General features: G+C 41.3%; 1 protein-coding gene across 2 annotated transcripts; it reads left to right on the top strand.

The window, feature by feature from the left end:
• The first annotated feature begins 55,268 nt into the window (after nucleotides 1-55,268).
• CHD1 (chromodomain helicase DNA binding protein 1) lies at nucleotides 55,269-137,102 on the top strand. 2 transcript variants are annotated; one of them, XM_054986499.1, is made up of 37 exons: nucleotides 55,269-55,578; nucleotides 57,364-57,564; nucleotides 75,683-75,884; nucleotides 77,483-77,587; nucleotides 80,583-80,650; nucleotides 85,729-85,878; nucleotides 88,444-88,724; nucleotides 91,696-91,921; nucleotides 94,148-94,248; nucleotides 94,659-94,837; nucleotides 95,325-95,452; nucleotides 97,066-97,282; nucleotides 98,219-98,308; nucleotides 100,684-100,874; nucleotides 103,217-103,405; nucleotides 103,556-103,718; nucleotides 107,477-107,629; nucleotides 107,738-107,809; nucleotides 108,143-108,292; nucleotides 108,887-109,035; nucleotides 110,022-110,118; nucleotides 110,213-110,308; nucleotides 113,188-113,364; nucleotides 113,491-113,648; nucleotides 114,461-114,502; nucleotides 114,961-115,091; nucleotides 115,815-115,953; nucleotides 116,439-116,589; nucleotides 118,053-118,175; nucleotides 118,439-118,573; nucleotides 119,291-119,542; nucleotides 119,745-119,885; nucleotides 120,457-120,635; nucleotides 125,447-125,543; nucleotides 125,732-125,786; nucleotides 135,206-135,416; nucleotides 136,134-137,102. In XM_054986499.1, the coding sequence occupies exons 2-37, from the start codon at nucleotides 57,512-57,514 to the stop codon at nucleotides 136,477-136,479; spliced, it is 5,397 nt and encodes a 1,798-aa protein (XP_054842474.1). In that variant the 5' UTR covers nucleotides 55,269-55,578; nucleotides 57,364-57,511; the 3' UTR covers nucleotides 136,480-137,102. The 2 variants fall into 2 exon arrangements, with proteins under 2 accessions (XP_054842474.1, XP_054842473.1); XM_054986498.1 differs by having other exon boundaries at nucleotides 125,729-125,786.
• Nucleotides 137,103-144,179: the final 7,077 nt, after the last annotated feature.

The following is a 144,179-nucleotide window of genomic DNA, read 5'->3' as shown; positions in this document are numbered from 1 at the left end:
AATTTCTTCTGAAGTCTCTTTAGAAATTAAACAATAGAAACAAACTATGTGGCATTCCTCAAATCCACATGTAGGATGCTATGGAAGTGGTACTTAGAGGGAAATTAATCTCCGTTGCCTCCTGTCATGAAGAGCAAAAAGAAAACATTAGAAATGAAATGATATCTAGAATAAGAAAACTAGAAGATGAACACAGAAAAGGCCACCCAATCTATAAACTTGCTTGCATGAAAATTAGAGGAAAAAACCTCCTCACATTCTATACAAGCTATTAAAGGCACCCAGGAAAAACTCAAACTAATTCTGTAAAATTAGCCGATGTATTTGCTGAATACTACCAAACCATTTGTACATCAGACAATCCTGACACTAATCATATTTTAAATTATTTATCATCACAGGAAATTTGGAAAAAAAAACTCACAAGAACATAAACAATATCTGGACCAACCAGTCACAACAGAAGATGTTACAGTCACTATCAAATCCTTGAAAAAAATAACAAAGCTTCAGACAGGGATGGATTCCCTGCCAAATTTTTACAAAAAAATACATTCACCTACTTCCAACTCCACTAACTGCCACATGCAACTCTGTTATGTTAGGAGGTAGCATCCCTCTATCTTGGTCAGAGGCTGAAATAGTAGTTACTCCAAAAAAGGACAACCATATTACAAATACTAAATCTTCTCAACCAATACCCTTACTGAATCAAGACCAAAAGATCTTTACAAGCATATTTACCAAAACATTGTCTAAATTTAAATAACCAACTACATTCACCTTGACCAGACAATACACATAACACTTTAACTATAATTAATTTCTGTGAAGCATACAAAACCCCTGCATTACTTCTGGCCTTTGATATAGAGAAGGCATTTGATTAAGTGGAAATACCATATCTAAAACTTTTACTTCAAAAAATGGGTTTTGGCGACCAATTCTAAAATGCCATGAATGCTCTTTATCTTTCTCCAAAAGCTACAGTTACGACTAACAATGTACATTCAATAGATATCCATATAGCAAGGGGAACTAGACAAGGCTGTCCCCTTTCCCCATTTCTGTTTGCCGTAACTATAGACAGGGCCAATGCTACCATTAGACCAACTAGGCAGCCGCCTTGGGCACAGACCTCAAGAGGGGCATAGTTTTAAACAGATTACTTTCTTGAAAAAATGCAACTGAGAAAACCTATTGAGCACCCCCTAAATGGTCCTGTCTACAGACATCAAGCAGCTCAAAAGCTCACCGTAACCTTTTTATTAATTTATTTACTTATTTGATGTATACCCTGCCCTCCTCACAGATGGGCTAAGGGTGGCTAACAACATTAAAAAATACATTAAAATCACAGAAACATAAAATCAATCATATTTTTTAAAAAATAATTAAAATAGTCCAGGAGCAGGCTATTTAAACAAATATTGGGAGTCCGTATACAGGCATGGCAGATGGCTGAGGGCAGCTCCGGAAGAAATGGTGGTCTTAGATGGAAGAAGAAGGACACTCGCTGGCACTCAGCCAAAGGCCCAGCAGAACATCTCCGTTTTACAAGCCCTGCAAAACTGTAACAGGTCTCACAGGGCCCAGATCTCCAGCAGGAGAGCATTCCACCAGGCCAGGGCCAGGGCAGAAAAAGCCCTCGCCCTGGTTGAGGCCAGATGGATGTCCTTTGGGCCAGGGACCACCAGGAGTTGCTTGTCTGCAGAGCGCAACACCCTGCAGGGGACGTAATGGAAAAGGCGGTCCCACCGGTATGGAGGTCCCAGTCCATGAAGGGCTTTAAATACCAAGGTTAACACCTTGAACCAGATCTGGAACTCCACTGGAAGCCAGTGCAGCTGGCACAGCACATGATGAATGTGCGCTTGGATGGGCGTTCCGGTAAGGATGCGTGCCGCTGCATTCTGGATCAGCTGTAACTTCCGGGTCAGACCCAAGGGCAGTCCAGGATAGAGTGAGTTGCAGTAGTCTAGCCTGGAGGTGACCGTGGCATGGATTACTGTGGCCAGGTCCTGTGGTGAAAGATAGGGCGCCAGTTGCCTGCCCTGTCGAAGATGAAAAAAGGCAGACCTGGCAACAGTCATGACCTGGGCCTCCATTGAAAGTGTAGCATCCAAAGTCACACCAAGACTCCTCACCATCAGGGAAGGTTTCAATTGTGCCCCATCAACAGCTGGGAGCCGGTTCCCAGCTCGATTGCCCCATGATCCAGACACAGAACCTCTGTCTTCAGGGGATTCAATTTCAGGCGACTCTGATGTAACCATACCGTCACAGCCTCAAGACCATTGACCAAGGAATCCAAAGCAAGATCGGACTGGCCATCTGTAATGATTCCAAGTAAATGTGTGCATGTATCTTTAAATGCTTGATGAGATAGGTGAAGAGTGGGGGGTGAAGGAGATGGATGAGTGAGTGATATGTGTCAGGTAAAATAGGACATATGGAGTTCAGCTGAAATGGAAGGAGATCTCCAGGTACGGCAATCATAATATGGAGGGTCCTCAGTGGGGTATAATTTGTAACTCTCGGAGTTCTCTGGGTGGTTGGCATCAATTGTCAGGTAGTACCTATGTGGGGTATAATTCCACATAGGCCAGCCTAAGAAGCCTCCATGTTTCGGAGAATGTTAAAACCTGTCATTTGGAGATCAGTTGTAATTTGTGGGGATCTCCAGGAGGGTTGACAACCACAGTGTCATCAAGCCAGGCGGCCTTAGCATGGACCTGCCTGCTGCCAGAACTGCCGCTGTCTCCCAAAGAACCCCAGGAGCAGCGAAGGCTGAGGGTAAGGGCAGAGGCATGGACCAAGCACAGGAGCGCATGCCTGGCAGCCCACAGCCTTCCCCCTGCTGAGGAAATGTCAGGAGAGCCAGTATAGGATCTGATCTACTCCTCCTGAGTAGCAGAGATGAGCCAGCTTGGAGAAAGAAGCTTAATGAACCCAGCCTCACCTGTAGGAGAAACTCCCTTTATAAGGCCGCAGCTAGCATGGGATTAGCTAGTCACAATTGTGGTATTCTGGACTTGGCTGTTGGTGAGCTCTTCGGTTCTGGCTGCCTGAGCCTTGGTGGGTCACAGTCTTTGATTTTGGAATCTGTTACTTGGCCATGGAGTTTGACCTGAGAATCTTTGTTGTTGGCCCTGTTGTCGTCAGAACTTGCCTCCAACCTAGTGAGCAGGATACTTTTAATCCTTCTGTTTCTATTTGTTGCTCTCCATTATACTCTTAGATTATGTTGCTGCTGTTTCTGTGGGTTTGTCATGAAAATATGGTTTAGAGCAAATTATACTAAGTGATACATGTGTATTCTAATGAATTTCATTAGGCTGTCTTGGTTTGGGGCATAAATTGAGCCAAATGTGTAAGTTTGGTTTTCTATAGTGCCTTTAATAAATATGAATCTGCCTTTTGGATCTCTTAGCGTATTTTTACGTTGGAAGGGTAAATATTTTTACTTTACCTTTTCAACATAAATTTTAAATTTCAGGCATGGGAGAGACAGAGCTCTTTCAAAGTGCTATCATTCTCTTCAACACCGACACCACACCCTCCGCTTTTCTCCATTTCTCAGCTTCTTCTGGTGGTAGCTAGGATATTTCACCCCATGAAGTAGGTTCAGGTATTTCTGCTGTTCTTAGTGCAGAGGTAGTCAAGTCAAGTTTATTATTACAGTCTGCGACCAGTACATATAAAACCATTTGCAAATCAGTTTAAAAGCAGTTGAGACTGGATACCGGGGAAGAACGATGAATAAATATAAGAGTAAAAAAATAAGATCATCATAAATTAGTTGTTTAAGCTGCCTTATGTGATTTACGTTGCTTGTAGACCTGGGCACAGAATCTTGCTACTTGACATGGTGTCTGGTGATTCCGATCAGACAAAAGATAATCAAGTTTGATTTTATTTGAACTTCCAGGGAATCTTTCTACTAATGGACTGATGGTTTCTGCTCTAATTTTACTATGACTTGGGCAGTTGAAGAAGATGTGCTCCATTGAGTCAATTTCTCTTAGGGGATAGGAGCAAAGCCTAAGAGAGTAATGGACAGCTTTAAACTTTCCTTCCAGAATGGCAGAGGGTAGAGTTGAACTTCTAGCTAAAGCAAATGCCCTTCTGGAGTTACTGGATTCAAGAAAGTAAAAATAGGCTGCAGGAGCGGCAATATATTTAGTAGTATCTGAAGAAATAAAACCTGGTGCTCTAAGAAAATGTTTGTCTTTCAATGTCTGTCACTCTCTGCTTAATGAGTGATTTTGCTCGGTCTAACCCCATGACTAGCAAACTTTGAGGGGAAAGACCCAATTTTCCCAGGGATTTCAGAGTCGCCTTTTGCCAATTAGATTGTCTTGGAATAACAGAGGGAGCAGACCTTGTGGGTTTAGACGTCCTGACAGCCATTTGAAAATTGAAAGGATGGTGATTCTGGCCTCTACCCTTAACATTCCTGTTTCCAGTCTAACCCATGAGTTAGGCATGCATTTGGGCACTTGTAATAGAGCTCTAAGGAATTTGGAGTGCACTCTCTCAAGTTGAGAGAAAGAGGAGGATGGCAGCCCCAAGAATGATCCGTATACTAATTGGGCCAATGGTTTGGCTTTAAACAAACTGAGTGCAGCCGGTACATACTGCCCCCCTTGTGACTGATAGAATTTCAGTATACCGTGTGCTGTTTTTTCTCCCACATCAGCAATGAAGCTGCTATGTGTTGTTTTGGTACCTGAGGCTTGCAAAACTACACCCAAATATTTGAAGCTGGTAAGTTGTTCTAACTGATGCCCCTGAAGCTCCCATCGTCTGATCTTTGGATTTTTACCGAAAGCCAGGATCTTAGTTTTTTGGTAATTAGTTAGAAGGTGTTCAGTATCACAGAATTGGGAGAATTTTTTTAGGGCTCATTTCAGCCCTATGGGGGTCCTAGAAAGTAATACAGCATCATCTGCATAGAGCCGTACGTGAATGTGCCTATTTGCTAATTTGGGAGGGTGCAATCCAGGGTCATTCAAAAGGTTTACCAAATTGTTGATGTAGAAGATAAACAGAAAGGGGGCTAGAAGGCACACCTGCCTGTAAGTTTGAATGGGGTCAGTCAAATGCCCAGTTCGGCTGCACCTTACTCAGGGCAGTTTGCTTGTGCATAGCCCCCAAAAGGGACAGCAGTCGCCTATCAATAGAGGAGGCCTGCAGTTTCCTCCAAAGTCTATTTCTAGAGACTGTGTCAAAAGCTGCTTTTAAATCAACAAATGCCCGGTAAAGTGATGCTTGGTCTCCTGTAGCGTATTTCTCTACAAGGTGTTGCATTACTAGGCAGTGATCTATTGTTGACCTGCCAGCTCTAAACCCAGCTTGCTCATCAGCAATTATATCCTCCTGTTCTAGCCAGTCTAAAAATTTCTTCAGCAGATGTTTTGTAGACAACTTGCTTACAATGCTTAGTAAGCTGATTGGTCTATAATTGGATGGATCCTCCTTCTTTCCCTTCTTATGGAAGGGGACTACTATAGCCATTCCCCAATCATTGGGGATGTAGCCGGTTTCATCAATATAAGTAAATAGGGAGGCTAGGAAAGTTTCCCACCAGTCCTTATTTGTTTTTAGTAATTCTGGAGATATTCCATCAAGCCCAGGGGCTTTTGCATTCTTTAACTGGCTAATATAAGCTTTTACCTCTTCGGCATGAACTGGGGGGCATTTGGCCAGGTTTTCTATTGTTAGGGCAGGAGGGGGTTGAATAGGATCATCATACATTTTTTGGAAAAAAGAAGTCCATTTATCTGGGGGGATAGAGGAAGCCAAGGGGGAGGCAGCTGTGGAGGCGCGGTTTGACACTAGTTTCCAGAACACCACTGAGTTTTTGCTCGTAGCTGCTTCAGTTATATTGGCCCACAGTTTTCTGGTATGTTCTTTCTTACAGCGGGCAACCAGTGATTTATACTTCTTTTTTAAAAATGAAAGAGAACGATATGCATCTTGGCTGGTCTTTTCATCAGCTCTCAGTGCTAGCTTATAGGCATAGATTAAAGCATTTTTAGCACAAATACAGCTTTGATCAAACCAAGGTTTAGATGACAAATTGGTCTTGACCAGTTTTCCCTCTCGAGCACCTACCAAAAGTGGCCTTAAGGATTGGACGAGGTCATCATAACTCTTTAAAGGATTTTCAGATTTTGAGGAAACCTTAAAAGCTTGGCTATATAGTTGTAGGTTCTAGTGCAGAGGTATTTTTCCCTGCACTTGTTCCTCTGCAGCAAGTATGCTATGCACATTGCTACAGCAGAATTTCCCTACTTTCCTCCCTTTTATTGCAGCCATGAAGCTGACTTTCTGCCCATTTCTTTCCAGACACAGCAGAATAGCTGTGAAGATTTTAGTGTTTTCCACTCTGCCTCTTCTCTTGGTGTTGCTGGGATACAGTTTGCTCTAAGAAGTGGGTTTTTTTCTTAGCTCTGGAGGCAGTTTCCCACCTTTTCCCTTTTGTTTTCCTTCTCACTTCTTGCTTGGCTTCCTCAAGTTGCTGAAAAGTTTCTTTTTCTAGCATTGGAAGCTATTTCCCCACCTTTTTCCTGGCTGGCACAACAGAGTGTCTTCTACTCCCACCCCCTTCTCATGTTTGCTGTGAGACAATGAGAGAGAGAATTGTGTTGTACTTGAAAAGGAGATACTTTTGTCTGCAGTTACTTAATTTGTTTGCTTTCTTCTTTTTAGCTGGCTCTCTGGAGAGCTAAAAAGGAGTAGTTTCACTAAGGATTGTTCCTCTCAAGTTGACTGAGACTTCTGAGATAACTTTGAGTAATTGAGAGGGCAGTAGCAGAACAGCTGCAGGTATACCTGGGTGATGCCTCTATCCTGGATCCATTCCAGTCCAGCTTCAGGCCTGGCCATGGTACAGAGACGGCTCTGGTTGCCCTCACAGACGATCTGCGGCGACACCTGGACCGGAGTGGGTCGGCACTGCTGATACTTTTAGATCTTACAGCAGCATTTGACATGGTCAATCATAATCTTCTGACCCATTGCCTTGCCGATGTGGGGATTCGTGGAACAGCCCTGCAATGGCTGAACTCCTTCCTTCACAATCTAGGACAGAGGGTGGCACTCAGGGAACAGATGTCTGTTTACCATTCTTTGCTATGTGGCATCCCTCAGGGGGCGATTCTTTCCCCCATGCTATTTAACATCTATATGTGCCCCCTTGCCCCGTTAGCCCGCAGCTTTGGGCTAGGTTGTCACTGGTATGCGGATGACACTCAGCTCTATCTGCTGATGGATGGTGTTATGACCTTTACTTTCTTTAGGGTAGATTTTTCTTTTAATCTATCCCTTAACCCTCTGGGTAGTCTGCTGCCACCCGGAATATTTTATTCCAAGATATTTTATTTAAATTTTCCCTTTGGTAACGTTCCTAAGCATCAGGCTCCTTCGTGGTTCTATGTGGCCCTGAAGATAGGAATGACAGCTACACTGGGATACAGCAAAACAAAAATAAGCTTTTATTTATTCAAGAAGCGTATTGGTTTCATAAACGTAGTTCTCGGTTCTTAAAGTTACTTCATTTACTCTCATTCACACAGCTGGCCTCTCTTTCCCTGACTGAGTGTCCTTTCACAAACATGCTCAGTTCAGGTTCCACACAGGTTATATTTCTCTCATAAACACTTCAACATATTCAGGCAGCACACAGCTAGCCTGCTTTCTTCTGACTAAAAATTTTCTCTCTACTCTCAGTCTCAAACTGCATTCACTCCACCCACCCTCTCAGTCCTCAACCAATCGTATTGTCAGAAACTGTTTTAACCTAAGTAACGCCATATTTAATCGTGTAGTGTTTAGACTTCTTTCCCTCCAGGCAACACCTGCAAGGAGCCGATTCCATGGGAAAGGATCCTATCTTATCTGCTGTTTCGACCTTGGCCAGCTCAGCGCACCTCTGAGAAGTTTTGCTGTATGAACTTGGGGGGGGAGGCTGGGCTCCGGGAGTGTGAAATGTAACAACCTTTGCTCTATGATTCATTCCTAGCAACGCTTTGATCGGCCAGGATCTCTAATCCTGGAATATGCACATCTGGGCTTGAATGTTGTCTTTCACAATAAACCTTTTGAAATCAAAAGACCTCGTCTTCTTGCAGAAGGGAGTGAAACAGACTATCAAGTCTGGAATGCCATAGCCTGACACGTATCACTCACTCATCCATCTCCTTCACCCCCCACTCTTCACCTATCTCATCAAGCATTTAAAGATACATGCACACATTTACTTGGAATCATTACAGATGGCCAGTCCGATCTTGCTTTGGATTCCTTGGTCAAGGGTCTTGAGGCTGTGACGGTATGGTTACATCAGAGTCGCCTGAAATTGAATCCCCTGAAGACAGAGGTTCTGTGTCTGGATCATGGGGCAATCCAGCTGGGAACCGGCTCCCAGCTGTTGATGGGGTACAATTGAAACCTTCCCTGATGGTGAGGAGTCTGGGTGTGACCTTGGATGCTATACTTTCAATGGAGGCCCAGGTCATGACTGTTACCAGGTCTGCCTTTTTTCATCTTCGACAGGGCAGGCAACTGGCGCCCTATCTTTCACCACAGGACCTGGCCACAGTAATCCATGCAACGGTCACCTCCAGGCTAGACTACTGCAACTCACTCTATCCTGGACTGCCCTTGGGTCTGACCCGGAAGTTACAGCTGATCCAGAATGCAGCGGCACGCATCCTTACCGGAACGCCCATCCAAGCGCACATTCATCATGTGCTGTGCCAGCTGCACTGGCTTCCAGTGGAGTTCCAGATCTGGTTCAAGGTGTTAACCTTGGTATTTAAAGCCCTTCATGGACTGGGACCTCCATACCTGCGGGACCGCCTTTTCCATTATGTCCCCTGCAAGGTGTTGCGCTCTGCAGACAAGCAACTCCTGGTGGTCCCTGGCCCAAAGGACATCCATCTGGCCTCAACCAGGGCGAGGGCTTTTTCTGCCCTGGCCCTGGCCTGGTGGAATGCTCTCCTGCTGGAGATCTGGGCCCTGTGAGACCTGTTACAGTTTTGCAGGGCTTGTAAAACGGAGATGTTCTGCTGGGCCTTTGGCTGAGTGCCAGCGAGTGTCCTTCTTCTTCCATCTAAGACCACCATTTCTTCCGGAGCTGCCCTCAGCCATCTGCCATGCCTGTATACGGACTCCCAATATTTGTTTAAATAGCCTGCTCCTGGACTATTTTAATTATTTTTTTAAAAATATGATTGATTTTATGTTTCTGTGATTTTAATGTATTTTTTAATGTTGTTAGCCACCCTTAGCCCATCTGTGAGGAGGGCAGGGTATACATCAAATAAATAAATAAATAAATAAATAAATAAATAAATAAATAAATAAATAAATAAATAAATAAATAAATAGGTTACGGTGAGCTTTTGAGCTGCTTGATGTCTGTGGACAGGACCATTTAGGGGGTGCTCAATAGGTTTTCTCAGTTGCATTTTTTTCAAGAAAGTAATCTGTTTAAAACTATGCCCCTCTTGAGGTCTGTGCCCAAGGCGGCTGCCTAGTTGGTCTAATGGTAGCATTGGCCCTGTCTATAGTTATGGCAATCAGAAATGGGGAAAGGGGACAGCCTTGTCTAGTTCCCCTTGCTATATGGATATCTATTGAATGTACATTGTTAGTCATAACTGTAGCTTTTGGAGAAAGATAAAGAGCATTCATGGCATTTTAGAATTGGTCGCCAAAACCCATTTTTTGAAGTAAAAGTTTTAGATATGGTATTTCCACTTAATCAATTGCCTTCTCTATATCAAAGGCCAGAAGTAATGCAGGGGTTTTGTATGCTTCACAGAAATTAATTATAGTTAAAGTGTTATGTGTATTGTCTGGTCAAGGTGAATGTAGTTGGTTATTTAAATTTAGACAATGTTTTGGTAAATATGCTTGTAAAGATCTTTTGGTCTTGATTCAGTAAGGGTATTGGTTGAGAAGATTTAGTATTTGTAATATGGTTGTCCTTTTTTGGAGTAACTACTATTTCAGCCTCTGACCAAGATAGAGGGATGCTACCTCCTAACATAACACAGTTGCATGTGGCAGTTAGTGGAGTTGAAAGTAGGTGAATGTATTTTTTTGTAAAAATTTGGCAGGGAATCCATCCCTGTCTGAAGCTTTGTTATTTTTTTCAAGGATTTGATAGTGACTGTAACATCTTCTGTTGTGACTGGTTGGTCCAGATATTGTTTATGTTCTTGTGAGTTTTTTTTCCAATTTTCCTGTGATGATAAATAATTTAAAATATGATTAGTGTCAGGATTGTCTGATGTACAAATGGTTTGGTAGCATTCAGCAAATACATCGGCTAATTTTACAGAATTAGTTTGAGTTTTTCCTGGGTGCCTTTAATAGCTTGTATAGAATGTGAGGAGGTTTTTTCCTCTAATTTTCATGCAAGCAAGTTTATAGATTGGGTGGCCTTTTTTGTGTTCATCTGGTTTTCTTATTCTAGATATCATTTCATTTCTAATGTTTTCTTTTTGCTCTTCATGACAGGAGGCAACGGAGATTAATTTCCCTCTAAGTACCACTTCCATAGCATCCTACATGTGGATTTGAGGAATGCCACATAGTTTGTTTCTATTGTTTAATTTCTAAAGAGACTTCAGAAGAAATTTATTTGTTAAATAAAAGTGATTTATTTAGTTTCCAATTTGTTTGATGTCATTTATTCTCAGTGTACATTCTGTCCAAGCATAGTCTGTCCACAACTTGTCACCAATCCTTGATGTAAGAGTTTGACTAATTAATTTAGGAGATAAGAATATGTCATTTAAATATGTAATTTAGAAGATAAGAATATGTAATCAATCCTTGTGTATATATTTTGGATAGAAGAGAAGTATGTATAGTCTGTTACCAGTGGGTTTTGAAGATGTCAATAGATAAAGCCTAAGAGCCATTGATCTTAGCAGCTTAGTAAGTGTATTGTTAATTTTAATTGCTTTGACACGATAGGCAGTAAAATTTAAAAGGTCATTCAGAGAGGAGTGATACAAATGTTTACTGCTGACACATTGATTTACCCATGCTGAACGAAAGCAGAATTGAAAGCCAAGAGAATCAAGTGTACTCTGCATGAAGACAGCTCGTCAGGTTGTTTTGATCTACAAGCAGCTCTCCACACTGAAAGCAGTGAAAGCAGCTTTCTCAGTAATCATGCTTTGCGGTATTATCCAATACAATTTTTAAAGTTTGTATATGTACACTCACACATTATGCAATGCATTTATATTTTGTATCACTTTCATATGTATCAAAATACTTAATTTCACAGGTCAAGGGATGGTGTCATGGAAATATAAATAATAATAATAACTGTGCTTATATACCGCTCTTCTACACATATTAGTGCCTCACCCAGAGCAGTGAACAAGTTAGTGTTATTCTTATCCCCACAATGGAGCTGGGGCTGAGAGGAGTGGCTGACCCAAGGCCACCTATGGAGTTCATGTCAGTAGTGGGATTCAAACCAGTAGACTGCTGATTATGGTTTAGAACACATACTTCGTGAAACATATGCATTCTAAATAACGCTGTATGAACATCACTGTAGTTCTTTTTCTAGTATGGTGTATAACTGGTGCTTTATCTTTGACAGCCAATTAAAAATAGTGAACAGTATCAGATACATGTTCTGTAATTGTTAGCAGAGACCAAGGATGATCTGGTCATGTAACTTTTCTTGTCATTTTTACTATCCATATCTCTTATCTTGCAGCTGGGCATAGTGGTACTTTTGGCTAGGTAGAATGTCACATGATTGGAAATAGTAAAAAAGAATTAAATTATGATTGGTTTGATATTTATCTTTGTTATCATATGAAAAGATCTTAGATTTCTGCATAAGATAATATATAAAAATGATAATCCAAATAGCAGATCAGAGTTTTGGCCAAAAGAAATCTCATGAAGATCTAGGCAGGAAACTTACCCTTGTAATATGTGCTACGGTAACTTGAATGCAGTTCATCGTTAATCTGACTGAGTTAGATTTCATTAAGAAATGTTAGGAAACTTAATTCTTGTTGTGTTCATCTGTTCTGTTTTTCTATGTTTTATTTAAATAAACATTTATATTTTGATACCTCACGTAATGAAAACGACTAGCATTTGTTAATGAAAGAAGCCATTAAACTCTTAGGAGGAGTCTGTCTCCTGGTTGGGAGAGTGCAACAAAAACATACATCCCGTTTATTTTGTACTGAAAAGCAGTTTCTCTAAAACAGAGAAACGTGTTTTCAGTTCTCACTTGAAGGTTTCAAGCTGCTCAGGATTTAAGATAAAACCTTCAACCCATCTCTACCGAGTATTTAATACTTTTTACTTAATGTTTAAAAGTTATGTTTAATATTTATGCCTAATATGATTATAGAAGCATTACTGTTTGAATTATCTATAAACTTATTTGAGTTGGATTGTTAGTAAAATTACAATTTTATGAAATTTTTACCATTTTATAACATTACAACTTTGTACCAAAAAAGTTTTGCATGTAGAAGAGGTTGCCAAAAATAAAATTCCCCATCCCCGTCCCCGTCCCCGTCCCCGTCCCCGTCCCCGTCCCCGTCCCCGTCCCCGTCCCCGTCCCCGTCCCCGTCCCCAGACAAAAGACAAAAGACAAAGACAGCCGGGCCCCCGGGGGTCGCGGCTGCGCCGCTCCCCCCGACGCCCCCCGCCCCGCCTCCACCATCAGTTATCAAACTCAGTTCAAGGTCTTGACTGTGACATGGCCTTGGCCTGGCATATCGGTAGGACAACCTCTTCCTCTATGTTCCACCACAGCAGCTTTGCTCACCTGATCAGGGCTGTCTTCAGATACCGTCGAGGAGGGAGGGAGAAAGCTGCCATTTGTCTACTGAATGTAAAGCCTTTGTCCTTCACATATGTGAGAAGCTGTTCTCTTCCACATATGTGACAGGGGGAGGTAAAACCCCACCACCAATCTTTGCCTTTTGAGTGCTGACATCTACAATGGATGCCCTGGCTCCATTTTTGGGGGTTCACCAACCCACACTTTACAAACCAGTGGGTGAAGAAGACATCATTTGTGCATGTTATCTACCTACCTCTTTGTGGCTGCATGGCAGACAGATGTTTGGGATATAAACTTCCCTGTGTCCCAAATACCTGGTTCCAGGTCACAGCGTTAGCAAATATGAATACTGTGCTGTCACAGGATGGCATTGTCAACGATATCAAAAGGCACGAAGAAGTACAGGAAAACAAACAAGGATGCAGTTTCCAAATAAGAGGATCAGTGTAGGGCATTCATCAGGGCAACAAATGATCTTAGTCTGCCATGATGAGGGCAACAATCAGACTGAAATGGATCATCTTTATGACGTGGCAACGGGGGTGGACAGGGTTGCCAAAGAAGCCATGGAAAATGGTTCTTCACCATTGGTCCCATCCCTCTTCCATCAACACTGCCTCATCTGGAGGAGATCCAACAGATAATGGACTAATATGCAAGTACAAGCCAGCAGCAGGAGGCAGCACCACAGTGAAGCCAAGGACTATTGCTGCCTGTCTCCCTCAGCTCGTCTTTGCCTCATTTGCCTCATCATTGGTCGTCTGTGGCTGGTGTCTCTGATCAAGAGGGATCACTGATGGGGCAACTGAGGCAAAGGCAAGCCAAGTGAGGAGGATAGGCAGCAGCTGCAGCACCAGGCTTTTCTGCACCACTAGACCACTGGCTGATTCTTGCCTAGCCAGCCTTATTGGCCCTCCTGGCTGCCTGGGCACTGACGTGTGTGTGTGTTGTGTGCAGACAAGTGGTACCCCAGACCACCATCCCATAGGAAACTTTCTCCTAGAGGCCATAATGGCAAACCTGATCTTGCTTAGAAGCCCTTTATCTGTTACATTCTAGAGTATGATATTTGCTGCTTCACCATCCTCAGCCTCTCCAGTCTTACAGTTGCTGACTCCTGCTTGTGCCAGCAGATTTAGGGGTAATATCAGAGGATGGTGTGGTTTAGGAAGGAAAGGAACCTCGGTGGCATATAATGTCATAGAGTCCTCCCTCCAAAGCAGCTGTTCCAGGGGAGTTGATCTCTCTTATCTGGAGATCAGCTGTAATTCCAAGAGAACTCCAGGCTCTATCTGGAGGTTGCAACCTTACCCAGTCTCCTTCTCTTCAAATCAGCTCTGCTGTTCCCTCCTGTATGCTTGAACCATCTCTCCAAGCACCTGCTGACACTTTAGTCAAAACCCTCTTCAGATACCAATACTTCATGCAGCTTTCCAACCAAGCTGTCACGAATTTTTGCATCACTGATTTTGTTCACATTAATCCACTGTTCACTGTACAAACACACACACCCTTCGCATCATTTTTGCACTCACCTTCATTTTGACCCTCTAACTGAATTGGTCTATGGGAAGCAATCCTTAAAGTGGATTCCTTTTTTTGGTTTATTATATATATTAATCGGACATCTCTTATTTTTTTTTTCAAATAAATAAAGAAATAAATAACTGAAAAAATAGGACACATTTTTTTATTGTTACTTGGAGCATCCAGCCAGGTAACTCCTCTTCGCCTGAGGCTAAGTCCCAGGCTACCAACAGATAATTGTTGGGGTGGAGGGAAGCGAAAAACATGGTCTGGGTGTGCTTTCAGTCCCGAGTCTGCAGAAAACTGCAATCTGTTTTGTGCTGTTCCGTGAGCATATTGGCATAGAAAGGGTTAATTGAAGGGTGCCAGTCCAGAGTTTTCATTTCTAAAATATTGTTGTGGAGTGTCTCTAACACATCCCACTGTTTTTTGTAGCACTGGCGTTTCTTTAGTGCCCGTTCCGGGCTGTTTTGTGCTGTTCTGGGAGCTTTTTGGCATGGAAAGGGTTAATTGAAGGGTGCCAGTCCAGAGTTTCCATTTCTAAAATGTTTTTATTTCTAAAACGGTTGACTATGATTTATTGGCCAGCCGCCTTGCCGACGTGGGGATTAGGGGGACAGTCTTACAGTGGCTGGTCTCCTTTCTCCAGGGTCGGGGACAGAGGGTGGCGCTCGGGGGAGATCTATCGCCCCGTCACCCTTTGGTGTGCGGGGTTCCCCAAGGGGCGATACTCTCCCCGATGTTATTTAACATCTATATGCGCCCCCTCGCCCAGTTGGTGCGGAGGTTTGGGCTGGGTTGTCATCAATACGCAGATGACACCCAACTTTTTCTGTTGATGGACGGCCGGCCAGACACGGCCCCAGACAATCTGGCCAGAGCTTTGGAGGCTGTGACGGTATGGTTGAAACAGAGCAGGCTGAAATTGAACCCAGTGAAGACGGAGGTCCTGCAGCTGGGACGGGGGCTGCCAGATGTTGGGATCCAGCTCCCTGCCCTGTGGTAAAGAGTCTGGGTGTGTTCCTGGATGCCTCCCTATCGATGGAGGCTCAGGTCACGGCGGTTGCCAAGTCTGCATTTTTCCATCTTCGTCAGATCAGGCAACTTGCCCCCTACCTGATGCCCCAGGACCTGGCTACAGTGATCCATGCAACGGTCACCTCCAGGCTAGATTACTGTAACTCACTCTACGCTGGGCTACCCCTGGGCCTGATCTGGAAACTACAACTGGTCCAGAATGCGGCGGCACGGGTCCTGACTGGTATACCTTACCAGTCACACATCACACCTGTCCTGCGCCAGCTGCACTGGCTTCCAGTTGAATTCCGAATCAGGTTCAAAGTGTTGGTTCTTACCTTTAAAGCCCTGAGTGGATTGGGACCGGCATATCTTCGGGACCGCCTCTCCCTGTACGTTCCCCGGAGATCGCTCCGATCAGCGAATAAATATTTACTTGTGGTCCCCGGCCCTAAGGAAGCCCGCCTCGCTTCAACCAGGGCCAGGGCCTTTTCAGTCCTGGCCCCAGCCTGGTGGAACGCTCTGTCAATGGAAACCCGGGCCCAGCGGGACATATTATCGTTCCGCCGGGCCTGTAAGACAGAGCTGTTCCGCCAGGCATTTGGTGATTGAAGGGGGCGGTGCCATGTCAGCCTCCCACCTTTGGGGTGGGGAAGATTCTCCCCACCACTGCACCTTGTTAATTGTTTTATTATTTGTATATTGATTTTAGTTTTTGTTTTTATCGATTTTAACTGTTCACCGCCCAGAGCCCCTGGGGATGGGCGGTATATAAATTGAATAAATAAATAAATAAAATAAATAAAATATTGTTCTGGAGTGTCTCTAACACATGCCACTGTTTTTTGTAGCACTGGCGTTTATTTAGTGCTCGTTCCGGGCTGTTTTGTGCTGTTCCGGGAGCTTTTTGGCATGGAAAGGGTTAATTGAAGGGTGCCAGTCCAGAGTTTTCATTTCTAAAATATTGTTCTGGAGTGTCTCTAACACATCCCACTGTTTTTTGTGGCACTGGCCTTTCTTTAGTGCCCGTTCCGGGCTGTTTTGTGCTGTTCTGGGAGCTTTTTGGCATGGAAAGGGTTAATTGAAGGGTGCCAGTCCAGAGTTTTCATTTCTAAAATATTGTTCTGGAGTGTCTCTAACACATCCCACTGTTTTTTGTGGCACTGGCCTTTCTTTAGTGCCTGTTCCGGGCTGTTTTGTGCTGTTCCGGGAGCTTTTTGGCATGGAATGGGTTAATATGAGCGGGACAGTCCAGAGTTTTCATTTCTAAAATATTGTTCTGGAGTATCTCTAACACATCCCACTGTTTTTTGTGGCACTGGCGTTTCTTTAGTGCCTGTTCCGGGCTGTTTTGTGCTGTTCCGGGAGCTTTTTGGCATGGAACGGGTTAATAAAAGCGGGGCATTCCAGAGTTTTCATTTCTAAAATATTGTTCTGGAGTGTCTCTAACACATCCCACTGTTTTTTGTGGCACTGGCATTTCTTTAGTGCCCGTTCCAGGCTGTTTTGTGCTGTTCCGGGAGTTTTTTGGCATGGAATGGGTTAATTAAAGGGTACCAGTCCAGAGTTTTCATTTCTAAAATATTGTTCTGGAGTGTCTCTAACACATCCCCCTCTTTTTTGTGGCACTGGCATTTCTTTAGTGCCCATTCCGGCCTGTTCCGTCTCGTTCCGGCTTTTACCCCGTCCCAGTTTTAAACAAAAGAAGAGAACTTAGATCAATAACTGAAGCATTGAGGAAAGCTCAGATAAAATATAAGTGGACCAACTATACGAAACTTCATGTTAAAACACAGGACTTTACTTATCAAGTTACAGACCAGGAATCTGGAAGATTACTTTTGCAAAACCTCGGTATTGGGTTTCCTAAGAACTGCAACAGAACCATACAGAAAAGAAAAGAACCCAATCTCTTGCCAACATACAGGGGAAGCAGGATTCCAGTGAGATGCAGCCAGCAAGCCAAGAGCAAATAAAATTTGGTGTAACAAAATGTGATATAACAATGCAAGTTAAATGCAAAATTTAATATAATGTATGACCGTATAATCTTTAAAAATCATATAGGAGTAGAGGTATTGGGGGAGGGAGCAGCGCTCGTATAGGGCTCCCATTTATTTTTTTTACAGTTCTTTAAGTTTGGTATATATTTCGATACCAATAGTCTATAGGGTGTATCTCTTGGGCTACAGGGAACTGTTTAGCATAATTTAGACCATAGTTTATTTATCAGTATGTAAAATATTCATTATTTAACCGATCTAGGTATTAATATCATTGAAAAAGAGGGGGATTAGGGTTAAGTGTGGGAGGGGGGAATGAAGGAAGGAATTATCTTAGTTAATAAAAGTTTTAATAAAAGCTACATATCAATATTTTTCTTTTAAGAAGGAATAGAGTTAAGAGAGGGAGGGGGAAGGGAAGGAGGGATTAGTTAAGCAGGTTAATAAGTGAATAATGGTGACAAATGATTGTTTTCTTTTATATATATCATTTTTGGTAACCAATCTACTGAAGAAGATCTGGCACTATGACAATCCTTATTTAATCACCTTTAAAATAGAATCTATTTTTATATACTATCTTTACCAATATACTGAGTATCATCAATATAGAAATAGAGCCTTATATCATTATAAAGATTTTTCAATAATAATGTCAGGCCTTTGGATAATGCTTAAGAAAAAAATTTACTCATTTATTTAACTATTTTTTATAGGTAGTAAACATTGGAAAGAAAACTAATAATATCATCGTATGCTATCTTTAACATCTGTACTAGAATACTTATTTGATATCATTGTATAATATCTACCTTTATTACATTTGTAACTGTTCATTAAGCATAATTTAATTAAAAAATTATTTTAAAAAAATAAATCTCAAGTACGTCAGGCAGATGTTCAACCGAGGGAGGTTTGCTGAATAGCACTGATTAGGAAGGGGGGATGAGGAGGAAGTATAGCAGGGTGTTGATAGGATTAGAAAAGGTTTTCTTAGGAAACCTCATTATCTCTGCATCTCTCTGGGGCATGGAGTGGCCATCAGTCAGTCGACAACCTCTAACTCATGCCCTGGTAGTTTTTCAGGCTCCCGCCAAGCTGGCATCCACTCTGGCCAAGGCAGTGCCTTGGACTTATGAGGGGCATTTATGATGTTCTATCCATAAACTGCCCTCTTTGCATGAGGAAGGGGTCTGACTGCTAACAATATGAGTTTAGTCCCAATGAAGTCAGCAAAAATCTAGTATAAATTGTTGCAGAACTCCATCCAATGATCCAGAAGCCATGTCAAGCATGAAAGATAGCAATGCAAAATCTTTTGTATTATCCTGAACAGACAAGAAAATCCTCTGTAGCAGCATTCAATCTGCTGTTTCTCTGGTCCGCCAGTCCAGTATGCAAATTATAGCTGTATTTTTTATTATAATAAAATCCTCCCTTACTCCTTCCGGGAAGCCAGTTTTTCCATTTTACAATGAAGGAAGAAAATGAAAGCCTTGCTTGGAATCTCAAGATCTGCTACTGGTACAGGGTAATCATGTAGCCTTACATTGCATTACTGTATCTTCATGAAACCCTGTTTCCATTACTGATAAACTTTAAAAGGTCAGTGCCCACAACCCCACTCTGCTTTTGATTTTGCTAAGCAAAGCTTTAGTGAACTGTTTTTTCCCCAGATGTGATGGTTCTCTGTGTCCCAAGGTCACAGCAAACTTTTAAAACTAAATAATAACCTCTGAAAGAAAAATTTCACATCAAAGTTGATGCTAAGGATGATTCAGGAGTTTTACAGTCTCCCACCAACTCAACAGAGACAGCCTTTGGGTTTCTCAAACTGAAAATCAGTAAGAAGAGATTAATAGGTGCCTCTAGGTTTTTTAGGGAATGGGGTGAGGCATACATTTCTTAAAGATATATATTGATGACTTGGGTAAATATTAATGATGATAAATCTCAGGAGATTTGAGAGTTTGGTTAGGCCAACTACTCAAAACCTAGCAAAAAGAATGTGCTCACTTTGATTTGGAAATAAATCTGCAATCTATGATCAGATTACCCTAAAATTAATGCTGGTTTTTAGCTCCATCCAGATCTTTGATACCCTGGACGTTCTTTATATAGGGCCTTTTCTTTTCTTGTAGCTATTGAAAATTCTAAAAAAGAGTTTCACTTTTTAAAAAAAAGTTGTTTAAATTTTTCAGATGAAGTTTGCTTCATTGTTGAAGTCTGAGGAAAGCAGAAACCTAGTGGGTACTTTCACGTGCTATTTTTTTATATCCTGTGATACCAATGAAGATTTTCCTAGCCATCTCTAAATCTAGGCTAATTTTTTTACCAGGATTATTATAAGGAAAGAATTTACAACTGCCCAAAGAGCCTGACCCCAAAGGCAACTCCTCACATTGCTTTTACTTATACACATGGGGTGGGGAGGGGGAGTGTAAGGAAGTATATATAAAAATGACCTAAAATGATCACATATCTTGATGACGTGTGGAAGGTCAAATTGGTAAGCATCTATACACTATGTACCACTGTCTGTATTGGAGCCCCTGCACCATTTTCTTTTTCCAAAAAGTAATTCAGTAGAAGGAGGTGAGGAGGTGAGAAGCAAACAACAGGGGATAATAGGGACCTCAGTCTTTCCCTGCTTATATGTACCCTAGTTCAAATACCTCAACCTCAAAATGACCACCTCCCACCAAGAGAGAAATACATTATTTGAACTTAGGCTGAAGCCATTTGGGAGAGCAATTTGGAATACATAAAGTGGCCTTTTTCTTTTGCACACATTTGCACTGAACATGTACTCAGTCATTCCAAGAGGGACATTTGGCAAAGCTTCCTGCTGCTGCCGCAGCCCAAAATACTCCCCAAAATGATTCTTGTGGGGTACAGCAGACAATCAGGAATGGCATAGGGGGTGAATTGAAGGGCTGCAGTGGAAAGCAGGATTCCATTTGTGGAATTCCACCACTGGATCCAACCAAAAGTAGCACATTCACACACTACAAAGATGCACACCTTTAGCCTCTTCCGGCCATCCACATTTTTGTTTGGACCTTCTATAAGCATGAAAGTGTTTCAGAAGGATAAATGTATTTGCCAAAGTCCATTGTACTTCACATAAATACCACAAACACTACCCCAAGCTAAAAACAACTCTTAGGGATAGGCTTTTTGATCAGTGAAAAGCAGTTTTCAACAGCTTAGAAGCAACTTTCTAACACATTTCTGCTTACGTCTTAATTTGAAATAGTTAAGTTGTCCTGAGGCCAGGATAGTAAAGAATTGCAGCATGAAGACTACATGGTAACCACTGAACAAAACAAAAAGAATCCCATTCTGATATCAATAGCAACTTAGTGTGCTTGGACAAGACAGAAACTTCGTAGGCATTTCAACTGGGAGAAACAGCACATTTTAAGCTGGAAAAGACTAGTTTTCTACCATGCTAATTATATAAACACCTGCTGTTCTTATGAGAAACAAATGTTAAAATAGATAACTATATTGCTAGTTTGTTTAAAAAAACCATAATGGAGTCAATAATGGATTTTTCAAACCATTAAAGCTTTTGACAAATGCTGTCACAAAGAGGAAAAAAAGGCAATGCCAAATCCTTGTTACCCATTGTTTGCTATTTAGGACTGTTTTTACATGTGCATTGATTGTGCTACCATTTAGCATAATTGCCATTAATGGAATCACTTTTATTACCAATTCATTGCTGTTTCACTGCACATTCTCATGAGAGGCACTTCTTTTCTTCAGCTTGTATATATTCATTGTTCTGTGTTTTACATGAAACGGTCAGAAATCTACCAGACATTTCCAAGGGCACTATTTTAAAATAAACAGCAATGGTACTTTATTAAGGGAAAGAATTAACATGAGAATATTTCCCATAGATATAGTGGTGATGTAAAAATAGAGCTAGAGTGAAATTTTACAATAAATTGGATTTATCAGCATTTTAAATTATACCATTCAGGTTTCAAACCTACATTTTGAATTTGGAATTTTCCTTTCAAAATTTATTAGATGGGTTGGTGTCTGTTCATTGTGTTGATTTTGTCAAGTGCTTAGAATAAAATCACATAAACTGTCAACTGCTACCACATACAGTTGCATGTTCTCCATCAGACACTGTTAAACAGGAAATATCATTGCATGTTAGTTATGAAATACCACTGTGTATGACCCTTCCCTCCATTTGCAGAAATTGCCTGCAGGATCCAATCATCAGTGAATATTCAACATCAACATTCACAGAGGAAATTTCTGAGGAGAATGTTGGAAATTCAACAAATAATTTTGACTGTATGGAGAAGAAAACCTCCATAGTGGTGGAAGCTACAGAGGAAGCAATTTCAAGAGGCTCCTGCATGGAAGCCACTTCCTTGTAGAGACCTTCAGGATTAAGTTAAATACGTGCTTCAAACACTCCATGAGATCCTTCTAACTGTTTGAATTATTTGTTTTATAAGCTTTTAATGGTCTCTAGTCCTTCTGTCTGCTCAGTGGACTGTGGAGTAGCAGCATCAAACTATCTTGCAAGCTTTCTTTCTGATTCCACAACAAATATCTTACTTGATGTTAAAGAAACTGAAACCTGTGAATGAGCTGGCTCAAGTGCTTAGCTGTTTATATCTACATTATTATAGAACATTAAGTTTGTAAGATTGGAACTCCACCTTCATTAAACACAATCTGGTACTAATCTTATTTTAAATGTACCCTCTTTTTAAAAAAAGATATAGAGCCACCTCAAAAATATTAAACTGTGAGATTAGGTACTTTCTACAGATGCAGAATTTATCTGAATCATATTTGTCAACAATTGACTGACAAATATGATTCAGATACTAAGTCAGATCAACTACTAAGAAAAAATACAGGGAAAACATCTAGTAATGAATTTACTGTCCTACTTTCTAAAACATATTTAACAACTTAAAACATTGGGTTTTCTAGCTATTTTGACATGCAAACATAATTTGATTTATGTTTGTAAGGCACCCCAGAACCTTTTGATGGAGAGAAAGAGAATAAACATCTTAAACCCTGTTAGAGTTGCCAATTCTGGGTTGGGAAATTCTTTGAGATTTTGGGGCAGAGCCTAGGAAGGATGGAGTTTGGGAGCTTGGGGAGAGGAGGGAGCTCAGCAGAGATGAAATGCCATAGAGTCCATCATCCAAAGCTGCCAATTTCTCCAGACTGATCTCTACAGTCTGGAGAACAATTATAATTCCTGGGGAGCTCCAGGGCTCACCTGGAGATTGGCAACCCTAGGTCCTAAAAGCAAACATTCCTCAATATCTGCTGTTTTTTAAAAAGTGGTGGCTAATGGTGAAACTACTTCTTTTCCAGCATCAGGTGGGCCAATGGCAAGGGACAGCAGTGTAACAAAAGAAAGTTGCCAGCCCTGGCTGAGAAGGAGAGGAAGACAAAGCAAGGACTGTGCCTGATATGTGGAGCTGCTGGCCACTTTTCAGCAGAGTACACCAGAGTGAAGAAGGACCCTCAGGCGAGGGTCCTTTATTCTGACAACTATGAGGAGCATGTGAAGTTAGTGAGAGAAGTACTGAGCAAGTTGTCCAAATGTGAATTTCACCATGAGAAATTGGATTTCCTGGGCTATCAGGTCTCCCAAAGAGGTTTGGAGATGGACCCTGCCAAAGTCTGAGATGTGTTGGGGTGGGAAGCCCTAAGAACCAGATGGCAACTACAATCATTCCTGGGCTTTGCAAACTTTTACCAACTGTTCATTAAGAATTTTGTCCAGACTGCACTGCCATTGACTGACCTGCTGAAAACCACGGGGAAGGGCTCGGATGGGACATAGCCGAGTGCCAAAATGACCTGGTCTGATGAATGCCAACAGGCTTTTGATAAATTAAAGGCTCTATTTACCTCTGAACCCATCTTGCGTCACCCAGACTAAAAGAAAAAGTTTATTGTGCAGGTGGATGCCAGCAATACAGCCATGCGAGGGGTGATTTTGCAGGAGGGGAAGGATGGACAGTTACACCCCTGTGCTTCTGAGATTGAACAAAACTGGTCCATGTGGGACAAAGAAGCAGCAGCTGTTAAACTAGCCCTCTCAACTTGGAGGCATTGGCTAGAGGGAACAAAGGTACCTTCTGAAGTGTGGACAGACCACAAAAACCTAGAGGCTCTCCAATCGTTCTGCAGATTGGGCTAAAAACAGCTCCAGTGGGCGGAATTCTTTTCAAAGTTTCAGTTCACCCAAAAACACCTCCCCAGGTCCTCAAATTTCTTAGCAGACATCCTGTCCCACCTCCCACAACATGAAAGACAGAGGGAGGAAATTATTGACACTATGTTCACACCGACCCAGCTGGGAGGGGCAGTGATGACATGGTGGCAAGTGCATGAGCTCCAGACGACCCCGCCCCACTCTTGAGTAGAGAAAATCAAAGCAGAGCTGGAAAAGGAGGGAGAGGAGAGACTGCAAGGTCCTCTGGTGAAAGGGGAGGATGGGTGTTGGTAATAGAAACAGCAAGCTATATGTACCAGAGAGCCTTTGGGAGGAGGTGCTAAACAAATGTCATGATGACAAACTGGCTGGACACTTTGGGTTTGTGAAAACTTTGCATTTAGCTCAGAGACAATTTTGATGGCCAGGTACAAGAAAAAACATCTCCCAGTATGTGACCTCTTGTCAGATATGTTTGATGGGAAAGAAATGGGGTGGAGCCCCTGGGAATGTTACAACCCTTAGAGACTCCATTCAGACCCTGGGCTTCAATTTCTGTGGACTTTATCACAGCTCTTCCCCTTAGCAAAGGGAAAACTATACTTCTGGTGATAGTTGACTTGTTTCCCAAGCAAGCTCATTTCATACCGTGTTCTAAGTTGCTTACAGCAAAAAAGCTCGCTACCCTTTTCATGCAGAATGTAGTGTGTTTACATTCTTTCCCCAAAAAGGTGATTTCAAATTGTGGAAGCCAGTTCATTGCCAATTTTTGATGGGAGCTTATGAAAGTGACAGGAATTAAACAAGGACTCAGTTCAGCACATCACCCCAAAACTGATGGTCAAACTGAACGTACTAATGAGATTTTTGAGCAGTTTTTGAGATGTTATATCAATCACCAACAAGATGACTGGATCGACTTCCTGCCATATGTTGAATATTGTTATAATAATAGCATCCACAGTTCTATCGAGACATCTCCATTCCAAGTGACCCAAGGGTTTGAGGGAAAACCTATGCCCCTATTGGGTGAGAATGCCTAGGTGGAAGAGGGGGATTTAACAGAATGGTAGAAGAAGATAACTCAATGGAACTTAGTGAAACAGACTTTAGAAAAGGTTAAACTGGATTATAAAAACCAGGCAGACAAGAAATGCTCCCTTCCCTGGGACCTGAAACCTTGAGATGGTGTCTACATCTTAACTAAGAACCTCAGGGGGGAGCAACCAAGTATAAAACTGGGCTGGAAATATATAGGTCCTTTTAAAGTAATTCGTTTGATTAATGAAGTCATGGTTGAATTTGACCTGCCTAAGAACCTGAGACATGTACATCCTGTTTTTTATTTTAGCTTACTCAAAAGAGACCTTGGACCATACAAATGGCATCCAGATCCAGTGGCCCCACCTCCTATCATGATTGGGGGACAGCCGCACCACAAGGTTGAACAAATACTAGACTCTAAGTGGAAGAGGGGTGAGTTGTTTTATTTGATTCAATGGAAGCATTTTGCCAGAAGACAAGCTGAATAGGTGAAATCCACTGATGTTAATGCTGACAAATTGGTCAAAGCCTTTCACAGGAAATACCTGGACAAACTGGGCGGATTAGGCTTTGCGGGGGCAAGATGTCAGAATGTCTCCTATCATATTCTGCAAGGCCTGTTTGATTCTGTGTGGATTTGATGTTAAGAGCTGTTATCTGCTTGGAATTTGACAGCCTGCTGTTATCTCTTTCTCAGCCTGCTGTTTCTCTTTCGCCTGGGCCTCATGGCCTTGGAGTTTCTCTCACATCCTCTCTGCTGTGCCTTGCTGCCCATCAATTAAACTTAGTTAACTGTTTCCTGAAGGGGGGTGGGAACTCTGGGGCTAGGCTTAGAATACTATATACATTATGTGCTTGTAGAGAAATGCCATTCCTGGCAAAGAATGTAACAGCGAATGAACTAGTAGCTTATCAAATAAAATACTTTAACTCATGCAGTTCCTGGACTCATGCAGTGAAGTCTTTGAGAATTACTTGGCAGAACTTTACACACTCCACTAAGCATAGTTTAAAGTCTTTCTCTTGCCTAAGAATACTTCCTTCAACTTAAGTGTTCTTCAGGCAGGACACCGTTACCACAATTGGTCTCCTTGGGAGTTGGGGGAATTAGCAGCAAGGAGAAGGCTATGAGAAATGGGTAACAAGCAAGATCCTCCACCAATTTTTACGGGGTCTCCTTCCCAAGGAAACTGACGAGATGGGTGTTTTCCAAAATAAAGAGCAATTTTTATTTAAAGGGAAAACTCATACACACAAGAGGCAAATAAATGGTTTACACAAGCACACCAGAGTCCTAGGAAATTAGCCATAGGTTGGAATAGAGCATGGGATTTGGGAGATAGTTACCGATCAGAGGAGTAGAGTAGTTCGCAGAGGCAGAAGGCTTTGAACTTCCAGTGTCTTCGGACAGGGAGGAAGGCTCAGAGAGATCTGAGGAAGCAGTGCTAAGATTCAAGTAGGCATCCACCACACTGCTCGATCTGGCTGGGGCAGAGCCAGGATTCTTATAGGGCTGAATGGACCTTGAAGCTGGAGAGTGACTTCAGCTGGTAAGACAAAAATCTTAATGGTTGTCTCCTGGGACGGACAAAAGGTTTGAGTACCTTGATTGGTGCTGCCAGGGTGTGACAAAAGATGTAGATAGGTTGTGTTTGGTGTCTTAAAAAGAAACTGTAGTTAATTAAATGTTCTCAGAGCTGGCTGATGAATTTAGAGTTTTGATTAAATGTTCCCAGGAAGAGTTTTATCAAAGCTGATTGATGGCCCTTGATTGCAGGACAGGATCTAATCAATGGGAGGAGGGGAGATTGGAATGTCCACAGTGAGATGACTCACAAGCGCCTTTCTTGTCTGCAGCTTGGGAGAGCAGGAACTAATCATGCCCAGTCACTTAGCAAGTACTCACATTCCATTTGTGTTCCCCTTTTCCGTATGGAAGCCAGCAACACTTTGCTCAGCCAGGTGGCTTGCTAATGTAATATGAAGCACATTAGATTCAGTGGCTTATGATTTCATATCATTAATAGCTATTAAAACAGTGGAGGCCAGACGAACTGCTCACAATACACCCACTATTCATTATATCACTATTAACATTAACATCTTAATAAAGTCATAAAAGCTTTGAGAAATCCACAATTTGGTGAGGATCATGCAGTGATAAAGTACATGCTTTGCATGCAGGAGTTCCCAGGTCCATCAGTCTCTCCAGATCTACAGTAGCAGAGTAGACCTTTGTCTGCTCCGGAGACCTGCTGCCGGTATGAGTAGACAGTGCTAAGCTAGATGGACTAATGGTGTAACTCAGGGTAAGGAAGCTTCATACATTAATGTGTAAAAAAAAATTGAATAAAACAGTGCTCAGTGGAAGTCATAAGTTCACGTTTCATTGGAGGATCATATCTCCTGCTATGTGATTTAAGCACAGAAAGCAGCCAGGGAGAGATTTCAATTGAGGCACAGGAGTTTGATAGTAAAACAACAGCAACTTAAACACCCCTGCACACAAATGAATTCCCTAAAGCTTCCCTGTCAATCCATAGCAAAAGCTGGTCTTGTCCCTACACCTCCCAAATCAAAAATAAATGCTTCATCAGCTGAAGTTAATAAATGCTTCACTTATGAACCTAGTCAGCCATGACTATCAGCGCACCAGAAGTTTGATGAATGTCCTGTTTTTGCAGTCTGTCTGGAAAAACAGGACAGTATACAATATATAGCAGATAGACTGTGGACCAAACCTATGTTACAATTTTTGATACGTTTCGTTTCGGCTTCCTCATCTCATTTTGAATCAGTCACACCACAGCTGGAAATTCCCTGCTAGGAACTCATTTCCCAAGCATGTGGGTCCCCAATTCAATTTGGGACCATGGCACAGGAGTAGAAGGGGCTCACCTCCTGCATCATTTTCCAAACCACAAATGTTCCTATCATTCAGTACATAAGAAGCCCTTCAAAAGGGCATATAGGACCCAGGGCCATTATAGGTCAGGAAAATGGCACAGGTAGGAAAGCTGAAACCTATTCTCCCCTTGTGCCAAGGTCTTGATCCAGATTGGGACACCACTCACCACTTAGGAGAGAAATTTTCAGCAGGGAACTTGCAGCTAATGTGTGACTAATTCAAAGTTAGACCAAGAAACCCAAACACAATATGTTGAAAAGTGTAATATATAGTTTGGTCCTATGTTAAACTGGTAAATCACACAAATTGTTCAGGATTGGCTTTAAAATTTGTAGATGAGATGTTCTTCCCTTACACCAGCTGATCTCACGGTATTTTGGGTTCTTCTATCTTTGTGCTATCATTTTCACATGTAGCATATGTGCAAGCAACTATTTTTATGATTACAGAAGATTATAATTTGACCCTGGATAATACAGACTGACAGAGGAAGTAAGTATCCATTTGGTTTCCAAATGGAAATATAAAAGTCACAGACAAAATATAAGGCATTTCCTTTAACGCTTTCTTTGTAATACTTTATAAAAACTTTTCTTTCCTCTGCCCACCCCTCCCACCAATTTTCGAGAAAGCCAACATAAAAGGGCAACTTGCTCTGAAAATAATTATAACTGAAGTATCATCTGCAGATAAAATCCACTTAATCCTCTATCAAGACCAGGATGCTCTGACCTCAGTCACAGGGAAAAATGTTCTTCATTCTCTGTTAGAAGAACAAGAAGAATACAGAGTAGAGTTAATGAGGCAAAGGTATTCTAAACTTAGATAACTAATTACAAGTTTAGTCAGTGTCAACAAAAAGAGAAGAGAGATGGTCACTTCTGTTCAGAAGCAAACAGCACTAGGTCTGATGCCTGATTAAAGAAATCTCATTCAACTAATGAATCTATTAAATCTGCACTAATTTACATTTGAATGCAATAACTATTTCAAAGCAAAAATACAAATAATCTTTGTTTATTTCAATTATACATGTACGAATCAAAGCGGGCACCCTGTATTAGTTAGTACATTTTAATTCTGGGTTTCCTCCAGGGAGCTGAGGGCTCCTTCTCCATTTCATTCTCACAGCAACTCCTGTGAGGTACATTAGGCTGAGAGAAAGTAACTATCCCATGGAAACTCAAGGAACTCCATTACAGTGTCTTCCTGGTCATAGTCTGACAGAATCTCTGGTTTTAGTAGCCCAGTAGAGATACCCCACATGCATATATAGTGACTCACCATGTGGAGTGGGAGAGTGAGCATGAGCACGCTGGCCCATGCAATTGCCCCACTGTCCACAGGGTGAAACCACATAGAGGAAGTAACTGTATTTACCCCCAGCCCCATGATCAGTGATGCTGCTTTCAGAATGTTGCTGAGCATGGGGAAGGTATGCACGCCTGGGCCCTTCCTCCATTCAGTCACACCCTGCTGATGACCAGGTAATCACATGGAGGCATGGCCAGCGTGCTTGAGCTGACTCTCCCTTCCTCAGTCAACGTGCAGTGGGGGACGTCTGTATCCAGCTCGTCTAACTCTCTAAATCACTAGGCCACACTTTCTCTTAATCATAGAAAAGGCATTTCCTCCTACATGCAAGAGAATGGAGCATACCTCTTCTTAGTGGCACCTGCAAATTGTTATAACTAGCTTACTTAGCAGCTGTTTAGCACTTGTCAAGTGTTTCAAAGTGTTTCATATACACTATCCTATTGTAATCTTCATCAAAACATTATAAATTAGTATATATTAACACTATACTCAAAAAAGAGCTGAAGCTGAGAAAAAGAGGTTTGCTGGAGGCTACCAAGTAAGATTTGTTACAAAGGTGAGATGTGAGCCGGGGACTTCCTGGTTGATAGTGCAGGTACTTAACCATTATGCTGTACTAGCTCTCAAGCATTTACATGAAAAATGCTTTTCTAAAGATGTTATGCCAACTATTTAGGGTTACCTCTGCAGTCTATCAGGTGATTTTTCATCACTAATCTAGCCAACCAATCAACAAAACATTCCAGGCCCTTGAAATACTTTTTTTTTAAAAAAGGGAATTTCTATTGAACAGTAAAGCAACGAAAAACACCCAGTTTCCATGAGTTAATCATTTTATTTTTTAAACACTGAAAAATTCAAGCTAACTTGGCTTGAAAAGGAAATATAATAATACTTATGTCTGCTGCTACCGGCACTCACCTTCAGCAGCTCAGTGAGGGCACCGCAGATTCAAGGGACAACAACGAGGCTCCAGCTGGCAGGGATGGGAAGCCCTGCCCCAGGCAGCACAACGAGGCTGGGAGAAATGGCACCCACAGCTGGGGCAGAGTCCCAGCAAGTGGCCACAAATGCCCAGGCCAGCCTTGCAACAGAGTCCCTCCCACCAGTGGAACCAGGAGGCTGGAAGCAGCTGGCTGCCAACCAGCTGGCCACTGAACAGCCAGCCAACAGCCCAGAAAGCCGGAATTGGGTCTCTCTGGGACCAGGAGCTGGTAGCCACCAGGGGAGTGGTGGAGAGACAGGAAAGAGCACTGGCCCCACCTAGCCCAGGTGCTGGGCTTTATGTTGAGGGAGGGGGGTTGGGAAACAGGGTGGGGTGGTGATCGGAGAAAGGGGATATAAGGGCACTCCACACCCCTAGCTGAGGAGGAGATGAGAGGACTATCCCTGGAGTGAAAGGGCAGCCTCTCAGGGCAAGGCAATAGGGGCACATCCATCCTGGCGTTGTCACCTTCATTTTGAGACATATAGGGGGAGCCCCCAATGATGGCAGAGGCCAGATGGGCTGACAAGGTGGCCTGGGTGGCACACTAGGGCACATGGGGGACTTGGCAACACCAGCACCATGGCTGAAGGGTGCCTTCCAGGCTTGGGCATGGCTGCACTCGACAAAATGATGGAGAATACAGGCACTGATCCAGCTATGAGGAGGCCTCTTCCACACTTTCCACACTTTTGCAGAAGCCAAAAGGTGTGACCCCTGTGACTGACAAACCCATTGAGAAAGTTACCATGGATTCAGCAGCCAAAGGAGCACCAGGGTTCACCAACCCTAGCCTAGATTTGGGACAATTTGGGCAATAGCTGGTAGAGCAACAGGGGAGACATTACAACCCAACAACAGGCAGTGCAGATGTCATTGATACATGACCTGTTCCAGGCTTTCTGAGGAGGTTGCAGAGATGCAGCAGCAGCCAGAGGCCTCATGGGTGGCCCTGGGCAAGGGGCCCCTTTCCAACTGACCAAACTGGGAGAGGAGGACAACATTGATGCCTATTTAAAGGCCTTTGAACAGACAGTGGAAGCAGCCCAATGGCCCTCATCCTAGTGGGCTTTCATCCTGGGCCCATATCTCACCGGTGAGGCCCAGGCAGCCCTGAAGGCTCTTCCCAAGGCAGATGGAGAGGAATATCAGAAAGTAAAGGTGGCCATTCTGGACAATTATGAACTAACCCCTGACACGTTGTCGAGCGACCGTGCACCCTCATCACTCATCTAAAGGACACCGTGTACAGATGCCTGAGGCCTGTCACAGAGGGGGAGAAAAGGATAGTAGACCAGGTCGACCTAGAGCAAATGCTGAATATCCTCCCCTCCTGGGCCTGCTACTGGGTGGCGTGCAGTAAGCCAGCGGACCTTTGTGAAGCCACCACCATACTGGAAAATTTCATCACAGTGGAACCCCGTGACACCAGGAAGGACGTTGCCCCAGGAAGGACGTTGCTCCAGGACAGTGAGACCCTAGCCTCGGGGCAAGAGCCACCACAGAGGTGCGCAAGCCAAGATGCACCTAACCCAGGGCCTAACAATAGGTGGCTGGCCAACAACTGTATGCTCTCCTGGATAGTGGCAGTTCAGTCTCAATGCTGCTGCCAGCCAAGCTTTTAGTCATCTGCTTGATGAGCATAGCCTGCTTTCACTGGTATTCAGAGGAATAGCTGGTGGTCTGAGTGCAGATGCGCTACCAGGGACAAAGCTTGGAGTTAGAATTAACGTGCATTCCCACCCTTCTCTATCCCATTCTGCTGGGCTGCAACATGCCCAGTTTCATGCAGTACCTGTGAACAACAGTGAACCCAGATGAAGCTCTTCCAATAAAGGAAGCAACTGGCAAGGCCAGCCTGAGAGCCCCGGGGATGGCAGGATTTGGTGATGTGTGGAGGACAGATCCTACCTTTGCTGCAGCTCAAGAAACAGACAACTCCTTGAAATCCTTGCGGGACCATATGGCGGTGAGTGAGGGAGAGGTCTAGTATGGGAGGAGCTGGTACCCCCAGGTCATGTGGGAGGGCAGCACACCATGGTGCCGAAACACACCAACTCTTGGTTCCACAGGGGTTCCAAGACCAGGTCCTGGAATTTGCCCATGACCACGCTTGGGCAGGACACTAGGGCGCCAATAATACCTTGAGCTGGGTGTTGGCCACTTCTTCTGGCCCTTGGTGGGCCCTGATGTCAAGCAATTCTGTAAAAACTGCCACCCACCCCCAGGGCCCCTCTTGCCCCGCTCCCCATAATCCACACGCCATTTGAGAGAGTGGTCATGGACCTTATCGGACCCCTGCCATGGACCACCAGAGGACACTGTTATCTGTTGATGATGATGGACTATGCATCCCAATACTCAGAGGCCCTACTGCTGATGGAATGCTAGATCCAACCCATGTACTAGACAGACTTTTTAAAAACGGAGTGACTAAATATTATGCAAGAAAGCGCTTATGCTCCCTTGGTAAATTTTGACATCTCCCTAGGAAGGTTTGCCTTAGGACCACTGCACCCTTTATGCACTAATAATGTCTGCCATATTAAACCAGCATTACACTCAAATTTCCTCCTTCAGTAATCACATGCAATGTGAAGTGGAGACACCAGGTTTTAAAGATATTAAGTAGCAACCGATTAGGACCTCCTGGCGTATCTCCGAGTGTGCAGGACCTGTGTTGACCTTTCACACTTTATGCAGGGGGAAATACTGCAAAGGAAACATGATTGCCACCTAAAGTGTGAATGGAGCTGTTTTCAGTTGCTGTTTTAGCTCTCCTACCTCATATACTAGGAAGGCATACACAGTGATTTCAATATGCAAGATTGACATTTTCTGTGAATCAAGCCATGCACATATTTCTAGTTTCAAAATGTGTGATTAGAAACCCAGGTTTGTTGCAGGTACATGTTTTTATGTACTGATGCTTGGGGCAGGGAGTATATTGCCCTATCACATAGCAGGAGAATTATGGGCAGTGCATTTTTCTTGTGTATGAGGTAAGGGTGCCAGAAACATAATTTTAAAAAGCTTTGGAACTCCTATTGGGGGAACTGCTGTTCCAGTAACACCATAGAGTGTGGTCACAGATGACTGAGGGTCTTTCTCTTTATAACTTCTGCTGTTTCAAAGGTTGTATTCCTTGAACTTTTTAATTCAAGCACCTGTCCCCATCCCATATTATTTTCAAGACAAGATTCATGTCATTATCTTTCAATGTCAGTACAACTACTGATCCTTTTTGCACACACACTCCCATCCCATGCACCTCTATACAGAAGGTATTTTATTTATTCTTACATTTAAGACACTGCTTTTGGTAACAAACCCTTATTAGCAAACAGGCTTGATGGGTTAATGATACTTTGTTGAACAACTGGACATGATGTTATAACATATAATTGGAATACAGTGACAGCTGTTCTGTTCCTCTGAGAAATATCCTAGGTTGCTGCTTTGAAGTTTATTCTACATGTCAGCACCACCAAGCTCACTCAGCGGATAAAACACTGATAAGCACTAGAATTGCAGCAACCGAGAGAGATATATGTTGTAGGAAACAGAAGTACTGAAATCTTTGTTGCTATGACAACAAACCCCTGATTCCATTTCCAAAGGGAAACCATTTCCTATGTGGGAAAAAAACCCTGCATCTCCAAACAAAAATAGCATATACAGTTTTGGAGATCTATCAATTGCAAAAATATAAAGAAACTGGAGCCATCTCTAGATATTTCTGCTTAAAAACAAGGTGCAAAATATCAAGTGAGTGACTAAAGCATAGTATTTTAATTTTACATAGTTTAATTTTACATAGCAAGATTTGGGTCCATCTTGCTCTTAATTTTACATGTGTCCAGAAGCTATATTTGAAGAGAGATGAGATGTATTAATTTCATGGTACCTTTTGATTCTAATAAAGCTTCAGATTATCACTAAAGACAAAGTTAGAAGAAAATATCCTCTCTGTTTTTCCCCCCTCCAAGCCAATTGCAGTTTTCTCTGAGAGATTGCTAGAGGGGGATTCAGTCATTGATTCACACTTTATGGATATGTTCTGCCCTCCAAACCTCCAAGAAATGGGTAGTCTGTACTGGCTCTCCCTAGTCCAGAGGGTGATCTGTGTGACTGAAACAGGATATACAGTTGGCATCCCTGGATGACCTAGTTCATAGATATTCAAGAAGAATAAGAAAAAAACACCTGGCTCTGCAGGGTGGATTTGATTTAAATCAAATTCATTTAAATGAATAGAGCCAGTTTGGTGTAGTGGTTAAGAGCGCAAGACTCTAATCTGGAGAGCAGGGTTTGATTCCCCACTCCTCCACTTGAAGCCAGCTGTGTGACCTTGGGCTAGTCACAGTTCTCTGGAGCTCTCTCAGCCCCACCCACCTCACAGGGTGTTTTGTTGTGGGGATAATAATGGCATACTTTGTAAACTGCTCTGAGTGGGCATTAAGTTGTCTTGAAGGGTGGTATATAAATTGAATGTTATTATTATTATTAAATAACTCATGAGGAAAACTTCTTTTCTATGTAGAGGTGCATTCTTGTTGGTTGTTATAACCTTAATATAAATTCTTCACAGAGATAGATGTAGGTTTCAGTTTTAGAAAGTACTACACACTATACATTTTTGGTGATTTATTTTAAAAAAATGTTTGAAAACAGATTGTTTTAATAGTGATACCAGAAAGTAAATTATTGATTGGTTATTTCATTTACCAAAGATAATTGACATACATTCATGGAGTCACTAGGAGGTCAACTAAATTCAATGGATTAATTGTTAATATTTGGATTTTCTTGCTATGCTCTATCAGAAGGAAAATACTCATCACTAGACAGATTTTAATATTGTTTTATCACCATGTTTCAGAAACAATCAGATTAAAAGGCCAGATGAAGGGCTGCTCCACATAAACTGAGAACTCTTACATGAAAGCAATGATACTTTTTTGAAGACTTTTTTGTTTTTTCTGACATACTTGCACTAACTGTTATTGGCCCTCCTCCCTGTTTTTTGTGTTGCATGTTTGAGCGGGAGTTTATTGAATTGTTTTTATTCTATTTTAAATGTTGTTTAAATTGTTTTAGAATGTTGTTTTAAATTGTTAAGAGTTTTAATGTTCTCCACCTTGGGGACCCTATTTTTGATTTTAAAAAGTAGCATACAAATGTTTTAAATAAAATAAATAAATACTGTGAGTTGTATCAGGATCAAGAAAAGTTATAAGATCAAGAGAGTGAAACAGGAAAAGGGACAGAAAACATAATTGTAGCAGTTTGACTACAATTTTTCTGCCCACATTAAATCAGCCCAGTGGAAGGGGAGGAGGAGAGACAGAAAAGAATAGCAAACCCAGTTATTCATGGTACGAGAAGACCCATGTTCAGTAGATTCAAGACAGACAAAAGGAAGTAAATTTTAAAGAGTGACTGGCTTGTGTAATTTGCTGGTGCAGGATATGGTGCTAGTCACTAATTTTGATAGCTTTAAAAATGGGTTAGACAAATTCATAAATGACACATCCATCAATAGTCATCAGCTACAATGATTAAGTGGAACCTCCACGTTCCGAGGCAGTATGCCTTACCAATACTTGGGGAGGGAGGAACTTTAGCCTCCATGCCCTGCCTATGGGCCTTCTGGAGGCATCTGGTTAGCTCTAATGGAAACAGAATGCTGGAATAGATGCATTATTGAACTGATCCAAAATTACTGCTCTTGTGTTATAACACTGAAGTTATTCTTGGCATAAATATTTTAATTTGGACAACAGATACCCTCAGCATGAGTTTCCTTTCCCCTCAGAATGCTCAGTCGACTGCCAGCTCTTTCATAACTTCTTGCCCTACACTTTCTAGAATTCCCAAGTAGATATTTCAAGAAGCTAACACAGGTTAAAATGTTAGATTACCAACAATTTTTCAATGCAAGTGACATGCCCTTTTCCCTTTCTCTTCAGCTCCTTTATCCTTTTACTTTCTCCTGCCTTGCCCTTTGTTCATCTGTCAGGCAGCCCTACCTCAAACTCTCAGTGTTAGTTTGTGACGTAAAGGATATTTTCTTGCGGGAAACGTATTGATTCAATTTTGACTTTGAGGCACCTGAAAGCATCCCCAGCAAATTGGAATTGGAAGGCCCTCCAGCTAATTACAAGCAATTGGCTGAAGGAATAGAATCTTTCAGGAAAGGAATATGATATAATTTAATGACAAAGGAAGAGGTTGCTAGGAGAGCATGAACATAAAGCATGGAACTGAGGACATCTACTGACAGCAGGAGGGAATTTCCTCCCACAAAACGTGCTGTGGTGAAAGAACAAAGACTATACTCCTATTGTCCATCCATGAATCTTTCTTTTTTTTTTAAATCCCGCAACAAGGTTTTCCAATACTTACATTTGTCTTTTGGCCAACCATTTTAATACTCAGGCTACAATACCTTTATCTCCCTCCACCCCCCTCCACGCCTTCTCTTTAATGGATATGTGAATGACATCATTGTATTACAGTTTTGTATTAAGAGAAGATATAAAAGTTCCGATATTAAAGAGATTTTCTGATAGCCATTTTTATTTTATTTGCAAGAATGTGAAGACTTGGCCAATATGCCACATCATAATTCTGTAGCCTTTTAAATACAGATTGACACCAGGAGGGTAGATTAGGCTGTTTAATTATTGTTTCCCCAAGTAAAAGAGTCCCAGGTTTAAATACTTTATTGCAACCTGGAGGTTTGCCTAGTCCTTTACCTTCTCCACCTGCCTTAATCAAGACTATACTCATACATATTCCCTCCCTGGCTGGGGTTCCTACCTAAGGTTCCTTGACTGGGACCTCTAGCCACTGCATCTTCACCACAGTGTTAGGCTTTAAGGAGATTAGGCCTCCCGAGAGTAACCTGCAGCTCTCCTGGGCCCTGCCTGACCTCCCAGACTTTTCCAGCTGTTTGTCTTCCTATGCTTTCCAACTGTCTTTCCTTTCTCTCCTGTTCAGATCCTCCTCACATGCCCACTTCCTGACTCTGTTGGCCTACACCTGAGGAGGCTTTTACTGGTCTTCCTGGTCTTGACTCCCAAGGCAGCCTTTACTCCTTAGGAGGCTAATCCTGGCAATTTTTGCCCTACCAGCTCAGCATCCAGTCCTGCCTTCTCCTCTTCCTCTTTGGCTCTCTTGGTGCTGTTCCGAGGCTCCTCCATTACATATTCCACCTAGATACTCCTTGTGACACATGGATACACAGTAATGGCAATAGTTTACTCCATGATTGTTGTAAGTAATTCAGCTGGAAGTTATCTAAATCCTTTTGTCCTTGGTTATTGGCCTCCTTGATGGCTTCCTTGGTATCATGCCATTAATTCCTCTGAGTTTTGCAAATTATCCTCATGCAGATAATGACTTTTAAATTTTAAATTTCATCTTTGAGTCAACCATAAGACATGTGGAGCATCATATTTACTTTGTGGGAGGGGGAAAAGGTCCATTATCATAACACTATACCTCTTAGATATTTCAGGTTCTAATTGACACTCAATGCTATTTTGGCTAGGGACAAATTAGGACATTAAAACTGCTCAGGAGAAAGCACAGCGGTGCTACTAGCACTGCAAGGAACAGTGAACTTGGTTGGACTTGACCAACAGTGACAATAACGTGATTGCCAGTGGCATGGAGGATCTGTGGGAGGAGTTAACTCTGTCATCTCAGCCATTAAAGAGGTCTGAGATGACAGTTGCTGCCAGAGTGTGACCAACTCCGGGCCATGCAGAGCAACAGCCTATGAGGAACTTTCCTGGTAAGTTAAAGGGTCAATCAAGGCACAATTAAAAACACAAACAGTTCTAGGGTGGCCAGGTCTCCCAGTACTGCAGCGGACCTCCCACCCTGGACTCCTGTTCCTTACCACTGCTTGGCATGGCAGCAGGTGAAAAAGGGAGGGAGGATTTGGCATCTCACCAACAGAAGTGATGTAATTGTATCAGCACCATGCTCTAGGATATGCCAAAAGTCTGTGTGGTTAAACTGCTTTGGCATCAGCATGATACCAATCAGGTATGTCCCAGGTGCCAGAGCTGGGCTCATCTGAGCAGGCTTTTCTGAAGTGCCATCCTGTAAATGGAAGAACAAGCGCTTGTACATATGCTTCTCTGTTGCAGCCCTCGCCTTATGGAATGGCCTGCCTGATGAGGTTAAGGAGGCTCCCAGCCTCCTGGCTTTCTGAAAACTATGCAGAACTGAATTATTCAAGAGGGTTTTTCTACACAGGTAATAAGGCAGTATGGTAACAAAATGGTTCAGAAAGATATTTAGGTAAAGGGTTAGGGAATGAACAGTACTGTGTATTGTTCATATTCACTGTTGCTGTAAATAGGATCTTACTTTGTAATCTTTGCATCCTTTAATACATCATCTTAATACTTGCAATTTGCTTCAATTCTGTCTCAAATTTCTGATTGGTTCCAAATTTCTACTATACAAATACTTTTGCATTGTTTGTTGGATGTTTCAGTCCTGTTGATTGTATTGATTTACTCTGTATAACCCACACTGAGGGCCAAGCTACAAGTGACGAATGACACTTGAACGGCAAGTGGATTGAGTGGAGCGCACGTGAACAGGGAGAAATACACTTGCCGTTCAAGTGTCATTTGTCACTTGTAGCTTCGCCCTAAATCCCAGTAAGAAACAGAGTAAAAATAATGCAAACATGCCAGGGAACCAGTGTTGTATAGCGGTTAAAGTGTTGGACTAGAATCTAGGAGACCCGTGCATGTTAAAGCAGCTTTGGCAATGCAATTCTGTGCACATTTCCTTGGAAGCAATCCACATGGGACTTGGTTTTAAGAAAAATGCATAGGATATAGCTGAGATAGCACACTTCACCATCTTCACAACAAATCTGCTATGAGTCTCAATGAGAAAAGTAGACTATAAATAATGTAAATAAATAAATGCCACAATCAGTAAAGCAGATCCTATTTAGTATAAAACGGGTTGTAAAAGATGAATGAGAACTTTCCTATCTGCCTCCTCAGACTTCAGCTTGCTCTCCCTCTCCCTGCCACTCCCATCATGTTGGTCAGTGGACTCTCAAGAACAGCATGGAGAGGATGATCCAGTTCCAGAGCTGCTGCCAGGCTCCGGGCCAAGCTATTATTTATTATTGGTACCTTTCCTGCTGCCTGCTCAGGTAAGGTTTCTGGGAGTGGAGCAGTAGGGATCTACCTCTTCAAGTTCCAGGGCTGCTGCCAGGCTCTGGGGCCAAGCTATTATTTATTGTTTGTACCTTTCCTGATGCCTACTCAGGTCAGGGTTGTGGGAGTGGTGCAGTAGAGATCTTGACTTGGATGATGGCTGGAGGAGAGCTTGCTGGCCCCCACGAACATGTTCATGAACAGGGCCATGTTCATGCTTATTTGTGAGTCCCTGTTCGTGGATGGCAATGAACAACGAACATCATGTTTGGGTTTTTTTCTGTTCATGCCCATCTCTAGTTAGGCTTCAAGCCAGCACAATCAATGAGATTTGTGGGACAAGGGTATACTTTTGCACATTTATGATTGCAAACCTGATTAAGGCACAGCTAAGTCATAGGATCAGGTGGAGCTGCCAACAAGATCATGGTGGCTCTCTTTTGAACTGCCCCATGATCACACAAATAGCTTCATGCCCATACCCATTCCCCTTAGAATGCCTCTATGTAATTTTGGCCAGATATAAGTCAACACTATTGTGTGGTAGTCAAAAATTGTATGAAATGGAGCTCTATGACCATTTTTTTCACCTTTATGGTTGCCTATGTGTGACCAGTCAGCCCAGCCTCTACCATTTTAATAGCTGCTTATGGTATAAAAGTCATAAGCTCCTTGAAGTCGATGTGCCTTAATTCACATTAGAGAGCCAGCCAGCTGAGCAAAGCATTGCTGGATCCTACCTAGGAGAATGAGTCATGCATGGAATACATATGCAAAGCTGAGTGATTGGCTCCTGCCTCCCCATGCAGCAGAATGTGCTATCTTGACAATAGAGGTGCTCATGAGTCACCACCTTAAACATTCCAAACTCTCCTCTTCTTACTGATTAAATCCTGCTCTGCAATCGAGGGCCATCAATCAGCTCTGATAAGTTTAAAAACTCTTCCTGGAAACATTTGATCAAAACTCTAAATCCATCAGCTAAGCTCTGGGAACATTTAATTAACTGCCATTTCTTCGTAAGGCACCAGAAGCAACCATTCTAATTCCTTTGTCAAACCACAGTAGCACCAATCAAGATACTCAAACCTTTGGCATTCCCAGGATGTGACCTTTACAGTCTTTGTCCTAATGGCTGAAGTCACTCTCCAGCCTCAGGACACATTCAGCCCTAAGAGAACCCTAGCTCTGCCCCAATCAAAGCAAGTAGTGTGGTGGGCACCTACTTTGAATCTTAGCACTGCTTCCTCAGAGTCTCTCTCTCTGAGCCTTCCTTTCTGGCCAAAGACAGGACAACCGAAGCCCTCTTCCTCTGTGGACTACACTACTCCTCTGATGGTAACTATATCCCGAATCCCTCACTCTATTCCAACCTCTGGCTAATTTCCTAGGACTCTGGTGTGCTTGTATGAACCTTTTTTGTCTCTTGTGTGTGTGAGTTTTCCACTTTAAATAAAAACTACTCTTTATTTCAAAGAACACCCGTCTTATCAGTTTCCTTGGGGAGGGGATCCTGTAAAAATTGGTGGAGTATCCCACTTTGTTATCCCTCTCACATAGCCTGCTCCTTGCTAATGCCCCCTACTCACAAGGAGACCAATTCCAGCAACATGGAGGCTTTTTTAAAAAAAAGAAAATTGTTGCTGATCATTGTACAGAAAAGATTAGCAGTTTCTTCAAAACCAAGCCTTTGATCTGTTACTGTATTATATACCATATGTGTTTTATTATACTGAGAGTGGTAATTGAAGGTGTTTTCTCAAAAAGTGGCTATGACATATAAATTCCAACTTTTTTATTACATAAAGTAAAAGATTAGTATAAGCAGGGGGAGGGGAAGCAAATTGCCTAGCTTAAGAGGTAACATTTTTACTCCTCTAATCATTCTTCTGCTTGATGGATACACACACACAAATGATAATTAATGTTCATGTTTTGGTTTCTCTGTTTTGGCAATTAATAAACCTGGTTTGCTAATCATTTTCATCTCATTTAAATCAAACAAACACAAATTACATGGAAGGTGGCACATTATAAAGAAAGGACACTTATTACTGGAAAATGTAAACTTTATTCTCCCTCTAATTTTAAACAAAAATTGTATATCCATCAATATGTGTCATCTTTAGCCTTACGCAGAGAGGGAGTAAATGCTTTGAGACTCAGAAGGAATAGCTGGCCCCTGGAACATCAGACTTGCTATAATCCATAATTATGAAGATGTGAATTGCAGGGTGCTTAGAGTAGTGGTGGGAGAATGGCTGTTAGACTTTTGCTGTGACATCACTTCTGGAAAAACCCAGAAGTGACATCAGTCCTCTCTAGAAGTCATTGGAAACTCTATGGTAATTCCTAGAAAGGTGTGACATCACTTGCAGATTTCCCCAGAAGTGACATCATGGCATCACCAATGGTAGCCTCCATGTCCCTGACCCTGATTCTTGGGCTGGTTGCCGGCGGGGCAGAAGAGACTCCTTTGACAGACCTGAGAGGCATAAGGCACCTTATTTTTATTCACACTTACAGGACAATTCTTTGCACAGAGATGGCTTTTCATATTTAGTAGGAAGACAGAGCAGCCATATATATTGTTGAGCTACATATAAATCGTGTTGAGCTACTGTGATAAATGCCCTTTGGTTCTGGCCTCCATTCCTGACAGCTGAACCCTGATTCCCTACTGTGTATGCAAATTGCTAGCATAGGAAAGGCATGTCACTTGCCTTCACCTACAGCTCTTTCTCCTCTGTATTATTCTCACATAAGATGTAAAATAGCAGAGTGATTGGCTTCAGAAGTCCCTGTAAAATAGATCAGCTATGTTTTATAAACAAGAATTAATTCTTTCTTTACCACCACTACTCCCACACCACCTATATTATGCACTTGCACTTTTTAAGAATGTGCAATAATATTTACTACAGCATCTTAGCAATAGCACTTTATGTATACCTGGATAGAAGGTTACTTATGTTATAGCACATGTACAAATTGTAATTCCAGCAGTGAGAGATGTCCTCATATTCTCTTTAGTGTACTATCAGATACTATCAGGTACCACTGTGTATGTTATTTAGATAATATATAGTAGTGTTAAATAAGAAACTGACACATAATTTCTGTTAAAAGGTTCATTAGTCAGTACACATGAGACTCCTTGCTTTTGTTGTTACTTACCATGTATTCTTCTTGTTTGGTTATACTGAATCAAACCATTAGTCCATCAAATTCAGTATGGTTTACTCAGACTGCAGTGGCTCTCCAGGGTCTCACAATGAGGTCTTTCACATCACCCACTACTTTATTCTTTTAACTGGAGATGCCAGGGATTAAAACTGGGAACTTCTACAGGCCAAGCCAATGCTCTACCACAGCCACAGCCCCTCCCCAGATATTGTTCAATATAAAAGTATAATCCATCATTTCTCTCAGGCAATTGCTCACTTTCAATACTAACCATATACATAAACCTCAAGGAAGCTTTAAAAGAACCATCCGCTAGCTATTGTTGTCAGATGCCCACTCTGCTCTGAATGCTACTATTTATATTGAAGTGTTGCCTTTTGTGGATTCCATAATTTTTTTTTAGACATTACGTTGTGATTGGACTTTATGAATTGGGAAAAAGACACAAGAGCCAGGATTCAAAGCCCCATGCGTGCAGGTGCTTCCTGTTTTCTCTTATGAAGAGTTCTATACGTCACACATGGAGTGTTGTCTTATACAGCAGAACTAAAACATGTCTAAACAGGAAGAGTTCTACAGTAGGCATGCTTCACAGCCACTTGGACACAACCATTGTTCTTCATTTTGAAATTAATAACTGTTTTAACAGTCAATGTGCTTGGGCAAACAAGTCCACTGAAACAACACAGATACAACCCATCTGCCCTTTGTATCTGCAGCATGCTAAATAAAGGCTTCTAAGATTTATTTATTTATATTTAGGTGAGTAACCATGTTAGTCTGTCTATAGCAATAGAAAAGAGCAAGAGTCCAGTAGCACCTATAAGACTAACAAAATTTGTGGAAGGATATGAGCTTTCGTGAGTCACAGCTTTCTGAAGAAGTGAGCTGTGACTCATGAAAGCTCATACCCTACCACGAATTTTGAGCTACTGGACTCTTGCCCTTTCTACTGTTATTTATATTTATCTTTTATTTAAAATGCCAACCCCTCCCCCCCACACACCAAATTACATTTTGCCCTTTTCATCTTAGGCGCCTGTAGGTTGGTTAAAATAATTCTCTTTTGGCGTGCCATTGATCTCATGGCTGTACTGCTGTCCTGTCAGTTGGTTTGTTTGAAGCCTTATAACTGTCGATTTATATGGCTACCAGGTGGGTTTCTTTTTTTGTCTTCTTATTTATTTTTATTGTGATATATTATTTTAACTGCATTGTTAGCATCCTTCATTGTGTTGGGATCTTTGTTGAAAGAGAAGATTAGAACTGTTACAAATAAATAAAATAGGTCGTAAGTATTTGAAAAAATTGGTGTTTTTTCACCTCATTTGCCTCTCAACCAGTTCTCAGAAAAATCACTTTTGAACTTCTTATCTTCCCAACAGACTTTCTATCTATGGTTTAAATGCTGTACCTCCTTTGATCTTTGGCTATACCCTTTACTGTGCCTTTCAGCTCTTTAAAAATTCAAAGCAAACAATCAGCAACATACCATCTGTTCAGAGGTTCTGGAACCAGAAACATTCATATCCATGCACCTGTTAAGATCTGCAATTTGAATATTTATATTTACTTTTATTTGAATGGATTGTTCATGTGAAGCTACCCTAGTGAAATTGAGTGGATAGCAACTTAGAGATTTGCCCAATTACTGCTTAATTGTAACCATTATAAAATCAATAACTTTTGTAGTTTGATCCTACAGTCTCACACCTGCAACAGTTATTTGCTGTACATAAGGGCTCATTTTCTAGATGAATGGAGACTTTTACTGTGTAAATCATTAATAATAGTGTTAGCTGCTGTTTAAAAGCTTTAGGCAAATCTGGAACAGGAGAAATGTAAACAAAAAATAAAATAAAAATAAAAACCAGGCTGCAAATGAGGTATGCATATTTGTTTTCATAGAAAATTAAGAAAAAGACAATGAGCCAGTTTCATAAATTGGTTAAGAGCAGCAGGACTCTAATCTGGAGAACTGGGTTTGATTCCCCACTCCTCCACTTGAAGTCAGCTGGGTAACCTTGGGTCAGTCACAGCTCTCCAGAGCTCTCTCAGCCCCACCCACCTCACAGGGTGTTTGTTCTGGGAATAATAATAGCACTGACTTGTTAACTGCCCTGAGTGTGGCACTAATCTGTTCTGAAAAATGGTATATAAACAAGGTTATTATTATTATTATTAAAATGATGACATTTTACTTAACACCATTTTGAAATTCAACGTATCTTCTCATTCATACTATATACTTGTGACAAGTTCAAACATGTGTACCTGCCCCTATGCAGTGACTTATTAAAGACAAGCAAACTACAGTCTAGTCTTAGATGTCCCTCTCCTCACAGGAGGTATAGGGTAGAAAGAGCTGCTTTGTAACCTAAGTTGCAGGAACATACAAAAAGCACAGAATGTGGTACTGGAGGCAGAATTCAGCTGGGAATTTCACGCATAAAACCATGCTGGTATACTTCCTGGCTTGAGAAGCTGAAGGCATAGTTCTCTGCTGCAGCTGATCCTGAAGAAATCTGGAGCTGAACAAGATGCTTAATGGCATCTGTTGTATAAGATGTTTGTAATTAGCATCAATCATTAGTTTCTGTTAATTAAAAAATAAAATACAGAAAATGCTGCAGTGGGGGAAAGGACACCAATAATATAATTACACTGCTAACATACTGGTAGGAGCAAATATGATTTACTCAACTCCACTTGCTCCTCTTCTGAAATGACCACTGCGTATTTTGCCTAAAGCTACACTGAAGAATGCTGTAATGTCAGCAAGGAGCCATGTGCATACTCATTAGTATAATATTCTGGGTAGCACAGAGCTCTAGCCAGCTAATCTACATCTTATGTGCAAAACAAAAATCCCATGTGCTTCAAATTAGTGGAGCAAGACCATTAACCTCTCACTTAAAAGCACAAGCGACACACAATTATATTGATATAGTTAAGCTTAACCTAGCAATTAAACCTTAATGACCAAAGCACAGGGGAACTTCCTGGGGATTAATGGTAAATAAGTGGAATTCACTTCAGGTCAGCAATTCTCTTTAGAATAGCCCCCTCTTTGAGGAAGTTGTTGTTTGCCTTTTAAGAAGATCACAACTTGGCCTTTTTTCTGTGGGAGTGCATGTGATTTTATGAGACATGCAAGGGGGGAATACATACTTATTCTAACCATTATTTAATGTTGCAGATGTTCGCTCTCAGTCAGAGCTGCTATGTCACCACTAAGATATACATATGTTTTTAAAAGTACCTCAGAAGCAAGAGATGATGCAGCCAGCCATATTTGTTTCCACCCAGATCATTCTCTGGTCTTTTCATCTGCTCTTCTTCACTTGCACTGGGGCAAAATTAGAGGGTGGCTAATGTTATTTGAAGAGGAACAGGGCAAGAGACATCATGGTGGCATCATCTCTTACTTCCTCATAGGCTTCCCATTCCCCCGCCAGGGGCGGGGGATCCCCTGCCCCCACTTACCTGGCCAGTGGGGGGGGTGCCCTTGGGTCCCCAGCCAGCATGATGCACCCTCAGGCGTTGCAGTGCCCCCCACACCCCACCACAGCATGCTCCCGCGCCCTGCAACGGGCCCATTTCAGGCCGAATCGGGCACATGGGGGAGGAGCGAATCAGTCCTTTGCCAAGTGCAGGAGCGCTCCTGGGCCACCCTTTGACCTGTGTGATGTCACTTCCAGGAAGTGACATCATCATGCATGCTGGGAGCGTGTGCACAAGGAATAACACAGCAGCCTCTGAAGGGTAAGTTCCAGGCTCCCAGGCTCCCGCCGGGGGACTCAAGGGACTTGGCAACCCTACTTCCTCAACACTTTTAAAAGAACAGGTGACTTGGCAAATCTAAGAACAGCCCATGAGAACCTTTCTCATATCAAGAGTGAAAAGCACTGGGACTGTTACGGATCCAGGGGTGGTTCTGTGTTCTTGATTCCCTCTGGTTCCCCAGTTTCTCCTATTAGGGCCACCACCACCCCCGCCAATGAAACAGGTTTTCCAACCACCAGCCATTGGGGAAAACTGGTTAGCCTCCAAGCGTGTACAGAGTTTTGGCACATAACCAGGTATAGACATGTAGGTGAGCATTGACACAAATTTTCTTAAGCCAGAAAGGTCTTTATTGAACTGCTAAAGACTACAGAATATAAAGACCACACAAGTTATGGAAAATAGATCTTGCACAAAATGTTTGCAGCTACAAAAGAAAATAAAAAGCTGTTGTCTGTTACTTTAAGGATTACCACAAGTTACCTTTGTCTCCTGCTGGAGTTGTGCGCCCAATGTCTGGAGCGGGGGGCGGGGGGGACAAGCCCAGCATGCATGACCTTCTGTTCCAGCATCCGAGAAACTCACCAGAGCAGCACAGCTAAATGGCTGCATGGGCTTTTTGTACTCTCTCTTTCCCAAAGGGTGGGGGAGAGTTCTCTCCCCTAAATTCACCCTCTTTCCTAGACAGGGATGGCTAGGTGACTCTTCTGTCATGTATCTCTCTTAGGTTCCTATTTTTTATGATGGCACCAAAAGGCTAGAACAACACACAGTACATTTATTCCAAGTTGTCAGTTTCCCCATACATCAGAAGTAGAGTTGTCAAGGGGAGCAAATGGCATCTCATCTTCCTGACTCTCAGAGTTTGATTATGAAAAGGTGACTCAGAGGCTGGTTTGATATTGAAAGACCCTAGGCCTGAACACAACAGGGACCATTTGCCAATACGCTCCATGGGGATCCCGATGCCAAGTTCAAAGCATGAAAGCTGTAGACATAGAAAATCAGGAAGTTGGGCTAAGTAGGAAAAGCAATTTGGCAATGCTGCACCCTCCCAGTCAAGATCCATGTAACACCTTGGGGCATTGAAGGTTTTGCTTCTCATTGTATACAAATTCACTAGATAAGTGTTGTTAGTCTTCTGGTAAGAAATACAAATGCAAATAAATGCTTATTAGAGTGGCCCATCTGCTCCCACAAATATAAATACTGAGGACATTAATAGATGCTGATGATGCATCTGAGGAGTACACCCTTGAACTGAGCAGCTCCCCTAGCTAAAGTGCCTCAAGGTCAGAAGAAGACAAGAGCCTTCATGAAATCGCTCAGCAGAGTATTCCAATGACCACTCTAGAGAAACTTCAAAAACACTTAGGGAAGCAGAGGTGTCTCCTTCAAGATTTCATAGCTCATTCCTTCTCCTTCCCATTACCTGCTTCTGATGCCACAAAATGTACACAAACACAGAACAAGAAATAGGCTCCAAACAAAATCTGTATTCCATTACATTTTACAAACCAGAAGCTGAAGGAAGAGCCAGAACAAGATTTCTGTCCGGGCTTTTCCACACAGAGAACTTATTCCAGATTTCCTTAGCCGTCAATCCACAAGGATTGGAATTGGTTTGGGCACAGTCCTTCTGCACCTCCACCCTCCCTTTGTAGTTTATCCTGATGTGGACTTGGTTTATTTTTCCTAAAAGGTGCTTAAAAGAATCAGGATTTTAGACCGACAGTAATGTCATCAGTAGCATCTCAGCACCACTCCTCTTTTTCCACATGCACTGTATAGCTATACTAACAAACCTCTGGAGGGAGATTTCTAGCTCTGCCTCTTCCTCCCTTGCAATTTGGTTTAATTAGCTGATAGGACAGTGGTCTTCCTGCCATGCTGATTTTGAATTTACTGGCTAGGGGCTTGGCCAATATGGTTTGTGAACATTCTCAATGGCAGGGTGATTCATTGACTTGGTGATTTCCTCTGGTACCATTTCAAGAACAGAGGATATCAAGACTTTTGGATTCTTTTGGGATGTTGGTTTTTGCAAACTTTGATCCAGGTGCAATGGAGTCACAGAGATGTGTGCTAGTGTTGTTGGTGCATGTTACTATCATGCGCTTCAGAAGCACCCAGGATTCACAAAGTCCTCTGAACCAATTCACACGCTATTTTCCTTTTAATAAACGAACAATGGTCAGGAAAGAGCTGAGACTATACTTTCTGAGGGATTAGTAGAACCATTTTCTGAAAATATGCTATATTCTTTGTAAGGAAATTCTTCTTAGTGCTTTATGAAGATGAACAATTGTTGGTTTAAGAGTATGTGTGAGTTCTTCCATATGTGTATCTGACAAACTTCAGGAAACATGAGCTGCTGAATTTCGGGGGGGGGGGGTGAGAAAGGAAACAGGATAAGCCCTTCTTTGTCATGTTTTGCAAACTCCTCCCACTGATACTTAGAATGGTGGAATAACAATTACAATAAGCAGGCTGCAGAGTTGGACCTCTGATAAATCCGTTAGTCTTTAAGGTAACATAGCTAGCCCTCTGAAATGTCAAAACTACATTCTTGCTCTCTCATACACAGAGAGACAGACAGAGAATGCATATATTAATAAATAGACCAGGAAACTGTGTAGTCCTTAGCACAGTAAAACTTTCTAAGCCATTGACTTAAATTGATTTAGAAAGCTGCAACTCTGCTTAGAATTGTTGCTATAGTTCATCAAAGACAGAAAATGGGTAAGGAACTATAGTCTTAGAGTTGTTTTGTATACTGTATGTTGTTTTGTGGGGGAGGGGTTTGGGGTTTCCATACATTACTCCCTAGTCCCACAATCATGAACAGTAGCAAAAACAAAAGGTAATGGTCAATGAAGTTTTAGGAGCATCTTCCTTTAATTCTGTTTGGAAACACATATAGTTTGTACACGCAGCTATGATATTCTGCACTTCTTACATACAACCATTTTATTCAGAAGCACTAAAGCATGTGAGAGGATTTCCCCTCTCACAGCTGTCTGATCTTGGCTATGCATTGGGGGAAATCTCACTGTATTTCTCCATTAGAGGGAGCCAAAATCTTCACCAACTTCAAATACTACAAAGCTGTAAAAATTATGTTCCTTCTCTGCTTTTCTAGCTCACAGCCTACAAAATCATGAAATTTCTTAGGAGCCCATAAATGCCACTAACTTCATGATGATTTGTGAGCCCTTGATTAATTTCAGGATTATAACATCAACTATTAAAAGTATACTTTCACTTTAAAAATTCGTAACAAAATTGGTAGATGGCAATTTGAAAATAAAGCAACCTGACTTTCTAATAGTTTGACACAAATTAAGGCAGATGCATAGCAATATCAATTTCCTTATAATTGTTGGTTGGGATAATTGGGAGCTTCATGAATCCAACATAGAATGACATAAAAATTCAGAATACAGGGTTCCTATCTTATTGTGTTCAAAAGCATCATATTGTAAGTCAGTTTTTTTCACCTGAACTATTGCTTCTTTACATTTATTTTTGACACCTCTCCTTTTGACAAAAGTTCTAAAAGCATTAGTTAAGGGCTGGCTCCACAACAAACCTGTCAAAAACTTCCTAGTTTGGGAAAGCTTTAAGTCAAGCTCTACTTTCCCGTTTTGTTTAATCCCAGTTTAAGAACTTGGCTTGTTTGAGTCCAGGTGCCTGCAATGGGATGTTACGGAGCACAGCAATGAGATTCCTTCGCTATCAAACCAAAACTCTCTCCACAGACAATGTCAGACGCCTGGAATCCTCCACCACAGCAACAAGCTGTGTTTGTGCCTGTCAGGAGTACAGGGAGTTGTCATGATTCCTAATCCCCATTCCCGCCCCCCCCCAAAACCCCTCAACTTCAAATTGTGCTTCTTCTCAATATCATAGGCCGATCAGCTCATAAGTGCCAAACGGCAGATTTAAATGCAAGACATTTTTAAAGGGGAGCAGCATTTTCATGTTCACATTTGCCATATTGACCTCAGAGTAGCTGTTCCCTCCTTGGCCACTTTCCCCTGAAATAAAACCACAGGAAGACAGCCTTTGGCCCCATAGCCAGTGGCAGAAGCCAGAGTAGGGATGTTTGAACACTTGCCAGTTCAGCATACTTCCCATTCACCACGGGTGATTAGGCTTTCAATTAACTGAAGGATTGTTCACAACTTGTGTGTATGTGCAGGAACAGGTTACTTGCAGCTATGAGGAGCCAACTTCCGTAGGGTGAAGGATCAGTTGGGAGTTGGATTCTGACCCATGGCTTGGGAAACCTGTACTCAAAAGTTTTTTTAGGGGTATGGGACGGAGGGATCAACTGGAAGCCAAATTATTCTGATCTCCCATCCTGGAAACTTTGCTGGCTGTTAGGCCTGTTCAGATGCAGCAAATTGGGAAGGATCAGAAGGTCAGCTGATCTCCCTTCTCATCTCCCCATCCCAAACTGCTGGATTGGGCTGCAGAGAAAAGGAGAGAAACAAGCTCCTTTCCTCTCCCTTCTGCAATGCATAGATTTAAAAACATTGCATTGTTTTTGAGGGGTGGTGGAGGGGAAGAGCTCCCTTTGGGACTTTCACTACATAGCTTTTTGCTTGATGGTTTGTGAGGTCAATATCCCTTGATCAGTTGTGAGTCACCTTCCAACAGCCACATGCAAATTTGTTCAGAAGCTGTTTGTATTCCTCAGTACACTCCAAACAAATCCCTGATTGGCTAACAGGCTGATTGTTAGTGTCAAACAAGGTAAATTCATTTGCTGAACAGGTCCCCTAGGCTAGAGTGTCCTCCTCGCTATTGCAGTCACAGGGCTGATGGCAATTAGCACAGAGTACTTTCTGACTTGGTAGGAGGATGCAAACTACATAGGTATGTCCATTAAGGTGGTTCTGAAGCAGCAGCTAGCCAAGAATGCCACAGTCCAACTGTGACAGGGCAGCATTCATTTTTATGTAGTGTCCTAAGGCACTGAATTAAAAGCATTACTACCTGGAGCAACAGAGAAACTGATACCCCGATGACAACCCATCTTTTAATGCCATGGGCTTAAGGGGTACCTAGTAACTGTCAGGCAGGCAGGCAGGCACACCAGCCAGCCTGCCATGACTGTGAATGAATGTCTACTGGGGGGTGGGGGTGGGATGGGCTTCCTTCACTACGCCTATGCTTAGCTAAGAGATCTTATCAGTGCAACTGGTAGCATGTAGGAACCAGGCGTGGGAACTTCAGCTGGGCATCTCTTGCAGAACTTAAACTGACTTGTTTGAACTAGGGGAGGGGAACTAGAGTATAGCCTCTCGGGGAAGACTGTACTTCAGCATTCTGGGCAATCTCTATGTATCAGTGCACTTCTAGGGAGTTTTATCTGAATAAAGACCCTTTTAACTCATACCACTGTGTTGGATGAAGTGGAGTCTGAGAGAATCCCCTAATCAGCCCTGAAAGTAACAGGGCCACCTTTCCCCAAGGATTAAGCATAACTGTGGCTCCATGGACCCAAGACATTGGAACTACAGGACCATGGAAGAATTAAGCTCTTTGGAAACACAGCTTGGGTATTCCCTTTTCCCCATGCAAGGAAAATAGGACTTCTTAACCCCCTGAATTTCCTGTCAAGATAAGGCCTTCTTGGGGAAGACCAGCACTGTAGGAAACAGGCTGTGGAAGGTTTCATGATTCTTAGCATTAGGGATAAGATTCCTCTCACTGAAAACCTAGGAATGCACTCCAGTCTCAAGGAGTGGAGAGGGACCTGTAGTTTGATGGGTGCAGAAAGGTTTGGCTCACTGGTTCACTGTAATTCTCAAGGAAGTAAGTGGAGAGAGTGAGCAACCATGGAAAGGAAGTCGAGATGAATCCCTAGCAATGCTAAATTTGAGAAATAGCTAGGTAAGCTTGGTTGGAATCTATGGGAGAAGGGAGTGTTTGCGGGTCCAGACTCTGTAGGATCCCTTAAAGAAGAGCCCATGGACTATTGTGTGAAGTACAAACCCATGAGTTAGCAACAAAGATGTGTGTACTGACTAGGATTTGTGGATAGCTTTGAAGGGCTGCATAAGGCAGGCACATGAGCAAAAAGTGTTCTACCTTTATTTCCTCTTGCCTCTCAGATCACAAACAATAAAATACACAGCACAGAATGCAGCCATTTGCATACCTTGTGGTTAATAGCCACTGATGGACCTCTGCTCCATATGTTTATCCAATCCCCTCTTGAATGCTTGAAGCTGCCACCACCTCCTGAGGCAGTGAATTCCATGTGTTAATCGCCCTTTGGATGAAGAAGTACTTCCTTTTATCTGTTCTAAACCGACTGCTCAGCATTTTCATTTGAGTGCCCACAAGTTCTTGTATTGTGAGAAAGGGAGAAAAATATTTCTCAACCTTCTCTATCCCATGCATAATCTTTTAAACCTCTATCATGTCACCCCTCAGTCGTCGTTTCTCCAAGCTAAAGAGCCCCAAGCGCTTTAACCTTTCTTCATAGGGGAAGTGTTCCATCCCTTTAATCATTCTAGTTGCCCTTTTCTGCACTTTTTCCAGTGCTATAATATCTTTTTTGAGGTGCGGTGACCAGAATTGTACACAGTATTCCAAATGAAGCCATACCATTGATTTATACAGGGGCATTATGATACTAGCTGATTTGTTTTCAATCCCCTTCCTAATAATCCCCAGCATAGCGTTGGCCTTTTTTATTGCCGTTGCACAGAAAAAGCTTCCAGAAATGGGAAGTCTGTCTTCCCTGGGGCAAACATGCCTTAAGTCTGGGTGTGCTATATAAACTCATAAGAACTTTTCATAAACAAGCTAAGAAAACTAACTTTAGAGAATAATTTATTTCTATAACATAATGGTCTGTGTATTTACTTTGCCTTTCAAATATCTATTTCAAAGATTTATACCCTGTCTTTGGAACAAATGATCTCCAAGGAAGTTTACAATACATCATTAGAACAATAGAGGGACGGGAGAGGTGACAGAATGCTCAGTGGTAGAATGGACCATACCATTTCAGACTGTATGTGAAAGACTACATTCCCCCCCCCCCCAAATTCTGCTGCAGTTTAATTCCCTGAACGTAACAAACTAACACAACATGAAGGGCTAGGGTACAGCCTTTCTTCCTGATGTGTTAATTTTTAATTAATTTTTGTAGATTTTTTTACGCTGGCAAGCATTATCCATGGGAAGGTCCTTTGCTGTAACAAATGTCACATTTAAATCAGGCCTTACAGACACAGTAGGGCACCTATCATTCAAAATCTTCTCAACCATTTGATGTTTCTATAAGCAGCTGTTCTAGTATGGCCTGGGAAAATGGCTCCTGCTAGAAGCATGCTGGTTTTCAGTCAGGTCAGAGGGAATGTAACTTCCTCCTCATCCAGAAAAGAACAGGGAAGATACTAGAGCAAATAAAACATCTCCCATGATTGGATTACTGTATTTTGCCACCACGTTAATTACTTAAGGGACAGAAAGCTTCTCTTGATTTAAGAAAACTTTGCCTGTTTGGGAAGAAAAGATAAATAAGAAAAGGAAATTGGGTTCTGATCCTGAAAAGGCTGGACTCATTCATTTCTTCCCCCTGCCAATCATTTGCTAGAACAGAGGTCTTTAACCTTTGTAGACCAGGGAAACACTTTTAACCCTCAGGCAGCAGCATATATCAGCAAGCATATGGAAGAGAATTATGTGACATCACAGTCACATGACAGGAAGAGGAGGATCCTGAGTTAATACCTCATAATTAAGAGGGGGGGGTACACAGAGCACTGGAGAACTGATTGGCCAGGCTGTGACCAGTAAAAAGAAAAGAGCTTTGCAAAGTAAGAGGGGTGCCTCTAGACCTGTGTTAAAGGAGAATTCTCACTGTGCGGCTATGCCTGACTGTCTCTAGCTGCATACGTGTAAAGAAAGGATGCATGCATGGTGCTCTTACTCTCTACACACATACTATTGCCTGGGCCTTCCAAAAAGCAGCAGCAGGAACAAAAAGTGCAGGTATACACGACTCAAAATCCACTTGAGGTCACCACCCACAAGTTAAAGAACAAGGCAACAGATCAGCATCCCCCCCCCCATCAAATGCAGGTGCATACCTGAAGCATTTTACAGTAGCGATAGCATGGAGGCTACAACCAGATTTAGTTTCCCAACATTAATAATTGCCTTGAACTTAACCTCATTTCATAACCTTACATTCAATTCCTCCAGGAATAAAGCTGTTTGACTGGAAGTTTTTCAAGCAGCAAGAACTATCACAAATGGATTTCAAGCCAGAACAAGAGCATTGTGGCTTTCAAGCACTTCCTTAAAATCCACACAAATTAAACTACTGCTGAGAGTCAATTCAGAAACTCGTTTTACTAAATACAAAAAACAAGTAAAAATACATTCCAAACATCTTTCAACTGGGAAAACATAAACTAGCTCGATGCTTCCTCGGAGGAATGGGGTGGGTGGGAAGAGAATTTGAAAAGAGACTTACTTTCAGGAAATTGTGCACGGAACTGCAATATCAAACTACTGCTATAGTATTACAACGTACACCCCCATGCTGGCGATGACACAAGATTCAATTTACTAGGCAAGAATGATTCAGCTGAACAAGGGGACAGGGGGAGGGTGTCAGACCGGAAAGAAGAAAAGGGAGTATACAAGGTAAAAGATATATCCAGATTAAGCGTTGCCAATCTCTAGGTGGTGGCTGGAGATCTCCCGGAATTACCACTGATCACCAGGCAACAGAGATCAGTGTTGCTGGAGAAAATGGCTGCCTCGGAAAGGGGACTCTTCGGCATTATACCCCACTGAGGTCCCCTGCCCCCCACCCCCGTCCTCCTCAGGCTCCGGCCCCCAAGACCTTCCCAACCCCAATTTTCAACGAGGCTTGTGAGATTTCCGGGTCATTCCAGGAGACCTTCGGAAGGCCCCCTCCTCAGAGGCCGCTGCCTGGCACCCCAGGCCGGCCAGGCAGGCAAATTCGCACACGCGCCTCCGCGCCCCGCGCTTCCCAGGCCGCTTCCCTGGCAACCCAGCTTCACCCCTCGCCCTCGGCCGGCGGCTGCGCGCCTCCCCGCCCGGCTGGCTCGCTCCTCCTCCCTCCCTTCCCGCTCTGTCCCAGGGCTGACATCACGCCCGGGGTTTCCATCGGACGAGGGGAGGGGGAGGAGGTTGTGCTCGGCGGCTGCGGCGGCAGCGTGATGGCGGCGGCCGGGAGGACTTGAGCAACGGCGACGCGCGCCCGCTTCCCTCGGGGTGGGCTTTTTCAACCCGTTCTCCCCCGCCCCGTTCTTTCGGAGGGACGCGCTTCATTTCCAGCCCTTGGCTAGCCCGAGCAGGCGGGGGCAGAGGCGGCCGACGGGAGAAGGACATCCAGGCAGGCCCCGGAGCAGCGTCTTGGCTTCCTCCTCCTCGTCAGCCCCAAGGCCGGACTGCAGCGCTGCTGGCCGGGCCGTTCCCCTCGGGAAGGCCGCTGCGGCCGGGCGGGCCCGGCCACGCTCAGGTAGGAGAGGCCTGGTGGGGATCGTGAAGCGGGGAACTGGGGAGTGAGGCGGCCCTGACCGGCAGGCTGCGGGGTGGGAGCCGCTGGCGCTGCCTGCGCGTTGGGCTGCACAGCCTGCCCGAGTGGCCTGTGCAGGCCTCTGCAGGGCGGGGAGAAGGGAAAGGAGCGGAGCGAGCAGGAAGCCGAGGCGCAGGTCCGGCCTGGGACTGGGAGTGAGGAAGAAAGCAGGCGAAGGGCCCGGCTCCGGCTGCGCGCTCGCTGGCGGTTGGGAAAGGGGATGGCGGTGGCGAGCGTGGAGAAGCAGCGCCGCTTTTGTTCGGCCCTTGCCGGGCCTGGTGTCTCCGGGCGAACCGGCTCCCTCCTTCCCTCCCGCAGACAATCACTGCGGGCGGGAGAGAGCCGACCACGCTGCCTCTTGCGCTCGGCTCCTTTTTCCGCCTCTCTCGCCATCTCCCTTTGTTTACCGGGCGGGGGAGGAGAGGCAGTTAGGAGGCGCAGCGGGGCTTTCGCAAGCGGGCCGGGGGAAGAAGAGAGTGCAGCCGCCCGGCAGGGCAGAAGGAAGGTACGAATGGAGGAGGGGAGGGGGAGCGCCCTGCAGAGAGCTTCGAGAGACACCCGCCACGCTAAGGGGAACCGGGGGAGGGGAGAAAGCCCATTTGTTTTGGCACCCACTAAATCCACGAGGCCCGTTGCTCATTGGCTGACAGGCTGGCTATCAGGGACTCTGTGCGGAGCCTTCCGCTGCTCTGAACAGTGGCCCCGCCTTTTGCCTGCTTCCCTTAAAAAAGAAAAAGAAACCGCGCATAATTCAGCTGACTGAGGCATGTGGGAATGTGCTTTGGTGCTGTGACATTCTTAAGTTAGCTGTACAGTGCCTGACTTAGAGGGAGAAGAGTTTTGTATCTTGAGAAGCTGCTGGAATTGGTCTTTAGTTGCAGAGAAGTTAGCCGTGTTAGTCTGTGGTAGCAAAATCAAAAAGAGTCCAGTAGCACCTTTAAGACTAACCAATTTTATTTTAGCATAAGCTTTCGAGAATCAAGTTCTCTTCTTCAGATGGCATCTGAAGAAGAGAACTTGATTCTCGAAAGCTTATGCTAAAATAAAATTGGTTAGTCTTAAAGGTGCTACTGGACTCTTTTTGGTCTTTAGTTGGTAAATCTGAATAGCAGAGCTGCCCTTGATGTCAGATTTTTCAGGGAACAGTATGGAAATCAAAGCCACAACATCTGATTATGCACTTGCTGTGGTTCTAAAGAAGACAAACCAAACTTCTCTTTGTTACAACTCAATCCTATGTGTATTTACCTGGAAGCAAGCCCCATGCTGTGCTCGAATGTAAATAAACAACAGGAGCATAATCTTAATGGGACAGTTATATTACTTGTTTTGTATTTCTGTATAGGTCTATCTTTTTATTAAATGGCATGTATATGATTTATTCTTGCTGTATGTAGGAAGAAGACCCAGCCCTGTCCCCCCTGTTTCTCTTGATTTTACCCGCTCTGCCATTGCTTATTAGAATCATTTCACAGAGCTATTACCCCCTCTGCCTTTGTTTATTAGATCAATTTCACAGAGCTGTGGAAGCAGTCAAATTGGGTATTCCTATGTGAAGCAGAGCTTTCTCTGACTTCTCAAGATTATATGGATTGTTATTATTTATAAATATCAGAATTTATCATGGTAGCACGTCTTTATCTAATTTATTTCTAGTTTCTGTAAAGATCATACCAAGATCTGAGCACAATAAATGCATCTTACTATTTTTCTTTATTTTTTTTTAAGATAACTTAGACAAAGACTGCTGAACATAGCGGAACAGACTACATGTAAAATATCTGAAGAACAGAGGGAAAGGACTCTGAACATTTTATATCCAGCTTGAAACCTGGATTATCATTTATTTATATTTTTATCTTGGTGAATATTTACAATGAATGGGCATAGTGATGAAGAAAGTCCAAGGAATAGCAGTGGAGAATCAAGGTGAGAACTTGAATTTAAAAGCCTGTTTAAATATAAAAACTTATATTTTTATAAAGTCAGTTACCTATTTTGAGGTCTAAAATCATAACTACTGCTTTGGAGAATGAAATTCACTGAATCTCTTGTTCCATATTCTAGAATATACTTTTATTGTGTTTCAATTTATTTATTTATTGAGAAATTTTTTGTGGTGACCCATCAGAGAACCTCTTCTAGGCATCTTGATGGCAATTGTTATAAATTAAAATCTCAGATATGTATGTCTTTGCAGCAGTGGTATACTTGCGGTCTAGGTCATAAATTTGATACAACCTGTTGAGTGCATTTCTGGTGGTTCATTGCTAAGTAATGTGTACAGGAGACATTCTTTGACTTTTATCTTGACAAAATCCTGCTCCACTGCTGTCATATTGCTTCATTTAACCCTCAGTTTCTGCTACAGTGATATTTCATGTCTTGCTTTGTGTTATGCTTGTGGTTAGTGAGGAGAGGGGTACCCTCCAACATTGACATGGAAGAAAAAAAGGATGATTGCGTATAGGGTAAAAACTGAAAGATGGGTAGCCAGTTTGGTTCTGTTGTTCCCCCTCTCCCTAAATAATATTCTCGCTGTTTATGAATTAGGATACGTTATTGTACGTACAAAGAAATAGTCTTATATATGAGCATTTACAAGCATTTTTAACTAGGAAAATTCCGCTAGTTAGTGATAGGAAAATGAACAATTCAGATTTTATAATGTAGAAATGAAGAAGCATGAAACAAAAATATATATTTAATAGAGTGGCTTCAAAGTTTTGCTAAATGTGTATCTTAGACACATGTCCAATATTCACATATTCCAAAAATACTTCTAGCAGTGTTTTGGCTAACTTCTTAAGAATGAAGAGAGGCTAGAATAATGGGGGAAATTGCCCTAACAAAATATACAGTGCTTATATTTCTTAAGTGAATTGTTTACTCATAATTATGTTTATGCTATGTTTCAATGTGAACCATTTCATAGAAACTTGGTACTGAATTTAGTATCATATTTGTGGATTACTTATCCTTGTAGATAAAAAGTTTTACAAGCCCTTTCATGTTTATGTGCTGCAGAAGCTTGAGCAGTGGTATGATGAGTTGGAACTCTCCTCGACCAAGAGGTTAATTATAAGATGGGCTATCCTAGCTGAAATTGTATTTAAACAAGACTGGAACAACATTTAAAATTTAGATGAAGTCAAACTATCCAATCATTTAACACTAGAGATGGGCCCGAACCAGAAAAAAATGAACCATGTGGTTTGTGGTTCATTACGTTTCACGAACCACAAACTTTCACGAACCTGTCCTGGTTCACGAACCGGTTAGTTTGGTTCGTGAAAACATCATTTTCGGGCCAGCAAATCACCACTTCCAGGTCAGCAGAAGGTCACTTCCTGGACAGCAGAAGGTCTGCAGAAAGCCCATCCCCCGTAGCCTAGGAAACTGATTGATTGGTGCCAAGCTGTCTGCAGTAACAAACTGAAAAATGAACTAAACAAACAGGCAGTTTGTCAGAAATGGGCTCTGACGAACTGCCGGTTCGTGAACCACAAACTGGCCTGGTTCGTGCTGAACTTTGGTTCATATTTCAGTTCATGCCCATCTCAATTTAACACATTTAAGGTTACCCCTGGACTCATCCTTGATTTTAGAAAGCAGGTTGGAGTAGTTACTTAGGAGTGCCCTTTCCAAAAATGTGTTTAATTTAAAATTGTCATCTTTCACTTTGCTGCCTTGGCCTGCTGATCTGTGCTTCTATAACCTCAACATTTGTCTGTTGTAATACTCTGTAATTGCAGTTGTCCTTGAGGGTAGTTCATAAACTTCAACCCATATAGAAATCAGTAGCTCACATTTTGACTGGTAGTGGGCAGCATTTGCATATAACATCCAATTTTGCCTATCTGATTTGGGGCTCAGTTCAAAATTTGGAGCACATTTCATGACTAAGAACCTTCATAGTTGAAGGATTGTCTCTCTCCGTATAGGCCCACCTACCCTATGTTAGGGTAGCCAAACATTTACTGTTGAAGGTACCTTCCTTTGGAAAGTACTCCTAGTCTCTTTAACATCTTTCTCCTTTTCTTTGATGGCATCCTTCCAATGGAGGTACAAATAAAGGTCTTTTCTAATTAATTAGGCCATGCAATTTCAACAACTTTTTGAGATTGTTGGTCTGTTTCTAATGATATATCAGTGGTGTCTGTCATATTTGGAGCTTGATAAGCCTTGTTGAGCATGTCAGTATTTACTTATGGGCAGTGGTGAATATTTTTACGTACCTGGGTGGAGTAGAGTATTTTTTTGTGTTTTTATGCAATTTGTTAATAAGCCACTTTGGGCAGAGAGAAGTGTGACATACATTTTTACAATAAATGCTTATCCTTGATCAGCAAAGCTGAGCCTTCAAGGCCACTTATAGTATTACTTGTATTTTAAATGATTTTCAAATACAAATCGTATATACATAGTCAAAACACTATAGTTACAATTTTTTGTCTGGAACTTGAGTTATAAATGTATCCTGATCATTTCCTGTCTGCTGCTATGCATGCTCCAGAAAAAAATGGCAAATTATACCTGCATGTGTAATATTACAGTTGCAAATTTTGAATAACAAAAACGTTTTTGGCTGCAGTGTGCAAACTCAAGAACAGTGGATTCTTAATCCTCAAGTATTCAAGTACTCTGACTACATCAAAGTCAGTTTGGATTGTGGATAGCGCCCCCCCCCCCTTTACACTGCTGATGCTCCTGCACTGCATGCTTCCTTAGACTACTGGATATGGAATAAGGATTATTATCTGAAAATTATTATTAAAGAAGGTGGATTCTTTAAGTGGTTTGGATTTTTTTCAGTATCAGGAGAAAAATAATGGTTATATAGCTCAAACGCAGGTCTTATATGAACAACCAGAATTGTGATAAAATTGATAGGTAGAATTGTGACAGTCCCAGTTTGAGGGTCTTTTATGTGCTAGGTAGAATAATTCCTAAACATTAACAAGTTTGCCTTAGAAATGTAATTTATAACGGAGTTGAAATTACTGAAAACACAAAAATTGGTGTTCAAATACTATGCTTATTGGTAGATTAGTAGGAAATAAAATGAAGCTCAAAACTTATCATTCAGCCATTCTCTGATAACAGTATTTTGACTTTATCATGAAGACACATGAATCTATCCACCATCACCCCTCACCCCCCCTCTCCCGAAACGCTTTTGATGGCATGGGTGAGAAATGTATTGGCAAAAAAGGTCAAAGGGAGGAGAATGCTGTATACTGTGTTTGGGACATCTGTGTCTTCTTATGTAAAGAGTGGCCCCTTAAAAACTTCCCTAAAAGTTTCTCTCCTGTAGAAAAATCAAAAAGAGTCCAGTAGCACCTTTAAGACTAACCAATTTTAGGCGAAAGATTTATACGATCTGAAGAGAAACCAGAGCACAGCTTATATATTTATTTTATTTGTACCCCATCTTTCTTCCTAACAGGCCCCAAAAGCAGCTCATATCATTCTCCTCTCCTCTGAAAGTTCTCTTTCTTCTACAGGAGATCCAGAGGAGTTAGCCGTGTTAGTCTGTAGTAGCAAAATCAAAAAGAGTCCAGTAGCACCTTTAAGACTAACCAGTTTTATTGTAGCATAAGCTTTCGAGAATCACGTTCTCTTCGTCAGATGCATGGAGGGCAGAAGGAAACTGGCCAAATATAGAGGAGGAGAGGAGGGGAAGGGGGGAAGGAGGAGAGGGGGGATGTAAACAACTCCTTTGATATGGAGATGCAGACAGCTCCTTTTGGTGTGGGGATCAGTTTGCTTGTGTAAAGATTCAAAGGAGTTTGCCGTGTTAGTCTGTAGTAGCAAAATCAAAAAGAGTTCAGCAGCACCCTTAGACTATCCAATTCCACTGCAGCACAAGCCTTCGATAACCACAGTCCTCCCCGCCAGATGCATCTGACAAAGAGAACCGTGGTCCTCGAAAGCCCACGCCAGGTGCCACTGGACTCCCCCTGACCCCGCCTCTGTAAAGGAAATCAGTTACCTGTGATAATGAGATAACCATTCATAGACCCTATTCAGTCCCAGCTTGACAGAGTCAAATTTGCATATGAATTCCAATTCAGCAGCTTCCCGTTGGATTTTGTTTTTGAAAGGTTTCTGTTGAACTACAGCGACCTTTAAGTCTTTGATGGAATGTCCTGGTAAATTGAAGTGTTCTCCCACTGGTTTCTGGACGTTGCCATTTCTAATGTCAGATTTGTGTCCATTTATTCTTTTGCGCAGAGGTTGGCTGGTTTGTCCAATGTACAGAGCAGAAGGACATTGTTGGCACATTAGGGCATATATCAGATTGGAGGATGAGCAGCTGTGTCCGTATGGATGCATTCTTGTATGTCCATGGGGAGTGTTTTTAATATTTTATTGAGTTCCCTTTTGTATTGCTCCGTGGGGTCAGAAGGTAGTATTTTATAGAATGTTGTGTTGGAGAGTCTACCCAGGGAATACAATTACAGGACCCAATGGCATCAACTACACTGTCTCTGGCTCTTACAGCTGCTCATCCTCCAATCTGATATATGCCCTCATGTGCCAACAATGTCCTTCTGCTCTGTACATTGGACAAACCAGCCAACCTCTACGCAAAAGAATAAATGGACACAAATCTGACATTAGAAATGGCAACATCCAGAAACCAGTGGGAGAACACTTCAATCTACCAGGACATTCCATCAAAGGCTTAAAGGTCGCTGTAGTTCAACAGAAACCTTTCAAAAACAAAATCCAATGGGAAGCTGCTGAATTGGAATTCATATGCAAATTTGACTCTGTCAAGCTGGGACTGAATAGGGTCTATGAATGGTTATCTCATTATCACAGGTAACTGATTTCCTTTACAGAGACAGGGTCAGGGGGAGTCCAGTGGCACCTGGCGTGGGCTTTCGAGGACCGCGGTTCTCTTTGTCAGATGCATCTGGCGGGGAGGACTGTGGTTATCGAGGGCTTGTGCTTCAGTGCTGCTGAACTCTTTTTGATTTTGCTACTACAGACTAACACGGCAAATTCCTTTGAATCTTTACACAAGCAAACTGATCCCCACATCAAAAGGAGCTGTCCGTATCTCCATATCAAAGGAGTTGTTTACATCCCCCCTCTCCTCCTTCCCCCCCTTCCCCCCCTCTCCTCCTCTATATTTGGCCAGTTTCCTTCTGCCCTCCATGAATCTGACGAAGAGAACGTGATTCTCGAAAGCTTATGCTACAATAAAATTGGTTAGTCTTAAAGGTGCTACTGGACTCTTTTTGATTTTGCTACTACAGACTAACACGGCTAACTCCTCTGGATCTCCTGTAGAAGGAGAACTTTCAGAGGAGAGGAGAATGATACAAGCTGCTTTTGGGGCCTGTTAGGAAGAAAGATGGGGTACAAATAAAATAAATATATAAGCTGTGCTGAATCAGACCAATGGTCGTTCTAGTCTAGTATCCTGTTTTTTAGTGGCCAACCAGAATCTCCATTACTAGCCAGTATATTGATCTAATTTCTCTTCATATGGCTATTTATATTCAATGGGAATATATATTGAAAAATAGCCCTAAAGGGCATAGCAGATTAGAACTGAAAGGAAAATGGGAAGGAGGCAGTAGAAGGTAAAGGGAATGATAGTGGGCTATCAGGAACGCGGAGCAGGACCTATGTATACTAGAAAAGTGATGTTCAAGGGGAAAAGGGTTGGGGTTAGTTTCTCACCCCTATTTCAGTAGCTTATGATGCTATTTGGTGAGTATCCGCTATTTAGGAAACTGAACTTTAGATCAGTACGCTTCTGGTTTGAATCTAGTTTCTGCTATGAACTCATAGATTCAATCTGCAATGTAGAGAGAATACTATAAGTCTACTTTATAACACCCTTTAAAGTAGACATTATACTTACATTGCAGATTAAACAGCATAAAGTATGTGAAACATTGTCCTCATATTATTACAAGTTGGAATTATGAGGAACTGGTGAAGTGAGGCACTGATAATTGATAGCTCAATAGTGTGACTACATGAATATCTTCCCAGTTACCTAGCTCTGAACCCCAAAGGTTTAGTGTTTTAGCACAATTGCCTTGTATTGCTGGCTGTTGAGCAGGAAACTCTTCATTCATACCCAGACTTGAGTTGTGAGGTGAGTACTTGCCCATGGTGTATGGGAGGAGGTGTATGGGAGATCTTGCCCATGGTGTATGAGAGATCTTGTGGGGAGGGATTGAGGTTAAACACACACGTTCCTCTAAACATGATTTTAACTATTATTCCGGATACTTTAAAATCTGCAGTTGTGGTGGGGGGGCAATCAAAGAGGTTTGGAAGAAACATTTTTCCTCTCATCCTGATTATTCCTTCTTTGCCCTTCTTCCTCAAGGATTCTTGTGGTTTATGACCTTAAAGGTTTGTCATCGAAAATAATATTTCTTACATACTTGGGGAGTTTTCCAGATATGTAGAAACCTCTGTTGTGTGTACAGGTGGCTCCATTTTATTACTATATTGATAACCATAGGGAACCAAGTTAGCTGTTGGAATGACAAATTATGACTTGTATCACCATTATATGTACACTAATAATAATATATATTATTATGTTACTGCTGTTGTATAATCTATATGTTAATATGTTGGTCTTAACTTACTGTAGATTTTGTAGCTTGACCATGATCCCAAACATACTTAGAGGAAATAAGCTTAGCTGAAATCGTAACATGTAACAAATGTTTTATTTTCCAGTAAAAATTTATTGACATAGTATGTATCATATATATCATTTGGTATGTCCCCAGACTGAACTTCTCTTCATGTTGGAATGAAACATAGTTACAGCTCACCACCTCCAGTTCTTTTGGGGCTCATCTGAAAGTAGTTTTAGAAGATTCAGATTACTTTATTACAGCACTTAGCCAGTACATTTACCAGTTTTAGAATATATTAATAAATTGCAAATTAATAGATACTTTCAATGAGCACCTTGTCCTTTGACCTCTGATCACTGCTGTAATCTAAACGAGTAGCAGCAGCTTCTCTAGTTTCAAAGAATATTATGTGTCTAGAGAGACACGATTATGCTGAGCAGTCTTTATTATTTATTTATTTAAAACATTGCTATGCTGTCTTTTCACCCAAATAGGGCCTCCAAGGTGACAAACATCAAACCATTGCAACATTAAAACTATATTTAAAATAAAGTATATATAAAATAAACATTTCAATAAAAACAATACAACCAGGGAGAAGGACCAGAAACAGTTATTGGGGAAATGACAGAGGGAAACAGACAAATCTCCTTGGGGAGAGAGTTTTGGCATAATGACTGAGAAGGCTCTTTCTCAGGTTGCCACCCATTTAGTCTCAGATGGTGGGGCACTCAGAGTATGGTTTTCAAAGATGACTGTAGTGGGTGGGTAAGTTACTGGTATCATGGCAGTATTTTAATGGTTTAGAAAGTGGAATGATAATGCTAGATTTCAGAGGTCAGTTTCAGGAGTTGACAGGTGACAGAGGTCACTGTGGAAATAATTTCAAATAATTTTATAAAAGTAAATTCTGTAATAAAGTATGGAAAAAACACCGGTAGGGATATGGCTTTAAATTTTAGAACAGTGTGTTATTGGTCTTAATGGATTAATATAGTATACTGCTGGAACTGGTGTATAATGACTGGTAGATTCATTTATTAATGTGTATTTCAATGGGTTATGATATTTTAATTCAAGATTTTCTCCAAATTTTGTTCTGGCAACATAGTTAGGAACTTGACTCTACTATGGACCAAGTGAGCCATGAGTGGGGGGCACGTATCTATATTTATTCAGATATTTTCCCATTCATGGGTGTTTTTTGATATATTTTTACAGAATTTACTGGTGAGTATATTGGTGAGGAGTTCTAACGGTTCTGCCAAACGGAAATCATTTGCATGCTTGTAGTGAGAGGCTTCCTGGTGCTTGGGCCCTCCCTCTTGCCCTTGTCCCTCTGAGCAGCAGGAGAAAAGGACTGGGCTGGAAATGACATCCAGCAATGTGTCATGTCTCATCCACCCAAATCTGGATGTGATACAACTGTGTTGGGCGATGTTCTGGCCATTCCTGAAAACTCCATGGTATGTACCAGAGCATTGCCCTATTTGTCTATATCACACCCAGGTTATCTGGTGGATGTTATGTCATGTGTTGCCAGATGTCATTTCCAGCTATTGTGCTGCCCAGAAAGCTCCCAGAGATGCTGGCCAGTAGCCCAGCATCCCCACTCCTTATGCTGTTGCATTCTTTAGTTAGGCACATTTTTCTTACAGTCTGGTTTACTTCTAGAATCAGAGCTAGGTTAGGAGATAAAATACTTCAAAATGAAGCACAACAAATGATTTAACTCTTCTCACCCACACACTTTGTTTTATGCAAACCTCTCTTGCTTTATGTGGATAAAACATGGATTCAGTGACCGTTTCTAGGTTGGCCCTATGCTGACTAATAAACTTGTTCTTTCATTGGCTGTTTTCACACATCTTAGCATAGCGCTAAACTCACAGAACGAGGGCAACTTCATGGCACGATTTCTAGCATCATCATGCCATGAAAACGGAATGATGGTGCGATGATGTCAGAAATCGTGCCATGAAGACACCATTGTTCCGTGAGTTTAGCACTATGCCAAGATGTGTGAAAACAGTCATTATGTTAAAAACTCCAAGCGACAAATTTAATAGGCTAGCATGTAACATTTTCCATTTGGGGAGGAGTTGCACAAAGTGAGTTTTGTTGGAAGAAGGAGTATATACTTTCAGTGTGGCATTGAAATACATGCTATGAAATACAAGCTACATAATACAAACTATGTGGTAAATGTCATGCTGCTTACAAAAAGGATTATTGCACTTGTTTGAAACTGTATAACGTGGGGAAAGCTGCTGTATATTTTTCAAACACGTTTTTAATTTCAGCTATACCAAAACTGTACACAATGATTTACACTCAATTGAAGAGCATGCTTCATAATTTTAATGTTCAAATACAGTGAAGGCTTTGATCATATGCTTGCTGTGGCATATTATAGCCATATTTTTAGAGTTTCTAGACCCTGTAGTCAGTGATATTTAAAATAAGTCTGAGTTTGTATTAATAACTAAAGAATAGCTGTCAGATATGACTCTTACTTTTGATATATTCAGGCATCATAATAAACTAGTTTTTAAACCATGGTATGATTAAACTTAGAGTCTCCTTTATTGCAAGGGTGCTGGTTTGAAGTTCTAAACCATCTCTAGTCTTGATCTATGGATCAAGACTAGAGGGGCACGAACCGGGAAAATGGCGTTTCATGGCGTTTCATGAACCTACACTAACTTGATCTATGGATCAAGACTAGAGATGGGCACGAACCGGGAAAATGGTGGTTCATGGCGTTTCATGAACCTACAGTAACTTGATCTATGGATCAAGACTAGAGATGGGCACGAACTGGGAAAATGGCGGTTCATGGCGTTTCACAAACCTGCACTAACTTGCCCTGTTTGCGAACCAGTTCATTTGGTTTGTCACTTTGTCACTTCCAGAGGCCATAAAGTGGCCCCCTTGACAGTCAGAGATGCCAAATTCACGGGGAGTCTTCAGCAGGCTCTCTTCCAGCCACCGTCCAAATTTGGTGATTGGATTTTGGATGTCCATTATCAACCCCCAAAGCGGGTGCCCCCAGAAAAGTTCCATTAGATATAATGGGAACCACAAATGTTGATTGACTTGCATTGGCTCCATTGAAATACATTGCAGCACCAAAAAGTTCCAATGAAAATGGTCAGAGTTAGAGGATCTTCCTCTGAGAATGGAATGATGGCCGCCAGAGTGGAGTGACAGTCCCTGGGACCAGCTAAACTGCTCTGGGCCTGGAATGAAGGCTCCCAGAGTGGAATGACAGTCCCTAGGAGCAACTAAACTGCTCTGGGGCTGGAATGACAGCCACCAGAATGGAATGACGGTCTCTGGTAACAGATAAACTGTTCTGACTTGCATTGGCTCCATTGAAATAAATTACAGCACCAAAAAGTTGCAATGAAAACATGGGATGGAGAATCTTCTTCTGAGACCGGAATGACGGCCCCCAGAGTGGAATGATGGTTCCTGGGAGCAGAAAAACTGCTCTGGGGCAGGAATGGGGACAGAACTACTCTTTGAGGAGACAGTCAAGGAGATGTTCTTGGGGAGACAGGAATATTCTTTTACTGGAAAGGACAGAAGCGATCCATGAGAGAAAGTCAGTCCTGGGGGCAAGGTAGGGTTTCCAGCCTCCAGGTGGTGGCTGGAGATCTCCTGGAATTACAACTGATCTCCAGGCCATAGAGATCAGTTCCTCTTGAGAAAATGGCTGCTTTGGAGGGTGGACTCCATGGCATTATACTCTGCTGTGGTCACTCCCTTCCCCAAATCCTGTCCTCTCCAGGCTCCACCCCTCAAATCTCCAGAAATTTCCCAATCTGGAGCTGGCAACCTTAACTATGGCATTATACCTTGCTGAAGTCCCTCTCCTCCCCAAACACCACCCTTTCCAGGCTCCTTCCCATATCTCCAGGAATTTCCCAACCTGGAGCTGGCAACCCTACGGGAGTGGTGCTCAAAATAATAATAAAAGACTTCTCAGATGAGTAACCCACTAGGCTTAGTCCCTGAGCCTGGCTGTGGAACAGAAGCAGGTGCTTCAGAGCTCTGAAGCACCAGAATCTCAAGCACAAGCTTCAAATAACCCCCTTTGTGACTGAAAATCCAACAGCAGTTCCTTTCTATCTAACTGCCTGCTGGAAACTGAAACCACTTGCCTGAGGGCTGTGGGTTATACTCCTCCTGCTCTCCTAGAGCAAAATGGGAGCTTTCTGATTGGCAGTCAGAGCTGCCTATCAAGCTTTGGAGAGCTGACATTGGTATTCCCAGGGCTGCAAAAGGTCTGCAGAAGTCTATTCCCCTGATGCTTAGGGAATAGATTGATTGACTCCAGGCTGTCTGCAGTGATGAACCGAAAAACAAACCAAATGAACCGCCCTAAAAATCATAGTGATTCGTTGCGGTTTGTCAGAAAAGCGCTCTGATGAACCACTAGTTCGTGAACCATGAATTGGCCCAGTTTGTGACGAACTTTGGTTTGTATTTCGGTTTGTGCCCATCTCTATTCATGACCCAGAAATGGGTCATGAAGCTTCAAAGTGGGTTGCAGCCAGCCATCCCTAATTCTAGCCCCTGCCCTTTGTACCCGTCCCCCTCTTTTTAGTTTCTCATGTTCTTACCTTGCCCTCTCCCTTTGCAACAATAGTGGGTTGGGGAGCTGGCAAGCAATAACTTTTTTAGTTGGTGGAAGAAGGGGGGAAAGGCTGGACAGGAGGTGAGAGCTGTTCAGTGCATGGAAAAGTGAGATGAAAAAAAGAGGTGTCTGTGAGCATAGGCTCCATCTTGGCACTGCTCTGTCAGCAGCCCAATCCTGCAGTGCCTCCCTACTGAGGGAGACGTACAGCACTGAGCCACTTGCCACCAACTTCTTTGCTGACATTTGCCATCTTCCTCATCTCCTCAACCCAGCACCCCCCCACCCAAGTGCCTTCCCAGTCTCTTGGGTCAGCCCTGGATGGGTCACCATACAAAATAAATTTGGATTTGTGGGTTACCATACCAAAATGGTTGGGAACCACTGTTCTAATCCGTAGTTTTAACCTGGCTTTACACTAACTTGTTTGTTGTGATAACTAAATGCATACATCCTGGTTTTTTTCAGTTTATGCATATGGAGAAGTAACCAAAGAACAACTGAAAAGTTTGCTACTCTAGTTGGTGTTTTCTAAAGACATTATCATTTTCCCTCTGTACTCCCGCACATCTAAGTGAGGACTCACCAAGCAGGAATGTGTTTCAGAGGTTTCAGCTGTTCTTGGGGTTAAAGGGGGGCAGTTAACAATACCTGCTTTGTTTCAGAGGAATTCATTGAAGCAGCTAGACAGGAAGGAAAGTAGATTGATCATCCTTAGCTCAGAGCAAGGAGGAAGAAGTTTGATTGCTCTAAGCTTCTCACATCCTTCCCCTTCCATTGGTTGCAGCCAACCAATAGTAAATGGACTGTGCACGTACCGAGGCTTTGTTTTGTCAGCAGCCTGGAAATGCAGGGGATCTTAAGAGATAATATCTGGAGATTCTGCTTGGAAATGAGAAGGGAACAAGCAGCAGGAGTTGCTAACTAGGAGTTTCTAACTAACGGATGTCAGTATATGATAGACTAATCTGGGTGTATGCAACAAATTGTACTTTAAACAGTTTATTGTGAATGTACAATGTCTGGGTACCATCCTAAATAGAGTTACATCCTAGGTCTGTTGAAGTCAGCGAGTTTATAAGGATGTAAGTCTGCTTAGGATGGCACTCTAATTGTCAGATTATAAATGTGGCTCTCATTCTAGAACCAAAGCTCAACTTTTATCACGTTTAAGTCTGAATCCCCTGTGGCGCAATGACTCAGCTGTGAAACACATTATTTAATTATTTTGTCTGGAATATTTTAAAGGTTATCAAAATGTATGCCACTGCTTCATATTAAATTATCTTTGGGTAAACAGGAAACTGGAGGATTATAATCAAATGCAATGTGAGGGGAGTGGAAGAGAAACTAATGAAGAATTAGCAGATACCAGAGTGTTTCAAACACAAATTTTCTTATTGACTGATGTAACAGTAAAAGAAGAAATACTGTATTAGTGGATTTTGAATAATCATCAGTAGAATAGCTCCCTATGTCCTTACTTGGTAGTAGCCCGGTCATTATCATTTTGAAGTGTTTTTAAAGTGTTGCATTAGATGCTTCAACCTTGCAGTGGTCTCCTCACCAAGTTCTCTGCAGCCCTCCAGATACTTATGAGCATTTCTAATGTAAGAAGCAGCAACTCATATTGTGAACCATGATAATTATGGGTTTTGTTGCTCCTGTTGACCTGGCTTTTGTTCAGGTGTTCATTGCTGGTACATATCAAATTATTCTGTGTGTGTGATAAAATTCATTTTACTGAAGGGCCGCATTATGTACTTCATTGTAGTCTTTATACCATAAATTTATCAATAGGCATCACAGTTTATTCAGTTTCCACAATTATTTTTCCAGTGCCCATTATAGCGTGTTTGATATTACTAGAATTCTGCAACCATGTATAGATGATTACTGTATGGATAGCTCTGGGCGAGGAGCAGTTTACTTTAAGATATTTCCTACATACATTTAGAATCTAAGTATGAAAATATATGTATGTTCTCTCACATCAAAATTTCTAGGAAGTAAAGGCCTTTTAAGGTTGAAGTTTTACAGGATACTAAGAGAAATTTATACAGTTATGTTTAGGGCAACAAGGTGGAGTGCTGAATTGTAGGAATTAACACTGACACAGGAATGGAAATTGCATCCTCATTTTACTCACCCCAACTTTCCCACTCTGCCTTGCCTGGTGGCCTCCATTGCAGCCCTCTGCTCAGCCTCCTCCCCACAATCCATGTGGTTGCTTTCTCTCCCCTTCCCTTGGCTACTCCTTTATGCCCAGTTGTATGGAGTTATTGGGAATGAGATCTCACTCCGCATTTAAAAAACAGTTTTCTTAACCTGGTCCCATTGTGTGGTTTTTGGTTCTGCACCTTGGCTTCAAGTACAGATTTAGATGTATAATATCACTTTAATAGCATTAAAATTTTAAATTTCTAATGACTGAGTGAATGGTAATGTCAAAATATGTGAAGCCAAAGTTAAAGTTTGTTAATTCTGTTTCTCTTTGAGGCAGTGGGTGTTTTTTTTAAGTTAACATACATGAAATTGGCAAGCAACCATGTCTGTGAAGTAAAAATCTATATTGTTGCACCTACTGATAAAGTAACTCATGAGAATAAATATCTAGAAAAATATCTTTTGTGTGGATGGATATATGATCACAGTGTGATCCTAAGAACACTTCCCAGGAAGTAAACCCCATCTGTATTGTTCACAAACTTAGGACAGTAAGGATGCTAGGTTGGGCTGTCTTCATTCATATGGCTAGCTTTTAGTTTGCTGTTAAGTTCTGTCTTGCTTATTTGTTTCAGGGATCTAATTTTTTGATCTTCATTGTAAAGTAGAGTAAAGTAATGTAAAGTTGCCTTGGATTTTTGCAGACTTGTTATAAGGAGCATAATGGAAGAATAGACCCTCTAGCCTACACGAATGCTTAGTAATCTGTAGTAAAGCCGTCAGCTGCGTAAAGAAATTTAAATTTCTTTGAGTTCAGATGATTCATCAGTTTAAATTGTCTCATTAATAAAAGCAACAATATAGAAAAGGCATACATTATTTAGATGATAACACTCAAAATCTTCGAGGAGGAATTCCCTTCTATGTAATTTAGCTGATGAATCAACTAAAGCTCTTTCAATTTTAAATTTCTAGAAGTGGGTGATACCATATACACTTATAAAGCTGGAGTAAAGCGATTTCAGACTTGTTCGAGAAAACATATTTCCTATTTGGCATTTGTAAAACATTTTCAGTTAATTCAGAGAAACTAAAGCAGGACTCTCTTGGAGTAATGAGCTCAGCTTTCCTTTCACATGGTCTGGCAGAAAAAGCTTGCATTGCAACCACACCCTGTTACTGTGGAAAACATTCTTTTAAAAATATCCGTTTATGTTCTTATCACAACAATTCATGTGGTTTTGTCTTTTATTATATACCTGCTGTGAACTGAGCGGGCCAGAAAACGTACCAATTTATCAATCTTAATAGTTTAATTAAAAAATTAAAAGTTCCTTAACCGATATTTCAGCTGTCTTTTTTTCCCCTCTAGGCACAACTTAATCAGTTTGGTTAGTTAAGGGAATTAAATTTCTTTATTGTGCTATTTCTCTCTTAACTTTAAGAAAACTTTCAGGAAAATAAAGATCCTGATGTTATATTTTAATCTTTATTTTTGAGGTGAAATACCTAATATTGAAACTAATACTTTTTAATATTATGCAGTACTTTCTTTAAACCACAAAAAATCTGTAGTGATGTCATAATAGAGTAAGGTAGGCAAGTACACCTTTATATTTTTGCATTTTATTTGGAAACTATTGAGTTGGGGAATCCACACTTTTTAGCAGGGCTTATTAGTCCATTATTATTTGTGTCACTGTTTCTCTCCCCACCTCCACCCCCATTCATTTCACATGAGGCTTTGTAGTAGTCAAGAAACTGTGCAATTCTCTCCCTGCAGTTCTCTCACAAGAACGGTCCATGCTGTTTCTTTCCTTCTCCAAGATCTCAACATATGCTTGATTAGGAAGAGATGTTAGGTATACTCCTAGACTAGCTTTGACTGAAAGCTAAAACAGCAGAAGTCTTCCTACTTCTGCCTTCTGCAAAGCCAGCACAAAGGAAGTCAAATCTCTCTACTTTTCACACTGTCTGCCGTTCAGTGCGAACTTGAAGAAGGGCTACTTGGCCTTGGAGAGTGGGTAAGAGGATTTGTAGAACCCTGCTTTAAATTGTAGCTTTGGTAGAAAAGAGATGATCCTACCCTGTGTATAAACAGGTCAGGTTTCTCAGCATTTAGAGTGAAGGAGAACTTAGTGGAGTCGTGCACATTTCAAGCGTAATGTGGAAAAAGTGCAGCCGCTTAGAGTGGACAAGTTGTTGGGGATACTGAGTAGAGATGGGCACGAAATGGGAAAAAACCAAAACAAGCGTTTTGTGTTTCATCGCATTCCACGAATCACTAACTTTCATGAAATTGTTCTGTTTTGTGAAACCATTTGTTAGTTTCGTGATTGGTCAGAACCCAGGGCACTTCAATGGCCCCCTTCATACCCAGAGATGCCAAACTCGCAGGGAAACTTTAGCAGGCTCTCCTCCACCCACCCTCACCCAACAAGCCAGCAAGAACAAATGCTATAAATAAGAATGTAAGCAAAGAAAATTAAAGGGAAAAAAGGTAGACCTCAGTTAAACTAGGCCCCAGAGCCAGGCAATGCCCTGAGACTGGGGTTGGGTGGGGTGGAGGAAAGAAGGCACCCTCACCCAATGACCTTCCTAGCAAGGCCAAGAGCTGAAAATAAGAGTCTTTTCAGTTTCTTTTAAAGCAGCTGTCAGGTTCTGGCAGTTAGATCTCCATAGTACTCCACTGCGCACACTCCAGTGTATGAGTTAAAGTTACTTTATTAGAGATCCATCAGCATATGCAGACAAGGATATTGGCAGAAGTGACATGTAGAGGTTTGGAGGGGTTAGTTATAAGGCGAGTTCCCACCTGTAGGATATGGATGGTTAGGATTCTGGTGCGAAAGAGCCAGGAAGGGGGTAAGGGGTTTTGAGATAGGAGGAAAGAAGAACTGGAGGAGAGAAGCAAAAATGAAGTCATTTTTAGTTCCAAGGCTCAAGCCGGCACTCAAGGACACGTTCTCAAGTGGCTACGAAAATGAAAGTAGACACCACAGTTGATAATTGTAAGATTAAGCAACTCCCAGCCAAACAGCCCACTGAGCCTGTCTGACGGGGAGGGTGGTCTAGAAGTGTAATAAAATAAATAAATAAATAAAATATACAACTTCATATACTCTCAGAGGATCAGTATCGAGCACAGAATACAGAAACATACTCATGGCAGATATGTAGACAGACTTATATGACAGCAGCAGCAAATCCAGCCCAAAGCTACCAATTCCACTCTCTCACTCCAAATCCCAGCAACAGGTCCTCCCTCTCCCTCTGTCTACTAGAACTGAAAAGCATGAGGCAGAGAGCTGTGCCTTATGTAAGAAATATATAAGCCAGTTTGGTGTAGTGGTTAAGAGCTCGGGACTCTAATCTGGAGAGCCGGGTTTGATTCCCCACTCCTCCACTTGAAGCCAGCTGTGTGACCTTGGGCTAGTCACAGTTCTCTGGAGCTCTCTGAGCCCCACCCACCTCACAGAGTGTTTGTTGTGGGGATAATAATGACATTGTAAACCGCTCTGAGTGGGCATTAAGTTGTCCTGAAGGGCGATATATAAATTGAATGTTATTATTATTCGAATGTTATTAAATGCTCACATAGAGCAGAACAGGAGGTCTGTGGTTAGCAAACAGACCTGTCTAACAGAGTTTGGAGGGATGAGATTGGTATGGCTACAGAAGGCCCATCACCTCAGTTGCCTAGGGAATTAACCCCCCTGCTCCTTGCTGTATAGGGCAGAATGGAAGCTCTCCAATTGGCAGGGAGAGCTGTCTGTCAAGGTTATGTAGGCTAAGTTTGGGGTTTCCAATGGCAACAAAAGGTCTGCAGACATTCTGGGCCTATGTTGTCTAGGGAATCAATGGATCAGTGCCAGCCTGTCTGGCATCACAAATCATTCGCAAATTGAACGAATTGTGCCAAAAAGTCGTGAATTTAGTGAAAACCGCGGCCCCATGATATGCGTTTCATGAAACATGAACCAGCCCAATTCGTCACGAAATTTTATTTGTATTTCGATTCATGCCCATGTCTAATGCTGAGAACTCACCTACCACTTTCAGTGCGGACTCTGGATTGGTAGCACAGTGAACATTCCAACTGAGTTAGACCAGAGTTCTGCCAGTTTGGGAAGTATGATTGAGTCCACATTTTGGAACAGAGCTTAAAAATAACTGGGCTATTTTCCTTTTTTTTAAATTGTGTGTTAAGCATAATTCTGAATCAAATGTGTGTGCGGGGTGGGGGGTTCCCCTCATAGAAGTATATCACATTCTTTGGCCCAACATAAAATGCTAAGGTGCCAAATTACTAGGCCCTTGGTCTAGTCCTTTCATCTTCATAATTTTTGCCAGTGTCCAAAACGCTTATTCAGGACTCCTGAATGTGTTGACTTGTATTTTGAGTGATTTATCAGGGGAGAGCCCCAACTTGCAGATATAAGCATTATTGCAAAAATTGAAAATCAACTAGATTTTCAATAGTGAGCAGTCAAACTGTATTTCCTAAAAGTTAACATCAAGTGACTTCTAATGATGAATGGACATCTGGATTAGTTGCCATCTTTTTCTATCCTGTATGATAAAATTTACTCTTAATTTGTACTTGCAGCCAGTCAGATGATGATTCTGGATCAGCATCAGGTTCTGGATCTGGTTCAAGCTCCGGAAGCAGCAGCGATGGAAGTAGCAGTCAGTCAGGAAGCAGTGATTCGGACTCTGGTTCAGACTCTGGCAGTCAATCAGAATCTGAGTCTGATGCCTCTAAGGAAAAGAAAGTCCAAGCAAAACCTCCAAAGGTTGATGGGGCTGAGGTAAAACTTTTATATATTATTCATTCCTTATAACATGGATATTCATTAAGGGGGCATCTGCTCAAATACCTTAAATTCAAAAACAGTTTTCAACTGCAAATAATGAAAATCCAGAGTGTATCCCAAGGTACACCCAATGAACATAACTAGTTAAGATTGTTTCTAGCTTGGGGTGTCCAATAGCATATGTCTGTTTCATTCAAAATAATGCTCACTAAAGAAGAATCTTCCAACTGAAGCTGATGAAAGTTTAAGCTTAATGAGGTTTAATTTTAATAACCTTGCAGTAAATGCAATCTTACTAAACCATGCACCAAGTTCAATTTACTGTCATTTTATAGGACTTTTGTATGGAGCATGCCTTGAAAAACAGCTGATTAAAGTTGGAAAGGATTCCGTGGATATACAGAACTTCTTTATAGCAGGATAAATATGCCCAGATAAATTAGTTTATGATAAACAAATTGCCTGTGTTTCTTTTACCATTTAAAGAACTTAAAAAAATAATTTTAGAAGAAACAGTTTCCATTTGTTTGCAATTAACAATTCACAGTTATTTTTTAACTTGTGGAGAAAGCATTCAGAATTAAACAATCAAGTCCAGATCCTCATCAGAACTTGAATGCCTTTTTGATGTAGTAGTATGCCATTTTCATAGTGGCTTTATATCCTTGATGTATTAATGTAATAAACACACGGTATAATTATGTTTCAGCTGTGGAATCAAGTTTTCTTCACTTTAAAAACTACACAGATTTCTTGTTCTGTGCTATGAATTGGAGTGGTTTGAATTTTGTGTATCACTAGAAATGAGAAATCCTGAAGAAAAAAACCCCAGAGAAATAGTTTTGGAGTACTTTTTTCATTTTCTGATGGAAACAGAATTTTTGTAGAGCACTGACAGAAAAACATCCCGTGAACTGTTTTCTCTCTTGGGATGAGTAAAATGCTTCTTAAGACAATGTTTTTCTCCCTCAAAGTGTATATAGTATGAAGAACTATAAGGACTTTTCAATTTTTCCAGTGGAAGAGCATGCTGAAAAACATACCTATGATTTTTTTCCTTTTGATATCAGTGAAATGTTTTCAGTAAAAGGTTTTAGTCTAGTATAGTTTTTTTATTCAAAACAGTACAGCATTAGATAGATAATGATAATTCCTATGTATACTGCAGACATATACAATATATCTTCCAGAAACTTTACATCTCTATGCATCACCATTCAAGAAGTGATCCAAACATTAAATGTTTCTGTAACAAAAAATGAGCCTCTGGAGTCAAGTTTAAGGCATGCTACAATGCAGTGCTCATGCTAGTGATAACACAGTATGGTTAAGTAGGCCCTGAAAGATGCCTGATATTGATTATTCTTTACAATTTCTTGTGTGCATTGCTGTGAAGAAAGACAAATATCTGCTGCTAGGATTCTATTCATTTCTTTTTTACAGTTAGGCTTGTGAATAAAATCTGAGCTGTGGTTACGATAACATTTCTTACAATTTAAGGCAACAGATTGCTTGTTAATTTAGCAAATTTGGATGTATATTAAAATGGTTTTATGTGTCTACATAATTTTTTTGTCTAAATTCCTCTTCAGTTTTGGAAATCAAACCCAAGTATTTTGGCTGTACAAAGATCTGCAATGCTCAGAAAACAGCAGCAGCAGTTAAAAGCAGCATCCTCAAACAGCGGCTCAGAAGAGGTGAATAATTCATCATGAATTCATTTTTTAAATACAGAGTTTTACAGGCCAGTACCTTGTGTTAAAGAAAAATTGAATTTAAAAAATTCTCTTAAGTTATCCTTCTCATTAATAATCTGTGTACCTAAATAAATTTTGGGTTTTGGGGACTTGAACAGTTTTTGCATACATCACCTATGTCAACATGCACATATTCTCAAGATTCGACTGTACTTCTTTTTGTATATTTGCACAATATAGGGACATCAAATTAATATCAGAATTCCAAACACAGATGCTCATTGGACATATCAGTAATTACATACAAAAAAGTGTTGATGGGGGCATCAAGTGCTCTGAGTGGGCATTAAGTTGTCCTAAATCAAGTATTACTATTATTAATTCAAGGAATAGCTCTTTAAAATGCTCTGTCACCCACCCCTCCCATACCATACCTCCCTAAATCTGTTCAGTTGCACCAGTACAGATTCAAGTCCAGAGTCTTCCCCCACTTCAGTACCCACCAGCTTATATTTTGACCTCCAAATCTTTTGACATGCCAAAACAGTTGCCATCTTCCCTTTCTGTCACACATGACATTCCTGTCATTGCTATTGAGCAAAGGTGATCATAATATTTTCCCTTAGCTGCAAAGGCTGGCCAGTTGCAGATTATACACTCTCCATACTCTTTCACACCTGTGCTACTAATTTAAAGGGAGTGGTGGAAAAGCTATAACTAGCATACAGTAACAGCCAAAGGTACTCTTTTGCTGTACTAACATAATTCTTTCCTAGCTCTGAAAATGATTCAGTAATTTTAAGGAGTCAAATGGGGCACCATAAGCCAAAAAGAGGTGCCATGAGCCAAATAAGATGGCTCCCTCCTACCTTGACTTGACTGACATGATCTTGTGTATCCATGCTAAAGGTTACATTGAGGTTAGACTACAGTAATATACTCTGCATGGGTCTTCCCTTAAAGACATCTCAGAAACTCCAGTTAGTCAGATATCACATTATTGGGCACCAAGCAGGACGTGCATGTCACACCTATTCTGCTGATACTCCATGGGTTAGCATTTAGTTACCAAGTTTAAGTCAAGGTTCTGGTTATCACCTATGAAACCCTGAATGGACTTGGATCTACATACCTGCAAGACTGCTGCTCCTTGCTATGCTTTGCTGCGACGTCTTTGTTCACCTGAGCAAAGCCTTTTAAAGGTACTACTTGTTCTTGTGCATTCTCAGTGATCGTTCCTGCTTTATGGAAAGTCTGCCTGAGGAGGTGAGGAAGGCTTCTACACTTCTGACATTCAGTAGAATATGCAACATTGTAATTTTCCAGAGGGAATTTTTAAAAAGCATTAGAACTGTAGTAGAATGAACCTCTCCCCCCACAGCCCTCTTTACGTATCTCTTGCTCGTTTTCTGTTCCCTTAAACCTGAATTAACCTGCAAAAATTTACCATCATCCAAAATATCCAGTCAAAAATCTCAGTTTTTGTTAAATTTCTCTAACAGTACCTACCTACTCTGAAAGCTAGTTAATGGTTTTGGCTCTAAACTGGAGATGGACAAATCTCTTCTTAAAATGCCTTACTTAGGTTTGTGGTATTAACTATCTGTACTAACAAGAAGCTTAATTCCTCTTCAGGAGACAAGCAGCTCCCCTGAACCCAGATACAGATCAGCCTGTACAAACACACTACTTCTAATGTAGTTGTATAGACAGGAAAACCTAGTGAGTCTGCGACTCTCAAACTAAGCATAAGTCCTCCAGATACAAGTCTCTTTCTCCAGGCAGCAGTGCAATGACAGTAGTCACAGGACAGGCAGCAAATCCACTCCAAAATCAGGCCAGACCAGAGAGTACTAGCAACAGCAACAGTCTCAATCCAAGGCCAAACTACACAAACTAGAGGCTGCTCTGAGGCAAGCCTACTTCTTTAACTCCTTGCAGGACAATTTGAAAAAGGCTCTCTGCTTCTCAGAGAATCACATTGGTCAGAGGAGAGCTGCTGCAAGGATTGGCCTCACTGGCCCCTCTCTGCTTCATCCCCCCCCCCCAGTTCTATCTCACTCCCTTCTCCCCCTCCTCTCTGTTCAAAAAAGACAGGAAATGCTGTTTCTTTGCCGGGAAGTAGCAAGGGAAACAACCAAGCTGTTTTCCCCAAATGTAGCCAGATTTTTCCAGGGTCTCAATTTGGGTATCCAAATTGAATCCTGGATTCTTTAAAGTGATCTGGGAAAGCTGGATTTTGTCGAATTGGCAAAATTCGGCTTTTTTCCGAATCCTGGACCCCACACCTCTATAGTTTATCTGTCTTAAATAGTTAGCATTGTTCCCTAATTCTGGAATCCTAGTCCTATTGCATTGTCCATTGGTATAAAATAAAACTAAACAATATTTGACATTATAGAAATAACGGCTTTTAAGAACTATTGTAACTGTAGCCACTATCTCTTTGTTGCTTTTGTTTGGTTCTGCAGCACCGTTCCACTAACATACCAAGGTGACTCTTGGAACATGATTGTCATTCTTCTCTACTATTCAGCTATACTATTTGCTTTCCCTATGATGCAATTCAGTGCTTTAGAAGCAACAACTTCTATTTTATGCCTTCACAATTTTTAAAGTAATAAATTGGTATAATTTGTAAAAAACAGTAATTGCAGTTTTCATTCGGGATAGCATATGGTATTGAATGCGAATTTGTGTAAATTATTTGTTAAAAATACATCATGTTACTGAAAAAAATCAGTCTGTGACATTTAAAATATTTCTTACAAATTTAGAAGTTTCTAGGATTGTGGGATTTTTTTAAGGGAAAACTATATGTACAGGTAGAATTGGTATATTCTGGGTTTTATAAAATGTCTTTTGATCACCTGCTATTGCTGTATTAAAGCACCTTTCAGTAAATGGGAGTGCACTTTAGTACTAAATTGGAACTACACTGTAGAGAAATAGAATGTATCTTAATGGATCCTATGTATATTGGTTTTCAATGCAGGATTCCTCAAGTAGTGAAGACTCTGTAGATGACTCATCCAGTGAGATCAAGAGGAAGAAACATAAAGAGTGAGATGTTAACTAAATCAGTAAACCAAAATAATTAATGTTGTCTTGCAAACCTTATTATTCCTAGTTCAAATCTGCTTTTCTCATGAATATTTTACAGGAAAAAGTGCTGCCTTTGTATTCAAAGTAGTATTTTTATTTGAGTATCTGCATTACTTAGTGGCTTGTCAGGATTTCCATAGTTAAGATTTCTGCATAGAAACATGCTGATTACAGAGGATAAAGCAAAGTTAGAAGCATAAATGGCTAGAAAATACTCCTTTCCAGCAACTTAAAGGACATAAAGCACAATCCATTATCTTTTCCCGCACAGGACTTCAGGACTCCATGTTGAATGGCCTTGGTAGACAGCCAAAATTTGTGGTTACATGGGCACTGTCCCTCCTGCATTAAGGGAGGTCATATGATGTCACACTGAGTTATGGAGGTACTCCAAACTCTGCAAAGCATAGCATGAGATGAGGAATGACTTCTCTGACTTCCCTACACCAACTTTGGGGGGGGGGGGATGGATAGGAAAAGGAGGCTAGTCTTTGTTGACTGTTCTTTGATAATTCTCCAAGCTCTTTGGAAGTACAGGTTGACATGGATAAGCCACGGATGACCTCTTGCGTTCAAAGCTGGAGGTAGTACTAATTGAATTGGATCTGTAGAAGGATTTCCGTGGATGGAAAGGTGCATGTGATTTTTGCCAATTCTTGCCTCCTGCTGAAGATCTCTAACTCCCCTTCATGCAGTAACTCGGATTCCCAGTCTCCCAGGACTAGCATTTGAGGGGCATGGCATGTAGGACTGCAGCTGGAGGGATAGCAAGGAAGTCACACTCTGTGGACACAAATCCATTCTGTCTGTGGAAATTCCTAATGGATCGAAGATATTGTAATTGTAAATTTCTGATTTTATTTTAAAACATCTCTAGAAATCACTGTTTCATTTATTTGATAAATGAATCTAGAGTGCTCTTGATGTCATATAATATAGCAGATGAAAATAAGAGCTTGTTGCCTCTTAAAGATAAAAAATAATAAGCTTTTAGCCATGAAGTTGAATCCTCGGTCAGTATCAGAAAGCTTATGTTTCAGTAAGGTTGTTCGCATTCTCACTCGGGGGAGGGGGAGCGATGTCTTGTCATATATGATTCCCATTTGTCCATTGAAGAGGCAGGATCTGATTCTTAAATTTCCAGTCTCCAATGTGGGAGTCACCCAGGAGCTCAGTTGATTTCCTGCCTTATCGGAGAGTGAAGGTTTTTGTAGGGGCTGAGCTTTTGCTGGGCTCCCACTACCCTATCTAAAAATCTCTATCTTCTACAGTATTTTTTATTTTCTTCTCCTGCTTTTTCTGTTCCCTTTTTTCTGCCTCCCCTTTCTTCTCTGTGAAGTGGCTTGGCTGAAGCTGAGGCAATGAACAGACAGGAGGATTTAAGTGAATCTTCAGATGGCTTCCCCCCCCCCCCATGGAATACAGGGACCCCCCTGCTCCTCCCCAAATTGGGAGACAAGAACCTTTCCCCTTTGTGGAAGAGTGGCTGTAGCCCTGCAGAGGCACAAATGGCTGTGGGGAGTCAGCTGAGGGAAGGAAACTGTCATGCAGCACTGCAGCAACCAAGAAAAAAAACAGCAAGTTTTGCCAGGAAAACTCTTAGCGTAAACCAAGATGGCAGGTGCTTGGGCTTGGCACCAGAGACTGCAGCAGAGTAACCTGGGAAGCAGAGGCATGCTGAAGAACAGGGTAGTGGGAGTAAAACCTCAGCATACCCTCCCTTTCAGACCCCCTTCACCATATATTGAAGGGAGAGTAGGTGGTTAACTTGCACTAGACCAGACAAGAATTGAGACAAAGGTTCATTCAATCCAAGGGGTAATCAGTCTCAGACCTTCAACCCCAGCAAGGGAAGTATGCTTTGAAAATCTTGATGCCAATTCTCCCCTGGTCAGGGAGTGGCTAGCATAATTCCATCTCCTATGGAAGATGTCTAACATGGCTCAGTGGGTTCAGGACACAGACTGGTTGGGTTACACCATAGAGTTCAAGCGCCACCCCACCCTGCCAGTTGATCCCTTCTTTTTCCAAAATCCAGGAGAAAGGAAAAACATTAAAGGACTATGGAAGTCATTTATCACCTCAAACAAATACATGTCATAAAGCAAGTTCCTCCGTGCAAAAACTTCTTCTGAGGTATATTCACTTCTCTTCACAGTCTTCAAGAGGAATGGGAATTGAAAGGTCATCTTGGATATGACATACCTGAACAAATTTGTGGTACACAGACATTTCAGAATGGAGACTCTTTGATCCATAAACCTTACATCCTCAAGATTTCATGGTTTCATAGACCTCACCAAGGCATAGCTTCATGTTCCTATCCTACCCACTCATCACAGATTTCTGAGGCTTGCATATAACAGTGTGTATTTCCAATTCAGAACTGTTCCCCTTGGTCTGGCCACTGCCCTGAGAGTCTTTTCCAAGACAATGGTGTCTCTGGTGGCACTCCTACCCAACGGGATTCATATCCACCTGTATTTAGAGGCACTTTTCAACTGATCTCCAAGTCTGACATAGCTCATACAGACCTCACCTCCAGTGTTCACTGGTTTACGTCTCATGGTTTCTTATCTAAGATTTCACGTTCAAGGCAAGTGGACTGCCAAATAAGGAAGGGTGAGTATCAGCATTCTGGAACTCAGGGCAGTAAGACTGGCTTTGTTCTCCTTCAGAGACAGCTTAAAAGAAAACACATGCTAGTAAGTACAGACGACACATGGATTTCTGCCAAGGTGAACAAATAGGTTAGGTCTAGATCATCAAGTCTGCAAAAGGGAGATGGCCTGGTTAATGCCCTGGGAGAAGATGAACATCAAATATATATCAGCAGAGCATATCAAAGATCAGGTAACATTCAGGTGGATTGGTTGAGAAATCAGGTGGACAACAACAAATGATGGATGAAGAGAGAAATATTTCTCCGGACTGCAGCTCGTTTTGGTCAACTGATAGCGGATCTCTTCACTTCAGACATTAGCTATAATTTCCTCAGATTCTTTTCTGTGATTCAGACACCAGCAGCAGAGAAATTGGATGTTTTAATATTTTCCTGGCCTCCAGACCTTCTTTTTGCCTTCTCTGCCACTAATTCCCAAGATGCTGAGGAAAATCAGAGGGGATGCAGCTATGGTCATCTGTGTGGTTCCTAACTGGCCGTGCTGGCTGTGTTGCTCAGCTTTAGTTGAGCTCTCTGTAGCAGAACTCTGGCAGATTCTGATATGCCCAGCAGGGTCCCCTGTCATATTCAGTCCCATCATGGCTTCATTTGACCCTCTAGAAACTGAAAAAATATTTATATCAGAGAGCGCCAGCAAAAACATCACCTACCACTGATTTTTAATTTATCCCAGAACGTGGCCTTCCTTCAGGATGGAGCTGATCAAAAATTACAGGTATCTACCCTGCACAGACAGGTGGCAGCGCTGCCCACAGCTCTTCCGTGCATTGATGGAATGGAAATTTCTGGACACCCTCTCATACTCAGGTTTCTTAAGAGGGTAGCACAACTTACTCCTCCAGTTGTTCATAGATTCCCATTGTAGTGGCTGCACTCATTCACGCCCCATTTGAACTGCTGGTGGGATTCCTCTTAGGTGGTTACTTCTCTTCCTGACATCAGTTACTTCATCCAGAAGGGCGTTGGAGCTGAGTGCTCTGTCAGGAAGGGATTGTGTGTGTTCCAGAAGGACAACGTGGTTCTTCATTTGGACCCCATGCTCATTCTGACAGTAAACTAACATGTTTACAGTTCACAAGAAATTTTATGGCAGTCCTTCTGCCCCACCTGGTTTATCCAGAGGAAAAAGAATGGCAAATGTCATACTTATGCAGAGCATTAAGGATCTACGGTGCACAAGGATCAAATGCACAATGGCTATTCAAAAAAACATTTCTTTTTCATTTCAGTCAGCTCACCGAATGGCAGAAGATGTCAGAAACCATGCTAAGTAAAACTTTAAGGCAGTGCATCATGTATGCATCCCACACTCAAAAAATTAAGGTGCCTTCAGGTATTACAGCTCATTCTGTCAATAGTGCAACTGCCAACACTGCTATGGATGCAAATGTGTCCATTGAAGAAATTTGCAAGGTAGCCTCGTGGTGGTCAATTTCAACTTTTGTTAGACACCTTTGCCACAGCTGACACAGCCTTCAGTAGGCTCTTACATCCTACATGAGATCTGACTGCTTTTGGAGGTCCCATGGCAAGATGCTCTCTCCCTCAGAGTGAGAAAGGAACATTGGCACTTACTCTGAAGGTTCTTTCTAATCTGAGGAAGTGAAAGCATCTTGTCCCACACTGTTTTCAAGAAGGGGATAGTTCAGTCTGTCTTTTTTTCCTTCATATTTCCTGTTTTTTTCCCTGATGTTAATGGTTCACTAGTTGTTTAAAAAGGCTAATGAATATCCTGCTTCAAACTGAACTGTTGGGTGACTGCAACCCAGGAGATGGGAAACTTCTGCCTCCTTAATGGACAGATGGGAATCACCCATGAAAAGATACTCCTTCTTCAGAGTAGAAGGAACCTATGTGTAAGTGTCAGTGTTCCTTTTTACCCAAAAGCAAGATAATAATTTGGTTAAGCTAGCAGCTTTCCTACTGAATTTGGAGGAAAGTAGTTAACGTAGAAAAGCTAGTGTCAGTGATATGGTTAGTGTTTCATTTTAATGATTCTGGATTTAATCCTGATAATGGTCAAGTGCCTGAAATATTTTAAACATGGTGGCATATGAATACTCACCAAAATATTTTATGAATTCTTGGTAGAATTTTAAGTGCTTATTTCAATTAAGCTAATTTCTGTACAGTATGGAGATAAATATATTTTCATCTTTTTACTGTAAATCCTTCTATTTTAAAATTTATGCTAACATTACTTTTCTAAATTGTTACTTTCAAATGTTTTAGAATACCTCTTTTAAATGAGATGCTGAAATGTATTACTTGTGCTTGGCAGCAAGATTATTCTTATTTCTGTAAGTGTAACTTTAGCTATATAAGTATCTTTTCCTACTTCAAATTTGTGTAGTGAAGACTGGCAAATGTCTGGATCAGGATCTGTCTCTGGAACTGCTTCAGATTCCGATTTGGAGGAAGGCAGAAATAAAAGTACTTGTGATGAGAGTGAATCTGACTATGAGCCAAAAAACAAAGTAAAGAGCAGGAAGCCTCCAAGCAGGTATGACATAATTATTTCAGAATGTAAAAATATTTTACTTTGGATGAAATTATGAATAGTCTCCCTACTTTTTGACATCATAGAGTCCAAATAGTGGGTGTGCTTTGCAAATTCTAGAAGGCTGTTGGTTCTTTAGAACTAAGACTTGCTTGGGGGAGACTGGACAGGAAAAGATCTCCTATTTGTTCCACAGATCCTGTTGCTCTCCTGCCACCATTGTCAACAGTCGCCAGTTAGTGTCTGGTCTGCTTGGCCAGTTTTGGCCAGAGTTTGCCTTTGTTTGCAGGCCAGGCTGATGAAAGATGATTTCAATACCCACAGAACCTTTCTGAGCCAAATTTCTTTCTTGCGCACAGTTCCTTTGAGCCCATGACACCTCTCTTGCACAAACCTTGAAGATAATGAGAAAAGGGCCGGAAATTGCAACAGGGATATGCAGTGCCTGGAATCTCACTTAATAGCCCAAATACCATGGGCTTTCTCAGCTTTCAGTTAAAATTCTAGCCCACGGCTCCCCTTGCTAGACCTGTGGAATGGCTGTCTCTCTTCTTCCACATTGTCTTCTCCTGCATCAGTGTCCTCTGCTTCTCTACTCACTTTTATCCAGATGCATCAATATACGTGTGTGTGAATGTTAAAAAAATGGTCCTGATGTATGGTTATGTAGAAGGACAGCCCATATGGGAACAGAGGAGAAAGGGAGCTGCTTTTATTAAAGTTTTGTGGAATAGAAATGTGCTTTAGTGGCTACCAGCTGCTATGGTCCATCTGTAATCTCCCAACTAGGCTGTGGGCTGGCAGATCTTTTAATTGGGCAGACTTCTAATCTAGGTCCAGACCTTGGCCAGATCTTACATCCTTTACTCACTGATTAGTGTGCTGTGCCCTGGCTAATGGCAGCTTCAGCTTTCCAGTCACAGCCCATTGGCTGCCTTCAGGTGGTACCTTTGTGCAGTCTACTAGCCCCTCTGGGGAGAGGAGACTTGGCTTCTTCAGCAGTCCTGGAAGGAGCTTGGAGTAGGGGGGGGTATCTCCCCGCTCCCCTGGAATAACATACACAAATTCCTGGGGGGGGGGGTTGTATAATGGGCAGCAAGGTATTTTCATGAGGGATCATAAGGGAAAAGTTTCTCATTGGGCTGTGAATTTCAACCCCAGGGGTTTGTGATTCTCGGGAGTGATTAGTCTGCATAGTCTCCAGTCAGCCTTCAGTAGAGGCACTATAAGAGAAGAAGTCTTTGGGATGTTGCTGCTGAGGCTTGGGCATATCCACTAGGGATGTGCAGAAAAAGAATTGGTAAAATTTGGATCCAGATAACAGGAATATCATAAATATTCGGTTTTCTTGATATCCCTGTCAGATTCTCTATTCAGTTTCAGTTTTATTAGAGAACCAGAATATATTTGGCCATTATTTCCTATGGGGGAAAATATCAAGGAGGCTGGGGGGGATTCATTATTCAAACAAACTTCATCACATTTACTGAGAACCTAGTCCTTCCTGTCCACTAAAGACCCCACAATTTTCAGGATTGAACCCAGGGGTTCCTATGGGCTCCTGAACAAGCTTCCCCCAGCTCCTCTCCATTGTTTCCTATGGAGGAAAACACTCCAAGGCTTTCAAGGGTAAAGAAACCTTAAGGAAAGGGCAACTGTCATAAGCCAGTCTTAATGCAAGTTCTACTCCCAGTGCAAGCTGAACCTACAAAGCCCAGCCAAACTAAACTAAGGCAAAGGAACCAACATCAGACCAGAGACAAGGCAGAACCAACACATCTAAGACATTCCCATTTAGATTAAATCTTAGTATATATAGTACAAAACCAAACTGAAGAAAGGGAATCAACATCAAACCAGGATTTTAGTTGAGTGAGACCAACAAGATTCTCAGAGTGTAAGCTTTCAAGAGTCAGAGCTCCTTTCTTCAAACATGCGTAGGAATGAAGATCTCTGAGCCTTTGGGTCAGGTGTTATAAGGGAAGGCATCAGGATGTAAAGGTACAATGCAGTTTGATTAGATGAGAAGGGTATAGTCAAGGAAGACATCGGGAAGTAAGGGGTTCATTGAGTTGAATGGGCTAGAACAGGGCTCCTGTTAGAAACCTTTCCCAAGTTAGTTGAAGATAGTTCTTTGGCTGTGATGGGTTACTGTTACCTCAGTATTAACTATTTACAAGGAGGAAAAGGGGGGCAGCTCCTAGGACAGCCCCTAGACCAGTCTTCTAAGGAACTTGCTTGTAATGAATATAAAGATTACTCAGTAGTTGAATCACAGAGTTAATTCTCTTTTAAAATATTCAGAAGGTGTTGCTAGTTTCAGTCAACAGTTTGTTTCATTCCTTGTGAGAGACTGAAGTAGTGGTGACCAGTGTGTGGGAAGTTTGGGTTTAGGTAAGCAATACATTCTCTAGGATGTGGTGACAGTGCTGTGTAGCCTCAGAGTTTATTTGCAAAATGTATAACTGTATAACACTTGGGGTTCTGAGAACAATTATTGGTCACTTGTTCCAAGACATTTAAAGGTGAGTGTTTTCAAAGGGTTTTTTTGTTGTTATCTTATTTAAGAATAAAACAAAAAAGTGGGAAAAAAATCACCGGGCAGAAAAAAAGGCAACTTGAATCATCATCATCAGATGATGATGATGATGATGATGATGATGATGATTATGATAAACGAGGATCTCGCCGCCAGGCAACAGTAAATATTAGTTACAAGGAAGCTGAAGAAGCAAAGACAGATTCAGATGATTTGCTGGAAGTCTGTGGAGAAGATGTTCCACAACCTGAAGAAGATGAGTTTGAAACAATAGAAAAATTCATGGACAGCCGTATTGGACGAAAAGGAGGTACACTTTATTTAGATTTGTAAAATTTCATTAAAATATGATAATTTTTTAAAAAATGTGCCTAGAAACGTTAGTGGGAAATGAATGGAGGAAAGAAAGTTCTCAACTTTTTGATAGGGAACTTTTTCATTTGTTAGAACTTGCATCCTTAAACTGAAGCCAGTCACATTGATAGATTGTAGCTGCATTCATATATCGCAACAAGTTGCCATTAAACCAAAATAAAATTGGCTTGTTGTTGAGCTCCTTTACTTTTTCATAAAGAGAAAGCAATCCATGATTTATGAATGCAGGTGCACAGATGAACCAGTGTTGGCTTTATCCATACAGACTAGAATTCTAAACCTGGATTAAATTTGGTTTAGAATTCTGGTTTGAGAGGAAGGAACACCTGCATTTGTATAGCATGGATAAACAGAGCAGTTTCCAACTGAACTTCTATATGTAAGAAGAAAGGAACACCCAGCTGATCTGTGAGTGTAGCCTTCCCATCGATATTTCTACGTTTTAATGCTCAAACTTGCATTTTTAATTAAGGAAAAAAACTAGTCTAATACTTTAAAAGCAAGCTTGATTTCCAAAAATGTTGACTTCCACATCCCCCCCCCCAAACACCTAGATTCATTGTCCCTTGTGATGACTTAAGGGGATGTCCTCATTTGAAGTATATGTGGGGGAACAGGGCTTTGGCTGCTATTGATGAGGATTTGGGATAAGCTTAATTCTAACTGAAAAGTAGTAGACTCAGATAAAACACAAAGGCAAGGAGAAATAAAAATATAAAATGTATCAGATTAGCTAAACGTCTTTCCTAGCATGATCTAAAATACCTGTGGCCAGTGATCTGGGGGCCTGCTTTTTCCTTGCACTATCAGTGTGGACAGGGACAAATCAGTGAGCCAATTACCCTTTTTATAGACTGTTTGCATGCTATAATCCAATTATCCCATAAACTTATTTTTAGTCGGAAATTGGGATGCTTAGCCCCTCATCTAAGTGGGATTCTACGATCCCACCTAAGGCTGTTGTGAACTATTTGCAGGTTTTACATATGGCCTGTCCGTTAAGTTTTCTTGCCAGCTGTAGCAGCCTTATGGCTTTTGTGTGACACAAATAGTCCATTTTGGATAGTGGAAAGGAATTTTACAGAGGAGGACAACACTATCAGTCATCAAATCCCCTAAAGCAGTGATACTCACTCAGTGGCTCTGACGTGCTACCTGTGGCTCTTCCAAGCACCATTCTCCAGTACAGCTCTCACTTGTGTTCCAGGAAAGTGGCCAAGGCCATTGCCTTGTGGGGTTTTTCCTTGGCAAGAGGTTCCCACTACAAAACAACTGCTGCTAGAAGGATTGGAGGATGAATAATAAGCTATGAGCCTCCCAAGCTATAGGCCTTGCATCAGGGATGGAAGTGAAGGGCCCATCCTTTGCAACAACCTGCACTCTTCTCCACAGCCTCTGCATCCTCATTCCATGTCCTAGGCAGCTGCTGAGAGAAAAGCAAACTGGCTGCAGAGAAAGTAATTGTCATGGTGGGGGGTGGGGGCACTCAACTCCTCATTCTCCATGGCCAACTTGCTCTTCTCAGGGAGCCTTGGCAATCTCATTCTCCCATGCAACCTGCTGTGCCTTCATGTTGAGGAGTGAGCATGAAGGCAAGAGATGTAAACTCTTCCTGTTACTACAGATACACAAGGACTGGCCTGAGGTTTAACAGTGGTAGGGACAGACAGTCACCATCATGTACAGAGGTATTCTGGTAATTTAAAAAGTTGTAGTTTCATATTTTAATATAGTTATAGCTTATTTTATGTGTGATGGCATGGAGCGCAGGTTATACAATAGTCATGTGGTTCTTATGGTTGACAGTAATTGTAAATGTGGCTGTCAATGAGCCAAGGAGTGAGTACCATTGCCCTAAAGTCTTGTTGACTGAGAAGTGCCAAGGACCCATCATTGCATCTCCTTCATAAACAGAGATAAGAAAAGCAGATTAAATAACATTCCAAAACTGAAACTGGTATAATGGCAACTATTGATTAAATGCATCATTCTTTTAAACATGTGAAAAGATTTGTTTTGCTCTTTTATTTATTTATTTATTAGACTTATAGTCCACTCTCCCCGCAATGCAGGCTCAGAGTGGATCACAACCTGATTAAAACATGATACAGTATACAAAAAATACAATATACAACAAATAACATATAGCTAAAAGCAATTTAAAACTGGCAGCAAAATTGAACCAGCGTATTTCACAGTCCTGCAAAATTTTAACTATTGTCCTCTTTCCTTCATTGATCATATGCTCCAGTTTTATTGAATATTTAATTTTTAAAAATACAGATTTAGGTTACATTTAAGTTTAAAATGACACAGACATAGAGAATTCTAGCACTACTTCTTCAAATGTGTTTTAAAGCTCATATTTTCTGAAAACAATTCATCTTGTTCCCTGGAGAACTTTTATGTTCAAAGTATAGGATAGAATTCCTGTAAATAAATGTGTGTGTACTGTTTGTCTAACAAAAAGGAAATCCACTTGTAGCCCTGATCTGCAGAATTTTTGGTCCTGCCCCATTTGTGGGATTGTTAGATATATCAATGGCTATTAGACATATAGATTAATGTAGTATGAAACTACTAAATTGAGAGAAATGTCTGATTTATGCTGTGTAAAAAAAAGGTCATGTCTGGGGCAATGATCTTAATGATGAGGCTGAAATATTGTAAACTTGTAATCAACTATGTACCACATGCTATGTGATGTAAGCAAACTTGACTATTTCAGCATCTGAACTCTCTCTATTCGGGGCTCAGAATTTTAGTGGTTCCTTATATCACAGCTGAGCCAGCCGGCTAATAAAATCTTTCCTTCTTAAGATTCTGTTTGGTTTCAAGTCCTTGGGCAAATCCTTAGTCCTGCTACAGTATTGTAGTTGATGCTTTTGTTGTGTTGTTCCTTTCAGCTACAGGTGCTACAACCACCATCTATGCAGTTGAAGCTGATGGAGATCCAAATGGAGAGTTTGATAAATCAAAAGAACCTGGTGAAATGCAGTATTTGATTAAATGGAAAGGTTGGTCCCACATCCATAACACTTGGGAAACTGAAGAAACCCTGAAGCAACAGAATGTTAGAGGAATGAAAAAGCTGGACAACTATAAGAAAAAGGACCAGGAAACAAAACGATGGTGAATGTTGTCTATAGTAAAATTCTATTCTGTTAGTGCGTGCGTGCGTGCTGATGACATGTCCCTTATCTCTGCAAAACTACGTAATGCTTATAAAATGCAGATAAATTAGTAAGAAGTACTTCAGTGCTGTTGATTCCCAGGTTCGGAGCATCTCTGGCTGTTCTCACTGAATGTTCAGCCCTGTGCAGGAAGGTTACTAGCTTTTCAGTCTTAGATTGTTTGCATGCATAGTTTAGGTAAAGGATGGGGACAAGAATGATTTAAGCTTATCTTTCTGTTTTGCATGAGAATATGTGACCATGATAGTTTGTAAATATGTTCCAAAAGTACATTATTATAGAAAGCTACCCAGTTATTGTTTTGTCTAAATTTTCTTAAATTTCATGTCCTTGAATAATCTGTAAAACATCTAAGTACTATAGTTAATCCATACTTCTGATTTACATAGAGCTAAATGGACAAAATAGTTATGTGTTTAGAGCAAATGAAGTGAGAATAATTAGGATTCTACATTAGTTTTTCTCCCATTCAAAACACTTCTGCTAGTAATTTGGGGGGATCATCATGCAATATCAGTTCTCATTTTAGAGCATACTTAAATGTAACTGCCATTATAGATTAGATCAATAACTGCCAACACTCAGTGATTCAGAGGGAAATTATTGATTTATAAGCAGTTTAGTCTCCTGTCACATGCTTCTGGAAGCCAGTGGTCTAAAAAATCAAGAAGCAATGCGTCCCTTGACACTGATGTGTGACTGTGCTAAGCCAAAAATATGCAAATCCAATGCTAATTGTACAATAAGTTAGAAATACTGGGATGCCCAGTGGCCAATTCTTGCAGCAGCTCTCCTCTGGCCAATGGGATTCTCAAGAAAGAGTGCCTTTTTAAAACTGCTGCAAGGAGTTAATTTAGGAGGCTTGCCTCAGTCAGCCATTTTGCTCTGGCGCAGAGATTGAGAGAGACTGCCTGCTTGCTGCTGCTGGCTGTTGGCTTTCTCTCCTGGCTTGCTTTAGACTGCAACTGGATCCTGCTGCCCAGCAAGTGGAGTGGATTCCTGGCTGCTGCCTGGTTTGAAAGTCATAGACTCACTGGGTTTTTTCTCTCTTTAGGGGGAGGGTGTAGTTGGCCTGGTGTCTGGGAGGGGTAAGGGTGCGGAGAAGAGAAAAGTTTTTTTTAGTTTGCATTTTAAAAACTGCTTTTTTGCTATGTGTGTGGGACTTTGGTTGGGCTTTCTGATGGTGGGGCTTTGATTTCTGGCTTTTGAAGTTAGTTATATTTACTGTTCATTCTGCCGCTTGTTCTTCTGGAGCGAGGCTGTTTTTCCCTGCTGTTGGGCTTTCTTAACACAAGTTTGATTGGTGTTTTTTTTCTGGGTTCTGTTTTCTGTTGGAGTAGAAGTTTAGTTTGCTCAGGTAATTCAGTAGTCGTTGGTTGTTCTTCTGGGGGCGGGGGGGTTGCTGGGATACTTGGTTCAGTTTGTTACCTTAACCTAGTGGTGATTTGGTATAGGTTTGGGATATCTTGTTTCCTGGAAAGTTGTGAAGTGTGAACTTTTTAAAAGTGTTTTTAAGATAGACTATTTGTAGGTTTTTCCCAAAGGGAATAATGGAGATTGGAGTTGGCTGGGGGCACTTTCTTTTGGGGGGGGGGGACATAAAATGGACCCCCAGGTACAATTTTTATGAAACTTGGGGAGTCGTTAGAGGACAGTTAGGAGTAGGTCCCTTGCTAGTTTGGTGAAATTTGGTCAAAAAATGACACACACACTCCCAGCCACCAGAAAATTCCAAATTGAGTTTCCCATAGGAAACACTGGCTGAATTTTACCAAATTTGCTGGTATTACCAAACTGAACTGGATAATTTGGTATTCTCCAAATTCTGAATTTTTCCCCCATTTAGGATTAATGATCCAAATCAACTGAATTTTTTTCCTGTGCAAACCCCTAAATTTTGAATCCTCCTGCAAAGAAGCCTCTGACACTCAGGAGTAGCATTTCAGGCAGCACAAGGGAATGCAGTAGGAATGGGGAGAGAGAAGAAAAACAGTGCATGTATGTTTTGTTGGACTCTGGCCACTTGAAACTATAGCCTGGATGGGGATAATTCTTTTTCACAAACAATAATTGCAAACAATTTTCATCTAATGCTTCTGTTGGAACCTGCTATAATGTATCTATTATGATGATATGATAGATATTGTATGCAATTACTTTCCAGGTTAAAAAATGCTTCTCCAGAAGATGTGGAATATTACAACTGTCAGCAAGAACTCACAGATGATTTACACAAACAATATCAAATAGTAGAGAGAATAATTGGTAGGTGAAAAATTTTTGAACTGAAATTATGATGAGACTGTATATCAGCATGGTCTTATTGCTTTCTTTGTTGTTAATACGCTGTAAATCATTTGCAGTTTGTCACTTCTATAAATAAAAAGTTATTTTAAGGCTTCCTTGAAACATATTTCCAGAGAGGTAACCATGTTAGTCTGTTGCAGAAAAATTCAACAGAAGTCCACTGGTATCTTAAAGATGAACAAGAATTGTTCCAGCATAAGCTTTTGTGAGTCAGAGCTCTAAATGTGCATGGGTCAGCAGGAAGTATTCAAGAGTTCTTTAATATAAGAAACAGTTGTCTTAGTATTAAACAATTATACTATAAAAGTTCATCACATGTTTGGATTAGGGAGCAGTATGATTATTTCTTTTTAAAATTTATTCCACAGCACATTCTAATCAGAAGTCAGCAGCAGGCTATCCAGATTATTATTGCAAGTGGCAGGGTCTCCCTTACTCAGAGTGCAGCTGGGAAGATGGTGCTCTTATTGCAAAAAAATTTCAATCATGCATTGATGAGTATTTTAGCAGAAATCAGTCAAAGACCACTCCTTTTAAAGATTGTAAGGTAAGTGCAGTTTCATTTTTAAGTTTTATGAGCACTGAGGACTATGTCTCAAACAGCAGGTGAGGAAGTAAACTTGTATGTGAACAGACTGCACATGAATCAGCCCTTGACTAATACAAAAAAAATATTTTACACAGAATGCTAGCTTACCAGGAATAAGGATTTTGGACTAGCCTTCTCCCTGACGTTTTTTTATGTGTGGGGATTTGTTTTTGTATGGAGAAGTGTTCAGTTACATACTTCCCTACCTACAGATGACACACAGGTTTACTGTTTCATTTCTGCAAGCTATTCTGTAAGTGACACAAAATATAAGGCTTCAGGTTCTGGTAATTTAAGAGGGTTTTTTTAGAAGCATCATAGTTTGCAGAGTTTGGTCATTGATTGGTGTAGATTCATTTTTATGTCCTTAATAATATTTTAATTTTTTTCTTTGCAATTGAAATTAGTTAGCAGTAGAGCTAATACTACTTTCTCCTTCTGCCAGGTTTTAAAGCAGAGGCCAAGATTTGTTGCTCTAAAAAAGCAACCATCTTATATTGGAGGACATGAAGCTTTAGAACTAAGAGATTATCAGCTAAATGGGCTGAACTGGTTAGCTCACTCCTGGTGCAAGTAAGTAGAGGACCATACAAATGTACATTGAACAACACGTATATTGGCTTTCATTAAATATACTACTTCTCAGGAAACACATAACAAAAAAAACATACCTGATACACAAATATCTGTGCAAGTGGTTGTTGTGGATTTTCCAGGCTGTATCTGAGAGATCTCTGTCTTTTGGTGCTACGCCTCTGAAGATGCCAGTCACAGCTGCTGGCGAAACGTCAGGAACTACAATGCCAAGACCACGGCTATACAGCCCGGAAAACCCACAACAACCATCATTCTCCGGCCGTGAAATCCTTCGACAATATATCTGTGCAAGTGTTTAACCACATTTAATTTAGTGCAAGAACAGTTTTATCTGTTATTGCTTCTCTGTTAACTACATGATGAATAACTATAGTGATTAAAATTGTATCTCATGCATCACTGGTCTTCTGGTAATGTATTTATTTGTGCGTTTATCTCCTGCCTTTTAGCCATCTCAAGGTATCTATAAACCCAAATTAACAATAACAGTTAATAATTAAAAGTATGAAATAAAAAATGTCAGAAATTTTAAACCAATAAACAATGGATAAATAAAAAACAGCATTTTTTAAAAGCCACAGATAAAAATCAAGCATATCAAATCTACCTTAACCAATGTCTAACATATAAAACTAACTCTAAGAAGTTAAAACAGTGAGAAATTCAAAAACAGAAATAATTATAATAGTGTGTATCCAACAATCCATGGTTATTACAGAGCAGGGCTTTCCTGCTTCCCCTTCCTGCTGTTGCCCACTGAGATAATTTCCACCAATTCCCCTACCACATTATAGACTTCCCTACTTTGTTCCTTATGCTGTTCATGAGAGTCCCCTGGAACAAAATTGGTGGGGGGCCCCCCACCAATTTTGTTCCTGGGGACCCTCATGAACAGCTTAAGGAACAAAGTAGGGAAGTCTATAATGTAGTAGGGGAATTGGTGGAAATTATCATCCTTTCTTCTGAAGACTAAAGCGTTGTTAAGTCTTTGGCCTTGTGTAGTTCCTGGATACACGTCAGTATCACCAATCCAATTCAAATTGCTGAAAAATTGTGGTCTTTTTACGTTCTCCTAAAAATCAACAAGATGGGGAAAAGGAGTTCCTTTGCTTTGGTGTTACTTCTGAGATGTCACAAGTGCCTGCCTACTGTATTTCTGGATATAGTGGTATAAAAGCAAATTCTGTTCTGGTGACTTACATGGTACGAAATCTTGTAAGAGACGGTCCTTGATGTACAACTACCCTAGGCTACATAGAACTTTGAAGATCAGTACCAGAGCTTTTGAAGTAGACATTAAAATGATTTGTAGGCCTGTGAAGTTGAATTAAAGCTAGTGTAATATGCTTATAGCAACTAGCCCATCAGCAGGTGGGCAGCTGAAGTTTTCAGGAACTTTTAAAAGGCAGCACATTTCAACAGACCACTCTGTAAGTTAACAGGGCATGTGTAACTGTGGGGAAGTCAGACCTTTGTAGACGGGCCTCAGTTGGTAGAGAAGACAAAGTTTGAGTGTATGTGCAAACTTGTTCATATATGTAGTGCTCCAGAGTATTGTGTTTGTATGTTTTATTCATTATGCTTTGCAGGGGGAACAGTTGCATTCTTGCAGATGAAATGGGCCTAGGCAAAACAATTCAGACAATCTCTTTTCTGAATTACTTGTTTCACGAACATCAGTTGTATGGGCCTTTCTTGCTGGTAGTACCACTTTCCACTTTGACATCTTGGCAAAGAGAAATCCAGACGTGGGCTCCCCAGATGAATGCAGTTGTTTATTTAGGAGATATTACTAGCAGAAATGTGGTAAGTGCACCCATGTATTATGTGAAACAAAAGGCTAAAAATAATGTCTGTATACGTGATATTCTTGACAGGTGACCTTAATTGGTAGTGTATAGATTAATTTAAAATATTGTAATGAGCTAGTTGGATGTTTCTCTATTTTTTTACTACTTTAAATTGCAATGTTTGTTTTATAAATGGAAGTTGATAAAATATAGTTAATATTTCCTAGTATTTTAATATTTAAATAAGAAAATATTTAATAAGAAAAAAATTCAATCTGAGTGTGCATCTGAAATACTAGGAAAATTATATTCTGTAGTTTTATAATTGTTTCATTCCTGTCCCTGGTTAGGAAATATGAAGAAAGAGAATCTAGAATTTAAACGTGCATTTTAAAAAATCTTTGCTAATATCATGGAGAATTTACAAGGAGACAAGAGTGACCAAAGGAATTGAAGAGTCTATGTGTGGCATGTATTGCCTGCGCCCAAATCTAGGTTCAGTCCTTTTTCGCCCATAGTAGCTGCAAGGAACAAGCAAACTTGTGCTCAGTAAAAGGAAGATAATTTTTAGTCTACAGTAGCAAAACAAATCCAAAGCCCAATGGCACCTTAAAGACTAACAACATTTATTCCATCCAGTATGAGCTTTTGTGAAACAGAGATCACTTTTTCAGATACAATAGGAGTAAGAAACCCCTTTAGTTCAATTTTGCAAAAAACTAAAAAAGGGGAAGGGGAAAAGAGGGAGGAGTTGAGCAGAGATAAACTTTCTTTTTTGTGCAGCACATAGTACAGCACAATGAAAATGTAATATACTACTAAAGGTAGTTGCACCCTGATGAGCACTTAATATATAATCATGTATACATGTTCAGTATTTAGCAGCTGAAGACCCCAGATATATCAGGCACTGCATAGAAATAACCTAATATCTCTTGAACTTTTCCTATAGATAAGAACACATGAATGGATGCATCTACAGACCAAACGATTAAAATTTAATATCTTACTGACAACCTATGAAATTTTGCTGAAGGATAAGGTAAGTAAGCCAATCATTCCAAATGCACAGCATTAAAAGAACTAGATAAGCTTAACAGTGTTTCTTCTTTCAAAGAAACAAATGTGAACTATATTACAGGACCCAATTTGAATTGGGTTGGTAGGATGTAACATTTCTGCATTGTAAGGGTTCTACATGGTTCTGCTGCTTGAAAAATTTCTCCACTTTCCCCATTCACTATCATTAACCATGGAAGTGGGGGAAACAAGGTGCGCAAAAATTTATTTATTTATTTATTTTTATTTATTTATTTTCGATTTTTATTCCGCCCTCCCCACATTTCCAGCAGGCTCCGGGCGGATTATAAGATACATAAAGGTTAAAATATATAGAACAATGATTATAATTAACTATTCTAAAAACATCTCATTTACACAGAAAATACAATTATAAGTATCAGCATAGTGGCACAGAATTCGACTGATCAAAAATTTAAAACAACTTCAGAGCATCTCTGCATTAAAAAGGTTTTTTTTAAAAAAAAATGGGTATTGGTGGTGGGGAGGGCCTCATCAACCGGCCAGGGGGGCTCCGCCTAGCACCGCCCATACGCTTGGTGGAACAGCTTCGTTTTGCAGGCCTGGTGAAAGGATAACAAATCTTGCCAGGCCTTAGTCTCTTCAGACAGAGCGCTCCACCAGGCTGGGGCCAGGATCAAAAAGGCCATGGCCCTGGTCGATACTAGGCGAGCCTCCCTGGGGCCAGGGGCCTTTAACAGATGTTTCTCACTGGAATGGAGAGTCCTCTGGGGTTCATATGGGGAGAGGCTGTCCCGCAGATAAGCTGGTCCTAGTACGCATAGGGCTTTATAGGTTAATACTAAACCCTTGAACCACAGCTGACGCAGTGCCGGTGTTATATGCTCACGCATTGGCAGGCCCGTGATAACACGTGCCGCCGCATTCTGCACCAGCTGTAACCGCCGGATCAGGTTCAGGGGAAGCCCTGCATAGAGCGCGTTACAGTAGTCTAACCTAGAGGTGACTGTTGCCTGGACCACTGTAGTCAAGTCGCGGGATGAAAGATAGGGGGCAAGCTGCCTGGCCTGTCAAAGATAGAAAAATGAGGACCTGGCGACTGCTGTGATCTGAGCCTCCATTGTCAATGAGGCATCCAGGATCACCCCCAGGCTCCTGACTCTCGGGGCCAGCATAAGCACCGCCCCCTCGAGTGCAGGAAGCCGGGGGCCCAAATCCACGTTTCCGCGACTCAAGTAGAGGATCTCTGTCTTTGCAGGGTTTAGCTTCAGCCAACTTTGTCACAACCATCCAGCCATGGCTTCAAAAGCCTGCTCCAGGACATCTGGGTAGATCCAGGCCGACTGTCCATCAGCAGATATAGCTGAGTGACATCCGCATATTGGTCACACCCAAGCCCAAAACTCTGCACCAACTGGGCAAGGGGGCGCATATAGATGTTAAACAGCAAAGGGGAGAGTATCGCCCCCTGCGGCACACCACATACTAGTGGTCGGCAGGAAGATAACTTATCTCCTAGCACCACCCTCTGTCCCCGACCGTGAAGAAAGGAGACAAGCCACTGTAGTGCTGTCCCCTGAATTCTCACATCGGCGAGGTGGTGGGTCAGAAGATCACAGTCGACCGTATCGCACGCTGCTGAAAGGTCTAATAAAATCAGCAGCGCTGATCCACCTCGATCCAGGTGTCTGCGGAGATCGTCTGTGAGGGCAACCAGCAATGTCTCCACCCCGTGTCCTGGGCGGAACCAAGACTGGAAGGGATCTAGGGCCGAGGTCTCCTTCAGGAAATTCTGTAGTTGGTTTTCCACTGCCCACTCAATCACCTTACCCAGAAACGGGAGGTTCAAGACAGGGCGGTAACTAAGCAGGTTGGCTGGATCCAATGATGGCTTCTTTAAAAGAGGCCTCACCACAGCCTCCTTAACTGCTCTGGAAAAACCCCAGAGCCCAGGGACAGGTTGACAATGGCCTCCAAGGAGTCCCGTAATCCGTCAACACTGGCTTTCACCAGCCATGTCGGACACGGGTCCAGGAGGCATGTGGTAGGCCTCACTCCCCGCAGAATCCTGTCCACCTTTTCCCCAGAAAGGGGGCTGAAGTGATCATGCCTTTCCCTCTCCTTTTTCATTGCTTATTGGGAATGTGGGTGGATATCAGTTTCAGTTTAGCAAATTCTACCTTGCAGCTTTGATTCAAATTGATGGGTGCCTTGTCAACTATTAGCCTTTTTAAATATTTGGAAGATCCTATTGTAGATCTCTCAATGTTTCACATGTTTAGATTCTAAGTGTTAAAATTACTGCAACGTGATTTGATTTAAACTGCCTTCCCTTTGAAGCAGAGTGTCATTAATGTGTTCATTTGTTTTCAAAAGTCATTCCTTGGTGGTCTGAATTGGGCATTTATAGGAGTAGATGAGGCCCATCGATTAAAAAATGATGATTCCCTCCTGTACAAGACACTGATAGACTTCAAATCCAATCATCGCCTCCTTATTACTGGTACACCTCTGCAAAACTCCCTGAAAGAGCTTTGGTCCTTACTGCACTTCATCATGCCAGAAAAGTAAGTAAACCTAATATGGCTAAAAACACAGCCCTATTTTTCATGATCACATCCTTTGATTCCCTTATGCTAAGTGAAGAACCTTGTTCTGGAGGAAAAGGCTCCTTACTAAGTGAAAAGAACCATAGGATGCACCCATAGGATACAGTGAGGCCTGTATTGTTAGCATATATCTTTCTCTGTTTATGATGATAATATATACAGTTTATTCTCTGCATTCCCTTGTTTCAATTTTTAGTATTCTGTGGTTAACGTGATGACCTTAATGAGATCACTATCTTTACATTACTGTCAGTGCACTAACCTTTTACTTTTAAAGAAAATCTATAATAGCCACAATTAGACTGGTTCTTTTTACAGTATAAAATTTAAAATAAGTGATGTATGGTAGTGTTGCCTGATACTTGGATATCTGCTTGAAAGGTCTTTTCTATATGCTCAGCTTATTCCTGATTTTCTTATCAGTCGATGCACAAGCATTGAAATTGCTTTGGGTCTGATTGTTCCGCATGTCTGCCCTTCCCTTTGCATTTTTACAGTTGTGGAGACAGTTTACTGTAAAGCAGTGTGGGGTCAGAACCTACAAAAAATACTGTACGAGAAAGCTGAAATAATCATTCTGTTGGAAATTGTTCTTTTAACCTCTTAATACACTTGTTTTTGATAGTCACTGGATGGGGGGAATTAAGGCTTAGTGTCTACTGCACACTTCAAAGTGTGCAAAAATAAATACTGTATTTAAAAAAGAAACTTGTATGAACCCAATCACAATGCCAGATTGTGAAATAAATTCATAGGGCTGTTGCTGTAAAATATTATTGTTAAACAACTTGTTGCTAGCAAGATCTTTTTAGGTCAGTGATATGCTTGCAAGTGAAAAGTGAGCATTACAGATCTAAACTATCTTTCTGGATGTTGCTGTTACCAAATGAGGTCTCCTTGTGAGTTGGGGGCGGAGATTAGCAACAAGGAAAGATTTGCTGGAGGATCTTTTTATCTGTATATATGGGGATTGTTCCAGCTAGAGAACTCCTTCAATAAACAAGCGGCTGTTCAATAAAAAAGGTTTTTTTATTTAAAATAATAAACATCAGTTGCACACAAGACACACAACACGCATACAGAGCAAACTAGAAAGCAGTGGTGAAAGTTGGATAGAGTTTGAGGGTTCGGGTGATATTTACCTATCCAGACATCTGAGAGAGAGAAGAGCAGCAGAATTGAGCGGCCTACGCTTCAAGGTGGAGGGGACTTGAACGGAGATTACAAGGTGGAATACTGAATCCAAGCGTGCACACAGTTTGGGGCTGAGGAACAGTCTACTTTATACCATGGATCCTACCCTGGGGCAAGACTGCATCTTCTACCCCAAAAACAAAGGCTTGAGTGGTTGGTCCCAGAGCAGAACAAAGGACTGCAAAGTTGTCTCCAGGGTGAGACCAAGAGTTGGTGAACTGTCTCCAAAGTGGGACAGGTAAACCATCTCCAGGGTGTTAAAAAGAATTAGGAAAGTTTGATTAAGTCTTCCTGGGTGGAACTAAAGTTATCATATTATGATTGATGACCTGCAAGGTGGATGGGGGAGGCTATCAGTTCTCTGAACAGTTTAAGAATAGGAAAGTGGTTAAGGTGATCACTAGGATGGGTTGTGCTGATTAATTCAGGAACTCCAGGAAGGCCCTATTGTATCAGGATCCTCAGCCCACCTAAGGATACTGATACAATAGGGAATACAGGATACGGGGAGGGGGTCGAGCTGGCCTCGCCTGTTTCTCCCCATGTTTGCATGTTCCATCTCCCAGGTGGGATCTGGCTTCCTGTTTGGGCAGTAGCATCTGTATTTTCTGCCTGCATGGGCAGCAGCTTCCATGTTTTCTGCCTGCTTGGACAGTAGTTTTAGTGCCGGAAGCACATTCAGAGAAGGGGTTCACAGCATATCCATAACCATAAGCCTTCTAATATTATGGGGGTGGTTCTAACTGCTAACATTGCCAGTTTCCTAGTCCATAGGCACCATGGTATCTACCTTCAGCTGCCAAATGGCACAATGGTGATAGCTACCTCCTGTTTGTTCTTTGTATTTGGTAGCTGGAGATATGCTAATATAAAGACATTTCTTGCAATGCTTTAATCATGTCTCCACACTTTATGTATACTCATAGTTTAGTCATCTTTTTACTTGTTAGCTTGATAAAATGCATGTGAACTTTTTTAAAGTCTAGATATTTCTTGTATGTCTGTTTTTTACTTTCAGCATTTAATGCATCACACATTTTTAATCACTAACAAAGTATTTTATGTTAAAAATTTTACAATTTAGAATTTTCCATTTTATATTGAAGGTTTTCTTCTTGGGAGGATTTTGAAGAGGAACATGGTAAAGGAAGGGAATTTGGCTATGCAAGTCTTCATAAAGAACTTGAACCATTTCTGTTGAGGAGAGTTAAAAAAGACGTAGAAAAATCTCTGCCTGCCAAAGTTGAACAGATTTTAAGAATGGAAATGAGTGCACTGCAAAAGCAATATTACAAGTAAGTAATTAATTAGGAAGCAGTTATTTTCATGGTTTGGTATATGCAATGCTGTCTGCAATAAAGTGCTTCTGGTGTAGCTTTTGCTTGTTTGTTTGTTTTTTGTTTGCAACAGTTTAATTGTTGACAACACATAATTTTATGTCATAGGTGGATTTTAACAAGGAATTACAAAGCTCTAAGTAAAGGTTCAAAGGGCAGTACCTCAGGCTTTCTGAATATCATGATGGAACTTAAAAAGTGTTGTAATCATTGCTACCTCATTAAACCACCAGATGATAATGAATTCTATAATAAACAGGAGGCCTTACAGGTAAATATACAATTCATTTATCCTTATTAAACGTATATGTATGTGCCCAGCATATGAATTTATGTATTACAATTTTCTGTCACTTACTGTCTGCTGCTAGTAGTCTGAGATACTGATATCAATAAATATAGTGTAACAGCACAAAATGGATACAGGCTTCTTTCCTAACAATATTGAGAATCTTAAGTATAACTTCTTACATTCTTGGATATCCCTGATGGCAGATGACTGCCAAGCTAAAAGCAGGATTATTCTCTGTTCTCCGGTACTATTTGTACTCTCTTCCAAAACAAGAATCTCAATCCCCTGACCCAACAATACCTTTGCCTAATTAACTGGCATAGTTCTAGTGCAATATTTGTGCCTTGGTATGATTCAGATGACTGGCTTCATGCTAGAAATTGGTGTAGGAGAGAACAGTCTAGATTTGACCCTTGCCTGTCATGACTGTTGATATTATGCCAGCCTGAGTTGGTCAAATGAGTCTAGGAGGTAAGAAACATCTCTCTGTGGGAGAATGTAGTTCCTACTGCATTCTGTTTTTATGCAAGGTGCTTGAGCTTGAGGGCCAGGCACCTTCAGGTGGTCTTGGAGCACCGCTTGGATTATATAGACTCTCATCAGTCTGCATTCATGCCTGGGTTTGGGACAGAAGTGGCCTTTTTTGCCCTGGCTGACAGTCTTTACCAGGAGAGTGACAAAACAATTTTTGCAAATGCGTACAAAAGTTTTTACTAGTTATATTTGCTAAATAGCTAAAGTGCACAGACAAATGTATAGAATAGATATCAAAGTGAACCTATATATACGCTCAGATACAATATAGTGGTATGATATAGTCCTCTGATACATGCAAAGAGTTCATAAATCAATTGATTCCTTTTGCTTCAATCATATAGTGTGTGGGTCAATAGACTCTTTTTTCTTCAGTTGTATTGCACAATGGCCAGAAGGGTGGTATTAAATCCAGAACACGTATTCCAATGTATAGCTGGGCATATTCCTCAGCTACGGGTTGCAGCCAGCAATAACAGTGCTGGCACTGTTCCGTACTTACTGATTTGTCTGGGTCGTGGATGTGAATTATTGGTGTGGTGAACATCCAGATTACACATTACTGCCTGATGAAGTTTTGACCACGAAACGGGTATTGGAAATATTGTTGGCTGCAACCCGTAGCTGAGGAATATGTCCAGCTATACATTGGAATATGTGTTCTGGATTTAATACCACCCTTCTGGCCATTGTGCAATACGACTGAAGAAAAAAGAGTCTATTGACCCACACACTATATGATTGAAGCAAAAGGAATCAATTGATTTATGAACTCTTTGCATGTATCAGAGGACTATATCATACCACTATATTGTATCTGAGCGTATATATAGGTTCACTTTGATATCTATTCTATACATTTGTCTGTGCTCTTTAGCTATTTAGCAAATATAACTATTAAAAACTTTTGTACGCATTTGTAAAAATTGTTCTGAGTTGCTTCTATACACCGGTTTTGCTTTGTGTTGTTGACCGTTCTGTATCCGGTGTGCCCTTTTGGTTGTTTTACCAGGAGAGAGACAGGGGGAGGGTGTCCTAGTTTTCTTTTTGTCCTCTGTGTGGCATTTGATACCATTAACCATCGTATCCTTCTGGAGAGGCTGGTTGAGTTGGGAGTGTAGGATACCATGCTTCATGGTTCCGGTCTTATTTGACTGGCTGATTACAGAAGGTGTTATAAAATGAACAACTTTTACCACTTCGGGGTTTTTTACCTGTATCCTGTTGTCTACATGCATGCACAGTTGCTCATGGTGAGTTATTTACAAAGGATGGCCACAAACTGAAATATGAACCAAAGTTCGTCACAAACCAGGCCAGTTCATGGTTTGTGAACCAGCGGATCATTGGTGTGCATGTCTGACGAACCGCGACGAACCAGTATGATTTTTAGGGCAGATCATTTGGTTTGTTTTTTGGTTTGTCACTGCGCACAGCCTGGCGCCAGTCAATCTATTCTCTACGCAACAGGGAGGATGGACTTTTGCAGACCTTCTGTAGCCCTTGGAACACCAATGTCACCTTCCAAAGCTTGATAGGCAGCTCTGGCTGTCAACCAGAGAGCTCCCATTCTGCTCTATGAGTGGTGAGTGTGCAGCAGTTAGACAGGGAGGAACTGCTGTTGGATTTTCAGTTGCCGAGGGAGGTATTTGAAGCTTGTGCTTGAGATTCTGGTGCTTCAGGGCTCTGAAGCACTTGCTTCTGTTCCACAGCCAGGCTTGGGCTAAGCCTAGTGGATTACTCATCTGAAGAGTCTTTTATTATTATTTTGAGAACCCCAGCCTGTGCCAGCCAGAATACTTTAATAGATTATACTTATTGTCAGTATCCTTATTATTTAGAGCACCTGTCCTGGATGGGAAGGTGTCTGGGTGGGTCAGGGCTCTGGACCACCCCCTATCCTTGCCAGGTGCTAATGCACCCCCCCCCCCACACACACACACACAGGGAATTTTAACCTCCTTCCCCATTGGTCCTCCTGTCCCCTAGTCCACCAGTGTCTGCCACCTCCTGGCTGCATCCCAGCAGAGAGACTCAGTTGTCCATAGCTGGGTTCATTCCAAGAGGGTCTGAACCCCTCCCCTTTGGGAATTCCTTGCCACTAGACCATCCAGGGCCTTGACATCCTAACCACTTGCTGATGCAGCTGCCCACATTACCCCTCACACTCAGTCCCCTATTTAACCCACTCCTTATGAGTCCCCTCAAGAATCGCTCACTCTGTTGTGGAGATGGATTCCACTGGTGGAAGGTTTCCCTCTTGGCCACCCTGTTGGGGAGATGGATTCTGGCTGTTGTGGCAACTCCCACCCAGGGTCTGTTTCCACATTAAAAGGTTTTTCCTTTCTGGCTTCCAGGCTCCCTATCCATCACCCGCCCTGTTGGGAAGATTTCTGTTCCCCCAATGTCTCCTTCCCTCAGGATTGATCTGCCCTCATGAACATCTCCTTGACTGTCCCCTCAAAGAGCACTTCTGTCCCCATTCCAGCCCCAGAGCAGTTTTTCTGCTCAAAGGAACTGTCATTCCACTCTGGAAGGCCATCATTCTGTTCTCAGAGGAAAATTCTCTAACTCCATCTCTCGTTTTCATTTCAACTTTTTGGTGCTGCAATGTATTTCAGTGGAACCAATGCAAGTCAATTGGCATTCGTAGCTCTCATTATATCTAATGGAGCTTTCCTGGGCACACCCGCTTTGGGGGTCTATAATTCAGACATCTGAAATCCAATCTTAGCCAAACTTGGAGGATAGTTGAAGGAGAGCCTGCAGAAGACTTCCTGTGAGTTTGACATCTCTGACTGTCAAGGAGGCTGTTCTATGGCCTCCGGAAGTGACGAACCACACCAAGCAAATGAACCGGTTTGTGAACTGGGCAAGTTCATGAAAGTTTGTGTTTCATGCAATGTGATGAACCGCCACAAACTGCCATTTTCCCAGTTTGTGCCCATCTCTGTTATTTACTTAGATTGTGTAACTGTAACATACAGAAGTTACTGTCTTCCTAAAAGAAACAAGTTAGCCCTAAACATGTGATTTTTAATTGAGGATTGAAGCAAATACAGCTTTTTAACTTTGACAAATGTTTGATATATGATTTCAGAGTTTGAACAGCTGTTAATTCCTTTAAAATTCATTAACGTTAGTATACTCTATAGTATATTAATTTTTCTAAAGTAACCCTTTTCTTCCTTTCTTTGTTAAAGAATTTAATCCGGAGTAGTGGGAAGCTTATTCTTCTAGACAAGCTACTGATTCGCTTAAGGGAACGTGGCAACAGAGTGCTTATATTCTCTCAGATGGTGCGGATGCTGGACATCCTAGCTGAATATTTGAAATATCGTCAGTTTCCCTTTCAGGTAAGAGCTTTGTTTTTAACTGGTGGGATTGATCACACTTTTTTTCCTGTTAATGGCAAATGCAGCACTTGGGCAGTCTCAGTCTAACTGTTATTTTTCCTCATGCAGAGACTAGACGGGTCAATAAAAGGGGAACTGAGGAAGCAAGCACTGGATCATTTTAATGCAGAAGGCTCTGAGGTATCCTTTTTTGGGGGAATGTATTGTTTTCTATTGAGGGAATAAAATTTATCTTCTCATTTCATATAACTATAAAAGAAGCCTTCGCGATTATAGCTGTAACTTCAGATTGGAAGGGAACTTGAATACTTAGACAAGCATTTCAACCTTAAGCAATTGATACTTGCATTGAAGACAAGTGCATAGATGTACATACATTACTAAGAGCAGGTTGATAGTTCTTTTTATGTGGTTTAAACAGGTATCTTGCCTACAGTGTTAAAGCATATGTTAATTTTCTTATGTGCTTCTTGCAGATTTTATTTTAAATCAATTCCTTTGACTTTGTTTCAGGATTTCTGCTTTTTACTTTCTACTAGAGCTGGCGGTCTTGGTATAAATTTGGCATCTGCTGATACTGTAGTTATATTTGATTCTGACTGGAACCCTCAGAATGACCTGCAAGCACAGGCTAGAGCTCATAGGATTGGCCAAAAGAAACAGGTATATGTGTGTTAATTTTGGACTCTTATCCAGTAATTGGATGTTTCAAAGCAAGAGCAATTTGCTGCTTATGCTGTCCATAATCCAGCACAGTGTTTCTGTGGCCAGAAGGATTTCCACCCATGGAACATGACTTTCTTTCTTCCTTCCTGCTGCAGTCCAACATGCCTCCTAAAATGCTGTTCCCAAGCAGCTTTTTGGCAGAAGTGGGAGGGGAGAAATGGGAAAGTCATGTTCCACGGGCGTAAGTCTCATCTCACATGTATGTCCCTGAGGCTGCTCTGGGGTGCACTTAGTGGAGTAGGTTCTCCAAGATTGAACAGATAAGCATTCTCCCTCCTGCTTTGCTTAGATTCTTTGCTCTGTGATTAACCTGGCTACAGGTTAATTCCACCTGTAGTTCCTTGTGGCAGGAAGCAGAAATGTTTCAGTTGCTGGATTGTAATTCTTGTTCGAATATTGGAATGCATTTAAGGACTGCTACATACTTGATCGAATTACATTACATTATTATGAGGTAAACTCATTCCCATTCTTCATATATTCTATTTTTATTACTTAAAATATTTTGTTTGTTTGTTTGCTTGTATGTAGGTTAACATTTATCGGCTAGTCACTAAGGGATCAGTTGAGGAAGACATCCTGGAAAGAGCCAAGAAGAAGATGGTTTTGGATCATCTAGTGATACAGAGAATGGACACTACAGGAAAGACTGTGCTGCACACAGGTTCTGCTCCTTCTAGGTATATTATTTGGGATGATCTGTCTATGCATTTTAAAGGGAAATCCCTTTATACATGCAAATAATCCTGAGCATTTTGGTCAGGTACCATGCACAAGCTAAAGGCCCTTTACAGGACAGAGGTTTCTGAAGTCTGAGAAAAATAGGAAAATTAAAAAATCTCCCAGCCCCAAGTCTGAAATTATTGCCTGAATACTAATAGCTTCAGGTTGCTTGGACTAAATCTCCTGGCTTCTGAAGTTAGGGCGCACATATTTCTTGAGGAAGTGCTTGATGGTTTGTGGTTGGCTTGCCAGCTGCTTTCCTATGTTCCTCTTTGACCTGTTACAGATTCTACCCACATTCTGCAACACTTGCTTCACTTTTTTCTGGAATAATGGGTCTTTGCTTGTCCCAAATATGCTAAAACTTCCCTGTCTACAAACACCATTCACCCAACCAGTTATTTGATATTGTCAGAGAAACAGCTTTAGCATGAGATAGATGGAAGTGCCAGTCAGCAAGAGTCTTAGCAAGAGTCATAGTGCTTGTGAGAACAGAGGCACTGGGCTGAAAAGCAAGAGATGTGAGTGAGAGAAGCATGTAATTAAATAAAGAAGAAACCAAGGAGAACGCACAGAGGTGCTGTGTGCTGTTGTTTGGGATGGGCACGAGTGTCTTGAAGGCCCAGGGAGGGTGGGCCAAGGAACAGAGTATTGTTACCACCAAAGGCTTCTATAACTTCTAAAAATTGTACAGAAAGAAGTATTCTGCCACTTCTGCGGTTGCTTCAGTATTTGCTCTGGTAACTTGAAGATCCAAGCCACAGTGGGGGCAGGAAAGCTGAATTTCCAACTAGCAACCTCTTTGTCTTTGTGTATGATAAAGAAAATGAACTGTTACAGTGAACTGTGTATGCAGTACAAGCCCTTCAGGTGGATAGGATTGTTACTGAATTAAAGAAATTCTTTTAAGAGTGAAAATGAAACCTGTTCCCTTCAATTTTAGTTCTGCTCCTTTTAACAAAGAGGAGCTGTCAGCTATCTTGAAGTTTGGTGCCGAGGAACTTTTTAAGGAACCTGAAGGTGAAGAACAGGAGCCACAGGTATAGAGAGAGTTGATCATCCATGCATTTGCTTTACTTGTCTTCTCACATTAGCATTTCTGTTGTGACCATTTTTGTTTGTATTTCCTTACAGGAAATGGACATAGATGAAATTTTGAAGAGGGCTGAAACCAGAGAAAATGAATCTGGCCCATTAAGTGTGGGAGATGAGTTGCTTTCACAGTTTAAGGTACTTCACCTCTTTATTTTGTAAAGCATATCAAGCATATGAATAAACACACCTTGCTTTTATAAATCTCCTCCTTGCCGGCTCCAAGTATTGTTCTGCTTATTTGTCAGAATAGGCTAAATGATGGCTTATAATTCTGTTTTTCCTTATTAAGTTGAAAAAATGGAAGGAGATATTAAAATTATTTTAGAAAGACTGTGTCCAATGTAAAATAGCCTCCATTCTATTTCATCATTTGAAATTTGAGGATATTTACTTCTTCAGGAAGCAAATGTTCCAAGTAGGGCTGTGCACGGGTGGGTAGATTTGGTATTCGGAAACCGATTTGGAATACCCTGAAATCCGAAGCGGCAACCCGCTTCGGGTTCGGGAATCGGTTCAGTATGCTCCGTGAAGATTCAGAGCATACTGAAGCAAGGGGGGAACTCCCCACCACCACCACCCACCCTCCCTGGGGCAACCCCCCACCCCTGGGGAGACCCCCCACCCCCCCAGGGAGATCCCTCCAACCCCCACCCACTTACCTGGGTTATCAGCTGGGCTTCAGCAGCACAAGGCTGCGTGGCCTGGAGCCAGCCGGCTCCTCTGCCGCTGCGCCACTGCCCGAGCCTGCGGGGTGGTAGGGAAGGCCGGAGCCGCCTCCTCCAGCCCTTCCTGCTCCTCAAATGGCCGTGGCGTGCCGGTGCCAGAGTGGCCATTTGAGGAGCAGGAAGGGCTTTCTCCACCTCCTCCGGCCCTTCCTGCCCCTCAAATGGCCGCTGCGGCACCGGCATGCCGCAGCCATTTGAGGGGCAGGAAGGGCCGGAGGAGGTGGCTCCGGCCTTCCCCACCACCCCACAGGCTCGGGCGGCAGCGCAGCGGCGGCAGAGGAGGTGGCCTGGAGCCACCACAAGGTAGGTGGCGGGGGAGGTGGGGGTTTAATGTTTAAAGGACCCTTTAAACAAGCACCCTTTAAGCAGCGGTGGAGCCCTTTAAACAAGCCCCGAAGATTTCCGAAGCATTTCCAAATGCTTCGGAAAGCTTTGCTTCAGTATTCCGAAGCGCTGGCCCCGCTTTGGGGGATTCCGAAGCATTCCGAATCGGGTTGCTTCAGGTAAAATTACCTGAAGCAAAACCCGAAGCGCACAGCCCTAGTTCCAAGAATTCATTATTTCAGTAGTTAGGTGAATATGACTGTAGGAGGATCTTAGTCTACAAAGCTTTAACCCATGGCTTCTTAACACAGACAAGAAGAATGCAGTATGTTTTCATAGAAGTATTGCATTATTATTTAATATTTGCATAGTAAATAATGGTTTATTGGATTTCTTGATGGCATCAGCATGTTAGTAGCTGTGTCCTGTTCAGAAGGAAGCATGTTGTTTCTTTCCACAACTATATTTCTCAGTTGCATCACAGTAAGTACAGTGTAAGTACAGTGTAGGGTGTACATTAATAGAATATTTTGGACCTTTACCAGCTATGTATTATGAGAATGACAGCTTTATTATGTCTGTTTCCCCCCAATATTTCTCCATTTTGCTGTCTTGCTGCCAGTTTTGCCTCTTCTGATCAGCAGCTTCAAAATATTTAGTGTGCATTTATGAGGATTCTGTTTTCTCTTGCATTCTCACATTTGTAACTGCTGTTTTCCATGAGGATGCCGCTGATACAGTTACTTGGTCAAGGGCTATAGAATTATTTCCTTACTAAGAACAGAACAAGTTCCACAGTTAAGTGTTTTATGATTGCATTGATTCAGGCAACCATGGAGCAAACAGTGTTTACAGCCCTTTGAGTACATATTAAAGTTTGGTTAAAACTATAGAGAATAAGAAATAAAGAATGAGAATAGTGTAGAAAATGAGAAACAGTTTTAGTATAGAGGATGAGAAATAGTGTTTCTTTTCTTTTTTTAAAAAAAGGTTTAAAGCTATTTGGGAGTCTAGCAAAGACGATTCTGAAAGATACTATTTGAAAAAATTACTATGTAGAAGTCTGATTGCAACTTTATAGCGTAAAGTTTCCTTTTTATCTTTGAACTGCAGATGTTCTGTCCATAGAATGGAAATTATTCTCTTCTGCTTGGTTATGTACTGGATTACTGTTTCCACAGATCTGTGTCATATATATTAAGCAGTAGGGGTGTGCACTTTGGGTATCTGATTTGGGTAAAATACCCAAATCGGGCCCGATTCGGAAATCCTAAAGCAAAGCTTCCTGAAGCATTCATAATGCTTTGGGAAGCTTCGGGGGTCACGGGAGTTTAAAGGGCCCTTTCGCAAGCGGCAGGGCCCTTTAAACTTTATCATTCCCACCCTTTCCTCCCCACCCCCACTTACCTCACACCGGCTGGAGGAGGAGGCTGGCCTCCAGCAGTGGCGTCCCTCTCTGCTGGCCATCCGCACTGGCATGGTGCCAGCAGCAGGGAAGGCCCTCTCTGCCAGCCGGCCGCAGAGGCAGCAAGGAAGGCCTTCTCTGCTGGACAGCCGTGCCAGCTGCCACTGTCCGGCAGACAGGGCCTTCCCTGCTGCTGGCGCCACGCCAGCTGTGAAAGTGGCAGGGAAGGCCAGCTGGAGCCTGACCAGGTCAGTGGGGTGGGGGGATGGAGTTAAAGGGTGGGGGTGGTAGTTTAAGGTTGGGGTGGCCTTCCCCCTCCCCCATCACTTCAGTATGCGCTGAATCTTTACAGAGCATACCAAAGCGACTTCGAAACCTGAATCCGAAGCGGTATGCCACTTCGGAATAAACCCTGAAATCCTAAGCGAGAAACCTGAATATTTTTCGGGTGCACACCCCTATTAAGCAGAGGAAATTTTGTTTCATTACACATCACTCTGTAATGAACATGAGTTTTTTGCATGTGTAACTGTTTCTGGAAAAACCAAATGTTTTGATAGGTGGCCAATTTCTCCAATATGGATGAAGATGACATTGAATTGGAGCCTGAACAAAACTCAAGGAACTGGGAGGAAATAATTCCAGAGGTCCAGCGACGAAGATTAGAAGAAGAAGAAAGACAAAAGGAACTGGAAGAAATTTATATGCTTCCAAGAATGAGAAACTGTGCAAAACAGGTAAGCTGTACTTTTGAGAGGTCTTTTCCACAGCTTGTTGGGGCTAGATCATATTGCATTTAAAATGTTTAATGTTGAATCTAGGCACTTAATTTTTGTATTCTTGGTTCTTTTAAAAATATATAGATCAGCTTTAATGGAAGTGAAGGGAGACGTAGGAGCAGAAGATATTCTGGATCAGATAGTGACTCTATCTCAGAAAGAAAACGTCCCAAAAAACGTGGAAGACCACGAACTATTCCACGGGAAAATATTAAAGGATTTAGTGATGCTGAGATTAGGAGGTAAGAAGCAAAGAAAAAGATGTACATGTGAAAAGTAGCAAAAGAAGTTTCATTGGACCATTACCAAAAAGAATTTAGAAGAACCAACCTCTCCTAAATTATCTAAATAATGTTTCAAAATTACTTCTTATCAATATATATTTATTTTATGTTTAATTTAGTTTAGTCTTTAAATGGTATTTTCTTTTCACTTAAAGTAAGATCTCTTGATAAGGGTACTATATTATACATTAATTCGTATAGGTTTAAATTAAACTGAAGAGAGCTGCTGGGAAAAAGTTGGTTCCATGCTTGTTTAAAATAAAGCACAGTGATAAAAACTGATTTGTGTGTGTTTGTTTTGTGGGGTTTTTTTTTTTTTTGTAATTCCTATAACTCCTTTTTTCCTCTAAGACAGCAGTTTCTAGAGGCTGTTTTAAGTGGAAAAACAAGTAATTGGATGAGTTTTGGAATTGCCTGAATAATACTGTTTTGTATTTTAAGCAGTAAACAATACTAAATACAGATCCAGGTTGATTTTCTTCCTAATTCAAAATAATTTGTCTTGATTTTTCATTACTTCATTTTTTTTATTGTGAACGATCAGTTTGTGAAATTACTCCGTAAAATCTATATAAGCCAGCAGCTGATCGTATGACCAGGTGTATGCAGTTTCTTAAATTCCGATATTTTGTCAAAAGAAAGTCTGCAATGATTTTAATTATAACAGTATCCTGTTTATTTTGTTTATATGTTATGCATATTTTATAAATGTTTTAAATGACATTTAGCAGTTAAAACGTGCAGTTAACCTATACAATTCTTTGTTTTAGGTTTATTAAGAGTTACAAGAAATTTGGAGGCCCTCTTGAAAGGTAAGCTTACCAGATAGCCAGGAATTTTACTTTTTCAATGTACTGAAATATTAAATTGAAACTGTGTTTAAACGAAGGTTCTGTTAGCAGTATAGCCAACCAGGATCTGAGATGTCAGACTGTTCTAAGAAGGATTAAACTCCTTTGAAAAGAACAGGATCCTCGCTTGGGGATGTTAAATCCATGTTTACAGATGGAGGCTTGGGTCTTATCTGTAGCACATAGCTCCTAAACCAACCTGTGCCAGGCCAGAACACTAAAAGGCAAATGGGCAGCAAGTATTCTTGAAAGCCCTCTGCATCCACTGCCACTAATACTAATAGTGATGGGGCTTGACTTCACATTTCCTCATTAGAAGGGAGTTATACAAATACCTAGCATTGATGTATTTTGCTTTCTATTTTGAAGGCATCTGTCATATATGGAGACTAGAGATGAAATATATATTTCTGTTACAGGTTAGATGCAATAGCTAGAGATGCTGAATTAGTGGACAAATCTGAGACAGACCTTAGACGGCTTGGAGAGCTGGTACATAATGGGTGCATCAAGGCATTAAAGGATAGTTCGTCTGGACAAGAAAGAGCAGGTATGGCTTGGTTGAAAAAAATGGAAAGAAATACAACATATTGAGAACTACAAGAAACACTTTGCACAACATTTTGCTGTCTGCACATGCAGTTGCCGCCTTTAGCATATCTCTGAGTGAACAAATATAGCATCTTAGATACAGCTGGTTTCAGTTGCACTTTTGCCAGCCATTTCCGTGAGCCATACCCATGCCCAACATATTTATATGTAGTGGTTGTTTATATCATTGTATAATTAGGGACAGTTTGGACTAAAAGTCTGAAAGGATCAGACAACTTCCTCAGCAGTTTCTGTTCCACTGCACTTAACTGTCTCAAGGTAGAGATGTTTGCTCAGTATTCTGGAATTCTGTATAAAACATGTTATGACCTACTGCTTACAGCATCATGCAAAATAAAGCTTGTAGTTACAGGATGCCAGTAAAAGCAAACATAGACCGAACAGGAGATGGGGCAGCATGCATGTTATTCCACAGACCACAAAGAACATTTTCCTAGGTTGAAGGTAGCCTTTACTGAGTTAGGTATTATTTCATTATAGCTTACAATGTATTAGAGAGGTATAAATTTCACTTTATCCAACTGTTTAAAATTTGTATGCATTCTTGCAGTACATTTGTATTGATTGCCACTTCCTTCTTGTGATGATTCCTTGGTGTTTTGGAGCAACTGTATATAAAACTCACATAAAATTTTATCTGTACTGTATTCTTTTTTTTAAGGGGGCAGACTTGGCAAAGTTAAAGGCCCAACTTTCCGAATATCTGGAGTGCAGGTAAATGCAAAACTAGTCATCTCACATGAAGAAGAACTAGCACCATTGCATAAATCCATTCCTTCAGATCCAGAGGAAAGGAAGAGGTTAGTTGTTAACTTTTTGGTTTATGATATATGATAGAGCCCTGTTTGCACAGTGTGCAATAAATTAAAATGTTTCACCCACACAGAGCCAGTGTAAAGTAGTTTAGAATGTTAGTCCAAACCTGGGGAGAGCCAAGTTCAAATCTTTTCTTGCCATGGAACCTATTGTGTGACTTGGAGTCTGTCACTCTTTCTCAGCTGAACCTAATCTACAGGATAGTTAGCATAAAATGGAGGAAGAGAGAATCATGTATGCTAGCTATCCTAAGCTCTTTGGAGAAAAGGTGGGATAGTAATGTACTAAAAACTCCACCGCCCCTTGATTCTGCCACAACATGTTCTTGAACTAACCCTGGTTCTTGCCATTGCTACCCAAATTTGTAGAGAGATTATTCAATATTTTGAAATGAAAAGCGAGTTCTGTACTTCTTAAAATAAATAATGGTAATATAAGTTAATGAGCTTGTGCTTTATTTTTCATTTAGATATGCCATTCCTTGTCATACCAAAGCAGCTCATTTTGATATAGACTGGGGTAAAGAAGATGACTCTAATCTTCTCATAGGTATCTATGAGTATGGATATGGTAGCTGGGAAATGATAAAAATGGATCCAGATCTCAACTTGACACACAAGGTAAGCCTTCTTTTCCATTTCTCCACTATATTGATACTTGGCAGAAGATAAATTGATTACAGAAAGATCACTGGGGTAGCAAACAGGCTGTACTCTGAGGATGTTCATCTGGGAAAACTGTAATAATCTTTTCTTTTTTAGAAGTCCTTTTCCGTCTTCACTGATACATTATGCACCAAAAGCTAGTTTCGGAGTCATGTAGTAGAGACCAGGCCATTCTGTGATAAAAACTACAATAAATAGTTAGACCCTTAAACACTACAAAAGCTAACACATCTTAAAGCCATCAAGTCTAATTGCATCAATGTACTAAAAAGCAGAGAGTGAGAAATCTTAAAACAAACAAATGAGCCGTCCCGTACATAATAAAGCAGAAAGTATAAAATACTGGGACACAATGGGAGAACATGAAAAAAATCTGATAAAAGTGCCCAGAACTCAAATGACTCGGTGTCAGATGAATGGATGCAGCTGGCACCTCAACTGTGAAAGCTCTGTCATTTGGTGTCACACTCCTCACTTCAGAAGGCTGGGGTAGCCAAAACAGAGCATCAAAGAAGGCTTTAAAAACAGACAAGTTCAAGAAGGTCCTTTACGTACCATAGTGGGTTTTAAAGGCCATACCGAAGACTTCAAATTGAGACTGAAAGCCATTTCTTGTAGGAATAGTGAGAAATAATAACCACCACATTTTTTACCCTTGAATCTTCCTAATCATTGTTACCCAAATGAGTCCCTGTATCAGGCCTGTCACGTGAAGAACATTCCCTACTAGGGGTGTATAATCGATTTGGCTCTTTTGGGCTTTCTCTGGGTTGAGCATGCATTTGAGAGTTTGCCTTTGACCAGTAGCAGCCATGGCCCTGTGATTTATTTTTATTTTCTTTGGCCTGAGAGCCAGCTTGGAAATGTTTCCGTTATAGGAAACAATGGGAAGTGGCTGGGGGCACCTTGTTCAGGGACTCACAGAATTGGACCCCAGGGTCCAGTCTTCCTAAAACTTGGGGAGTCTTTAGAGGATAGTCAGGCGTAGGTTCCCTGAAAATTTAGTTTGCTTGAAAAATGTCACACACCCCTGGGATAGGTTTCCCCATAGAGAATAATGGCTAGATAAATACGGGATTCTCTTATCTGTCCAAACTAGATCAGAGAATCTTTCCCAAATTTCAGGAATTCTGGATTTCTTTGGGATCCCTGAAACCCAGATTGAGATTCCCCAGATTATTATTATTTTGGGGGGGGGGGTGCAGACCCCCACCCTCTAGATGTTAAACTTATAACATGAGTTCTGGGGCCAACTCTGTAAGAGGCACTCCAAAGTAGTGTGTGGGTGGGTTTCAAGGACATCGTTGTAAAATTAAATTGGGCTGGAATTTAGCAGCCTTTCCTAGTCTGTTTCTATTTATCAAGGTGATGAAGCTGTGCATATACTTTAAAGAAAGCATTTTAAATTGCTTTTTCAGATTCTACCAGATGATCCAGATAAAAAACCCCAGGCCAAGCAGTTGCAGACTCGTGCAGACTACCTCATAAAATTACTCAATAAGGATCTTGCAAAGAAGGAAGCACAAAGACTCTCTGGGGCAGTAAGTGATTTTGTTACTAGAAGTAATAAATTGCAGTACTTCCTGAGGCTTCATCTTACCTAGATCTACAATATCTGTAGTGTTTACTCCATCTTGCAATTAAATGTAAAGCTCTACTCACATAAATATATCAAATCATAATTTTTATAATCACAGTTTTTGTTTCCTTCTGTTTGTGTGTAACTTAGCTGGAAGAAAAACTTGAATAAGTTTTAGTAATAAGACCACATTAAAATAACTTGACATGTTTTTCTGATAATCAGGGAGGCTCAAAGAGGCGAAAGATGAGGCTCAAGAAGAACAAAACAGTAAAAGCAGCAAAAATTAAAGAGGAGATAAAAAGTGATTCTTCACCATCTCCTTCAGATAAATCTGAAGAAGACGAGGAGGATAGCAGAGTAAGTATCTTGTAGTTCTATTTTGTAAAAATAGGTTAATGTACAGAATTCTAGTGCTGTTGCTGCTGTTTCTGTTGTGTCCATATTGCCAACTGGGGACAGAAGCTGAGAGAATGATGGTTTACCGAGGGCTATTTAGTGCATTATTGGCTGAGGTGTAAATTTTAGCTATTGACTTTGGTTTATAGCTTGGATGCTTAACCTTGGTTGGTTAGCAGCTCTCTGATTTGAAACAGCCATGTATAGAAAGAAGCCGAAATATCATTGCTTAGGCAAATCAAGTTTTCTCCAACTCATTTTATTGCATTACTTAGGCTTTCTTTTAGAAATACTTCTTAGGCAATAGTGGCTTTAGAGTTATTTGTGCCAGAGATACTACTAATTTGCATTTCTGTAGAACTTTCCTTGCCTGTAAATTACCAAACAAGTTTAGTAGGGCAAACTGACCAGTCTAAATGCTGTGTCATAACTTACATTGGAAATATGTTGAGATTATAATTTAAACTAGAGTGCATCATCTCTTCTCCCCTTCCCCCCAATCCCCAATGCACGGCAATGGCGTATGGGAGAAGAATGAACAGATGCTAGTGTTCAGTCTGCAAATAAATGGAAAGGTAGTTGAAAAAAAAGTAACAAAGTAACTAATGAGTCCATAGCTTCTGACTTAAAATACGGCTTGTTTACATCTGAACTTGGTATTATGCTTGTATATTCTAGGATGATGTGTCTTCAGGAAAACATCCAAATAAAAAGATAAAAACAGAAAAAGAAAATGAAGAAAATCCTGACACAGATCCTGGCATGAAAAGAGAGATTGATGAAAAGAGAGAGACAAACAAGAGGGATCTTAAACGGGAGAAAAAAGAAAAAGAGGACAAGAAAGAGTTAAGAGAAAAAGACGTGAAAGAAAAGAGGGAAAGCAAAGTAAAAGATTATAGTCAGAGAGAAAAAGAAGTAAAGGAAGAAAAGGTAATTGAGTCCCCCCATCTACCACTGATCACATTGTACTTGTAGTACCTCAGTTGTGCAATCCGTTTTGCATAAGGGGGGAGATAAAGCCTCTACACAAATGCCTCTTCTTCTTTTCTCACTAAAATTACTCTGTATCATACTTCCTTGTTTATGGCACAATCTACTTAGGAATTGGTTTTCTTTTGTTTTTGATTTATAGACAAATGAGTCCAAATCTGATAGCAAAGATAAACCCAAGAAAACCCCACCTCCTGACATTCCTGTTCATATAACGGCAAGTAGTGAGCCAGTTCCTATATCTGAAGAATCTGAAGAACTGGATCAGAAGACATTCAGTATAGTAAGACTTGTTCTTTGCTGCTAATGAAGATTTACCAATGCTTTATGCTCAGGTAGCACCAACTAACTAAAAATAATATGAAATACATGACCCATAGTGTGTCTTATCAGGAAAGGGATCAGCAAAAATCTGGCCCCTGGAAGGAAAGTGCCTTGCCTCCCAGAGGCAACGAAAGAATGATGAAAGAATGGCAGCTGCAAACTATCCTTGATTTGAGGCTTTAGCCTTCCACTCTCATTTTCTTTTCAAACCAGCCCTTTGGCAAGCTAGTTAACAAATAACGTACAATAATGGCATGGAATGTTATTTGTTGAGCAGATTTTGGGTTTATTCTCAGTCAAACAATACAATACCAGATAGAATACTATTTATCAATAATTTTCTTGAGTAATTAAGCTGATACTTAATTGGAATTAAATAAAAAAAATTAGGGCAAACATTCTATAAAAGGAAGGCTTAAAATTTTAACAAGGTCTTCTGGTTTCCTCTAGAAATATTGTCTTACTGATAAATCATATGATGAAATTTCATTATCTTAATTGTATGATACTGTGTTTCATTATTTTTACAGTGCAAAGAAAGAATGAGGCCTGTCAAAGCAGCACTGAAACAGCTGGATAGACCAGAGAAAGGTCTTTCAGAAAGAGAACAGTTGGAGCATACCAGACAGTGTCTGATCAAAATTGGGGATCATATAACTGAGTGTTTAAAAGAATACACAAATCCTGAACAAATCAAACAGTGGAGAAAGTAAGTCATCCCTGAAGGAGGGAGGAAAGAAATGTTAAGAGATTATTTTTAACACTGTTTAATTATTAGCAATATTTATAGCTAATAACAATAACAGTAATACATTATAAAGAACATGAACAAAACAGTTATTAATATTTATGTCATTTATAGTCTACCTTTCTCACTGAGACTCTCATGGCAGGTTACACAGAGTGAGATTAGTACACAAAGACATAGCATTAGCAAGAATCCAGTACAGAATTGAAGAAATGCTGAAATAGAACATAAGCAATTTTAGGACTAACATTAGACAATATGAAGCACAGTTAGCACATAGGAGCACATATTTAAAGTGAATGTGTAGTACTTAAGGCAACATAGTGGTGAAGTCAGTGGTCCCTAACTCATTAGCGAAGCATCTGGAACCCCCTCCCTACAACGCAGCCCTCCTATCTAAGTAAAAGGCCTTTTTGAATAATTTGGTTTTGCATCATTTGCGGAAAGCCAGAAGAGTGGGGGCTCACCTGACCTCCTCAGGCAGGCTGTTTCACAGGGTAGGGGCCACCATGTACGGGCTGCTGTTGATTTCACCCATGTGCAGAGTGGCACCTGCAGGAAACCCTGTTTGGATGAGTGAAGCTGCTGTGAAGGAACATAGGGAGGGAGACAGTCCCGAGGTATGCTGGACCAACGCGATTAAGAGCTTTGTATGTGATAACCAATAACTTGAACTGAGCACGGTAACTGATAGGTATCCAATGGAGTGACTGCAAGATGGGAGTGATGTTCATGCTCCTGTTCGCTCCTGATAACAGTCAAGCTGCAGCATTTTGCACTAATTGGAGCCTCCTAGTTAACTTAGATGGAAGACCAATGTATAGTGCATTACAATAGTCAAGTCTTGATGTTACCATAGCATGGATCCAGGTAGCCAGGCTTGAAGGAAGGACTAATAATAAAAACAGTTACCAATAGTGTTCTGAAACAGGCATACTTGAGTCAGTGAACATTTATGAAATCACATCATATAGAATTTAGGTGGCTGGTAAAATACTTAAAATACTCTAGATTTGGCTATTTAATAAACCAAAATGGAGCCGTATTTCAAAGTTTTTTGTGGATTTGCTGCTTAGATTTTTCAGTGAATGCAAAAAGGAGTAGCCATCTATTTGTGAAATGAGTTGTGTGAAATAAATTATCTGCAGTTTTGAGCTGGGAGGAAAGATCAAGAGTTCCCATTTTTTATATTGAAAGTGTTTTTAAAAATATTTTTCCAAAATGCTGTAACTATGAATTTAGCAGCCTCCAAGAGCTATGTAGTTAGCGCCAATCTTATTTTGAGTATTGTTTTATAATCAAACATTTCTGATAAAACTGTTTTTAATGGGTTCTTGTATCCTGCATTGTTTTGTATCTGGATTAATATTTTTCCCCAAAATTATCAGATCTTGAGGCAATGCCACCAACAATGTAAAAACAGCCTTTCCAACATAAGTTGCAATATTGGGGTCATCCGCAGTGCATTTTCAGAGGTGTTGGATAACATCTTCTCATAATCATGTATGACAACCCTTCATTGTTCAGAGGATGAGCAAAATAATAGTTTTTTGTATTTGTTCCCAATCTTGCCAAGAGTTAAATTCATTAAGAGTTTCTAATAGCAACTGCGAATCAGAACTCTGCATTACATATCAATGGAGGGATGAAGGGGGGAGCAGAGACTCTGAGGCAGCAAAAAAAAAAAGCTACACACACATCATGTCCAGCTCAAGATTTCACCTTTCTGTGTGTGCTTTTCCAGGATGGGCTGTGGCTGTGTGTCTTGTTTCTTATTAATAGCATTCTCCTGAAGATTAACAAAATGTAGAGAAAAGATTCAGGATAGATTTGTTTTCTACATCAGGGGACTCTTGCAGTTACATATAGTAAGGATAGCTGTAACTCTGGCTTCTGAGTATATTCAGTGTGTGTTCCGCTACCTCACAACTACAAGACCTGATTCTAGCTTGCTGTGTATGGTAGAAGTGCTGCCTGGCAAGATTTTTAATGCCCAAGTTCTGCCTTTATTTAAATAGTCCCTTGCTTAGGGCCATTTTTTTAAAAAGGGCAATATATGTACACTAGTGGCCAAAATTGTGGAAACCTTTTGGAAAAAGTGCATTTTTGAGGTTTGATGGCTCATAACACCACTTTTTTTGGAGTAATACCATAAAATTACATATCAATGGAAAGATAATTTAATCAAGAATGTAATGCAACAAAGTTTGTTCAGTTATCTGTATTCTATCAAATGTTATAGCCAGATAACCAGGAAAAGGAAGCACAACTTGCTTAGGTTGATATGAAGTAGCTTTCCTTCATTTGAATGTAGCCAATGAGCATGAGTGTTTAGAGAGCCAATCAGGTGTCATCTTCTTTTGGCAATGAGCCAATCAGGTCACAGTAGGATTCAGGTATTGATGTCATGTATTGGAGCTGAGAGGAGGTCATTTGTCAGTGTGTTATGTGATTGCTATCAAGTTGGTTGGTTGGTTTTGTGTTCTTTCATTTAGTGAGCTTGTAAAACGTAAAAAATTAAAGAACTGGCACAAAGAGTTGACTGGTCACCCAGAAAGCGATGTAAAATAGTACTATTAAGTGAACAATGCTACAGTTATGAAGAAATTACAAGAAAAATTGGTGGAAACTTAACCAAAGGTGGCATTTCTAAATTTTTGAAGAGCTATAAGGCAACTCAGTCACTACAAAACCAGACTGGTAAAGGCAGGAAAAGGTGCACACAAGCAAGGGATGATAGAAGAATTGAGAGACTGAGCCTAGGTGACAGAAGAAAATCATCGGGGTGTATACAGATTGAAATGGCGCAATTCAATGTGAAGTTGAGTGCAAGGACTGTTCGGCGCAGACTGGAGGAATTTGGTCTTAATGCTAGAATTCCATGAAAAAAACCATTGTTATCTCTCAAACAAAGGTTGAAAAGATTAAACTGGGCTAAAACCCATGTTAACTGGACAGTGGAACAATGGGACAGTGTTATTTGGAGTGATGAGACCAAAATCTCCCTGTTTGGTAGTGATGGCATAAAATACATGAGAAGAAGAATCGGAGAAGATTTGCATCCTGATTGCATTACACCTACCGTGAAACACCCAGTTAGTGTTATGATATGGGGTTGTATGACATCAAAAGGTGTGGGCAGAATTTGCGTGATAAATGGCAATATAAATGCCCAAAAATACATAAATGAAATACTTGAGCCCAAACTGAAGCCTTCCACACATGATCTTTTCCAAGATAATGAAGCATTTATATTTCAACAAGATTCAGCTCCATGTGATGATGATGCTGTGTGCAAAAAGTGGTTTCAAGATAATCATCTTCCACTGTTGGAATGGCCTGAGAGTAGCCCAGACCTTAATCCCATCGAAAATCTATGGAGCCGACTAAAGAAACTGGTTAGTGAGAAGCAACCCAGCAAAAAAACGCAGTTAATAGAAGCAATAACTCAATCGTGGTTTCACAATACAACAGCTGCAGAACTAAAAAACTTACTCACTCCATGAGAAGGTGCTGTAAGGCCGTAATTAAAGCAAAAGGTTACCCAACTAAGTATTAACTGAAATGGTGAGAATTGTTGTATAACTCATTTTTTCTGTGTGTTTCAATTTTCTTCTTTATAACTACTGTTCTAAAAAAAAAATCCATAGAAGTTATTGCATTACATTCTTGATTAAATTATCTTTCCATTGATATATAATTTTATGGTATTACTCCAAAAAAAGTGGTGTTATGTGCCATCAAACCTCAAAAATACACGTTTTCCAAAAGGTTTCCACAATTTTGGCCACTAGTATAGAAGGTAGGCACAATGCCAGTCAAGTCCTACATTGTGTTTGTTCACAATATAAGTGTGTTATGTTTGGCTGTATCTCAAAATGTACAGCAAATGACATTTTTAGAAGGAAAATGAAATTTCATAGCTGCTTTATCATAATGCAGTCTGTACATTCACCACCAGATGGAGGCTGTACTCTGTTAAATCACTATCATCATCATTTGTTAAATTTGGTTAGAAAATCAAAATGTAGTGAGACAGCTGTATTATAAACGGGCAACACACCTTTCAGTAATACAATAATTAAAACAGAATAATAAAGGAATTATACATGTTAGATTAACAGAGTTCTTTCAGCATCTAGGATCGAGTCCCAAAGTTTGCATTCAGAGACAACTATATTTTCAGTGATATGCACATACTTCTTAGTAAGAAAAAGGGTAAATTGTTCAGCTGAATGGCTTCATACTGTAGCCAGAAGTGGCACAATTATGTCATCTAACTCCCATATTATCATTACAGAACAGCGGTATGTGGGATACAATCTCCACCACCACTGTGCCACGGGGACATAGTTGATCATTTTAAGGGATACAGAAGCTGTCCTGTATTTTGGTACACTTAAGATCTTTAAATAGCTTGCACATTCCTCAAATCCTGGAAAGGTTAAATCCAAGCTTAAAAGGACATGCCACAGAAACGATATTCTAATTGATCTATATCACAAATTCTTTTAAGTGTATTGGTCATAAAGAATCACACAGAACTTCTGGAGATACATTTTCTTTAGTGTGTGTGTATATGATGTAGTTTTTGCAAAGTTAGATAAAGAACTTTTATTTTTGTTTTTTAATGTCTCATAATGGACCCCATAATACCATGTCTAAATTGTGGTGGTGTGCCACTGTATCAGTGCAATGGAGAACCAAGAATATGTGTTAAAGACATTTTAAAAGACTGGGAAACTAAATCACTTTCTTCTTTTCAATTCTAGAAACTTGTGGATTTTTGTTTCTAAATTTACAGAATTTGATGCCAGAAAACTGCACAAATTGTATAAACATGCAATTAAAAAACGCCAAGAAAGTCAGGTAATAATTTATGTGTTATGTGCTCTTATTCTGGATTGGTGGGTTACAGTAAATAAAAAATTAGCACTGGAAAATATTTCTAATTAATATTTAAATGGTTATTAAACTTTAGTTAAGTGGGATTTGTTTCAAGTTGTATTGTTGAAAAATTAAAACTGAATAATAGTTTCCCTTATCTCTTTCAGCAGCACAATGACCAAAACATCAGCAGTAGCATGAATACTCATTTGATAAGAAATCCTGGTAAGAAACTCTTGCAGAGTGTGTGTTCAGAGGTTTGAAGAAATCGTATAAACTTTGAAATAAGAAATAACAACATGAAATTAAATAATAACATTAAACAAACTAAATCATGAAATAAGCTGCCTTGATCTAAGAGGAATGGTGGATATTCTTAATGAATAAAAGAGAGAGGATTTCATATCAGGGTCATGTGTAATATTCTCTCTCTAAAAACCTGGATTAATGTATTTGTGAACAGAACCACTATGATAGCAAGGTGTAATTACTTTCTGATGCCTTAGTTAGAACAAAGAAACAATTATTTGTTGAAGTAACAAGTTTTGGAAATATATTGTAGTTTATTTAGAATTAAGAATGCTTAATGAAATGATAATAAAGGACAGCCTGCCGTTGATACATTGGCAGTCAGCAGAATTTGTTTCCAAATCAGTATGGTAAAAATCAGTCTGTAAGTTTCATTGCTTTCAAATCCATGTTAGAGCATGTAAGGAAAGCAGATGTTCTCCATCAATAGAGGAAGGTATCCTTACACTGGGTTGTACTTCCTTCTAACTCCACAGGCAGTAGGATTTATGCACATTTCCTCCCAAGGCTCCCACAACTGGTTGGAGGTGGACCTCAGTCAATGCCCTGGGTATTGCTCAGCTAGATGAGCTTCAACAGTAGACATGGGCACAATCGGAATTACGGTCTGAAAATTGCCCCGATTTTGGCGTTTGCGCCATCGGGACCGGGCTGATCGGTTCCGTTCACGGCTCCCGGTTCAGCGGTTGGGTGGGGCGCTCGATCGGATTGATCGGTTTACGTTCAGGATTGCAGTCTGCAGACAGTCTGGCACCAGCCATCTGTTCCCGAGGGAACGGAGCCCCGTGGAAACGGAGCCTGGGGAATGCCGGAGCTGTTTGCCCTCCTTCTGTCGCCCTGGAAACGCGAATGGAAGCCCAGCTTTCCTTGATCAGCAGGGCTTCCTTCCAACCACGGAGCAGCCAGAAAAGCGCGCGCCCGTCTCGTCCATTTGGGAGAAGAGAGGGGAGGGCGGGGGAAGGGGGTGTTCTTCTGTAGCCATGGGCACTCGAATCTCATCCCTGCAAAGCCTGAGAGGCAGCTCTTGCGGCCAAACACAGCCCTCCTGTGTAGCAGACCCAGGCTTTATAAATAGCCATTTGCTGCGCAACAAAGTTTCACTTTCCGCTCGCAAGTGGAGTGGGACAGAGGCGAGCTCTCGCTTGCCGCTTTTGGAGAGAGAAAGCGCAAGAGAGAGGGGGGGGAGCTTTAGCTTTGGGCTTCAACGAATAGGGAATAGGGAGCTATCTCCTCTGGTTCCAGGGCTGCCGCCTAGCTCTGGGGCCAAGCTCGGTGGGCACCTCGGCTGAGGGCTCAGGTCTGGGGGGGAGTGTTGCAGCTGGGGTTGGGCTCTATTCCTATTCTCTCTCTCTGCTTCCAGGGCTGCCATCTAGCTCTGGGGCCAAGCTCAGTAGGCACCTCCTTGGCTGAGGGCTCACACAGTATTACACACTCTAGTGCCTGGTCACTCTGGTCTGGGGGAGTGTTGGTGGTGGGGCGCCCTCCCGCGTCGGCCTTCCCGATTCTGTATCGGAAACAGGACTTGATCGGTGAGGTTTGGGTACCTGGGTTTGGCTCCGCCGCGGAATCACGATCAGCTAAATCGGGATTATTTTTTGGATCGTGCCCATGTCTATTCAACAGCTCTCTTTTTAGCTTCCAGTTACCATGTATAAACATCTCCTTCACTTCCAACTTGATAGCAGTAGAGGTGGATATTTCTGCTCCTTTGGGGGAGTGTTTTGCTGCATGAAGTCAAGCCGCAGCTGGAGCCCTGCATGGCTGCACAGACTTCACAGAACCAGCGTGGAACTGGCCAGCAGTTACTCTTTGCAACTGCTCCCCTGCCAAAGGTTCAGTATGGATGGAAAGTGTGTAGCCAGCTTTTCCTCACGCCGAAGTTCCAGCAGTTACTGGGCCCAGTGAGGAAGCCTCCACCAACACGTTCAGTCTTGTGGCCTCCCTCCTAGCAACCATAGAAGGCCATCTGTGCAGCAAGGGCACCTCACTCTCCTTCCACTCAGTTCATTCCCATAGCTATGGGTAGCGCTCAAGAGAGCAATGGGGGAGACATTTTCTCCCTCTGAGGCGGAGGACATCTTGGGTGTTTCCCTTTGTCCAGTCAGTGAGGCAAGAAGTTCATTTTTCTTTCTCTTTCCTGTTGGCAGTTGGAACACCTCTTCTTCCAATTCCCAAGCTGTAACAGAAAATAATGGAACAGAGGGCAGAGGTGATGCTGATAGCCCCACAATGGACAAGAGGGCCATGGCTTCAACACTTTGATTGATGTCATCCATTTCCCCTCTCCCTTTTCTGCCAATCCCAGACTGCTCCCAATGGCCCAGTCCGGCACCCGCACCCAGAGTGGACGTGTCTGACCATGTGGTGGTTGAGAGGGACCCCTATCTAGAAGTATAGGAGCATCTTCTCCCACAAAGAGCCTCTTTGTTTGATACAGTTTTCTCTGCAGAGGAAGGCAATGACAAACTTCTGCTTCCCACTTGCCTCGAAAGCCCCAGCAGGGTTCACCATAAGTCAGTTGCAACTTGACAGCATTTTACACATACATAATATACAATATATTATGATATACAAAATCCCTTAAACTCTAAGATTCTTTAAATCAGAGGACTACCAATTTCTCCTATCCAAGACCATGGCAGCCTTGGATTTTCAGGAGAATCCATCAGAAGAAGAAACAGGTCAATCAACCTCAGAACCCAAGGGCAGACCCAAGGGGAACAAAGAATTCTTCCCTAGGTTGAGTGTAGCAGAGAGAGTCTTCCCTTCCCCTGATTTTTTTTTGTGAAGCAATTAAAGGCAGAATGGGTGAAACCTATGGCCAACAGGCAATTTCCAACCTTTATTAAGAAATGGTATCCTTTACCATAATTTACAAATCCGTTTTTTCAGGTCCCACTAGTAGATGCTCCAATAGCAGCATTACAGTCATCTGGACTACTGTCAGAAGATGTTGAGGGCACAGCCCAGGACAGCCCAAACAAAAGGGCCAACTTCGCCCTAAGAAAAGCTCATGAAACCACTTCAGTGGCCATCAAGGCTTCTTCCATCATCTCACTAGTATCGAGAGCAGCTATGGTCTGGTCTAGAAACTTCTTCAGCTCATCCCAACCAGCAACCATTACCTTGTGGAGGGAGCCAATAGAGTCCTCAAAACCAACTCATTCACAGTAGACGCAACATTAGATTCCCTAATCTTCACATCCAGGGCCATGGCATCTGCAGCAATCAACACAAGAACTTTATGGCTGTGGGCCTGGCAAGCTGACTGACAGCCTATCCATTTCAAGGCAATAGTCTATTTAGGGACACTCTTGATAAGATCCTTATCGAAATCAGAGATAAGAAAAAAGTGTTGCTCAAGACACTGAGCCGTACCGTCAGGAGACCCTTTGGGAATTACTCCCTTCGTTCCCATAGTGTTTTACTGAAATTCATCAAGTACAACCAAAGATCAAATTCAAAATTTTTCTAGACAAGCATCCATAGAATTCATCAGACTCCCACCAGAATGTTACCGTTTCTGCCATTCCCAAGGATTCAGGAAAGCTTCACAGAACCTATGCCGCAATCCATCTCCTCAGCATTTGTGCTATAGAACCTGTCCCTCCTGCAGAAAGGGGACAAGAAGTATACTCTATATTCTTCATGGTGCCACTTGTTAATCTGAGACAAAGTTGCACCAAGACACAGAAGCAGCTATCTGATGTCTACAGGCTTACAGTTTCCTGATAATCTTACAGAAAAGTTCCTTATAACCATAACAGAGACTCCTAACAGAAACAAAGGCAAAGAAAATGAAGGAACTGTCACAAGCAGTCATCAAGGCCTGGTCTTCATCATTGATGACACTTTTGGGTGATTTATCTAGCTCTACTACACTTCAGCCCACAAAAATTAGACCAACATGTCCTAATCAGAACAGACTGCATGTCGGCCAAAATTTACCTCATCAAACAAGGAGAATCGAGATCTTTAGCATTACACAAGGAAGCAATCAAGGTTCTAGCATTGGTAGAGAAGAACCAGGTATCCATCAAAGCAGAACATATCAAGGGATCGATGAATATCTAGGCGCATTGGCTCAGCAGGCAGACCATTCAGGAGTGGGAATGGTCCCTGAAGAAAGATCTGTTTCAGATAATCATCACACACCTAGATCTTCCCCTGGTGGATCTGTTTGTGTCACCAACCAACCATTAAGTGAACAGGGACTTCACCTGATATTACCATCCCAAGGCCAAAGTACCTGATGCCTTGACATCCCAATGGCCAAGCAATCTTCCATTCACTTATCCTCCATCCTGGTTCTTTCAGAATTGATCAGGAAGATCAAAGAACAGACTCTTTTTCCTTCCTACGTAGTAGAACAGGAAAGAAGATGTCTAACTGGAATATCAAAGAACAGCAGGCAGACATCATAGTAGTAGCATTATATTGGACTTGGCATCTGTGGTTTTCCACCCTTCAGCAGCTGTAAACACATCCACCCCTAACTCTTCCAGTATGTCTTCCAGTATCTCCAGACATGCTGCAACAAGGCCCAGTTTGACATTAATATCAGGGGAGGCTACATTTAACCGCCTGGAGATTGAGCTGAAGAACTTCTTATAACTAGGCTATTCCAGAGAGATAACTGACACCTTACTAGCTTCTAGGAAACATTCTACTAATAGAATATACAACACATCATGGAAGGCCTTTGTCAAGTGGTGCAGAAGAAAAGGCAAAGATCCTGTGGATCATTCCACAAGCTCACAGCATTCTACTACAAGGCCTTCTTTTTCGTCCCAACCAGACTGTCTCTACCTGGAAATTGAAAAGCAGGGGCTAGAGGGTCATGGTTGCCCAGAAACAGTCATAGATGTCTTCCATGTAACCTTCCACCTACAGGATCTACAAGTGAAAAGCCCTTGTCAGGTAGTATGTAAGGAAGAAGGTTATTTCAGCAAGTGTCACAGAGATTCTATGCCTCCAAGACCTAGAGCAAAGCTTCCAGTCCACCACCCTCCAGCAGCAGCCTGTGACCTGTCTTCAGTTCTCAGGCTGAAAAGAGGCCAACTCATCTCCAGACACAACTATGTCAAGTATTTCCTATGAAGAGCATCTCTATCCAGTCCTCCTACTCAACATAGGTTCCCTCCGTAAGTGCTCAGTTCTTCACAAGTCTCCTTTCAAACCTCTGAAATTATCTCCTTTAAGGATTCTGGCCTTCAGAGTAGCTTTTCTCATCACCATCTCATCAACCAGAAGTGTTTCAGAGCTCCCTGCCCTCTCAGTTAGGAAGAGTTTTCACTCTTTCCACAAAGACCTCATAACCCTGCATATGAACCCTTCCTTCATGCCAAAAGTAAACTCCATGTTCCACAGAGACCAGGAGATCCATCTCCTCCTCTTCTGTCATCCCAGTAATCCTAAAGAATGATACTGGTACAAACTAGATGTCAGAAGAAACATTAAGATAGTCAGACTCTTTTTCCTTCCTTCCTAGTAGAACAGGAAAGAAGATGTCTAACTGGAATATAGGCAGATGGATTAAAATCTGCATCTTCCCAGCCTATGAGATTGAACAACTTCTGGGATCATTGCCTGTTCTACTAGGGCAGTAGCTACTCATAAACCATCTACACCAAAGCACCTATGGAAGAAATTTGTAGGGCAGCTACACAGACTTCAGCCTCAACCTTTGTAAAAACATTACAGACTGGATGTGTGCCTCAGCTGAGGCAGATTTTATTAGAAGAATTCTCCAACAGGTGGTTCCCCATTGTCTCGCTGTCTTCTTGACTGTCCCACCCAGGATCCTTTTCAACTTCCCAGGATTAAGGATACCTTCCTCCACTGATGGAGAACGAAACATTGAACTTATCATGAGGGTTTCTTCTCATCAATGGATTAGAAAGTATCCTCCCTTTGCGCAGTGGAGGCATCAGCGGTGGGTACATGACTGAGGCAGAGACTTATTCTCACAGATACCATTCATTAGCAGTTTCTACATAGAGGTAGACCTGTCTTCCTTGAAAGCTTTGGCATCTGCCTCCCTATGACAGAGGAAGCCTTACAAAATTTATTTGCATAAGCCTTGCTTATGGAGCAAGATGGAGGAATAACCCAATATTAAGGATATCTTCCTTAATGAGAAGAAACCCTCATGGTAAGTCTAATGTTTTGGTCTCCTTGGAAAGATCATCTGTCCTTAAATGTGCCCCAGAGGCCCCTTCCAGTGCACCCCAGAATACTTCCAACAAGGGAGATGGTAGTGTGTTACGTCATCTGGTCCCTACTCTCGATACTGTGCTCTTCCCAGATGCCTTTGGTGAAGCCCTCAGAAGTGAGTACACATCCCCAGGGGAGGCCTGGGTTCTATTGCTAAAAGGATGTACTCTCCCCTCCTATATCATGAAGACACTGAAGGTCTCAGTACTATTCAGAGATGGTGACAGGATCCTCCTATGAGACCCCAGCAACAGAAGAAAAAAGTTCTCTCTCAAGACCGCCCATGGGGTTTCAGGCCTCCCATCAGAGTCAGCTCTGCCTCTTCAGTCTTCTCCAGAGTTTCTTTCCTCTGGACAGAGAAACTCCTACAGGATCCTTCTTCTGATCTAGTTAAAGTCAGCTTAATGCTCTGCAGTTCTTGGGCCAATTGGCTGCCGGCATGGTTTTATCTCCTTTCTTGCTCTAAGTGTTCTTTCCATCAATGGGATTCCAGGAACTCATGTATCCTGAAACAGATCACAGTTCAACTCCAGCTCTAACCCCACTTCCCCAGGACTCCTCTGCCAACAAACTAAGGAAGAAACCTCTGCCAAAAAACTAAGGAAGTACTTAATAAATCTCCACAGGCCCCTCAAGGAACAGAGTTCTGCCCTCTCCAGTGTCTAAGAAATGGGAGCAACACTTGATTATGTTCCAGATAGTCAATCACCTGCTGGAGATTCAAGCAATAGAGGCAGTGCTGGAGAAGGAGAGGTTTTCTGGGTCTTATTTTGTCTTATTTGTCATGCTGGAGAAAAAGTGACTGGAGAGGAATTCTGAACCTAAGGCCTATCAAGACACTAGTAAGGAGGAGGCAGTTTTGTGTGAAGGCCCTTCATAAAGGGGCTTTCTGCAGTCCATAGACTTCAAGGAGGCTTACAATCATGTCCCCATCTACCTGTCTTTCTCTTAATCTCCAGTTTGTTACCGCTATAAGCAATTCCAATAGAGGATCCTCCCATTCAGTCTCTCCTTCTCACATATCTTCACTAAATTGATGGTTGTCTTTATAACCCACCTCAGGACCCACGGTGTGCATGCTTATGCCTATCTGAACAGCCTTCTAATCAGATCTCTGTCCATGTTGCAGAGTCTCCAAGAAGTCCAGACCATGCTGCAGGTTCTCCAAAGCTACAGCTTACTGATAAACCATCATAGAATCAATAGAGTTGGAAGGGGCCATACAGACCATCTAGTCCAACCCCCTGCCCAGTGCAGGATCAGCCTAAAGCATCTCTGACAAATATTCATCCAGCCTCTTGAAAACTGCCAATGAGGGGGAGCTCACCACCTCCCTAGGCAGCTGATTCCACTTTTGAACTATTCTGACTGTGAAAAAGTTTTTCCTAATATCCAGCCGGTACCTTTGTGCATGTAATTTAAGCCTATTGCTTCAGGTCCTACCCTCTGCTGCCAACTGGAACAGCTCCCTGCCCTCCTCCAAATGACAGCCTTTCAAATACTTAAAGAGAACAATCATGTCCCCCCTCAATCTCCTCTTCTCCAAACTAAACATTCCCAAGGCCCTCAGCCTTTCCTTGTAGGGCTCAGTCTCCAGACCCGTGATCATCCTTGTCGCTCTCCTCTGCACCCTCTTGATTTTGTCCACATCCTTTTTGAAGTTAGATCTCCAGAACTGCACACAATACTCCAGGTGTGGCCTGACCAAGGCAGTATAGAGAGCGGCTATGACCTCTTGCAATTTCGACGCTATGGCCCCTTTGATACAACCCAAGATTGAATTAGCCTTTTTTGCCACTGCATCACACTGACTGCTCATATTCAGTTTACAGTCCACTCTTACCCCAAGATCCCTTTCACATATACTACTTCCCAGAAGTGTATCCCTCATCCAGTATTTGTGCTTCCCATTTTTGTGGCCCAGATGTAATACTGTGCACTTGTCTTTGTTGAATTGCATCCTATTCACTGCTGCCCACTTCTCCAGAGTATTCAGGTCTTGTTGGGTGTTTGCTATGCCTCCCAATTTGGTATCATCAGCAAATTTAATGAGCAGCCCTTCCACTCCTTCATCCAGATCATTGATAAAAATACTGAAAAGTACTGGGCCCAAAACCGAGCCCTGCGGCACCCCACTGGACACCTCCCTCCAATCTGATGAAACGACATTGACCACCCGGAAAACCCACAACAACCATTGACCACCACTCTTTGCGTGCGGTCCTCTAACCAGTTCCCTATCCACCGAACTGTCCCATAGTCCATTCCACAGTCTTCCAGTTTGCCCATTAGAATGTCATGGGGGACCTTATCAAAAGCTTTACTGAAATCCAGATAAATCACGTCAACAGAGTTCCCCTGATCCAGTAAGCTGGTCACTCAATCAAAGAAGGAAACCAGGTTGGTCTGGCAAGATCTGTTAGGGACAAAACCATGCTGACTTCCCCAGATCACTGAGCAGTCCTTCAGATGGTTATAGATTGATCAAAAGATACCTGTCTCCCTCGCAGTCCATTATTAATCTAGTAACAACTAACACTTCTTTTTCCAAAGTCTCTCACCTGACGAAGCACCATTCCAATCTCAGGGAGACAGTTGCTCCACTTCTGTGAGCATCATCAGCAGGTCTGATGTCCTTGGCGCAGTCTCAGGATCTTTTGCTTGGACATGCTGCCATGGGCCCTGCCCTTCTCCTGTCCTCTCCAGTAGCTCACACCACATCAGAAGAGCATCCTCCAGCAGCATGACAAACAGATACTTGTCCCATTCTGAGGCCCCACACTCTTTAGTAACCTCATTCACAATATTCTTACTTTGGGGGAGATCTCTTAATACTTTGTTATTATGTATTTCTTTACTGAAATCTGGAAACAGATTTTTTTTACCTTTTAGCAAATTTTGCCCAATAGCTTTACACTGAAAAACTCATTCCCTACCAGGCTAGGTTAGGCTAGGCCATGAAGCTATTGTTCTTGTTCCTTTGTACATATGCTAGAGTGTTGGAAATTTGACTACTGTTTAGTTTACAGAAATGTCATATTTGTTTATTTTTTTAAAGTTGTCATTTATGCTGTCTAAATATCTGCAGCTAACAAACTTCTGTATTTCTATGTATGCAGATGTGGAACGACTAAAAGAAAACACAAACCATGATGATAGCAGCAGAGACAGTTATTCCTCTGACAGACATTTACCCCAGTATCATGATCATCTTAAAGACAGACTTCATGGAGATACCTACAAAAAAAGTGACTCTAGGAAAAGGCCATACTCTGCCTTCAGCAATGGAAAAGATCATAGGGATTGGGATCACTATAAACAAGATAACCGGTGAGTTCACTGTCATTCACCTGTGTACCTATACTTTCCCCATAATTCTTGTCTAACATTTCTCATTAATAAGATGGATATGATTCTGAGTTAATACAGCATTGGCAAGGGGGAAATATAAAAGGAATTTATTATATTGTTGTTGCCTTCCCCACCTCCCAAAGATGATGCTGATTTTGTCTTGAAGCATATTGTAGGTGAGAAGAGAAAGGTTTTTATTAGTATTTTGAAACTGTTAGGCTTTCATCTTAGTTTCAGGTCACTAATACTAGGTCATGAACATAATCTTAAACAGAGCCACTCCCTTCTAAATCCATTGGAGTCAATGGACATAGAAGGGGTGACTCTGCTGTAGGATGCACTGCAGTTGATGGAACAGTATTATTGTGGTGGTGGACATACAGTCCAGGTCAAGCCCTGCAAATTCAGGTAATGGAAATAATAGTTGTGTAATAGAAAGAAGACAAGGAGGCATAGCCCTTACAAGCCTATGCAAGAAATTTGTGCTTGCAGTAGCCAAAAGTGGTAAGATACTGGCAATCAGAAGCCAAAAATATGTATTTAAATTGTATTTCTGGAAGGCATTGCCATTTTTGCTCCCCTCAACGTATCAAACAACATAGCCTTATTTTTCAGGAACTACGCACATTATTTTAAAAGAATTAATGATTGATGCAGTTCCTATGAAATACTGTTTTAAGCTTTCTTATTTTTCAGATACTACAGTGATGGTAAACACAGAAAGTTAGATGACCACAGAAACAGAGATCATAGCTCTAATCTGGAAGGAAGTTTAAAAGACAGTCGGTCACATTCAGATCATCGGATACACTTAGATCATCGGTCCAATTCAGACTACAGTCATCATAAATCTTCAAGAGACTATAGATACCATTCAGACTGGCAAATGGACCACAGAGCGTCTAGTAGTGGCCCAAGATCTCCACTAGATCAAAGATCTCCTTATGATTCAAGATCTCCCTTAGGACATAGATCTCCTTTTGAACATTCAACAGATCACAAAAGTACACCTGAACATATGTGGAATAGCCGGAAAACATAGCGAAGACTATTTCTGGACTTTTTTTTTAGCCATACACAATAAACTAACACAACAATTGCCTTACATGACTTGAAAGACATGGACCGGATGTGCTATCAATAGCAGTATTGTTACTACTTTCCAGTATGCTAGTTCTATTATCCCAACAGAAGAAGAAATATTTTTGTATTTAAAGTTTTAATGCTGCACTGTGCTGCAAATGTTGTAGCACATTTTTTAAAAGAATTTAAAGATGTTTACTTTTTACAGGGACCTCAACACTGCCCCACTCAGACTGGATCTTAATCTGGACTCTTGTCAAAGTGGTTTTATCCTGAATGCAAGTTAAATTATGTTTGTAGATAAGCATTCACATATTAACCTGCGATCTTATTTCCCTAAGGAATCAAGAGGATTTTTTTAAAAAAAAACAGGCTCAAGGACTTTGTTCACTTTCCAAAGCTACTTGTTTACATTGTACACCGCAACCACCTTGCCGCTTTTTCACCACAAGCTTGAATATTTAAATTCTGTACCAAGATAATTGTAAAATAGACAGGTATTCTCCAGTTTGATCAATTGTAATGCCTTTTTACAAAATGGCTGTAAATTATTGTAAATTAATTAAATGAGCTTTTCCCTCAGACTTTTCTTTTTTTAACTTGACTATCTTGATCAAATCTGAACGATACAGTTTTTCAGAATAAAATGACTGATTGATGTGGTGCTCAAATCATAAAAAGTAACTTCTTTAGCCTCTCAATTAACAATTTTTATTTATTTTAAACTGAATTATTAATAAACTGAAATTATGTTCCTGTGAATTACTACTATACTATATAAAATACTATACTATATAATACAAATTTATATTGTTTTGGTCATACTGAAGTTTAGTAGATTTCTTGTTTTAACTTAAACAGGTCTTGTTAAATGAGCATGGATTTAAAGACTGCAGCACACAGTAATCTTTCTCTGTAGAGCTTACACACTTCAACAAAGTTATCAAGTACCGTACTTTAATAAAGTTATAGGAATGCTGTAGACTTTCTTCTGCTAGTTTCCTAAGATCACTAACAAAAGTACAACTTGTTCAGAGCTTAATGCTAACTTAAAATGCTCTATAATTGGAGATTCATGGCTAATTTCACAATTTGAAATATGTTATCTGAATATTAAAAATAATTTTACTGGTAGGGCCTAGAACAAAATGGGATATTTAGGGGTGGAGAATCCTTCTTTTTTCTGTTTGTTGCAGGGGGGACCAAATGTTTTTTAAAAAATCAAATGAAATAATTGGAAAATTTGGGAAAACACTAAAAAAAAGCCCTTGTCATACAAAGCATTTCACTCATTCCAGCTGTACAGCCTGAAGAAGTTTCAAGCCTTTGTCAGTCTTTTAATTGGGAGATTGTCTGGGGGACTGGGAAGAAAACAAAGGCGACACATACAACAGTGTCAAAGTTTTTTTAAAAAATGTAAATTTTGGCAACAGTATGCTATAATGTATTTAATGATAATACATTATTTAAAAGGTCAATGTTTTCTATGTTATAAAGTTTAGCTTAATATCCAAACATGCTGCCAATCCTACCTATTGTGACTTTGAGAGACATTTTGTGTCCAAATACTTTCTTTTGGTTACTATGGAATTTGTTTTCTACCTTCAGCTTTCCCCCACCACCTCTCAAATGGCAGAAATTAAAGATACATGTGCTTTAGTAGCATAGGGTACAGCCTTTGTAACTCTCTGGTATTGGGTGTACTTGCAATTTTTCTTTTAGAAAATGAAGACATTTATATATTTAAATTCTGTAAATATGCAACAAACATTTTATATGCTAAGTAATAAATGAATCATTTTATGTTGTTCAATCCATAAAAGAAGCTTAGGTTTAATAGGAAAGTAAGTATATACTTCAATTTTCCTCAAAATTTCTGTGTTTCCTGGGCAGGGAGGAAATTCTCCCTAGTTTAAACATTTCTGGAAATCTGTTGTTACATGACATGGTAAACTCATTATAAAAACTGCATGCAGTTATTGTAATAACGGGCTTGCAAAGCAATATCACACTAAAGAACTTCACTTATTACCTGATGAACTCAGCCTTTTTTTTTTTTTGCTTTTTCCAGCATTTCCTTAAAAAGTTCTCTACTTTGGAATACAAAACAAGATTTTGTACATGCACAGATTATGCTTACATTTTAAGTATATTTCTTGTCTTAAATCTTGGGCAGAAATTGATTAACCTATCTTATCCATGAGCCCTGGTTAGTTTCCTAATTTACAGCTTGCAAAGGTGCTTTATTATTTTCTCAGAGGGGCAGTACAATTAGTGTGTTGCAGCAGAAGTAAATATGAAAACGACAAAAAAATTAGCGTAAGCTTTTGTTAACTAGAGCTTTTTCAGATGAAATGAGTGGATCCTCACTGTGCACTATGGATGGATTCTCACTGTTTTATGTAGGAAGTATAGGGGGAGGGCAGTGTCGGCCTTGAAGCACAAGATGTTTTGTGTAAAAATCATATCTGATGAAAGCTGGCTTTGTATAACCAATGAATGGCCTTTGAAATTTTTGAGATTAGATTTTAATTTTACATAGTTATATTTAACCTTCTACTTCCTGTATTTCATGGCTCTTTGACCCTGCTGGGTTTTTTTAATACCTTACATATAATAGTGAGGATCCACTCCTAACAGTTGCAGAAGTGGGCTGTTGTCCACAAAAGATTATGCTGGAATAAGATTTTTTAGGAATCTTGTGTTACTTGGAAGATTATTTTTCTATTGTCTCATGCTTTTTTCTTGTCTTTACTGTAATCTTAGCAGTCAATCCAGACCCTCAGACTGACTGGACTGACTCAAAGTCTGATTACACTGGGGTGTGGATTCTTGGAAGTCTTACGACATTTCTTAATGTGGAAGATAGTAACCATTTTAATTGGCTCTGACATGCTAAATGGAATCATTTCATATAGCCACGTCACAAGTTGATTGCATGGTATCTGCAGTTGTTTCCTTAGTATTATTACTATCATGATTCAGAAAATGCCATTTTTTAAGTGTTGTAACATTACACTCTGTATATACGGGCAACAACTTACCAGGAAGGAAAATAACATTCAAGTCTAGAGGACTAGGCTGCTGAAACTGCATAGTTTCCTACAAGCAAGGAGTAAGACAGGCAGGCCAGCATGTTTAGTTTATGAAGAGAACACTAGAAAATGTAGATTAAGCAGTCTTTTGTTAGACCTATATATCCCATGCTATCACAAAATTAGATTCTCAGATAATTCAGTCTTTGAAGAGGAGGATGGAAGAAGTACATAGAGAACAGGAAGGAAGTAGTTTTTATTTGAGGTATCCCTTAATTTGAAAAAAGATTAACAATGGAGTTTCAGAATTTGAAGAAAGACATTTACACAAGGTTCAGGAGAATCATTACACAGGAAATTATGCCTCTATAAAATGTGTGGTTTACATCCTGGATGGGTTTAATAAATTGCATTTCCATTTGTTCAAACTACTTTAGACTCCAAAGGAAAAAATTACCAACGTCATTGCTGCCTTGGGCACTTTCAACTTCCCTAGTAATGCTTGACTGTTCTTGAGGGTTTAGCCATGGAAATAGTCTCTAAGAAAGGATGCCTTAAATTTTATCCTCGGCCGTTTCCACACACGTTGGATAATGCACTTTCGCAATCCTTTGGAAGTGGATTTTTTGTTTCACACACAAAAAACTAGTTCCAAATTATCGCTGAAGAGCATTGAAAGTGCATTATCCAACATGTGTGGAAGCAGCCCTCATATTAACAATGGTTATTGGCCAGGGGCTAGGAGGGTGAAACTTTGCAAACAATACTTTGCCATTATGTATGCAGCAAAATACATTGGATTAACAACAGTGAGTAATTGTTCTGAAGCTCATACAGAGTTCAGTTCATAAAAATTATACTGGATCATATACATGCAAATACATATATTCCAAAGGAGGTTTTGATGATAAATTCTTTTTTCATAAAATATCCAGGGCAGTGGCTAAAAAACCCCAAAACAATTATGACATTACTTTGCTGCAAAAAGCATGTGAATGTATTTACCATAATGACATACTTTGTGTGTAAGTTCTGAAGGGCAGTATATAAACCAAATGTCATCATCATCAACTATGCAGAAGAGGATGCAAACACTGTATATGTACCAAAGCAGGAACAAAGCACACATTGCAAAGGGATACTAATAAAAGGCCAAAGACCTGTATGCACGTTCTAGAAGCTGGATGCCTAAAATTAGTAACTTCATGCTGAACTCCATTAGAGAAAATAGTTCAAGCTGCAATACTTCCACTGCAGTCCTATAAAGAGCCACTCCAGTTTAAGCTCAATGAAACCAATTAGACTGGATCCAGAGGAGTTAGCCGTGTTAGTCTGTAGTAGCAAAATCAAAAAGAGTCCAGTAGCACCTTTAAGACTAACCAATTTTATTGTAGCATAAGCTTTCGAGAATCACGTTCTCTTCGTCAGATGCATCCTTCTGTCCTCCATGCATCTGACGAAGAGAACGTGATTCTCGAAAGCTTATGCTACAATAAAATTGGTTAGTCTTAAAGGTGCTACTGGACTCTTTTTGAATTAGACTGGAGTAACTGCATCGGATAGAAGTGTCAGTATTGCAACTGTATTACTTGAACAAGCAAGGATGGGCATACTGATGCAAGCTTTGCAAGGAGGCAGTCATTTGGGATTGGAGTATTGGTTGAATCCTGTAAGTCTTCCACTCACGCGGAGGGATGTGAATGATAGCTCCCATCTCTTCCTTACTGTACTCCCCACCCCCCATGTCTGCATTTTAATTATGAGTCTCCTGCCTCTCAGCAGGGACTTTTCAGGAGTCATGGGGGCTACTAAGAGACAGGAAAGGTGGGAGAATATAACCTGCATTAGTAAAAAGTTTCTAAGATCCAACCAAATGTCAGGTAAAATATTTCCCCAGCAGCACTGCATCTTAAGAAACAGAAAAAAATGAACCAGTGGATGTTTAAGAGGCAAGTGTACACGTGTGGAAATTAGCTGGAAATATTGGAGATTTTTCAGTACTGGGGGACACTGCAATATCTTTCAATACCAAGTGTAAATGAGTGCTTTTTAGAGGGGGGGGGTGAGGGAAAGAAATCTTACTCTAGAGAATGCTTTACAGTAAGATTTTTTTATATGTATATCTGTTCTGTTTGCACATCTGCCAATGCAAATAGCATCTTCTGTGATTCTGTAACAGAAAGGAACGTTGGCACTTACCCTAAAGGTTCCTTTTGCTCTGAGGGAAGGCATCTTGACATGGACGATTCCCATCTCTCAGTCAAGGAGGCAGGACCAAAATTCTTCCATGGGTACAGTGGGGCCATGCCCAGATGGACCCTGCCCTCAAGCAGAATTGCCCTATTTTAACATTAAGGTTACCAACCTCCAGGAAAGACTTGGTGTTCACCTGCAATTGTAACTGCTGTCTAGAGATATCACTTCCCCTGGAGAAAATGTATCTCTCAAAGAGAGCTGTGGTTCACAAAAGCTTATGCTGCAATTTAAGTTGGTTAGTCTGAAAGGTACTATTGGACTCTGCTATTTTGCAACTACAGACTAACACAGCTAACTCCTCCGGATCTATGACCCTGGAGAAAATATCAGCTATGGAGGGAAGATTCTATGACATTGCATTTCAATGAGCTCTCCCCCCAAATTCTACTATCCTGAGGTACCACAGCTGAATTTCTAGGAATTTTCCAAGCCAGAGTTGGCAAATCTGGTCATCTGAAGTCACTTTGCCTCAGATTCCACGGCTTCAGAGGAGAAAGGGCAATAGCTGGGAAGTGTTGTTTTTACTTCTGGCCAGGCTTCTACAGAGCCACAATGTGCAGGTCTAGCCACTTCAGTGGCAATTGAAGATACCTTAATACATGCCATGATTTTCCCCCAAAGGGCACTACACCCTCCATAGTCCCCTTTCCAGTCTCTTCTCCCAAGGCCCTTTAACAAAAACATCCTCCCTGTGACGGATGGGCAAAAGTCCTACCCCTTTCTGTCAATCACCGATCCCCTTTAATCTTTGGCACTACGGGATTCAGCTAATAGCCACCACTGTTGCTGCTGTTCCCATCCCCAAGGGATCGGATGGCTTTCTCTCATTCCCTTGGTAAAAATTCCAGGATGGATCAGATTGGGGCCCAGCTGAAACTGTTACATCCTGGGGGTGAGGGAATGAAAGATTTAAAAAGTTTCTGAGTAGAAAACTGCAGTGGAGCTGCCCAGTAGAGCAGGCTCACTACATCATGCTTGCCAAACTGGGAACCAGAGAAGATGCCCCTCCTGTCCGAACAAGCTCATGGCCCTGACTGCATCCAGGGGGAGGTGCTTCTCCCAACAGTCTAGACTGCAACATTAGAGAAGGCAAAAATCCTGGTAGCAGTGGATAAACAGCACAAGTCCTAGCTGCAGTTTTCCTGGTTTGACAAACCAAGTTAGTCTCCTCTGGGGCAGAAAATAGCATCCCTTCCAGGATCTCTAGAGAGGTCTTCTGCAACAGCTAACTGAGGCAGCTTTCATTAAGCACAGCCCAAAGGAAAAAATCTAATCTTTCTGCATTGTTGATAAACGAGTGGGGATTAATGAAGTGGGCATGTAAAGAAGGTAGCAGACCTTGTGTTGACATTGCCCAGGGACATGTGTACTTAGAGGAATTACCATTTAATTGCTACTGTCCTGTGAGCATGTGGCCAATATTACTATTTATAAGACAAGAGCCTTGTTTTAATTATCTTTATAACATTGGCAAACAAAAATTTGCAGAAAAACAAGATATCTAGAATTGGAACCAACAAATGGTGAAAAGTAAATTGATTCTCATTTCATCTTGTGTTTTTTCTGATGAAAATATATGTCAATGACTCAATGAACAATAATACATCAGCAATGTAACATGCTTCTCAGTAAATATAGGTAGGTTGAGCGATATTGTACTCATTTCTTACAATATTTTCCTAGCCATTGTCCATACATTACAGCTTTTCAGCCTGACCGTACCCATCTTTACCCAGAAGAAAATCCCATTATTTTCCAAATAAAATTAAACAGTGGTTGTGGATTTTCCGGGCTGTATAGCCGTGGTCTTGGCATTGTAGTTCCTGATGTTTCGCCAGCAGCTGTGACTGGCATCTTCAGAGGTGTAGCACCAAAAGACAGAGATCTCTCAGTGTCACAAATTAAACAGAATTGCACTCTTATTGAGCAATCCTACCATCAGACACAGGCATACATTACATTGACTTGAGAATAAATGAGTAAAGATGGAATTAATCCTGGAAGAAGCATTTACTGGGTGTCTATGACAGCTACAGAATGCCATCTTTGCATGCTACTCTTAACATTCCCTGGGCTTGTTGAAGGGCTTAGCATAAATCAAAAGCTTGTTTGTAAAATCCTTAGCTGTGCACTAGCTAACGGAAAACCTAGACATCACCAGTTGTTTCCATTTCTATGGGATCAACATGGACACTGATCATCATGTAGGAAAAAAGCTCTTAAGGAATCACAGAGGTAGACAATTGGATTCCCCCCCCCCCCCCCGCCACACACACAAACGTACCACCAGATCTTCAAGATTTTCTCACAAAGGGTTAAGCATACTATTTCTTCCCACAGCTCCTTTAACTGACTTCCAACTACTCAC

Source organism: Eublepharis macularius, chromosome 8 (genome assembly GCF_028583425.1).
Source record: "Eublepharis macularius isolate TG4126 chromosome 8, MPM_Emac_v1.0, whole genome shotgun sequence".
In the NCBI taxonomy this organism is placed as follows: Eukaryota; Metazoa; Chordata; class Lepidosauria; order Squamata; family Eublepharidae; genus Eublepharis; species Eublepharis macularius.
This window is presented reverse-complemented; position numbering and strand designations above follow the sequence as displayed.

What these genes read in the sequence shown, in the direction of transcription:
- CHD1 (XM_054986498.1), top strand. Translation starts at nt 57,512, where the DNA reads ATGAATGGGCATAGTGATGAAGAAAGTCCAAGGAATAGCAGTGGAGAA. An exon ending in CTGCAAAAGCAATATTACAA is followed by an intron (nt 103,406 to 103,555) that starts GTAAGTAATTAA and finishes TTTATGTCATAG; the next exon opens with GTGGATTTTAACAAGGAATT. An exon ending in TTTGGAGGCCCTCTTGAAAG is followed by an intron (nt 114,503 to 114,960) that starts GTAAGCTTACCA and finishes TTTCTGTTACAG; the next exon opens with GTTAGATGCAATAGCTAGAG.